The 126,304-nt window shown below is 44.2% G+C and overlaps 3 protein-coding genes and 1 pseudogene across 9 annotated transcripts; 2 read left to right on the forward strand and 2 right to left on the reverse strand.

Annotated features, from left to right (window-relative positions):
• The first annotated feature begins 35,255 nt into the window (after positions 1 to 35,255).
• On the forward strand, positions 35,256 to 38,676 carry LOC111141485 (nuclear transport factor 2 like export factor 1). Its single transcript, XM_022494078.1, has 2 exons — positions 35,256 to 35,322; positions 37,936 to 38,676. Exon 2 carries the CDS (start codon positions 37,989 to 37,991, stop codon positions 38,409 to 38,411), a length of 423 nt encoding a protein of 140 aa, XP_022349786.1. The 5' UTR covers positions 35,256 to 35,322; positions 37,936 to 37,988; the 3' UTR covers positions 38,412 to 38,676.
• On the forward strand, positions 35,274 to 72,602 carry LOC111141484 (GDNF inducible zinc finger protein 1). 6 transcript variants are annotated; one of them, XM_022494072.1, is made up of 10 exons: positions 35,274 to 35,322; positions 54,637 to 54,771; positions 58,297 to 58,452; positions 58,585 to 58,669; positions 59,109 to 59,362; positions 64,784 to 66,182; positions 67,513 to 67,607; positions 69,154 to 69,321; positions 69,896 to 70,053; positions 70,422 to 72,602. In XM_022494072.1, the coding sequence occupies exons 6-10, from the start codon at positions 64,807 to 64,809 to the stop codon at positions 70,770 to 70,772; spliced, it is 2,148 nt and encodes a 715-aa protein (XP_022349780.1). In that variant the 5' UTR covers positions 35,274 to 35,322; positions 54,637 to 54,771; positions 58,297 to 58,452; positions 58,585 to 58,669; positions 59,109 to 59,362; positions 64,784 to 64,806; the 3' UTR covers positions 70,773 to 72,602. The 6 variants fall into 6 exon arrangements, with proteins under 6 accessions (XP_022349780.1, XP_022349781.1, XP_022349785.1 ...); XM_022494073.1 differs by lacking the exon at positions 58,297 to 58,452; XM_022494077.1 differs by having other exon boundaries at positions 58,297 to 58,669; positions 70,468 to 72,596.
• Positions 72,603 to 74,429: 1,827 nt separating this feature from the next.
• On the reverse strand, positions 74,430 to 120,386 carry LOC111141518 (NSF attachment protein beta). 2 transcript variants are annotated; one of them, XM_022494128.1, is made up of 11 exons: positions 120,289 to 120,386; positions 104,215 to 104,294; positions 101,464 to 101,580; positions 99,568 to 99,614; positions 99,334 to 99,411; positions 88,386 to 88,441; positions 88,125 to 88,209; positions 79,911 to 80,015; positions 78,843 to 78,911; positions 78,421 to 78,471; positions 74,430 to 77,404 (listed from the first exon to the last, which is right to left on the reverse strand). In XM_022494128.1, the coding sequence occupies exons 1-11, from the start codon at positions 120,384 to 120,386 to the stop codon at positions 77,294 to 77,296; spliced, it is 897 nt and encodes a 298-aa protein (XP_022349836.1). In that variant the 3' UTR covers positions 74,430 to 77,293. The 2 variants fall into 2 exon arrangements, with proteins under 2 accessions (XP_022349836.1, XP_022349835.1); XM_022494127.1 differs by having other exon boundaries at positions 101,464 to 101,597; positions 104,211 to 104,294.
• LOC111141469 lies at positions 93,938 to 94,513 on the reverse strand (annotated as a pseudogene).
• Positions 120,387 to 126,304: the final 5,918 nt, after the last annotated feature.

The raw sequence follows: 126,304 nt of genomic DNA on the forward strand, positions 1-126,304 counted from the left end.
CCCTCCCTGCCTCCTTGTCTCCCTCCCTCCATCCCTCCTTCCTTCCTTCCTTTCTCTCTTTTTCTTCCTTTCTTCCTATTTTTGTTTGCCCTATTCCTCAAAACAAACAACTTTAAAGCTAACAACAAGGAGAGGATAAAACCAAAATAACCTTCCTGTGTGGTTGCTGCCTCCAGATCTTGCAAGCACAGAGCCCCATCCGACTCTGCTTTATCATCCTTCTTCGGCCTTGACCCCTGAACACTTAATCCCCAAGGTGAGGTGCTGCTGTCCTAAATGGGCCCCAGGGTAGTGAGCAGCCTTGTTCTCTGCCTGTGGAGCCCACACAGAGAGCTGTGCAAAGGGTAGGGCCAAGCAAGAGAGGGATTCTGGTTTCCATTAAGTTTACACCAAGTTAACCACACAGTCCTATTCTCCTCTGCTAATTCCAGACATTCTGATCTCTAATGTGCTATGGGGTGCAAAACATTCTGGAAGCCAGAGAGGGGGAAGACAGAGAGAATGAAGCATGCTGTCATAAACACCCAATATTGACTACCTAGACAGGTACAAAGAAAATCAAATTATGGCCAATCAGGTCACTCACCAGGTGCTGAAGCTGGTGGCCCTTTAGAGGAACCCCATTCTGATCAGGCTACCCTCAGAGGCCCCAGGCTTCCTCCTTTCCCTATCCGACCCCTGCCAGGCCCTGCTTGGTAAATTCTGGGTTTCACAGGACGTAAGAGCTCATTCGTCAGAATCAAAATGGCCACAATTTTCGAACCATCACCTTTTGATTATTCATCTTTTAAGATGAAATCCAACAACAGAAGCTGATATCTGGGATTACCTAGAAACTAGAAACGATTCACATTTGAATTTTCCCATAAAATTTGAGAATGCAGAACCAATTAAATACACCAACTTTGGGCAGATGTTATGCACCCCCTAGCTGCCCCCTTCATTCCCCAGCAGCCCAGCATTGTCTACTAAAGGTTCACTACTGAGCCTCCCACCCAACCCTGCGAGGACGGTTACACTGAGCTCCATGCTGTCTTCTTTCCTGCACGTACTTCGTGTGTTCATTTATTCTCTCATTCGCTCATTATCAGAAGAGCCTCAAACTACAGTAAATCTGCGAAAGTCTGGTGGCCAGGGCAAGGAGCCAGGTGCACAAGGGACCAGAGGTGGGAGAGAAAGAAATAGAATGTAACCAATCAGCATGCAGGCACACATTGACTATTCAGTGTTTATGGGATTTTATTGATCTACCGATGGAAACACTTGTAAATAGCTAAGGGCTGACCAGGGTGAAAGCAATACACAGTCCTCCCTTTGCCTTCGCTGAACTGAAAGAGCCTCGTGGAACTCTATATGCAGCAGCACAATAGTAAGAGGAGCATCCCACCCGCAGCTGCGGCGACAGACCGTCTCAGACACTGACAAATGTCCTCTCGGGGGCAACATCGGTCCCTTGAGAACCACTGGTTTAGAGTGACAACCAAGAAGAACTGAACGTTTCTTTGAGCAGAAAATCATGACTTATCTACCCTCTGTTCTGCAAGATCCTTTTTCAATAAAAGTCGGCCCTAAAAGGCTCCACCACCCCTCCTTCACTGGCAAGCAGAAAACGAGGTCCCAAATTCTACAGTGATCTGTTCCAAGCATCCTATTCTTCAAGATGTTTTTGTACGTACCCAGTCTCCCTGAAGCCACGGTTTTACTGTATCAAGTTTTTATCTCTTCCCCCCTGAAAAAGCTGTAACCCCTTAGCTAGGAACAGCTTCTTTGTTCATGCTTTCAACAAATATTTCCTGAGCACCTGCTGTCTTCCAACTCGGTTTTTAGTAAGGAGGATAGAGCTGTCGACAAAGCAGAGACAAGCCCAGCCTCAAAGAGCTTTCCGTCTTGTGGAGAGGAAGGGGGGTCATGCACAAGACAAAGAATACGCAGTCTCAGTGGCAGTCTTGGAGGAACCAAGGTGCCAGACGAAACAGGGTGGGGAAGTGTGAGCTGTTCCAGGCAGCAGGATCAGAGAGAGTGTCTCAGTTGAGCCGACACTTGAACAAAGACCAGGATGAACAGACAAAGCCAGCCCTGTTTGTGTCTGTGGAAACACATTCCACCTGAGTGAACAGCAACTACAAAGGCCCCGAGTCAGGAGTGAACCTGGAGCGCCATAGAAAAACAAAGAGGGTCCTGTGGCTACATGGGAGCAGATGCGTGAAGGTGTGAGTAGGAGATGAGGTAGGTGGGATAAAGGGGGGCACATATCCCATATCATGCAGGGACTTTGTTGGTGTTGGCAGATTTCAGTTTTGGGTCAGAGAGGGAAGACTTTGGAGGATTTGGGGCAGAGAATAGTGAAGGGCTTGGGACTAGGGCAGAAGCCAAAAGACTATATAGGACGTGTGTGTTCACTGGGAATAACACAAAATCCCCAAGTAACAGACTCCAATGACAGACATTTCTCTCTAACATAAGCCAAATCAAGCCAAATCAAGAGGTAAGCAGATCAAGGTTGATATTGTGACTCCAAGGGTCCTTCCAGCCTGCTTCCTTGACAGCCTGAAGTGCTACCTCATAGTCCCCAGTGATGCTTCAGCTTCGGCCAGCACACGGATGTTCCAACCAGCAAGAATGAGGAAAAGGTGAGGAAGGACCTGTTCTACCCACTTAAACTTATTTTCTGGGAGCTGTATATGACAGTTCTGTGTTTTCCCTTCAGAGCCACCATGTGCTTTTCATTAAGAAACAAAACAAAAACAAAAACAAAATGGTTCTATTCTTAAAGAGAAAAAGGAACATTACGTATTGGGGAACCACTAGCTGGCTTTACCAGGAGGTTACTACCCCTGTGCAGGTGAGGGGATTGGGAGTGGTTAAGATTCCGGAAGTATTTTGGAGGCAGAACTGACGGCTTTGCTGAAGGTTCCAGCGTGGGTGTGAGTGACCGAGAGGAGAGAGTCTCCTTTTGCTGTCTTAACAAACTCATTACCACAAACTGGTGGCTTTAAGAAACACATGTATTACCTTCAGCTCTGTAACTCAGACGTCTGCCTCAGGTTCTGCGGGGCTGCAGTCAAGGTATCGGTAGGGCTCTGCTCCTTCTTGATGCTCTAGGGGGGAGTCGCTCCCTGCCTTTTCCAGCTTCCAGAGGCCCACACATCCCTGGCTTGTGCTGAGATGCTCCAACCTCTGCTTCTCCTCCTCACATCTACTTCCTGACTCCAAGCCTCCTGCCTCCATCTCATCAGGAGCTTGTGATCACATCAGGCCCATCTGGATAATCTGAGATAATCAAGACCCTCAACTTCCTCACACATGCAAGGCCCCTTTGGCCACGTGAAGTAATATGTTCCCAGGTTCCATTAAGTAGGATTTGGGCATCCTTGGGGGCCATTACTAGGCCTCCATAGAAGTTCTGACAGAACAACCAGAAGACTGGACTCGCCCTTTAGAGAAATGGAGAAGGCGAAGTTGTATGGGGAATGGGGGGAGTGACGCAATGGATTTTGACTGTGCTGATTTGAGATACCCTACTCTCCTCAAGAGGAGGCATGGGACACTGAGGCTGAAACTCAGGGATCCGATCAGGGTGTGTGAGTTGGGGGTCAGCGAAGCTTGGGTGGTTGTGCAGCCTCAGGACTGGATCTGACCATGTCGGGCCTGGGAAGAAAGGATGGGGCATGACAACTGAGTGCCACACACAGATACCATGAAGGTAGGGAGGTGAGGCAGAACCAGCAAATGAGACTCAGAAGGAGTTTCTGGTGGGGAGAGATCCCAGAAAGTGTGTGCTGTTCTGTGGGTGTCACTTGGGAACAGAGTGGAGAGGGACCTCCTCCCTGGCTTTTGTCCTCTGCACCACGCTCCTCTCAGCTCAGGATAAACACCATCGGCTGAAGCAGAAGCAGGAGGCCAGGGAGGCAGCAGGGACAGCTGGGTGGCCTGCCTCTCTGGGCCAGTGTTGTGCTCCTGTTAGCCACGTGAGGTGCTGGGCTGTCTTTACTGCCCATGTGCCCCGAAGACCCTCCCCACCCCCAACCCCAGGCCAATGCAGAGGCTGCGCCAGCCCCTGCGGTTCTTGTAATTGCAAGCAAAGTCATCAGGAAACCATGAGGAACAAGTTTTGTTACTCACAGCTTCTAGAGGGGTACACAACACACTCAAAAGCCATACAGCCTGGTCTTGGGGACTGGGGGGGAGGCACACACGCAGACCCGGGGCGCTGCCTTTACTAGGGTCCGGGGTGGAGTATCTAGGATTTCACAGGTTCACTCTGCATTGGAAAAATTAAGGCCTAAGAGCGGGAAGGGCGAAGCAGGGTCACTCACGTGGTCAGGTGTCTAGGCCACCCGGGGGGTTCTGAGAGAGAACCGTCATGGGTGGAGCAGCCTGTTCCCTATATAGATATGTAGCCAGAAGCTGTATCCTACCCCTGCCAGTACGTTTGTTCGAGATGGATGTCTGAAATGGTCGCCTCAGCAGTCAAAAGTCTCAATGTCGGGCACTGGTGCTCCGGGCACCCACATCCTTTGGGACCAGTTCTTGTCTTTCAAAGAAGAGCCTCATTTTCCTGGTACCAGGCCCCACCCTCCTCAACCAACGGAGGAGAGTGCTACCTTTTCTGCAGCAGTAGTTCTCAACCTCAGCGAGACAGCTTTGAAAAATGCTCATGCTTGGGGACTGCCCCAGACATTCTGAATTTAATGGATCTGAGGTGAGGCCTGGACCTGGAAATTTTTCAAAGCTTTCTGGGGTCTCTTGTGTGCATCCAGCGTTGGGGACCTCTGCTCCACAGCAACCAGCAGACTCTGAGTTAACCACAATCCTGGCGAGTGGCAACGGCACTCTACACCTCAGCAGCTGGAAGTCTTTGTGTTCTAACTCCTCACCAAGTGCTGGTGACCCCGAGGAAGAGCGAGGGCTCTCACGCGCAGCCCGCCAGAGGGGGAAACAGGGCAATCACTCTGGAACAGTCTGGCATTTCTCACAGAGTGAAATGGACCCTGAACCACAAGACAGCAAATTCGCCCAGATATTTACTCAAGGGAAATGAAAAGACAACACCACAGAAAGACTTCCCTACAAATGTTCCCTGGAAGCTTTATTTCTAATAACCCTGAACTGGGAAAACCTGCATATCCAGCAGCAGGTGAATGGAGGAACAGACTGCGGTCCCTCCATACAAGGGCTCCTACTCAGCAGTCAAAAAGGACAAACTGTGCATACACCTGACATCATGGGTGACTCTCAAAGGCTTACGCTTAACAAAGGAAATCAGACATAAAGAATATGATTCCATACAAGCACGATTCCATTCCCGGCAGTTCTAGAAGAGCAGGAGCTAATCCGCCTCGACAGAGCACAGATTGCCTGGACCTGGGGGGCAAAGGGACTGAACTTTGAGGATGATAGAGCTATTATATACCTGATGGGTGCGATGTCTACACAGGTGGTTTTTTATCAAGGTGAGGCCTTCATCGGGGTGCCTAGGCTTGGTGCAGCACAGTTCTACACTCTCAGCTCTGTCCATGTCCCCTCTTCGGCCCCTACTTCTCCCTCCCAAGAAAACACCAGCCTGCAGCCACCTGCCTCCCCTCTGTCCTTCCAGCCCTGCTCAGGACTCCTGGGCCTTTCCATCTTTCACTCAGCACCACAGAGGCCCCCATCCATATGAGCAAAAGGCCCTTCCTGCAAATATGTTCTATGGCCACAACCCAGATGGTCCTTGCCTTCCTGCATGGTATCCCATCGAAAAGCAGACGGATGCAGCTAGGAGTAAAGGACATAATCTAGGGAGTAAGGGATGTAATCAGGGACATAAATCTAAATGAGGCTCAGACACCTAGTGGGAGTGGGGGTGTGTGCGCTGAGGTTCCCACCTCTGTGCAAGAGAGAATCCTGGACCCCCAGCCAGAGAGCCTATACCAAGAGGGTTGGGCCAGGATGGGGGACTGCGTTGCCATGCAGATCCTGACTGCAGCTCTGGATGGGTCTTAGTGGCCAGCCTCTAAGCCGTTTGTGACAGAGCAATAAAGACAGCCCTAATGCCCACCGTGGCAGAATGGATTAATGGATCATAGCCTAATGCACAGTGGAGCCATCTTTATCCTGGAGAATAAACAATCTGCAACTCCACACAGCCCACAGTGAGCCTCGGATCATAACATGGAGAGAAAGGCACCGCCTACAGAGGCAGCAGGCTGGGTGAGTGCATCTACGGGAAGTTCAAAAGCAGGCAGATCAAATCTGGGCTGCTGGCTGCTCAGACAGTGGTTTCACTTGGGAGGTAACGGGCTGGAGGCATAGGGGAGATTATAGGGTGCTCAGTATGAGTGCAGGTTTCACTAGGAGCTAGACACAGAATGTGGGAACATTTTGGAATGTTTTGTGTGTGTTATGTTTCAATAAAACAATTAAGATTCGGGGGCTACTGTTTGCAGCCTTGGTGGGGACATGTTTCTATACATGTCACCACCTCAGGCCTGCTTGCTGCTATTAGAGTCTACACAGGAGAGAACTGAGGACTGGAGGTGCTAACCCCCTGCCCCACATGAGGGTGGGGGTAGGAAGCCCCGTCTCCCCCTGGAGCCTTGGGGCACTGGGTCCTTGAGGGGTACAAGCAGCTCCTCACTCTTTCTCTCCAGCAGCCGGCTCCATCCTCCCACACAACCACATTATCAGAAGGTTCACCTGCAGGAAGGCCTCAGAGACATAGTTACCATCACTAAGATCAGCAGGAGGCACAGGGAGCCAAAATGGGGGTGCAGGGACTGCTCCGGTGGGTGCTGGTTTGCTGTCTGGGGTGGAAGCCCCTCATCTGAGAGGACACTGGGCAGGTACCTGGGAGGCCACCCAAGCAGAGGGTCAGCACTAATGCTGCAGTTCCTGTGCTTCTCCTTTACTTTGTTTTGTTCTTTTAAACTTGACTCCCAGGGATCAGGGATTTAACTGAAAGTTTAGAGTCATCCAAGAGCCGTTCAGAAAATGCCAACAGGTTTGCAAGCTCAGCCCTAGCCTGACGGCAGGAGTGTCTGACCTTTAGGGACATGAAGCCTCCTGCACATTCTAATTCATACCATCCTCCCTGGCACTGTGATGTGTGTGTGTGCATGTGTATGTGTCTGAGAGAGAGAGAGAGAGAGAACACCTCGAGATCACTGTTGTTATGATGTACGATGTAAGTGGTAATACCTCACCGCTATGGTGAGATATGCCGTGTAGTATCTGCTCACTGCTATGGGGATATGCCTCGTGGTAACCGCTCACCGCTGTGGTGGGATATGCTGTGTGGAAACAGCTCAGTGCTATTAGAATATATGGTAGGTGAAAACACCTCATTCCTGCTATGATATATGTATAATAACAACTCAAAGCTATTATAATACTTGATACATAATAATTCCCCGATGTCATGATATGACATATGATAACACCTCCCTGCTCTAATGATACAAGCCTTGGCCCAGCTTCCTGCACACCCTTTGTGTGTTCACAGTGACAGCCTCTGACCCCGTATTAGTGCCAACATGGATAGCAAGAGTCCCTGGGAGGACAGGATAGAGGGAGGGCTAGCCTGTTTCATTGATTGACTATATTTAAGTTAAGTTTTATAAGTGTACATGATTTTTTGAATCACATAAAAATAGAGGAAGATATCAAATGGGAAGTAAAGTTCTCCCTCTCTCCCTGCACCATTCTGTTACCACTGGACCCAGGGTGAGAATGAGGATGCTAGGCAGACCCATGCTGCCCGGGGCGGCTGGCCAACAGCAGCAGCAGGGTAACTGTGGGCCCATTGTCAGTGCAAGTGTTCTGAGCCACTCGGACTGCTGGCTTCAACCGATATCTCCTTCTTCCAGACTTTGCCAGGGAAAGTAGACCCTGTCATGGAAATCCAGGATTTTAGTTCATGCCTGTAACCCTGGTTGGTCATGGGTGTTAAGCCAGGGGAACAGGCTTGCTGGAGGGTGGCCAATCATCCTGGGAATGAGGGTTTCTGGGGACATGGTGCTTTCAGAGCTGAGACCAGGACAGTCCCAGGTAAATTGGAGTGAGCAGTCACCCTGACTCCAGCCAAGAGAATGAAGGAAGGTTGGAATCCTGAGGCAGGGCCTCCTCCTCCACCCTTAGAGAAGAGACACTACATGGTGTTCTTGGTGGGGGAGCCTCTTGTGCTAGTGGGTAGAGTTGATACAGGGCCATAGAGATGGGGTTTACCCACATTCCCAGGGACAGCCATACAGCAGAGCAACCCAGGGCCACATGGAGCTACATCACCTGACCATGTCCATACCCCCACCCAAGGAGACAGAAGCCCACTCTTAACTTGTGTGCATCCACTTCCCATGGGAGACTCTGGATTGCACAAAGCTCACTGACTTCTGCAGCAGACGATGGATGGCTGAGCTCTTTGGCCCTTTCTGTCTTACTACATCAACTGCTTCTAGATAGAAAGGGCACACACAGAGGTCTGGACACCCTGGCAGGGTGGAAATCACCACTTAGTCTGTACCCCACCGTCAAAGTCAAGTGATCCAATTGTGATATGTGGAACAAGGAGCTCTCCCTTTGCCCCACAGCCTGAAGACCAGCTTGGGAACTGTCAAAGTGGAGTAAAACTGCCCTAACCAGATTGCAAAACTGTCATTTCCTGGTGTGGGCCTATACCTGCCACATAAAGGGGAGGAATTTGGGGTCTGGAGTTAGTTCCTTAGGCAGGACAGCCCAGAAGACATTGAGTCAGCCCTTCCTAGAGCCCATTTTGTTGTTACTCTGAGTTTAATCAAAATACCATATTTCCACTTGTCCCACCACTGTCCACCCCGGAAGTCAGACCTTGGAGTAAAGGGACATGGTCTAAGCTCTGCTTTTCCTTCCCAGAACTCAGAGATCTGGCAACCAGAAGGCAGTCTCTAACCAGCATCAAGCTGGCACCAACAGTGAGGAGGCCCAGGGAAGCACCATCACATGGTTAGCATAGTGTCTGACAGAGGCACTCAATAAATATGAGGTATATTTAGCCGCTACTGGGTAGATGGATAATGAGTTCTGGCAGGGTCTCTGAGAACATCTGAGTCTCTCCCTACTCCCTGCCCCACCCCTAGAGCCCAGCAACCACATGGGCAGCCAGCCCAGGCCACTGTATCTGTGCAAGTGCCAGATGCTACCTTAGACCCCCACAGCAGACTCCCACTGCTGTGTGAACCCTGGGCTAGCCTTTCTAGTTGCTCATTGCACACCACCAGCTTGACACCCATTACCAGCCTCTGCTGCAATGTGCACACACGAGAGGGGGAGACCATGTAGACATGGGCGAGCATGCCAACAATCAAGGCCCTTGCAACTAGCTACCAGTAAGCTTGTGCTTTGTCCTGGACCCTGTTATCTGCTCTGGCCCCCAAGACTGCACATGTGCCTGCACCTAGCCTCTACCACTAAATAGGCACCTGCAACAGGCCTCTGTGGCTGAACGTGTGCACACCACCAGCCCCAGCCACCACCACTGCCTGCTCTGGTCCCAAGCCACTGGACCTGGAGGAGCCGCTTAGGACCTCAACAGCCCTTGCATCCACCTTCCAATGCATGCCAAGGACCACCCAATTTGGGTGCTGAGCTGGAGACATCATGCACACCAGACTCAGTGCTGTCACAAACCCCCACACTTGGCATCCTGCACTTCTACACCCAGGGTCACAGCACACACCAGCATGCCCCGCCTGCAAGTGAAAGTCTTCCTTTACCAAAGTCGGCCCATAAAATCTAGAAGAGGTGATTACTTCCTTAAATTCATAGACACAAGTCTACAAGGATCATGGAGAATCAGAGAAAAAAAAAATGCCATAAGCCTCCAGTCACTGCCCTGAAGAAATGGAGATTCAAAATTTTCCTGACAAAGAATTGTTCTAAAGATATTCAGAGAACTTTGGGAGAACACACATAAAGAATTTAACATATAAAAAGAATTTCACAATTACTGAAATGAAGAATTTAACAGAGAGCTTCAACAACAAACTTAACCAAACAGAAGAAACAATCAGTGAGATAGAAGACAATCTACTGAAACAACAAGAAACCAATTAGTAATGGGAAAATATAATAAAGTAAGGGCACCTGGGTGGCTCAATGGGTTAAAGCCTCTGCCTTCGGCTCAGGTCGTGGTCCCAGGGTCCTGGGATTGAGCCCCTCATCAAGCTCTCTGCTCAGCGGGGAACCTGCTTCCCCCTCTCTCTCTGCCTGCCTCTCTGCCTACTTGTGATCTCTGTCTGTCAAATAAATAAATAAAATCTTTAAATACACACACACACACACACACATATATATGCAACATAGGTAAAGGCAGCCTGTGGCCAGATTCATAGTGCTCAAATACTGTAATATGGGAGTCTGTTAACTACTTAACTCCACCACGAAGGTTCAAGGACAAAAGTATAAAAAAAAATTATGGCCACAAAAATTTGCTAATGGATATGCAATATAAAAACAGGTACACTGTGACATTGAAAACATAAAACTGGGGGAGTAAAAGGGTGGAGTTTCTGTATGAGATACAAGTTAAACCATAATCAGTGTAATATAAACAGCTATATCTCTAAGAGGTCATATGTAAACCTCGTGATGACCACAAAGCATAAACCTACAGTAGGTCTACAAAAGATAGAGAAGGTGATCAAAGCGTATGACTGCAGAAAAATCAACACTGAGAGGGAGGCAAGAGGAGGAGAGGAGCAAGGGAACTATGAAACAGCCAAATAACAATGACTAAGACTGTATTAAAAGTCCTTACCTACCAGTAATTACTATAAATGTAAATAAGTTGAATTTTCTGATCAAAAGACAAAGAGTGGTTAGATGGATAAACAAACAGACAAAAAGACCACTGAAGACTCACTCTGGCTTTAAGGATACACACAGAGACTCCAAGTGCAGAGATGGAGAAAGATATTCCATGCAAAAAGAAACCAAAGACTTGAGGCCAAAAGCTGTAACAAGAGACAAAGAAGGTAATTATAATGACAAAGAGGTCAATAAATTAAGAAGATATAAATCATAAATATATATACACACACCCAACAGTGGAACCCCTAAATATATTGAACAAATGCTAATATATTTGAAGGGACAAACAGACAACATTGTACTAACAGAAGGGGACTTCAGTATGCTACTTTCAACAGTGAGTAGATCATCCAGATGGAAAATCTACAAGGAAATGTTGGACTTGAGCAACACTTAAGACCAATGGACCCAACAGACATGCACAGAGCATGTCAACCATCAGAAGACTATACATTCTTCTCTAGGACACACAGAACATTCTCGAGGATAGATCATATGTAGGTTATAAAACAAGTCTTAGCAAGTTTAAGAAGACTGAAATCACGCCAAGTATTGCTTCTGACCACAAAGGTATGAAATAAGAAATCAATAACAGAAGGAAAACTGAAAAATTTGCAAATATGTGGAAATTAAATAACACAATCTTGGACAATCAAAGGGTCAGGGAAGAAAACAAAACACAAATAAAAAATTATCTTGGGACAAACAACAGAAACAAAACTTATCAAAATCTATGGAAAACAACAAAAGCAGTTCTAAGAGGCAAGTTTGTAGTGATAAACACCTACATTAAGAAAAAAGAAAGATCTTAAATAAATAACCTAACTATATGTTTCAAGGAAGTAGAAAAGTAACAAATTGAGACCAGTTAGCAGAAGTTAGGAAATAATAAAGATCAGAGCAGAAACAAATGAATAGAGACCAGAAAAAAATCAACTTGAAATATTAATAAAACTGAGAGTAGGCTTTTTGAAAACACAGAACTGACAAACTTTTAGCTAAAGACTCAAATAAATAAAATCAGAAATGAAAGAGGAAACATGACAACTGATAACCATAGAAATACAACGGGTCATAAGAGATTTCAAGGGCCAATTATATATCAGCAAATTGGATAATCTAGAAAAAATGGATAAGCTTCTAGAAACATATAATCTAACAAGATTGAATGAGGAAGAACGAAAATCTGAACAGACAAGTAACAAGCCAGGATGATAAATCAGTATCAAAAACCTCCTAGTGAAGAAAAGCCCAAGACAACATGGTCTCACTGGTGAAGTCTATCACCCACTTAAAGAAGAATGAATATCAATTCTTGCCAGACTTTTCCAAGGAATTGAAGAGGAAGGAACAGTCTCAAACCCATTTTAGAAGGCTGGCCTTGCCCTACTAAGCCACATAGGACACTACAAGAAAAGAGAACTATAGACCAGTATCCCTAACGAATACAGATGCAAAAAAATTAACATACTGAATTCATCTGCACATTTAAAAGATAATGCACCCTGATCAAGTGAGATTTATCCCTGGGGTGCAAGTACAGGTCAGTGTATGCAAATCAACGGGTATGACACATACATACGCACAATGGACTATGATTCAGCCTTAAGAAGGAAATCCTGACATTTGCAACAGAGTTGATGAACCATGAGGGCTTTATGTTGAGTGACGTAAGTCAGACAGAGAAAGACAAATACTGTATAATATCACTTATATATGGAATCAAAGAAGCCAAACACATTGAAACCAAGAATAGAACACTATTACCAGGAGCTGAGAGGGTGTGGAGGAAATGGGGAGATGTTGGTCAAAGACTACAAGCTTCCAGTTATAAGATGAATAAGTTCTAGAGACATAATGTACAGCATGGTGACTACAGTTAACAATACTATACTATATACTTGCAAGTTGTTAAGAGAAGAGATCTTGATGTTCTAACCAACACACGCACACATACACGCACACACAGACAAATGGTAACTGTGGGATATAATGGAAGCATTAGCTAACGCTATTGTGACAGTCATTTTGCAATATTTAAGGGAATCAAGTCAACATGCTGTACACATTAAACTTACACAATGTTATATGTTAATTATTTTTTAAAGATTTATTTATTTATTTGTGAGAAAAAGAGCAGGGGGAGGGGCAGAGAGAGAGGGAGAGAACAGGGGGAAAGGCGGGGTGGGGAGAGAATCTCAAGCAGATTTCCCGCTGAGCATGGGGCTTGATCTCACAACCCTGAGATCATGACCTTAGCTGAAATCAGACCCTTGACTGACTGAGGCACCCAGGTTCCCTGTATATACATCAATTTGATATACATCAATTATATCTCAATAAAACTGGGGGAAAAACAAAAACAATATTTTTTTTTTAAAGAAGAGGAGATTAGGACACGTTCATAGTGGGAAGACCATGTGAAGAGAGGGAGAGAAAAGACAGCCACCAACAAGCCAAGGAGGAGGCCTCAGAAGAAGGCAACCCTGCCTACTTTGTCACGGCAACTGGGGCAGACTAACCTGCCACCCAAACTAATGCCTCACCCTGTCAACCCGGGGTTCCTCATCTGTAAAATGGAAATAATCCTAAAACCTACCTACAACAGAAATGTTGTAAAGAATTCTGTAAAATATGTATAAAGCCATACACAGATGGAAGTAGCTATTACTTAAGACAGTAAAAACAGTTGTTAACTCAGAATCTTGAAAAACTGTTTTCAGTTTTGAACATTAATTTGTCCTCCTTAAAAAAAAAAAAAAAAGTCTTGCAACCTGTGAGCTCTTGCCAGTCATGAATCCTGACAGTGCAAGATGATAAGTTTGCAATTGTTTTATACAGCTCTTTAAAATGAAATACCATCTGATCTGATTTCCAGATCATGACGTTTGTTCCTAAACAACAAGCATAGACTTCAGGAAATACTGACGAGAACAGAGAGCTTTGAAAGAGGGCCTCAAACTATGTCAGCAGGGTCATGGTTGGTGAAGATGAGCTATAGCTGGGTGTGTCTATGTCCTCTCCCTCAGAGACACCTTCTCCTCTTCTTCAGGGAAGCAGTGGACCCCCAAGGCAGACCCCCAAATGGGGGTCTAGGATCTATGTCCCTGGGGCCACTCCATATGTCCTACCATAGGTCCAATGTGGCCCCATAGCTCCTAACTGTTTCTCCTGTTCCCAAACCACCAAGGTTTCAAATACCACTCTCTTATTCTGGGCCAGGGATGTAGGCTTCACGGTGCCACCTCAGGCTAGTTGACCTCAGGTTAGCTGAGGCTTGTGTCCTGAATACCCACAGAATGAGCTGCTCTCCTCCCTCCACTCTTCCAGCAGCAGACCTTCATGCACTAAGACCCACACCCCCTCCCAAAGTGAGCTGTGAGGTCTCCTGACTGTCATGCAGCATGGTCCCACCAAGGTACCTCCTTCCCAATCTCACCATTCCCTAGGCCCTGTGGGTATCCCAACACGTCTGACCTAGTACCCATCCATGCCTTCTAGTTGGATCCAGACCCATTTTGTCAGTACCCTTCCTCCGTGTATGCTCAGCAAGCCTAAAGCTAAGGAGACCCCGTGAGGCTCACTGCTGCTAAAACCAACAGCGGGTTCCCTCCGTTTAAAAAAAATAGTTAAATAAGACTGGTCAGTCTCCCCAGGACAGAGGGACACCTTCTCTTTGGCTACAATGCCATGCTCACCAATGTGCTTATTTGCTGCCTTCTGAAAAGATTATGTCCTTGAGAACTGAAATGCCTACCCCAGCTGAAGAATTTGATTAGAAAAAGTAAGATATTGTTCTTGGTTCCACGATATGTCTTGAATGCATTTTTTGGCACACCATACACAGACTGAAGCTGGGAGAATTTCTCCATCAAAGACAATGGAACTCACTCTTCTGAGTGACTACCCTCCACTCTCAACAGTTAGGCACACACAGCTCAAGCATGCAATAAAACTTCACCAAGCACAGTGGAACTCCATAATGTCCGCAGTGACACCCACACACTTGCTGTGCCTCCTTGGCCTTGCACTTCTTTCCTTTTGACTTTTCTTCTTTTCTCCTTTACCAAACACATATGATGGGGGATGACTGTACTCAGAGACTGGGCTAATCTTGTCTTCCATGGAGGTGAAAGTCTGCACACTCTCTCCTTGAAGTTGCTCCAGAAAGGAGAACAAAATGAGCACAAACACTTCCAGAAAGTGGGGAAGAATCAGTCTCACAGAAAGCCTACTTCTCAAAATTCAACTCACCTGGATGGGAGGGGACTTACAAAAAGCGCATGTTCCCAGGCCCTGTCCAGGTTCACTGAAGCAAAACATCAGAGATGGGTATTGGGAATCCGCATTTCGAGCAAGCCTCATGGTTGTACATCACACACAGTGTGAGAATCAAACTATAGATATTTAGCAACAAGGACCTGTATGAGGGAGCGGATCCAGCAGCTCATGTAAAATGGATTCAGTTGGTGGGGAGTGCTACACTCCTGGAGGAGGTGAAGAAGCCGGGAGGGGCTAGCAGTGACCCAGGTGTGAAGTCATGGAGGGGAGGAAGGAATGGAGAAGAGCAGGGCCACATACAGCTGGAGAGAGAAGGGGCTGAGACGCCTCTCTGGAGCCAGATCTGTAAAGGATAGCCTGAGACAGAAATATGGGTGCTCATGATTCAAAGAATGGCTGAGGAGAAAGACTGAGGGATGCAGAACAGGACAGGGAATTAGCTGAACAAGGCCCTTAGCTTCAGCCTGGCCCCACAGGAGTGCTGGAGCCTGAATGGTAGCCATGGGGCTGATCCCACCTAGAGACACAGGCATCGTTGGTGCAATGACCAGTTTAAGGACCCAGGCAGGGCAGGGTCTACCATGCACCCCGGAGACAACCAGGACCTTCCCATTTACCCACAAAGCATACAAGCTTACAGGACAAAATATATTCCTCAAGAGCATGTTAGTGTCCTGATGACGGGAGGCAGGATTTATTGGCATTTAAAGGAAAAGGGAAATGACATCTGGAGAATACGCTGCTTCTTCCAGGATCTGATGGTTTTGTTTGCATAGTTTTTCTGCTTTTCTTTCGTGTTTTTCCTAAGTGAAGTACTAGAAAATACAGCATGAGACCTATGGTAGGGCTAGGGGTGGAGGGAAAAGGGACGAATGCCATGTTTTGGGCATGACTGACTGGGAAGATGAAGGTATCATTAACAGAAATGGATCATACGCACATCTCTTTTTTCTGTTTTTCAGCTGCTCCCTAAAGCCATATCTGACCAGCCAAGGCCCTTTTCCAGGGACCAATCCAGAGCACAAAATCCTCAAAGCCATCACAGCAGAATTCTGATGAGTTCCCATTCCTTCCCATCATAAATCTTAAAATACATTAGACTCAACCCCTTCATTTCCACAAAGAAACTGCCAGAATGCCCATCTCACCTTTTAGGATAAAGGTGAGCTATTGATTGACATTTGCACAAACCTCTGCTTAGCAGAAATTTTTAAATATTTCTTGAGAATCATTCAAATAAAATGCCAGACCCTGGAAAAAAGAATCACTTCACCAGAGGTGGAACTCCTATTTTCCTACCAATACCGGTAATGTCTCCCTCAACCACTCATCCACACACATCCATGCACCCTTTTCTGGTTTGAAACTGGTCAGGTGTGCAACATGGAGGTCACACAGGTTGTTTCGGGTGACTGAAGGTCAGCTGTGGGCTCTGATCTCTCCCGCCAGTGGTTCCGTGATGGGAACAAGCCGGGCATAGCTGCTCATGGAACTGGTTTCCACCCAGGGTAAAAAATGATGTTTCACAGAATTAGGTTCTCTTTGGAAATTCCTATTCTGCATTGCTCATTTGTAAAACATGATCTCCTTGTTTCGGTCAGTTTCGATTGGTCAGCAGAAGGGCATCAACCCTATCATCATCTAACTCATCCTTGAGGGTTTTCATTAAAATTTTTAATTACTACTCAATATTGTAAAACAGCATCACCATTTCCTGAATAAATACTGCTTTTATAAACTTGATTTCCATTTTATGTTTTTTACCATAAGTTTCTCAAGCCCTTCTTATATGGATTCAACTTATAAGAGCTATAATCAATGAAAAACAAGCAAAACATATGAATAAAGACAAATCATTCAGAACTAGGATGTCACTTGCCTTTGCCTCTGTCTGATGCCAACTAACCCATTTTTTTTGTTTGTTTGTTTTCATTTCTCTGCTAATATGTTTCCCCAGCCTGTTTCATGTGGACAGAGGTAAATCAGAATGGATATTTGAAGCCTCCCCAATCTCATTTCTCCTCTCCTTCATGAAACCAGAACATCTTTATATTACCACCCATAAAGCACTGCCCAGGGTGACAGCCCTCTGCATTCACACCTTTGCTGAGGTACAAGGTCCCAGATGTGATCCATTTGCCTTTCGGTGCTTGCTTCCTTTATCTGTTACTGGATAAAAACTTTGGCTGAGGGGCCTGCACAGATATGCTTCAGAAAAGGTGCTGGATGGATATCTACAAAGTGGAAATCTCCAGAGCTGGAGGCTAAGGAGCTGCTTCTGGCTTGGGAAGCTCAGACTGCTTCTCCAGGTTCCTCCCACCACCACTCAGCCTGAGGCCAGCCCTTCTTGATGGCTATCACCCCGGATTCTCCCCTCATGTCTCTCCAGTGGCTTCAGGCCCCAGTCCTTTCTGGGAACTGCACCAAAGCCCCTCCCCCTTAGCCCTTCCAAAGATCCCCTAGTTCTCCCTGGTGGGTTTCCTCCACAAATCACCCATCTGCTTTGTTCTTTCAGGTACTTGAGTCATTAAGGCCTCCCCAGTCGACTGCATGAGCTGACCCATCGCACCCCTGCAATCTTTTCTGAGCCCGCTCTACTCTGAAAGGAGCTCTGTTTTCCCATCTGATTCACCATGCCTACTTCTCTATCCCACTAGAAGTATAATAAATTCTAATATTCGACAGAGAAAGAAGCACCTGTGGAGAGAGTAAAATACAGATAATATATTGGCTGATGCAACAACACAAGAGACCTTTGGAAAAACATACAATGTGATATGATAATGATGGCTGCCATTTATTGAGCGCCTCTATTCCGAGAACACCAAGAATTAAGCTCCTTTGCTTCTCATTTTGTACACTCCGAACCAACGCCAACCCAGTTAGCCATGCCTGTGCTTTGTCTTCTACTTGTCATCAGTCCCAAATGCACCTTGAGCAGAAGTCTCACCTGCATTTACCCCAATACAAGTTTGGGACACACATACCCACCTCAACACAGTGTTACAAAATTATACCAGTCCCCTCCTTCTGTCTCCCCTGTGTCATCTGATGACATCACTATACATGGAGGGGTCCAAGTAAGGATCCTGGACTCATCCTCATTCTTCCCTCTCCCCACCACCTGCAATCAGCCCCCACGTCTTTGAGACTTTCTTCCGGATCTTATTTCATTTTGTTTCATCCTTCCCCACCCCCTGTGCTACTGTATTCAATAGACCCTTGCACTGGTCTCTAGCTTGTCCTTCTGCCTCCATCTAGCATGCCAAAAGCTACTCTCCATGGTGTCAGGTCATATAACAGCGCCAGGCTGCCCTTTCCAAAGATGGCCACTCAAGCTATATCCCATCCCAAATGCAACTCACATCAGAAGAGACACTGTCTGACTGCCAAGGCTCGGTCATAAAAGGGCCAATAGTATCCACCATCCAACCTTCACCTGCTCTCTCATCCTCCCTCCTTCCTCTACCCCCTCTGCCCCCTCTATAGGTGTGAATCTATATTGGGTTGGGGAGTGCATCCTCAGGTCTGGGAGTTCATACATACTCAGGTTGGGGAGTCTAGTTCTTAGGTCAAGACATCCATTCTCAGGTCAGTGGTGCATTGTTGGGTGGAGGGGCCCATTCTTGGGTGGGGGGACCCCACCTAGCAACGCAGTCCCTGGCTGGAACTTCAAGGTGGCCACTCTCCAAACTCCAGTTATTCTCTCCACACTGGAGATGCACGAGCCTCCCACAGTGTTTGCAGAGAGCTAAAGGACTCCATGCTCCTAAGGTACTTAGCAGGGGCCTGACTGTGGCTGCCTTCTATATGCAATAGCTAAAGAAGTCTACCTCCTCACTCACCTTCCCTCCAGGTACAGGGGCCTGGGCTCTGTCCTCTCTGAGCACCAGCACATGCCTGGCTCTCAGTGGAGGACCACAGAATGTGGCATGAATCCTCCTCATATCAGGAAGGCTGAGCAGGAAATGGGAGGGAGTTCATTGAGAAAACACCGTGGAGAGTTAGAACCCGAACTGGACCCCACAGGATGAACAAGACTTGGCTGGTGACCAATGAGAGAGGCCGGCAACAAATGCTGGGGACTACTTCCCCAAGTGTTGGGGGAGGTCACTGAGAGGACATGACAGCCAGTTTACCCATGAGGTGGACTTCAGTAATCAGACACTCCTCACCCCCTCCCCTGTTCTTGGAATGTGCATTCTGCTTGTCTTACTGGCTCCCAGAGGTTGCCCCAAGGACATAGCCTTCAGATAGTGATGTGGTGCTGAGACCATCTGGATAGTATACATGACTTGACCCAGCTAAGGCTTTTGTAAAAACTCTTTACATTCTGTCGGGCAGGTGCAGAGGGTATGTGGGAGGGAATGGGGTATGGTAGGACCCTGTCGACCCTGGATGGGCCTTACAGGCAATGCAGTGTTGCTGTTGACAGGCTGAGCACACTGGGCTGCGTGCACAGCCCATGACCATGGAATACGAACCCATCTGCCCGCGTGTCTGCCTCCAAGCCGGTTACTGCTCCAGCACCTCTCCCATGGACTCAGATGGACCAGCCGCTCACAGTGGCAATTCAATTAAGTCTTCACTGTGACCACATTTGTCACAGCGGGAAAGTGGGAGGTAGACTGGCTATGTGGTCAGGACCTCTGGGCCGTGGGACAATGCCGCCCCCAGGTGGGTTTATCCCCTTGCGCAAGGCTCTTGCTTCTCAGAGTCTGCTTCTTCTGCACTTAGCAAGGGATCCTGAGAGTACCCATGTGCAGGGAGTACTGAGCTGAGCTACCCTTCCCCTCCTCCAGGGCCAGGGCTCTCATTCCCCAACCTGAAGGGAGCCGCCCTGCCCAAGGGCCTGCCCCCTCCTTGCCTGCTGTGGTATGCCCTGGACTCTGACCCGTTATTCTTCTCACCGTCGCCCACAGTCCTCACTCCCCCATGCTCCTGATTGAGGAAAACCGTCCCCAGGGGCCCGAAAGCTGACCGTGGGGATTTCAGTGTGGCCCAGGCGGCAGCTTGGCTCTGCAACCACTTCTGTTTAACTTCTTGGTACAGACTCCTCCTGACTTCACATTTGGCTCTTCTTGCTGTGCTGATGGCTCTGGGCAAACTTCCTTCGGAAACTGACCATAGGCTAGCTGTAGGCTACCAAAGTGAGGCTGCTAGGGGTTCTGCAGCAAATCCAGAGGTGAGCTGGATGCTCCCCGTCCATCCCTCTGGCCCAAGGCCTAAGGCCAGGCAGGATGTGGGCCACGCTGCAAGGGCTCGTGGTTTCAGTGTCCTCTGAACTAAAGACAGATGTTTCCAAGGAAAACGGAAGGGCTTTTCCAAGAGAAGCTCTGGTAGCATTTCTTGGAGACTTTTGTTCTCTGGGGCAAACTGTGTTGATGAGCAGCCTCACACAGGAGTGTTCTAGACCGTCAGATACCACACAGCTGCCTCAGTACCCTCAGTCCTGCCACCCCTCAGGGTGCCGTGGAGCTCCCAGGCAGGGTTCTTGTTGGAGCCATGCTCTGCAGGTGGCCCGGAGGGCAGTGGTCAGTGTGGCAGCCTCTGCCCAGGAGAGGCTTCTCAACTTGTCCATATCTCTGCACACCAGGCTGCCTGCATGGCTGCTCGCTAAGACCACGGGCTCTGTGTGCTCCCCAAAGTCTCTGTTCTCCAGGGGAAGGAGACCTGTGCCGGGAGGGCACCAGGGTACCATGTGGCAGACACAGAGCTGCACAGCCTCTGGGTCTATGCTTTCTCTCAGTGATTCTTCCAGCACGTTTTCATTCCTGGGGGCCCCAGGGCACTTCAGTTTGGCCGCTGTCACAAACTCTACCCTGTACCTGGGCACAAGGCTGGGCCTACCCAATCAGATCAGTCCATACTTGGACACAGCTGAGTGCCTGTGGCACTCACTCTGACTGTATAACAAATCAGCCTGAAACTTAGTGGCATGAAACAACCATTACACTCATGATGTCCGTGGGTCAGGAATTTCAGTATAGTGTGGATGGCTGGTTCCTTTTCCTTGCTATCTGGGGCCTCAGCTAGAAAACTCAGAGGCATGAGGCTCATTCACTACACACCTGAATGTCGACGTTGACTGCCACCTGGGCCTGGGGTCCTTCTCACATGGGCCTCTCCAAGCCCTCTTTCAGACTGGCCCTGTTTAAGCTTTCTCACAGCATGGTAGCTGGGTTCAAGAGCCAGTGTCCTGAGACAGAGACAGGGAGATATGGGGAGGGACCAGGTGGAAACCATCTCACCTTTTGTAACAGGGCTGGAAACTCAACTTCCGTCCAGATCCCCGGGTGGGGGGCACATTAGCCATATAAAGGCAGGTGGGATGGGTGATCTACAACAGTGTGTGGCCACCTGAGACGACACAGTCTGCCACAGTCCTCACCAGAGACTTGACAGGTGGTAATAATGAGAGGGCTTCTGTTGCCTCCCCTATTTTATGGTTGATGAAGTTGAGCAAGGCAGGTGGGGGGGGAATTAGTTAACTTGCCCAAGACCATGCAGCTGTAAACAGTAGAATCAGAACTTGAACCCAGGCTGCCCAGAGGTTTCCATGGGCTTAATCATGGTCTCAGGAAATCTGAGAAGCTATAATAAGCATTATATTAAAAATAAAGAAGGAGGAGGAGGAGGTGGTAGAGGAGAAAAAGATAAGAAAAAAGTAAGGTGGAACAGAATATGAGAAAATAGGACCAGTCCGAGAACATGAGATCATGAAAGAAAACTTAGAAAATAAAAATATAGGGGCACCTGGGTGGCTCAGTTGGTTAAGCCTCTGCCTTCAGCTCAGGTCATGATCCCAGGGTCCTGGGATTGAGCCTCACATTCAGCTCCTTGCTCAGCGGAGAGCCTGCTTCTCCTTATCCCTCTGCCTGCCTCTCCCCCTGCTAGTACTCTCTTTCTGTGTCAAATACAAACAAAATCTTAAAAAAAAAAAAAAAAGAAAAGAAAGATATAATTGGCAAATTATAACAAATAATAAATCAATAGAAAGGATGCAAGATAAAGTTTTATTTTTTTTACTTCCCAGATGTATTAGGGATACCAGAGAAACATACGAGAGAGAGAGAGAGAGAGAGACTTATACGAATTGGCTCATATGATTATGGAAGGCAAGAAGTTTGATGATCTGCAGTCTGCAACCTGGAGAACCAGGAAAAGCAGTGGTCTAATTCAGTCTGAGACCAAAAGCCTGGGAACCAAGACCACTGATATCAGAGTACAGGAGAAGATGACCATATCAGGTCAATGAAAAAGAACAAATTTGCCCTTCCTCTGTCTTTTTCTTCTATTCAGGGCTTCAATGGATTGGCTCATGCCCACCTGCATTAGTGAGGGCAACCATCTTTTCTTCTTCAGCTTACAAATTCAAACGTTAATCTCTTTCAGAACCACCCTCACAGACAACCCCCAAAATAATATTTTACAGGCTATCTGGGCATCCCTTAGCCCAGTCAAGGTGACATGTAAAATTTATCATCACACAGGTCATAGGCAAAAGAAAGAGAGAGAGAGAAAGTTTCAAATTATGAGAAAAGAAAAGGTAGAGAAGGTAGAGAGGAGAAATTCATGCAGGAAAAAGAACAAAAAAAAAAAGAAAAGAAAAAAGAATAACATTTCCCAAGTTGAAAGAAATGCATGTAATTGGAAAGATCCAAAAGTCCATAAGGAATGACTCTAGTGGGGCATCTGGGTGACTCAGTTGGTTAAGCATATGCCTTAGCCCTGCACAGGGCTCCTTGCTCAGCAGGGAGCCTGCTTCTCCCACTGCCTGCAACTCTCCCTGCTTGTGCTCTCTCTCTCTCTCTCTCTCTCTCGCTCTCGCTCTCAAATAAATAAATAAAACATATTTTTTTAAAGGAATGACTCTAGTTGTAAAGGGTATTTCAGTCAATTAACTGTATTCTTAAAAGGCTGGAAGACTGTAGGAGGTGATTAAGGTACATTATTATCTTGTCAACAGCAAGAGCAACAAAGATAAAAAACTTTTGGAAATTCCAAGAAAAAGGGGTGCCTGGTGGCTTAATTGGAAAAGCATGTGACTCTTGATCTTGGGGTTCTGAGTTTGAGCCCCAAGTTGGGTGTAGAGATTATTAAAAATAAATAAATTTTAAAAAATTAATGCCAAGAAAAACAAAATGTTACACCATAAAGACATGATCCAAATAGGAAGCAAAGGAAAGTGAGCAAGATTTAAGAAGTGTAGAATAAGAGAACATACTGGACTTTGAATCAGAGAACATCATCCTTGGGGTGGTATAGATTTGGGAGAGAGAGAAGAGCAAATCCTCTAATACTATGTGGATCTGTAGTGATCCAGAGTTACACAGGCATAGTAATGTAAACTCTATTTATTTGTTCTCAATATTTAAATTCCATCCAGACAAAGAATAAGAGATATAATCATTGTAGCATGGAAGGTTAATATACTCAGTGTAAATGCAAAGATATTCCCAACTATATTAGTTAGGATTAGATTTTATTGCATCTAACAAATGAGCCCCAAATGATGTAAAGAAAATAGGCTTGTATTTCTCAGTCACTTAAAAGAAGTCTGCATGTACGCAGGCCAGAGCTCTTAAGGCAGCTCCATGAAATCACAAGGAAGCCAAGTCCTTCCACCTCCACTCTACCATCACTAGGATATAGGGCACATCTTCCTGGCCCAAAAAGGGCAGTGAGAGCACCAGTCATCACATCTGCATTTCAGATAGTAGAATGGAGGAAGGAGGGAGAATGGCCCAGCCTGCTTACTTTTGGGAAGTCCCATACAACACTTCAGATCATATCTCATCAACCAAAAGAGTCAGACACATAGCTAGTTGTGAGAGAAACTAGTCAGCACAGTCTTTAAGCTGGGTGTCCATGTGGGACAGCATCTCATTCTGTATGAAGATGGGACTTTAGGAGGGATGGTTGAGAACACTGCTAACCACCTCTGAGAGAGCAGAGAGCTGATACTATCACAGGTGGGATAAGAAGCCGAGGGGTGATCATTTATTTAAAGCTACAAAGATCACTAAATGTGATGGAACTAGACATGAAGTTTGCTAAGAACCTACCTTGTAAGCTGTAACTGAGCTATCATTGTAATGGGGTCATTGGAGATAGTCTAAACTTGTTAAATCAAGCAATTGAATCACAAGTTGATTGTTTCAATTTATAGAGATAACAGAGATCAAAGTCCCTGGGGCAAACACCTTCAACTGTTTCTATTTTTAAAATCACACTACAATGATCTATTTAAAAAATAGAAACAGTTGCAAATGTTTGCCCCAGGGACATGGATTGGGAGGGGAAGAAGGGTAGTACAAGAGGTACTAGCTTTGTTTTATAAACTCTTCTATCCATGTGCCAGAAGTTTGACTTCAGTTTTAAAATTAAATCCAAGTCAGCCTCTGCTTCCACTCAGGGTGGAGAAGGACTGACAGTTACTAGAAAGGGGATTGAGCTATCTGGCCATTCGCTGACCCCCAGAAAGCCAGGCCTCCCAAGGACTATGGAGGGTGAGACTAGGAGGCTTGGGGTAGGGGCAGCTCTCCTGGTCAGGGCCCCCAGGGTATGCCCAGCAGAGCTGGGACCCCTTGCGGCCTTGAGAACCTCTAGAGGCACATGGAGTAGGAAGCCCAGACTCCCAAGTATTGGCCTGTGCTGACCATCTGATGCCCTGGGGAGAAGCCAAGGGGCAGGCCTCTGTGGGGGTCAGTGTCATAGCAACTCCTCCCCCATGTGGTCTGAATCTGGCTAATAAGAGCTGGCTGCCTGGGGGACCTGAACTGATTCTTCCACCCTCTCACCTGTTTAGTCATTTTGTCCTATTGTATACTACTCATTCATACTGCCTTGAAACCACTCCTGGACAGAAATTCAAAATATCAAACATCTGACCAAAAACAGTAACAAAGTGGCATTTTAAGACAGCATCTCAGGGATTCTAAATAGCAAACACCAAAAAATGCAAGCTCTGCTGCTTTGGGAAGGCAAAGGAATATCCACTTTTCCAAAAGTCTTCTAAAACTTCCTCTTAGGCAAAGAAGAAAAAAAAAAAAGTCCCTCAGCACAGCCACCTGTCAAGTCAAATAAGATGTCCTTGGACTTTGCAACATTTTCAAATATTTGGTCTAGAATGGAGTCCTTTCGTTCATGGTAAGAACTGGCTCACAGTCCTGGGGCCATCAGCTCCGAGGCCAGCTCAGAATCCAAGAACAGCTCTCTTCAAAGTGTAGACCGCACTCCTGTGGCCACTGCTGTGAACAGCAACTCAGAATGAAGGGCTGGAGGAGTCCAGACGGCTTCTTAAGTAGGAAAACTATGCTCCACGGGCAGGTCTGAACTAATTGCCAGGGGAGTGGAAAATAGGCTTTATTTAGTACTTTAACATCCTGAAAGACATTATAATTCTGGCTTGGATTTGGGGGTTATTTTTGTCAGCAGAAACTAGGAAACCTCTGCATCAATGAGCATTTCCCACCAGCCCTCAGCCTGGAACACCTCTGAGCCCTTATCCACAGGTGCTTTGTTCTTTAATTGAGAGCAGTGGTTCTCAAAGTGTGGTCCCTGAACCAGCAGTTCCAGCATTCCCTGGGGATTGGTTAGAAATGCAAATCTTGTCCTCACCCTGTCTGGAACTCTGTGGCGGAACACTGTCTGAAACTCTGTGGCGGGACAGTCCGGAACACTCTGGCAGAAACTCTGGGGCTAAGACTCTGGCATCTGTGAGCTAACAACCCCTCCAGAGAATCCTCAAGTTTGGGAACTTCCGCTTATAGTTTGTTAGAATTAGACGTGGTTGGGTTTATTACTGCTTGTCACTGAAACAGACCTAATAACCAAAACACTGACCCTTCAAGGGGTCAGAAGAACACCTCTGGAGATTCCCCAGGAATTTTAATGATGAGAGTCTTGACTTCTTCTTCTTCTTCTCCTTCTCCTTCTCTTTCTTTTTAAAGATTTTATTTATTTATTTGACAGAGAGCGAGCATACAAGGAGGGAGAGCAGCAGGGAGAGGGAGAAGTAGGCTCCCCAATGAGCAGGAAGCCTGATGAGAGGCTAGATCGCAGGACCTTAGGATCACAACCCAAGCTGAAGGCAGACGCTTAACCAACTGAGCCACCCAGGAGCCCTGAGAGTCTTGTCTTCTTGCTCAAGGCTCAGGGTGGATTCCCCCAGCAACAGACTCTGAGACTCAAGGATAAGCAGCGTATTGGGGAAGTGATCACAAAATACACCTGTTGGGGCATAGGGAGAAGCCAGCAGAAGGTGTGTCCATGAGCAAGTTGGCACTGTCAGAGCCTGGGTTCAGTCCCGGGGGAGCTCCTGAGGATGCTGGAGGGCATGTTCCACCCAAAGGTCATAAAAATCAGGGATATTTATCCTCCATTCCCCTTCTGTCATTGCTGAGGGAGGATCCTGGGTGCAGCCCCTCGACACACACATGACCCTGGGACATCCTGCCCTGCTCCGGGTGAGGCCAGAGTCTATGGCCAGAGGACCTTCATCCAAGGAGAAAACGGAAGGCATCCCCATCATCTGCTCCCTGCAGCTCCCCCAGATTGCTGGCAAGAAGGAAAATTCTTGTAATTCCATTCTGAGCTCCCAAGACTCTGGTTCTTTATTCAAATCCTCCTCACCCATCAGGGCACCAAACCCATCAAGTCAAGTGCAATTTTGTTTTTTCTTTTTCCTTTTTCTTCCTCCTCCTCCTCCTCCTTCTTCCTCTTCTCCTCCTCCTCCTTCACAGACACCCGAATCTCTTTTATTGGGGGGGGGGGACCCAGAAGTTGGGCATGGGGCCCTCTCACTGCACTGCTTATTCACCAGCTCTGCTTCCAGAGTCCTCCAACTTTATCTCATGATGCAGCTCCGGTGGGCTAGTGCCTTCCCCAGACACCCCCATAGCTCCCAGTTCAGAGCTGCCTCTCGGAAAACAAGGATCAGCCCAAGATCAACTCACCGCTCAACTATCTATGCTAACTCTGAATAATGGCAGGCCCACACAGAATGCTGCGCCCAGCCCGCATTTGGGAGAGAGCTCTTCCACAGATGACCGAGATGGATCAGACAGCACAAAACAAGAACTGTCAAAGTGTCGCGGCCGGCACGACAAATCGACGAGGGTAAGAGGATGGTGAAAAGAAATTAAGAGACAAAGAGATGGGGGCAGGAGGAGCACCAAGGAGGATGTCCAATAGTGCCATTTTTATTCAAGGCTGTGAGGCATTATATAGCTAACAGAAACAATCATAAGAAAGTATCTATTTTTAGCTGATTACTAAAGAGTTTGCAACATGCACAGAAAATCCTTCAAGCTTTCCCATTATCTATTTCCCAAGCACCAATAGCAGACTCTCTAGCACCAGATGTACTGACTTCAAGGCCACTCAAGACATAGTTTATGTAAGCACAGCACAGTCTTACAGTGGTGTAGTCTACAGCCCGTGCAAGGACAGCAAGGACCAGCCAAGAATTTCTGACCCTGACCAAATCATCTCTATCTGACTAGCAAACGTGTGGGAAGTCACGTAGGCGAGTGCACAACACATAGCACAGACCCTTTCTCAGTGCTACTCAACTTTATCGACCTAAGCCTTTTGTTCGGCTATTCAGCCTTTAAAGGAGGCACAAGTCAGGGCCTGGTTTGGTCCTCGTCTCAAGCCTTACTGTGGCTTCCCACATCAAAGGGGCACAGGAACAGTTCAGAGAGTGGATACACCACAGACTGTTTGGGAAAGTGGGGAAGGTTGGGAGGACAGCGATACCTGGACCTGATCCCGAAGGCTCGAGGGAATCTGTGCAGACGTGGAGAATGCCAACAGCACAGGCACGGTGAGAGAGCAGACTGAGGGCTGTAGAAGGCAGCAAGCACCCCGTGTGGCTGGAGCTTGGCAGAGGAAGAGATGAAGAGTGGGAGCCCATGTTGCATGGTGAGAGCCCTGCTCTGGGCAAATCCCTTTGACCGATTCCTGGGCAAATTCCTGATCAGAAAAGCCAATAGCCCAATAAGGAAAGGAAGAAAGATGGAAGCAGATGTTGGGATGCTGTCGTGACAAGCTGTGCCCCTCAGGCACAGGCACTGCCTGTCTATCCATGTATCAGCACTAGGTATGTTGCCCCGGTTTTAGAGGAGGAAACTGAGCGCTCCAAAGGTTAGGTCACTCCAAGTTCCCATCTTCTCTCTGCTTGACCCACCTGGATTGCTCTAATGGCTCCAGAGAAAGACAACTGAGCCTGAACTCCAGAATCCACACAGCAGCTATGGGGGCATGAGCGACAATGAAACCGAAGTGAAGTGTGGAAGGAAGGCACCTGTGCTCTCCCAGGCAGACGGAAGACTGGCACACAGCAAGACAGAGCCTCATGAAGCAAGAGGAGCTTAACACACTGTAGAAATCACAGTCACTCCGAAGGGAAACCCTTCAGCTCCAAAGCAGTTTCTCCCCCTTCCTCCCTGCACACTGGCACACACCAGTCTGCATTCCGTCTCTCTGGATTTATCTAGTTTGGATATTCCATATAAATGGACTCATAGGACATGTGACCTTTTGTGTTTGGTTTCTTTCACTCAGCATAATGTTCTCATTGCAACATATGTCAGCATTTCACTTATTTTGTGACCAAATAATATCTCATTGTGTGGCTAAACCACAATTTCTTTATCCATTCATCCATGGATGGACATTTAGGCTATTTCCACCTTTTGGTTACTCATGTTCACATACTTGCGTTAAGTACCTGTCCTTCATTCTTTTGCGTGTATACCCAGAAGTAAAATTGTGGGGTCACATGGTACCTCTCTGTTTAGCTCTTTGAGAAACAGCCAGACAGTTTTCCACAGTGGCTGCACTGTTCTACATTCTACACCATTATACATTCCCTCCAGCAATGTAGGATTCTGATTTCTGCGCATCCTCACCAACACTTGTTATTTTCCATCTTTTAATTATAGCCATCCTAGAAGGTGCTACAGAGGACTTCACTGGGGTTTTGATTTGCATTTCCAGGGCAAGCCATTTTACGGGATCATCCATCATTCCCTGAGGCTCTCAAGTTGACAGTTCTCTCCCCTAGGCTCATGAAGGGCAGGAGACATCTTACTCTCCCCCATGTGGTCAGCTCAGGGCACCAGGGCTTAAGGAGGTACACAGAGGAGTTGGGGCACCACCCCCCAAATCTGCAGTCAGTCCATATGCCTGGGTGTCTGGAGATGATAACCCTGTCACCAGCCACCTCACAGGCCACACCCTCTAGCGATGTCTATGAAGGACACTGAGTGTGCCAGCTCACTCACTCTGTGCACTACCACTTACAATGTCTGCTGCAGTGGATACCACAGGTCCACCACGGGCCTGGGAAAATTCAGCTGAATAAATTTGGAGATCTATTTGGCTTTATTCAACAATTCATAAACTTGGCAGCATCCCATCTAGGAAGTAGAGAGGAGCTCCCCTGAGTTGGAGAAAAGGAAAGGTTTTTAAAGGCAGAAAGGGAGCAGAAAAGGAAATTATTAGCAAATAATGCATTGTTTCAGGGAAAGTTGCCTTCCAAAGGGGAATGGAAGGGCCTGCAAGGTGGATTATCTCATTAGTGCAGAACAGGTAATTCCACGTGACTGGCTAAAGGTTACACTTCTGGGGGAAGCTGAAACTTTTAAGTCTTAAGTATTAAGTCTTGGTTTGATGGCATGAGGTTTAGCACAACTGATCTCATTTGGGGCCTGCTGTATCCTTTTTAACAGTGAACTACAGGTTGATTTCCAAATGCCTAAGGGCTTTCTCCATATTTGGAAGGGAAACCTCTTGGCCCCTCTTGCGAGCGGGCCAGAAGTGCCAGGGAAATGACACCCTCCCCAGCAGCCCTCAACTCTCAAGAGTTGGTGTGTGAATACCCCAGCTCCCTCCTACCCTGCCCTCTAAGGAAGATCTATCTGAAGCCTGTGTTCTCCTGCTGTTCTAGGCTGAGCTCTGCAGCATGGTTAGGCTCCACTGACCATGGTGGGAGCTGGCTGAGTAACCAATTGGGACCACCAATTCCAGTGTGTGGGTTTTCCCCCCTGACACCGAACAATTCTCCAACACCAGTTATCCTTATAATTCAACTATAATATCCTTATAATTCAACTCAACGCTGACACTATCTCCCTGGAGACAGCATCAGATCCCACAGAGGAAGGGCTGAGTCCTGCAAGACCGCCCCCTGCACACATTGCAGGTGTCACTTGCAAGTCCAGGTTGTCACATATTTCTGATCTACTGGCTATAAATCAGAAGTTCCCATGTGCTCCCCTCCTTGGGTTCAATTAATTTGCTAGAATGACTCACGGAACTTGGAGATACATTTTACTTACTAGATGCTGGTTTGTCATAAAAGGATATAACTCAGGAATAATCACACAGAACAGAGGCACAGGGCAGGGATGGAGAGGATGCAGAGCTTCCCTGTTCTCTCCAGGCACGCCACTCTCTTCAAATCTCCGTTTTCACCAACTTAGAAGCTTTCTGCACCCCATCCTTTTGGGCTTTTAGGAGGCTTCATTACACAAGCATGATTGATTACATTATTGGTCAGAGGTGATTAAAATTCAATCTTCAGGCCCTCTACCCTCCTAGATGGTTGAGGGGTGGGACTGACAGTTCCAACCCTCTAATCACAAGGTTGGTTCCCCTGGCAAACAGCCCCCATCTTCAGAGATCCAAGGACTTTCCCAAAAAATACCTCATTAACATAACAAAAAGGCTTTAATCAACACTTTTATGGCTCTCAACACTTAGGAAATTTTGACTGCTTTAGGAGCTCTGTGCTAGGAACAGAAGACCAAATATATATTTCTTATTATAAATCACAATACTATATCTATTTTTTCTCAATTCTCCGCTCCCCTACTGGTGCTCCCGCACCTCCCAAATCAGTGACTTCCGCCTCTTGGAGAAGCAATCCAAACCAAGACATCTGCCCACCAGCCACTTCATATACATTAATTCATGAGCCTACTTAGACACAGAAAACTAAGACCATCCCCTCAGGGTTAAAAGTGAGTGAAACACCAACTGGAGCAGACAAATGAAATGTCATCTTTAAGAGAACGGAGGCTTCCAGCCCCCCTGCTATGAGGTCAGAGAACAGCTTGAAGTATTTGCCAGCTGAGTACTGAAACTCACAAAAAGAGGGGTAAGCATAGGTGGTGCTGGTAGGAGAGAGCTCTGCTCATGAACTCAGTGTCTGGTCCCCACCAGGGACACTTCTCTTCCTGGAAACACAGGCCCTTCGGCCCGGTCAGCTCCATAGCCCATTGGCTGCAGGGATCATGCAATCACTGCCTCTCCTTGTTCTGACCCACGCTCCTGGGGTCACCTACTCGTGCTGCTGGGGCTCCCTCTCACCTGCTCACAGAGAACATGCTTGTCTTGCAAAGGGGCATATGCTAGTGCCTGGGAAGCTGGTTCTGGCTGTAGATAACAAACTGATACCTTTCTCAAAAGTACAGTCTTGACTAATTCTCAGAGCTCAGGAGAGAGCCACCCTCCAGACAGTGGTGAGTTCCCTGAGGTGGTATTGCCTTATAAGGCCTCTTGGGGCCCCATCTTCAAGGTTCCTTTGGCAGCAGGTGACAAACCTGATTCATACAAATGTCAGTTTAAAGGGGAGGTATTGTCACTTGAGACTTTCTCCTAAAGCCTTGGAGCAGGGCCTTAGCAAGACTTGGGGATGATGGTGAGAAAGAGCCCTGGCTCTCTTGCTTTGTAACAGACGGCCATGAACCCTGGTGGCTTAACAGGGCAACAATCATTTATTTTGCTCACAAATCTGCTATTTGGGCTTGGCCAGGAAGCCTCATTTCTGCCCCCCTGCCACCCCGGCCCCAGGTAGCCCAACCCAGGACCAGAGGGTCCATTTCCAAGGCCATCCACTCAAAGGACTTCTGGCTGCCAGGGTTCCCCTCCACACACGGGTCTGCCCATGTGGCCTGGGCTACACACAGCACGAGTACCAAGAAAACCTGGCAGAGGCTGTATTTCAGAAGTTACACACTCACAGGAGCCTGCCTGAGTGGAGGGCAGTGTAGCAAGCAAGGTTCCAGACAAGATGTGGGACTAAAATATTTTTGTGGGCATTTTTGGAAAACATAATCTGTCACAATAAGGAAGAAAAACTACCTGGAATCTAGGGATCTGCTCTCCACAGCTTGTGAGTGTGTATGTGTAAGTATGAGAGGGGTGTGTGTGTGTGTGTGTATGTAAACTAGCTCACACTGTTTCCCTCTCTTTCTCTCTGGCGACATAGTTCTCCACATCTCCTTAATTTATTCTCTGCTCAAGGCCACACCTCAGCTCCTAAGCATATGGGCAGTTCTTCCTGCCTTCCCAGAATCTTCGCAAACTCAGGGCCTCAAGTGACCCAGAAATATAGCCCCAGTTCACTCTGGTCCAGCAGCAGCTCATTCGATTCTGCTAAGACAGGGGGAGAAAAACCACACACGTTTGTTTTTGGTGACAATACACTGTGGGCACAACTGCCCAGCCTCTGCTGTAAATTGCCTGGCGACAAGTGAAGCAGCCTCCCATGGTGAACAAATGCTGTTAGATCCTGCACCAGAGAGCTATGCTGGTGATGGGGAAAATCTCAATCCTGTGTTTGCGGACCTAGACGTCCATAAGTCTGTCTTCAGAGCTAACAGAGGCTCAGCCTGGGTGACCAGATGTCCCCCAAGTTTAAAAGCCTGCTGTTGGGAGGAATTGTTGGCCAATAAGGAAGTTGCTGCCAATGCAAAACATCAAGACTAAAGTCTTCTGGATGCTTCCTTTGGGCTTGGCCTGTGTTAAGCACTTACCAGGCCTTGTTTCATTTGTTCCTCATATCAACCCGAGGAAAGGAATATTGCTACTGTTCCGCTTCTACTGATGAGGGAGCTGAGCCTCTGGGAGGTTAACTCGCCTGCCACTATCACTCTGCTAGTGAATGGTTGTTAGCGAGGACTCATCATAACTAGAATGTTGTGGAGCAATGACTTGAACCCCAGCCTGCCTGTTCATTCAAACAGCACTGACTGAGACCTTGTTGGGGGTCAGGCACAATTCTAGATGCTGGAGACACAAACCTGGAAGGTTCCTGCCCTCCTACCCTACGGTTGCTGGTGCTGGCTCTACTCCCTCTCAGGGCTAAAGCCCTGTGCTTTTACAAGGCTTCGGAGCTGGACTTGTGTTCTTAACCTGCTTTTCTACTTTTGAAGCAGCTTTGTGGCACTTAACGTCTTTCAGCCTCCTCATCTATAAAATCAGAAATAACAATACCTCCCCCAAAGTTACAAGAATGAAACAAAAAATACTTACATGGGAAACATGATGAGACCTGAAGCATCACAGCCTCCAACCTACCACACAGGCAGCAAGTCAACCCTCATTCCATTGAAGTGATGATTTGGACTTTTGTACATTAAATCCTAATTTCACTGTCCCAGGCTTTATAAAGACATGTCTGTGTGAATACGGCTCCAAAGATGCTATTTCACCCTCTCTAGTCAGCCCCACCTTATTTTATTATAGTCCAAATTCTTCACCTACTTGATTTAAGTGGAGGAGGTGGTTTGCCTACATGAAATAGCCCATCCAGTTTCTAAATGTGTCATGAAATCTGAGAGCAAGGGTTCTCAGGAATGCAAGCAAAGGTACACCAAAGGGTAGCCAAGATGGTGTAAGTTAAATGCACTATACTCCAAAGATATGGCAACATCAGTAAATTCATCATGCTTAGAGGGCTCCCAGTTTTGAAGGAATTACTCAGTCTCTTAGACCAGTGGATGGAGTTGAGGATCTTGTATTTGAAGAAAGTTTTTTTTTGTTGTTGTTGTTGTTGTTGTTGTTTTTACTGTTTCCCAAGCCCCACACTGTTTCTATCCTGTTGAGTCTATCGTTTTAAAGAAAAGTTCGGGTTCCAGATTTGCTGAAATGCAGCTAGTTTCAGGACTGGAGAATAAAAGCACAGTACCACCCAGGCCACAGCTGGAGCCTCGGAGCTCCTCAATTCCCAGGACGAGGGAGGAAGCTGCCTTTGTTTCCTTTTCTGGCACACTTCGGTTGCTTCCCAAACTTAGACTCCTCCCACCCTGGACTCCTCTCTTGCTTCCAGCTGAGTTTCTCACTTAACTAAAATGGGTTTTCTTCCATATGTCCTTTAGGATGTCAACTCCTAAGTCCGGAGGGACTTAAACTATCCAGGAGAGTAACCTGCTAATATACTTCGTCAGGCAGAGTTAACAAGGGCCCTGCCGGCTTCACCTGCTCGGCCGCCGCGGGACATTCTGGCGCCACACTTACTACGTCTGTGTAAAAACCTTAGTTGGGTCACTGCTGCTGGTGGTGGTTTCCCGAGGTTGCATCAAGTCGTCTTTTAACTAGAATTTTAACTAGAATTACCCCAACTGCAGGTGAAAGGAGGTCGTAGGGCAAGGATCTAATCCCGCCTCCCACACTTTCCCCATCCTCTCCCGTCAAGCGGGCCTCCACTCAGCTGGGAGAGATTCGCGCGTCTCTAGCTCCGGGGGCGGGACCTAGGAGATTTCATCCAATCAAGAATCGCACCTGACCAGTTGGACCGGTTTCTATGACCGGTTAAGCCAATGAAAACTCGACCGCTGATTTTTCCTGCGGTCTTCTGGGAAAGTGCCTCTCCCGGAAGCGACCTCCTCTCTTGAGCCACAACTGGGCGGAGCTAGCCTCCCGGTCTTCCGTCCCGCTGGCTGGCACAGCTGCCCGTCATGGGAGGCGGGCGTGGGTGGAGCCGTGGGCTCTGGCGTCTGCGCAGCGCATGGCAGGCCGCGCGCGGGAAGCCGCGGACAGCGCGGACAGGTTCCCGGGCTCAGGCATCTCCGCGACCGGGCGGATCCGGGAGGAAGGGTGGGAGAAGGGCGGCTCTTCCGGTTCCTCCTGAGGCGAGCGCGGAGGAGCGCGGATCATAGGCGAGCCCGCCCCGCGACCTTCGGGGGCCGGCCCTCCGTGGAGCTGGGTGTCGCGCGGGGGTCGGGTGCCGCCGCCCACGGTGACCGGGAGACGCCCGAGCGAGCCGAGGGCCTCGCCCAGCTAACCAGGGTCGCCCGCGCTGACTCGAGCCGCCCACGTTGGCCGAGGTCGCCGACCCCCGCCTACCGGGGTTACCGCCCCCCCGCTGACCGTGGACACCACCTCCGCCCGCGCTGACCCCGGACGTCACGAGCCGCGAAGGTAGGTGTCCGCCACCGTCCCCCGCGGCCGGCAGTCTGAAGACCCCAGGGTCGGCCCAGGGACTCGCGAGACATCTGCCACGTGCACCCCCACGCTCTCTCCCCATTGTCAGGAATCAGCCGGGTTTTGTCTTTTCCCTCGTGGTGTCGTTGCAGTGCTGCTTCAGGTTTTTGCCCTTGCGACGTGCTTGGCAATAAATCCTCTTGGCGATGAAGAGTCGGGGCTCTGGAGGTCTCGACCCAGAGATGGCCAGGGCGGGCTGTCTTTGTTTTTTGCGTGGATGAAAAGCGACTCACCGCCAGAAATGAGGCCTGTTGCATCTTCTCTGGTCCAGCTCCAGAGAACCTGATGGTGTGGGCTTCCGAGAGAAGGCGGCATGTTCACAGCCTCATGCTTATCTCACTTTTCATGATTCTTATCCCTGATTAAGTAGAGAAGGGCAAGCTTTCAGCCTGGTAGGTAGCAGAACCACAAGACAAGAAGGTGTTTATCCTACTGGTATGGGGCCAGGACAGGTTGCTAAGGTGTGTTTGGAAAGTCGCTTTGGCAGAACTGAGCAGGGGTGGTGGAGGGGGCGTTTCTGAGAATGACTTGAGATGGTAGAGGGACTGGGGCACTTGAGGGTGAGGAGTAATGTGGGTGTCTGGTGGTCAGGAATTCCAGCAAGAGAGAAATTGAGGCCGCTGAAAGGACAACTTCAGACTAGCAGTTCTGGAATGGTGCCCTTAGAGACTTATTTCTTAAGTGCAGGTAAAGGACAAGTGAAGGCTGAAGATAAGCAGGTAAAGGATAGTTAAGCAAAAGGACAACATAGTCCTGACATTTTCAAAGGCCAGGTGCCTTCTCATAAAGCTACATCAGGAGTGTGCCAGGACCTTGATGCAACCCCTAAGTTTCTCCCTTCTCCTTTGTAAAATTGTTTTATCCTTTTGTGGTGACCATTAATGAGGTGTGTTGTATGTAAAGAAGCAGCAGATACCCAGTACAGAATCTGTGTCTGCTGGGGCTTGACTTTCCGAGAAGGGAGTGCAAAGATCTCTGTCTGTGCCTGGTCCTGTCACTGCTTACTTCTAGGACCAAGCTCCTTACCTGCTCTTTATGGTTCTTTACTAGAGGCAGTGTCCTCCACCTTGCTCAGCCCTTAGGAGTACTTGACTCTTTCCCAACTCTATGTGAAATCTTTTATCTATTTCATGACATGATATTAAAAAAAAGGTTAATGTCTTAGAAATAAAAAAATTTAAGTTTGTATATTTAAACATATCCATTATTTTAGTAATGTTCTCTCATGAACTTTTTTCTTTTAGTGAAATATTTTTAAAAATTTTTTTAAAGATTTATTTATTACAGAGAAAGGGCATGAGCAGGGGGGCAGGGTAGAGGGAGAAGCAGACTCCCTGCTGAGCAGGGAGCCCATTGAAGGTCTGGACCAGAGCAACCCAAGCTGAAGGTAGATGCTTAACCAACTGAGCCACCCAGGTGCCCCACTTTTAGTGAAATATTTTAATGACGCAGAAGAGAGCAGAGAACTGTAACAGTTGTACCATACTCTGAGACAAACAAATAATAATATTTCTTTATGCTTTTGGACTTCCTTTTTTTTTTAATGGAAGGTGACATTTCAGATATAGTTGAGATTCTTTTTTTGATGCCACCACCCCAACCTTCTATCCCATAGAACTTGCTTGATTCTTTTTTTTTTTTTAAGATTTGTATTTATTTGTTGGGGGTGGAGGGGACAGAGAGAGAGGGAAAAGCCAACTCTGCGCTGAGCTCAGAGCCAGGTGGGAGCCTGGATCTCACAACCCTGAGATCATGACCTGAGCTGAAATAAGAGTTGGATGCTTAATAGACTGAGCCACCCAGGTGCTCCAGAACCTGCCTTTCCATTTTTAACTTGTCTTTCATTTTGGCTCACAGGATTTGCCTGGTAGGTATTTGTGCTCACAGAAGCTAGGTGCCCTCCCTTCTTATTCCCAGTCAGCTGCCAGGTTTGCTTGTCATGAGGTTTGTGACCACTATTTTGGTACTGTCCTAGTGACAGTAGTGACATTTGCTTTCTTAGCCTCTTAAGAAATCTGCCTTCTCTTTGCTCTCCCAGTATCTGTTGGGTGAGCTCATGATAGGTTTTCTCAGACTCGCCACCAGCTGAGGATCATATGCCATCTGATTGGTCTCTATTGGGCCACTCTTGCCTTTGTTGTCTGTTTCTCCACTTCTCTAGGGGCAGTCACACCTGGTCCATGCTTCCAGGAAAAAGTGACCTTCCATAGTCAAATGTACTGTCTTTTACAAAATGAGATTTTTAAATTTGTAGTTATAGCTACCGTATTTTTGAACATGTAGGTATCAGGCTATTTAATTAAGCACTTGGTGGACACTGTCTTGTTTAAGTCTCACATTACAACTGTGTCATGAATGGTGATATTTCCATTTTAAAATGAGCAAACTGAGGCTTAGTAAGATTAGGTGTCAACAAAATTTGAGCCTAGAGTCATCTCCCTACAGTATGTAATTGTTTTGCTACCAGTAGAAAAGGAGAATTATTCCACTGTTGGGGCAGAACGAACTAGGGCATTCACATGGGTTCTCTTCAACCTTCCTGCTTCGCAGCCTCCACTCCCTCAGGCGCAGGAGCACCTGGGCCTCCTTCATCAGGGGCGGAGATGGCATCAGTGGACTTCAAGACCTACGTGGATCAGGCCTGCAGAGCTGCTGAGGAGTTTGTGAATGTGTACTACACCACCATGGACAAACGACGGCGCCTGCTGTCCCGCCTGTACATGGGCACGGCCACCCTGGTGTGGAACGGAAACGCTGTGTCAGGACAAGAGTCCTTGAGTGAGTTTTTTGAAATGTTACCTTCCAGTGAGTTCCAAATCAACGTGGTAGACTGCCAACCTGTCCATGATGAAGCCACCCCAAGCCAGACCACAGTCCTTGTTGTGATCTGTGGAACAGTGAAGTTTGAAGGCAACAAACAACGGGACTTTAACCAAAACTTCATTCTGACTGCCCAGGCCTCACCCAGCAACACGGTGTGGAAGATAGCAAGTGACTGCTTCCGGTTCCAAGACTGGGCCAGCTAGTAGGGCCAGGAAAGGCCTCTGTTGTAGCCCACCTCTGTAGGGAAATGCACATCTCAAAATGTGGGGACACAAGTTCCTTTCTCCTATTCCAGGCCACACTGCCCTGGCTTAACTCTGCAGTTGCCGGAGTCCTGTGAGCCCCTTTCTGAGTGTATTCTTGTTTGTCATAGATGCCTTTGCAAAGTAGTCAGCTTTTCTATTTTTCTACTTGTCTGGTAGAGACCCTGGTTCTGGAAATTCTGACAAATAAAATAGTACAAATGTTGCTTCTTTTCCCTTCCTTGATGTGTTTGTCCAAATTTTGAGGGAGGCAGAGTCAAAGGAGGGTTAAAGGCAGAAGCTTAATAGATAGCACCTGAAATGAAATTCTTCAGGAAAATACTAAAAAGTTAGTTAATAACTGCTTATAAATGAAGCAGCTGTATTAACTACTCTTGTAAAGAAATGGTGAGGAACTGCTTTTAAGATGAAGCTGATTTTATGGACCCTGAAGATCAACTCTAATTCTGTTTTCCCACTGTAAAAAAAGAACAGAACTAGAAGGTTCTATCATCCTTTGACCAATAAATGAGATCTCATGGCCATGTGGCTTCCCCAGTTACATTTTCTTTAATAAGAGTGCTAGGTTTGAGATAGGTTTATGGGCTAGGATATTGGAATGGGAACTTCTGAGAAGGAGAATACTGATATGTAATGGAGGCACAGATGGCAGTTTCCTCCTCATGCCCCTCTCCTTATCTAATTTCTGAAGCCCAATAGTGAGCGGGACAAAGTACCCACCAAAAAGAGGGTTTGATATAATGACTTAAGTTCTGGCCAATGATGGAGAATTGTGGGAATTTTCTTGTTTATAGACCCTTCTGTCCTCTGTCCTGCTTCCTAGAGAGCAGTTACGATGGCCTGACCACTGGCTCTGGCTCATTCTGGGTTGTGGAGGCAGCTGTACCCTAGAAGTAGGGTTGTGTTAAGTTGGAAGGAGCCTGGATCCTTGAAAACTGTGGAAACATCCAAATGGACCTAGTTCACCTACCCTTAGATTTCTTTTTAAATGAGAGAGATTTTATCTGTAAGACATTATTGGTTTGGGGCATGTCTCACCTGCCATAGCAAAACCTAATCCCAAGTGAGGAAAAAGATTTGCAACAGGGGCAGACAGTGAGTGTGTTGTAGGGGAATAGTTCTGCATAGTGTCCTGGAGAACTAGACTAGTCCCAGGTGCCCTCAGGAATTCAGTTCACAGTCTAATTGGGAGGCAAGACATTAAAATGTTAAATAAATTCAGTTTCAAAGCCACATATGAATAGCATTCAAATCACTCCTATAGAGATACATGCCTAGCAAGCAGAGACAAGCAGTTCAGCCGAGATGCTGGTGAAATACTTGCAAGATTGGAAGTGAGGTCCCAAATCACTATGTGGAATTGTCAGACCCTGGAGCTCTGTCCCATAGGGAGGCCAGTGGAGTGGGCTGGGAGGATTAGTGCAGAGACTGATGTGGTGAAGATGCTGGCCTTCAGATATGAAAACCCTCATCCTTAAGGGGTGAAGTAGGATGCCACCTGTCACCTCAGCCTTGGATAAAGGGTGCGAGTCCCATCAGGCCATCAGAGAGCTTGACATGAAATCTCGAGTCTGAATCACATTGGCCTGAAAAGCTTTAAGACAGCAGCTGTGGGTGTTCCCGTGGGACAACAGGTTTGGGAAATTAAAAGTCTAGACGGCATTCTGAAGAGCACCAGGGCACCTCTGGTGGCCTCCCATTCTCCCCTCCAGAAACAATGGAGAGTGGGTTTAGTTGGGGAAGCATTCAGATGAAAGACCACCCTTCCCTAGACTACACAGTTAGTGTGCCCTGAGACCCGATAAGGACAGTGAGGTGTATGAGGAAGGGTTATGAGACACTTCAGGGAAGTGTCCTTGAAAGACTGGGGCAGCCAATCTTTCTTTTCCTCCCACCCAATCTTCCTCTACCCTGTCATTTGGAAAGCAGGTATGACAGTTGATGTACTAGAAACTCTGTTGGGCCATGAGGCTTATTTGGCCATATGCAAGTGGTGGAGGAATGGGGAACAGGTCTTGGGGTCCCTGTCAACCTCATGGAGTCCCTCACCAGTCTTGGATGACCTCCCTTGGCTCTCAGGGGCAACAAGAAATGCACTTTCATCTTCTTGAAGCCACTGTTGTTTGACTTAGACACGTAGCCAAATGTACTCATCAGTAACAAACTGGAGAAAAGTACGTACAACAAAGGACAGATGTAGTATTTCTTTACTATATGAAGAACTCTAAAGTCAGTAAGAGAAAAAAAAATCAATAAAAAAAACAGCACAAGAAAAAGGCAAAATACATATATGGAAGGGCGATGGGAGGGAGGGAGGAAGGAAGATGCATAAACTAACAATTTCCATCCCCCTCCCTGCTTAGCGACCACTTCAGTAATGGCAGGAGTTAACCATCTCCCATCTAGTCAGACTGGCAACAGCCAGAAAACCCCAGACCCCATTGCTAGCCAACATGGACCATCAGGGTGTGAGTGTCGATTTCTTCATAAGATGGGAGAGTGAGGGTGAAGAGAGTGAGGGGGAGGGGAGTTAAGCATTTTGGGAAGAGATTTCCTGAGAGGAAGTTGTCCCCCCACCCCAGCTCCAAGGGCCCTCAACAGGGAAGTGTGGTAGGGTGCCACTTCCCTTGCCTCTAGCCCAGGGAGAAAGGACTTCAACAAGATCTGGCTAGCTTGACATGGATAGTCAGGGGTCTGTAAGACCCTACTGGACACAGCCTGAAGCAACTAGAGGCCGGTGCTGTGGCATCCACCTGGGATGGCTGGGTTAGGTAGGCCTTTGCTGCCATGTTCGGAAGGGTCTTAACTTCCCTCTGACATGGAACAAAAACGTCTGAACCCTGGGGTTCAGTTCTGAGGCGACAGTGTAGGAGGAGGGGCAGCAGCTACTGCACTGGGGTGAGCCTGTACACAGGAGCAAGCCTGGGTCAGTTTTCAAGCCGAGACAAGGGCCTGAGCAGGGAGCGCAGGCTGGGTGGCATTTGGGAAAGGCTGACAGGAATGTGGAGGTGGCCCTCAGGGTTCCTCAGAGTCGCTAGGGAGGCATGAGCCCCCAGAACAAGAAGTCTGTTTTCCAAGGCCAGAACACCTCAGTGATGTGGGGAGCCTCAGAAAAGCCATTCAAGTACCATCAGGAAAAAAAATAAGTTCAGAGAGCACAAACTCCTCTTACCAGAACATTCACCTCCAAAGGCTCATGCTTGAGAAACCCAGGAGTGACAGAGGTGGGTGCAAGTGGCCAGAGGGGGACCTCTGCCTCCTCCAAGATGGTGGCTGACCCAGCTGAGGGAAGGGACAAGGCACAGAGCCTTCTACTCACACTTGAGGCTTTGGGGAGGGAGGTGGAATTGAGGTGAATGCAGGACTGTTTCATCTAAGAGTGAGAATACAGTGTCATCAGGGTAATAGCGAAGGTGTCCCCACCAAAGGGACCATGTATGGCAGCATGAACTGTGCTCTGGCCCCATCCCACAAATAGTCCCCTTAGACATTATTTGCTCTGTGGGTCTTAGCCAGATAGACTGATCACCCAGTTTGCCCAGGACAGTGTTCCTGGAGGTGGGCTTTCAGTGCTAAGATAAATAAAGTCCTAGAAATACTAGGACTAATTGGTCATCCTGCTCTTAGCCCAATTACTGCAGACCAGTAAACTCTAAATCGCCTGTGATCCTTGGAAACAGGGAAGAAGGGGAGTGGTGGGAGCTGCGGCCACCGGTGCTGAGAATAGGGGGTCATCAGGCTTTCCAACAGAGCCCTCACGGGCAGGCATGTCCCACCAGCCACCTGGGACTCCTGAGCACCTGAAATGTGACTCATAAGACTGAGGAACTGGGTTTTTATTTTAATTAATTTAAATCTGAATAGCTACATGTGGTTGGTTCCATCTGTATTGGATGGTACAGTGGAAGCAGAATTGCTGGTCTAGAGACATTCCCAGGTAGCTGGGAAATCCTGAAATGAGGAAAGAATGTCACCACCACTGGGGCCTAAGTGTTCAGAGAGTACAGGGAGCTCCTTAACTGGAATATGTCTCAGAACCAGACAGGGTTCCATGGTCCTTGTTGGGCACAGGACAGGAAATGCAGAAACCCCACTTCATCTAATGAGAGAATTTCTCCTGCCCATCAAGGTTCCATGGAGGCAAGGCAGGATAGACCTCAGCAACCTGCTTGTGCTCTGCTGCTGTCCTTCTTTAGTTGTCACCTCCCAGCTGGGAGAGGGAGATGAGTTAGGTGATTAGTCGGCTTCTTTTCACTGACTGGCACAAAGTGATTAAGGCAATCCAGTTCCAGAATATTCTTTCTCCTGACAGGGTCCGGTGGGAGTGGAAAGGCTAGAGTATGTGCCTGACTCTTCTGCTCTAGCCTGAGGATGAGCTATTTCCCTAAGGAATGCCGTGCATATGTGTGAACTGCTGTGCATGTGGGGGCCAGCTGCCATGGATGAACCTTCCCCCAACACTCCTCCAACCACCCCCCACCGCCAATCCCAGCTGCACTAACTTGGCAACATTGCCATTGAATTTTTATTTTTCAGGATTTCATAACTAGGTCCTTTTATAGGGCAAGGGAAAAAATAGCTTACAGAAAACTGCCAATTACTCAGCAGATAGACTGCTCATATGCAAGGTGTAAACCTCAGTAGAGAACGGGGCTTCAGCAGCCCTGTGCACAACCACAAGGGAAGTGAGGCCTGCCTCCACACTACAGATCATGTGGAGGGCGCCCCCCTGTGGAGGGCGAGCCCTTTCCACCCTTGGCAGCTCCCTGAAACCTATCTGTGGGTGGTGACCAGGTGAGTGGTTTCAAAACAAAGGTGGACAGCACTCAAACTTCACTGTCCCATAGATCACAATGAAGACACTCATCTGGCCATCTGTTTCTGGGGGCTTCATGGGCTGGCACTGGACTGTGCTGACGTGGAATGACCAGGAAGGCCCAGAGCTGAAAAACTCACCCTGAGACTTCTGTCTAGAGATGGGATATCCATCCCACATCAGTGTGGCATCCTCCACTTATGGCCAGCTGGTCCCTCTCTTCATCCATGCTGGTATAGTAAACATCAACACTTGGTGGTAGTAGAGCACACCAGCTCATGACATTTCTTTCCTTTTTTTTTTTTTTTTCTTCTGCTCATGACATTTCTTGAAATACAATGAAGAGGCCATAATCTTGGACACTGAACAAGGCAACCACAGAAGTGTTCCCATTTCGGGACATCAGGAGCCGCAACCCTAGGAAGCAGCCTGAGTCTTCAAAGACTGATCCCTATTTCCACATGCACTCTAGAGCACTTCAAGAGCAGCGGTTCTCTGGACCATCAGCTGGGCCCTTGGACTGGGGCTAGGGGCCTCCGGCAGGGCCCAGGTGTCCAGCTATGTCATTCCTGCATCCTCCCTCTGGTTCTGGGTCTTTGCGCTGGCTGTTTCTCTTGCCTGGAGATCTTTCCCAGGAGTCCCCAGGTTGCACGTGCACCCCCTTGAGTTTTTGTTCACCTTCTTTGTCCTATTCTGAGCCATAAGCCTCAGACTACCCTGCCCCAGACTCTGTGACTCTGCAGGCATCACATTCTAACCTTTATATAATTAACGTTCTTACTTGTCAGTGCCCTGTTCGCCCAGGCCAGACGTTAACTTCACTGACCAAGGACTTGTCAAGTGTTTTGTTCACGTGGCAGGCCCGCGATACTTAAGTGGGACTTGTGGGCGCGGGAATCCTGCCTGAGAGATGCCAGGGTGCTCTGGGGTCATGCCCACCTCACTCTTAGAGCCCAAGTCTGAGCACAGAGTTGACGGCCCCGGGGCAGCCCACTCCATCATTCCTCCAACCCCACCAGCAGTGATGGGGGGTGCCACCTGGACTTGCAAGGTGCTGGGCCACATAGCATGGGATGTGGCCTGGACCACCCTCGGGGAAGCTCTCCTCCTCTTCTTACAACCAGAGATTCCCTCCACACCTACCAGAGGAAAGAACAGGCCAGCAAAAGGGCCAGGCACAGACAGAACTCTGCCTCTAATGTCTTAAAAGCCCATGGTAGACGTTTAAAATTTTGTGGGTGGTAATTCCCATGGGAGGTCTGCCTCAGAGTGACAAGTAGGGTCAAATGAGTCCACTCGTGATTAGCATTCTGTCCCCAAAATCCAGCTTGCGGACCATAAGACCCTTAAGAGTCTCCTGGCAAGCAGTTCCTTCAGGAGCAGAAACCTCTCCCAATCACCAGGGTAGGGGGCAAGAACAACCAGAGAGGGGTCTTTGGGGGTCCTGCAGAATGCCAGAGACCTGCATAGATGTGTCCAGGTTGTCATCTCTAACTTGTCCCCATCGTTTCTGAAATTAAGGATGACCAGGCGAAGTATTTTTACCCCCACTATTAAGGGTAAACAGTGTTTTCAGCACTTTTTCAATAAAGCAGCAGAGCAATATTTTAAAACATCCTGTGTCTTTACTAAAAGTAAAATATAAGCTTATAAAGACTATTAAGATTCTAACACAGGTCAGAATAACTGTGGATTTGGCTAAGATGGTGTCAGTGCATCGTGCTAGTTTTTGGAAATAGGTATGTCCCCAGAGTGAGATCTCTGTGTGCTAGCAGTTTATTGACTGAAGTCGGGGGTCAATATGTAAATACAATAGGAAAAGACTGCACAGATTTCTGTAGGGTTCTGTGTGAGTTACTTATGGTTTCAATAATGCTATGTAACAGATAATCCCCAGACCTCAGCAGCACACAGCAGAAGCTTTTACTTCGTTCAGGTGATACAAGGCTGAGGCATAACTGATCTTATTGGAGTTTGCAAGTTATGGGGAGGGGGTGCAGGGGTGCTCTTCTAGCCTGGGCTGAGCTGGTCCACCTTAGCTGGCAAATCTCTGATCCATATGCCCCCATCTTCCTGCTGGGATCAATGGGCTTTCCCAGGGGTGGTCTCACGGTGATGGCAGAGGTGCAAGAGTTCAAGTAGGAATAGGCCTGGCCCTTTGATGCCAAGGCTTGTAACTGGCACACTGTGACTTCTGCACACTCCATTGGCTCAATCAAGTCATATGGCTGAGTTCAAGGTCAACAGATTTGGAAATAGACACCACCTTTTAGGGAAAAAGCAGAAACACGTGGGAAAGAGGGTGGTCATATGTGGGGTGAGGATGAGGCCAATGATCGGTACAATCTAGGCCCAATCCTGGAGCATGGGAGGTGGGGGGCAGAATGGGAAGGGCTTCCTTTAGGAGTCTGACCCTGCAGCTAAGACTTGACAGGGGAACAGGGCTAGGGAGTCCTAAATTCTCCCACTAATCGCTTAAAGTTATATTGATTCTCTCAGACTGGGAAGGGCAGTCTGGTAGGAGCTGCTTTCAGAGCAGGTAGCTTTGGTGTCTTGGGGGGAAGATCAGAGATCAGATGCTGCATTGGTTGACCTTAAAAACCAGCCCTGCCTCCTCCACAACCTGGCCTAATTCTGGCACCATGTCTCCTTTGTAAAAAAAGCTGCAGGAGGGGCACCTGGGTGGCTCAGTGGGTTAAAGCCTCTGCCTTCGGCTCGGGTCATGATCCCAGAATCCTGGGATCAAGCCCCACATCGGGGAGAGCCTGCTTCCCCCTGTCTCTCTGCCTGCCTCTCTGCCTACTTGTGATCTCTGTCTGTCAAATAAATAAATAACAATCTTTAAAAAACAAAATGCTGCAGGAAGTTCCTCTGTCCCGTAGACAGAAGGCTGGGTCTGGGTAAGATGAGGTGCCTACGGTGCAAAATTTAAGGAGGTGCCACTGTCAGAGCCTAAAGGATGCCAATAAATTGAGGAAAATATATGTCGCAGGACAATGATGTTTTCTTAACAATTTAAAGAGAATTTCTTTACCGTTTACCAGTTCCTTTACCATAATTTCTATAAATCAGTAAAAGGCTTAGCAAACTGGAAAACTTGTAAAAAGATTCATGCATGCAGATCATAGAAATACAGATGACCTATTAAGATCAGACAAAGCACTCCAACCTCATTTTTATTTTTAATTTTTTTAAAAGATTTATTTATTTATTTATTTGAGAGAGAGAGAGAGAGAGCCTAAGCCATGACTTGCGCATGCACAAGTGGTTGGGGCAGAGGGAGAAGGAGAATCTCAGGCGGACACCGTGCTGAGCTTGGAGCCTGACGCAGGGCTCAACCTCACAACCCTGAGATCATGACCTGAGCTGAAACCAAGAGTTGGATGGGACACTTTACTGACTGTGCTGCCCAGGCCCCCCTAATTTCACTTTTAAATTACATGTTGCTGTAGTGGATGTTGTGGCCATTTCCCTGGAATCCCCCTTGTAATAGATTTTGAAGGGACTGGACCCCTGCTCATCTCTGGGTAAACTTCTAGTGGGTCTCAGGCAGTCAGAATAATCCTGTTGCCACTGCCAGAGCAGCAGGTTCAGGGACCTGGGCCAAGCAAACAACTGAGGAGCAGAGGGAAAAAGGAAATTGGGTGCATGGTGGTTTGATGCACCATAGAACTAATCCAACCACAAACCCCATGTGCACCACCTCCAGGTCTTTTGGAAGTCACGTCATCTTTTTTTTTTTTTTTTTTTTAGACTTACTTATTTTAGAGCAAGCCAGACAGAGCTCAAGTTGGGGGAAGGGCAGAGGGCAAGCTCATGCTCAAAACCAATGAGATCATGACCTAAGCCAAAACCAAGAGTCAGACACTTAACCGACTGAGCCACCTAGGTACTCCTCAATTAATCTTTTTTTAACATGTAAGACAGTGTGATGGGCCGCTCAGCAACTTTCAATAAAGTTGTCCAACAGACATGAATCACTACTACTTTTCATTCATCATAGTGATAATGAACCAAAACATTTTGCTGTACTCCACGTTGGTTAGGGTCCAGGGAAAGGAGCATTCCTGCTCAGTTTTGGGGGATGCTGATTGGTGCAGGTTCTTCTGAGGGCAAGTGACATTTCAAACCCACTCTCTTATCTTTGTAGTTCCATTTCTACGTGCAGTTACCATGGGTTTGAACCACGTGGGTCTACTTAAACATGGAATTTTTACATTACAGGACTGTAAATGCATTCTCTCTTATAATTTTCTTAATGTTTTTCTTTTCTGTAGCTTACTCTTTTGAAAGAATATAATATATAATACATAGAAAATATGTGTTAATCTATTATGTTATCAGTAAGGCTTCTGGACAACAGTAGGCTATTAGTAGTTAGGTTTGGGGGTGGTTAAAAGTTGTATGTGGATTTTTGACTATAGAGGGGTCAGTGCTCCTAAACCCCTGTTATTCAAGGGTCAACTCTATGAATATTTTGCAGATGGCCATAAACACACACATCTTCATACAAGATAATTAATCATAGCAGTCTTTGTGATCATCATGAAAACATCTCAAATGTCCAACACGAAGAGATTCAGCAAATTATAATATTCCCACAGAATGGATTATTGTGCAGCCTTGAAAATAATAAGAGGCAGACTTGTACATGGTATGAAGGACATGAAATCTTGGAGATAAAAATTTAAAATCTTTGTAGAATATTAACAATAGTTATCACAGGCAGTGCAATCAACATTCCAAGAACTATTCAAGGTGTTTTGCACTATTTCCAACCTCATTTTACAGTTGAGAAAATTGATTTTCATGTTTAAAAAAAATGAGATTCCTTTTAGGCTTGCGCTGTATGTGTGGGCTTTCTGGAAGGATTGGCAAAAACTTAACAACAGCTGCCCTTAGGGTTTGGATTTTAGGGTCTTAATGTAGGGACAAGGCATTTGGTGTATATTCTCTCAGACTCTCCATTTTTATAGTGTGCATGTTTTGCTTTTTTAATTAAAATCTCATTTAAGAATTAGGAGTATGTTTTCGTAGGCAGGTGTAAAGGGCATTCAAGTTGCAGGTATCCACGATGAGAGGCCTCACTGCTCCCCACAGAGCAGCCAACCCGGGCCTGACCTAGCGCAATGAAATCTCTAGGTAGAGGTCTAGGTAGAGGTTTCACTGAAACATATTGGGGTCTCAAAAAAATACACATTTAAAAAAATTAAAAGCCACCAATTAACCTTGTGAGAAGTAACTTAAAGTTCTAATGATCTGTCCAAATCTACAGCGGGTGCTAAAATTCAAACTTTGACCCCCAAGTTATGTAAATATGCTTCATTTCATCTGGAATAAACCACTTCTTGGTCTTCGGAAGGCTGGGAATACAAACGTTAAGAAAATCACCCACTAGGCGGCGCCGTCGTTCCTTCCCGAGAACCGACACCCCGCCAGGCTCTGGGTCGCCGCGGCCTCGACGCCTGACTGGCTACTCTCCCCTCGCTGGTACTCGGGGACCCCTGCAAACCGGCGCCCTTGCCTGCAGCCGCCCTCTGAACCAAGAGCTCCCGCACCTTAGCAGGACTTCCCGGGTCTCGGGAAGGCGCCAATATCATCATCCTGCGACCACCGAGGACGAACCGGAAGGCGGCCTGACAGCACCCGCAGCGGGGCGCCCCGCGTGACCCAGCGCCCTAGCTCCGCGGTCTGCCCTCGGAGGAGCCCTGAAAAGGACAGGTCTCGGCGGGGAGGGGCGGACTTCCCTACAGCCAATGCGCGGTGAGCCGCCTGGCCCTCACTTCAGTGGTGCGCCTGGGTGTCCGTGAGGGGCGTGGCCTGGCCTGCGGGGCGGACTCGATTGGCGCGGGGTGAGCGGCTGGGCGTGTCCTGGTGGGCGGGGCCGGGGCGGTCGAGCGCGTCTCCCCAGTGTAGAGTTCGGTATGGTTCCCTCTCATCTAGTTTTATAGATTTGTTTTTTAAATCAGATCATTTCTTATGAGAATAGTGTAATCTCCTTTACTCATTATGATAAAGTGAGCATTTCCCTAAGGTTTTCCAGGTTTACTGGAAGTAATAGCTGACAAAATTCCATTTATAGCATACTTTATAAATGTATACATTGTGTAGTAATTACCACTAGTTCCAGTAAATAATTTTAAACCTTACTTCAGTGACTGCATAATAAACCAATGCATAGATATATGTAAATTATTCAGTCCTCTCCTTGTGGGTAAGTACTCTGTTTCTAAACTTTTAGTAATATAAATGCACTCCAGTGAGTGCCTTTACGTGAAAATTTTTCACCCCCTTGTATTTCTTCAGGATAGCTAACGGGTAAGGACAGTTCCGTGGATAGATAGATTTTTTTTTTCTTTTCCTAACTGACCCTGAGATTGCATTCCCCATGGATACTTGTGCTGCATCAAACGTTGTATTTAACCTTGGGCAATTTATCTAGTTATTGGTCTGTCATTGTTTTTATACTATTTCATTTGTCAGTGAAATCTCTGCTATTTGTACACCTATATGTGAATTGTCTATGTTCTTTGCTAACTCTGTTTTGGGTTGTTGGTGTTTTTTTTCTTATTGATTTCCAAAAATTCTGTAAAGAAACTTGACATAATTTTTACCTTTGAACCTGATTATCTGGCATTTCTAAAGGGAACTGAATATAAAATTTATGATAGTCATATCTGGTTTCTTCACTTGGTCAAGCACTAGAGTTATTATGACACCCAACTGAAGAAATCTTTCTGGCAATGAATGCTAACTATCTTACATGGAATACAGAATCCTAGCTGCTCTTGTCCACATATGTTGTTGTTGTTGTTTTAAATTATTTATTTATTTGACAGAGAGAGACAGAGAGAGACAGAGAGAGAACACAACCAGGTGGAGTGGGGGAGAGAGAAGGCAGACGCTTAATGACTGAGCCAACCAGGCACCCCCACATATGTTGTTTTTATGTCTATTTAGACTTCTAGCAGATTCTAAATACGTCATGTGGTGTTTTAAATACTTACATGAGATTCTTGATGGTAAGATTGCAGTAGTGTTACAGCAAGGTTTTATTTGAAATTGTTCTATAAAAAGTGGTGCATCACCCTTTTTGACATTCCATGTAGAAGCAAAGTTGATTTAAAAGATTAAATTTATGTATATGTGATGGCTGGATAATACTTATCTGAATGTGATGCTCGTGATGAGAAGATATATGCATTTTTAACTCTTAATGGAGCCTGAACTCTTTTCAAAATAAAGTGTCATTTATTGGTATGTTCCCCATCTCCTGCCATGAATTATCAGATCGGCTTTTCTTGGAGACATTTTATTTGAGCTCAAATCCTGAATACTAAGAACTGTTTTTTTTAACTATTAAGGGCATTGAGAGTTTTGATAAAACTATTGAGAATATCATGCGGAAAAGATTATTTATGTGCAAAAATCTCTTGCTTAAAAATGTTTCAGTCCATTGTTGAGGATATAGAGAAATTAGAAACACCGAATTACCATATGATTCAACAATACTGCTTCTAAATATATACCTGAAAGAACTGAAAACAGGAATTCAGATACCTGCACACCAATATTTATAGCAGTATATGCACAATAGCAAAAAGATGGAAACAACTCAAGTATCTATCAACAGAAAAATGGATAAACAAGACCAGTATATACATACAATTGAATATTATTCATACTTAAAAGATAATGAAATTTTGACAGATGTTATGACATGGATGAACTTGTGCTAAGTGAAATAAGCCAGATCCCAAAGGCCACAGTTTGTATAGTTCCACTGAGATGAGGTCCCTAGACTGGTTAGATTCATAGAAACAGAAAGTAGAATGGTGGTCGCCAGTGCCGGGGGAGGCAGACTGGGGAGTTATTGTTAATGGGAACAGAATTTCAGTTTGGAATGCTGAGAAAGTTCTGGAGATGGATGGAGGTGATGGCTATAGCATACTGTGAATGTACTTAATGCCCCAAAGTGCACACTTAAACTGGGTTCAGTTGGTGAAGTTGTTGTTATATATATTTCCTCATATTACAAAAGAAAGATGCAGTCCAGAAGCATTGTAAAAAGACATACAGAGATCTTCAGGGAGCAGCGCCTTAAAGATAAAAAGTGTTTTTAAAAGGCAAATGACCTTTCCTTCACCTTTGGTGCTTAGAGCTTCCTTCACCTGTTTTTCTCAATGCCTGTGGTGAGCTGCAAGTCACGCAGTTGTTGCTGGCAAAACTGGGACTGTGCTGCCAACACCTTGCTGTTCTCGGTGAGCACAGGAAGAAGCTCACGAGCCTGTGTGAGATGAGCTTAGGACAGCTGAAACCAGCAACTTCCACAGCTCCAATTCCACTCAAAGCCATCAAGCACATCAAACCAAAAACTTCCAACAAACTACATCTTAGAGATATTTATGGATCCCTGTGTAGAAACTGTGTCCCTCTGTGGGCTTAGCTGTGCTACCAACTAGCATGCTCTGAGAGAATACATCAGTGGTCTCCACCTGAGAGTCCAGTGGAGAGAGGTCTGGTGTGACTGTCATTGTTGCAAGCCGGGATAGAAAGACGTTTGGAAGTGAGCTGAAGTTAACTTTAAGGAGGAGCGATCTTTGGCCTAGACATATGACTCCCTTAACATTTAAACACTTAAAAATAAATCACAAATTAATATCTGCTGAAAGAGGAGATTAGCCTGAGAACTGGTCCTCCTTTTCCTTTAGCAGATGGGCCTCTGGGGGCCTGCGAAGACTCTGAAACTCTGTGCAAAATGACCTATGTGTATATGGTTGCTTTTTTTTCCAGAAAGGAGATCCATAACTTTCAATTAGATTCTGCCAGAATTGTGCATCAATTAGAAAAGTGCTCATTACAGACACACTGTGCGCTGCCACTTAGGCATTCTGCAGATATCATCTGGTTTAGAATCCGAGAAACTCTGACATGTGGTCATAACCTGCATCCCAAGTGACAGGAGCACCGCTGCTGTGTGGAGTAGACCTCAGTGAAGGTTGAAGCAACCCCTTCTGCCACTGGGGCTCCAGAGAACCTCAGCCCACATAGTAGGCGCATTGAATGTGTTCCTCTGGTGTTAGGGAAATGAAATGAAGCTGTGTGATAAGTGTTTCTTCCTTCTTGCTCAGTGCATCAGAACTGAATTCAGCCAGGAGAAGCCGGAAATAGTCACCTGAAATCATGTGGTTTTCTTCAGTTTGGCTTCTTTAGGGCATAAGACAATGCCCATTTCCCACATCACCATGTCCAGGACAGCACTGAGAGTCAAGTCTGTCAATTAGACAGACCAGCCATTGGCAAAAGAATGAGGAGGTTATGAGGATAGGAAAGGTTGGGAAGCTGTGTGGCAACTGCTGTGAAATTTTCAGGGAACCGATGAGACCGGAGGCAGCTGGCAGCCTGGGGGGGCCCTGTGCAAGAGACAAATGAGTGGTCATTCCTTGATTTATTCACTCACTTTTCATTCATTTAGTAAAGAATAGTAATAGTAAAAAATTCATTTAGGTGCCAGGATGCAGAGCTGGCTGCTAGGGTTTCACCATTCTGTGCTCATAAACCCCACAGCCTAGTTGGAGGAGGAGGAGGATTGTAATCCAGTGATCACCAAATAAGTACTACATCACACTTGTCATGTGTATGACTACTGAGTGGTACTTGGAACTGTGAGCCTATGGAATGGGGCTTTGTCACAGTCAGGGCACTTGGCTTTCCTGGGGGCGGAGACAACTGAATGGAGGCGGAAGGGATATGTGGGAATTAAGTGGGGGAAGAGGGAAGATCAGGCTAGGATGTGCAAATGGCCTGTGCTGTGGGGCTGTGCAGCCATTGCCAGACTGGAGCCCTGGCCTCAGTGCCCAGGAGTGTAGAGGTGAGAGATGGTGGTGATATGGCCAGAGAAGGGCTGAGTTCCTGGGCTCTTGCACAAACCACACTTACCAATGTTCGCTTTTGGATTCATGCAAACGGAAGATGTGGCACTTTTCAGAGGCTATTTAATCACACCCTCTCCAGCTCCCTTTGGATTTTTACTGGAGCCGGGAAGCCTTATGGTCTGGGTAGAGCTTGCACTCTGGAGCTTCTTGGCTCTGTGGATCGATTTCTGGCTCTGGCGCTTCAAATCCTTATCCTCTGTGCCACAGTTCCTTCATTTGCAAAAAGGGCTAAAAATACTACCCCTTCAGAGTTTTGTGAGAATTGAGTAATGCTAGCAATATACTTGGTATTGTGGCTCACCCACTGTGAGCATGAAATGCATTTTGGTCTTATTTTCATTTTTATTAACCTGAGAATTAAGACCAGTTTTGGGGGAGGTTGAGGGAGGGGACCTATGTGTGTAGGAGAAAGGGAAGGTCCTGGGTAGGGTAGGAGCAGGAGCAGTTCTGGATTGCAGAAAGGCCATATACTTAGCACACATAGCTAGGGTAAACCCCATCCTGTAGGAACTGAGATAGCATCGGGAAACCCTCCTGAGGAAGGGGAGTGACTGTGGGATCCACTTCCCGGTGAACACCAGGGCTGCATGTGGGTGGAGGGAGGAGGAGCCAACAGGTGTGGGAAGAGGGCAAAGATGTTCTAGAATGATCAGAGTTCAGCCATATATTTTTTTAAGCTGAAACAAAGATAGCAGAGACTATATGTAGGTTTGTCCAAATCAGAAGCTAGAAAGTAGGGTGGGGACAGTCAGAATTGCTTTGTCACTATTGGGTGTTTACTGTGCCCAGTGGCTAACCCACTTCCCTGAGGTCACTGACTCCTGTCCACACCCAGTGGGAGCAGGTGTGTGCAGGTGGCTTGAGGAGGGCCTAGAAGAATCTGCCCTGCATTAAGGAGGAGCCTGTGGCCTAGGAGAGCCGAGCCATCATCCCAGGCCACACAGCTTCCAGGCTCACTGACCCCAGGTTCCCTTCCACCAGGGCACACTGCTTTCACAAGGGCAAGTCCTTTTCACACTGTAATTCACCCCTGAACAAAAAGAGCTAAATGACAGTCATTAGCATTGTATTCAATTGCTCCTGTTCAGTTCTGCTTATTAGTTTTTCCTCTCTGACCAGATGGAGAAGCAGCAGCAGCTCATGAGTTGTAAAGCTGCTGACTGGATCCTCTGAGTGTCCTGCTCACCGCTGTGGGCTGGGGTGATCGTGGGATCTGTGGGACCGTGGGCTGTGACACTGCACCTTGCTCACCTGGGGACCCTGGCAGCTGTTCTGGTCCGCAGAGTATCTTAGCTATTTCAAGTAGCTGCTTCAAGGACTGTCTCAGAAATGAGACACCAGACATTAACAGATAGATTGCTTTAGATGACATTTGCATCGATGAATTTGCCTCATTTCTGCAATTTATTTACAGGGCACAAACTGAATCAGAAAAATTGCACTGAAAGAGAGGAAGCTGAGAGACCTGAGTGCCAGGGTCTGCTGGATTATCTGTGAAGAAATGAGAGCCAATGGAAGGTTTGGAGGAACATCACAGAACACCAGCTGTGTGAGTGGTGGGGCCTCAAGGTCTGGGGGCCAGGGATGGGAAAAGTAGATGTTTCCTCCCAAGAGAAAACTGTGGCACGCTTGTGGACAGAGCCTTGTCAGCAGGTGGGCAACTAGAGTGCCCAGAGGCAAAGGGCACGGTGGGAGGAGCATGGAAACTAGATGTGCCTTGTGGGCAGATGGAAGGGAGCCCAGCAGGTGGGGGCTGCTACCAAGGTGGTGAGGGAGCTTCTAGGCCTTGCTGGGGAGGCCCATGCAGTCATGACTGCACTCTTCAGACCCCAGTGCCTGGAGAACCGTGGGCAGTCCTGAAGGACTGAATGACTGCAGTTGGGATCAATGTCCTCCAACCGCCTGGAGAGCAGCCCTCATCCCAGTGTCCTCTGACAGTGTCAGGAGAGTGTCTTGTCCTCTGGGGGCCCAGAAAGAGGAAATCCTCCAGGATTGTCCTTTCTGTCACGAAGTGCAGTGTGCCAGGCACAGTGGAAGCCACACTAGGGGAAGCCCTATGAATGTGGGTGCTGCGGAGAGCTGTGCAGGTTCTGTAGTGAGCTGCCTACAACACTCATGGTAGGGACTTGTGTGTGTGTGTGTGTGTGTGTGTGTGTGTGAGAGAGAGAGAGAGAGAGAGAGTGTCTGTGTTCACAGTAAGTTACAGCAGGTTTTGTCAGGGTTTAAACTTCCAGTCACTTTGACTTACTATTGGAATTGCTTAATGAAGAACAAGCAAAAAAGATAAGATGTTTAAATGGCAGATAGAAACACTTGCTTCATCACCAGAGAGCTGAGACTTATAATTTTATTTTATTTTATTTTGTTTTTTTAAAAGATTTTATTTATTCATTTGACAGAGAGATAGAGAGAGAGCACAGTAAGCTGAGTGGCAGGCAGAGGGAGAGAGAGAAACAGGCTCTCTGCTGAGCAGGGACCTGATGCGGGGCTTGATCCTAGGACCCTGGAATCGTGACCTGAGCTGAAGGCAGCCACTTAACCAACTGAGCCACCCAGGCGCCCCATATAATTTGATTTTAGAACCTGCGGGTTGGACTCTTATTTTGAACCTTACAGTAGGCAAGTGAATGAATTATCATCTAATGTTGTATTTATAAGAAGTTGAACTTGCACCAGACATTCATTTGAAGATAATCAAAATATAAAATACCTAAAAATATCAAATCAAATTTTAATAACAACCATAAGAATTTTTACATTGTAATATAGATTCATGAAAAAGAAAACCTCTTTCAATTATAAATTTGAATGCAGTGTAATGGACTCATATGAGAAAATGTGACACATATTTCAAGAAGCAGTGGTTTGAAAACTTTGGAGAATTAATTGAGGCCATGATTTAATAGGTTTTCTGTCCTGAGAGTATATCTTAGTGCCAAGAATTTTCAGATAGGGTCAGAAAGTGACAGTTAAAATGGGGGCTGGGGGGCAAGGGGAACCACTCAAGGTCAAGGTGTTTAGAGGATATGGAATGGTGGATTTGCCCTAGTATTAGTCCATGCTCTCCAGAGAAACAGTAGCTAGATATATTGAGATAAATAAGAGGAGATTCATGACAGGAATTGGGTCATGCGGCCTTGGAGGCCAAGCCCCACACTCTGCTGGCTGCAAGGTGAGAAATAGGAAAGCCAGGGAATCATTCAGTCTGAGGTCAGAGACCAATGGTGTACATGCTGGAGTCCAAAGGCCCAAGAACTAGGAGCTTTGAGCTCTCAGGGCAGAAGATGGACGTCTTGGCTCAAGAAGAGAGAGAATTGGCCCTCGCTTTGCCTTTTTGTTCCACTTGGGCCCAATGGATTAGATGATGCGGCCCACATTGGTGAAGGTGGATCTTCCTTATTCAGTTTACGGAACCAAATGCTAGTTTCTCCTACCCCTGTAGACACATGCAGAAATACTATTTTACCAGCTATCAGAGCCTCCCTTGGGCCAGTGAAGTTGGAACTAAATTAACTGTCACACATGGGATAAGACCAGAAACTAGAAAAATTGAGGGGAAGAAAAATCTCAATTCTTGAATTGGGAATTTTGTTTTACTATAAAATTCATCCTTTTTCGTTTCCATAAAGAAGGCTGCTGCTTGCTCTTCAGCATTTCTGCTGCTGAATTTATGGTTGCCTGTCTCCTTACCTTGATCTGGAGGCCCTCCATATGACTCTTTTCACATCACATGCTTCCTTTTATGATCTTAGATAATCTTACTCAGTCCTCTCTGGTCTGTCTCTGGATAATTCTAAGATCTCTTTGGTTCTGTCATTCTGTAGTTTCATTATATTGTGATTAGATATAAATTTATTTTTATCCATCCTTCCCAAACCTGAGAGTTTCTTTATTTAGTTCTGGAAAATTATCAGCTAATATCTCTTTGGCTCTTGCCTCTCAGTCTTTCTTCCTTCTTCAAGTCCTACTGGGAATATACTAGACTTTATTATTCTTTCCTCCATCTTCCTTAACCTCTCTTTCTTATCTCCCAGCTGTGTCTCCACTGCATTCTTGGTAATATCCTTAGGTCTGTTTCCAGCCCACTAATTCTTCAGCTGTGCCAAACCTGCTGCTTACCTCAATGCAGCTTTTGATTTCAGTGAGTATATTTTAACTTTCAGAAGTTTTATTTAGTCCTGTTTCATATCTGCTTGTTCTTTATCTTATTCTCACATATTTAAGTTCTCCTTTTGTTTTAAACAATGTGAACATATTTATGGTGGAAGCTGAGAGTCCCAGTAAAGTTTTTACAGGTCCAGCCCGCTGTCTGTTCCACCGCTGGCATCCACTTGCTCAAGAATCTTGCTCCCTTGTCCATCCCTCCAGAGCAGTTTTGCATTAGCTTCTACGGGTGCTCCTGGAATGTTTCTGGCCAGAGACCAGGCTTTCTGTTAATTTCCAAGTTAACGGGTTCCCAGGTCTCAGGGCAGCATAACTTGAGCGACAACTCCATGTGCAGAGGCAGGCCCATAGTTACAAACCTCCGGAGGAGACTTTTACAACCCTAACTCAGGGTAAACTCAACAACTACTTGATTCTCTGTGCTGATAGATTTTGTTTTCTCTAAACTATTGTTTTCATTGAGGGTGTGGTTCTCAGCTTTCTGAGTCTCAGCTTTATGCAAGGTTTCATTGTTTTTACTTTTCTGACTGTGTGTATGTGTATGTGTGTTTGTGTGTGTGTGTGTAAATCCAGACTCCTAGCTCTATTATCAAGACCAGACCCACAGCCCCTTCTAGGGCAGTGCAGCTCACCCACCAACAGGCTTCATATTGAGCTCCCTCTTTATTTCTGGACCCCAGAGATTTTCCAGATTTCTTGCAAACTTGGCCATGAATTCAAATGACAGTTGCTATATTTAAGCTACCATTTCTAAGGATTTGTAGCAGGATTGTCAAGTTATTACATAGTTGGCTCTTTTGCTGGAATTTTTCAAATCTTGTTTCTACAGCCTAACTTGGGAAAAATCTTTGGCTCCTGGCAGGGTCAGCAATTCAAGGTGACACATACCATTCCTTTTGTTCGCTTGCAGGAACAAAGTGGGCTTTTAATGTAACTGAAGAGACCCTGCTGGTGATCTGAGTGACCCAATAACTACTGTGTGGGAAACAAAAGACCAAGTAGAGAAGTGGCCACATGTCTGCAGTCAACAATAGAGCATGCACACTGACTGAACACATGTTCCATGGTAGAGAGGAATAAGCATGCCTTCTTTATCTCCTTTTACTTTCTTTTTACTGAAAAATAAGACACAGATACAGAAAACTACATAAAACAAATATTAAGCTTAGTAACAGACCCACTTGTAACCACCACCCAGGTTGAGACAGATGTGCAGCCACTCCAGCAGCCTGTCCTGTGCCCACCCCAGAGCCGCTACTCTACACCCAGGAGGTCTCTGAATGGTACGTGCCATTTTCTTGCCCATGTCTGAGGTTTTAGGCTCTCCCCCAAGGAACTGCCATGTTTGGACACTAAATACCAAGGAGCTGGCACCACTAACCCACTAAAGCACATTCTTTTATTGTGTCTAACACCATGGTGATGGGAGATGTTCCCAAGGCCTCCACCTGTCCAGGGGCTCTTAGAGAGGCATGCACTGACAGACTGGGTGAGCTGTTTGCCTCAAATCCTGTGATTAAGAAGGAGTAATTTTTTTTTTTTTTTTTAATCCGGAACCCACTGGTCTCTCATCAGCCTGTTTCCCCCTTGAGTCTTGATCCCCACATAGGGGATGTGAGCTGTGCATTATATCTCATACCAATGTTTACCTTATTTCTTATAGTTTCCCAGTTCATGTAAATGAGTGTTTATCCACTGCAGTTACATCTTGTTTTTCTACAGAAAAATACATGAATCCAGACAAGACAAAAACTGCAGCCAGTGTGCTGGGTGGTGGTCCCACTTACCAGCTGATCAGGGGCAAGACATGATGAAACAGATGTACCTGGAGGAACACAGGGGCAGCATCAGATCCTGGATCAGCAGGAGCCAATCACAGGGAATCTGCTGGCTGTGAAGAGGAGGGAGCAAATTCATTTAATGCAAATTTGAAGAAGAGAGGAAAGATGAAAATGATGATGGAGAAGAACATGGAGGTCAGTTCATCTTAAGAATGCTCTTTAGGACATATATTTCCCACACTGTATGTAAAACTTCCTCTGAGCAAACTAAATTTGCATTGTTCTTTCTGTAGACAAAGCTTTATGGCTTTTTTCTCTTTGTCTACCAGGAATCTCAGAGCCACATGTGCAGCCTGTTCTGGACACTGTAGGTGCTCTGGGCACCATCTCTGCACTTTTGTTCTTCCTGTTCTCTCTATATTTAGAAGTGTTTCCTGAGCTTACAATCAGCAGAAGAAACCCAAGAGAAAAGACTGGCAGATCAGCAAGAATTTTAAAACCTCTCCATGAAAAAGGAAAAGTCCACACTAACCAAGACAGTGTGGTACTGAGGACAGTCCTGTGGATCAACTGAACAGAGTCCAGAAGTAAATGGTGGCATTCACTGTCAAATGATTCTTGACAGGAAGGCCACACAGTTTAATGGGGGAAGAACAGTCTTTCCAACAAATGTTGGGACAACTGGATAATCTCCTGCAATTAGAATTAAGCAGGACCCCTACCTCATACGTATACAGAAGTTAACTCAAAATGTATCAAATTTAAATGTAAGAGCTAAAACTTTTGGAAGAAAGTAGGGATAAATCATCATGACCTTGGATTAGGCAACAGTTTCCAAAAGCAAGAAAGAAAAAAAATAGACTGGAGTCCCTCAGAGTTAAAAACCCCTGTGCTTCAAAAGATACCATCCAGAAAGTAAAAAGAAATACTTACAAAATATATCTGATAAGGGACTTTCATCTAGAATATAAAAGGAACTCTTATAACTTAATAATAAAAAGAACAATAACTAAAAAAATAGAGGATCTGAATGAATAAAAATTTCTCCAAAGGAGATACAGAAAGGCCAAAAAGCAATGAAGATTTAAGTGAGGATGCAAATCACCTTTTAGCAATGTAAAACAAAATCATAAAATAAAAAATTATTCTGGATCTGGGGCCACAAGTGAAAATCGTTTTCCTACCAATTTCCTGGAATCATGGACTACAAATAGGAGTGTGCCTAAGCAAAGATGCCTCTCTTTCACTCTTCAAATACTGACTTAGTACCTACTATGTGTGGGAAGCTGGCTCCTGTTGAGATAAAATTGAAAATAAAATCTTCTCCCCTAATCTCTATAAAAGTAGTGAAGAAAACACTTGTATTATTGAATACGCCTTAAACCAGAATGTAACATGCATCACAGGCAATTGACAAAGAAAGAAATCTCAGCCTTTTCATGTTAGCTAACTAGGTACAATCTGTCTCAATGTACAGTAATAACTAGTGCTCCAGTAAAAGGACTAGCCACTACTACTGATTGCACATAGTTCATGCTCTCTTCCTGGTAAGTGGGATGACTATCTAGGTCATCTACTTGGTTTATCCAGAGTAAAAACACACTTCTCATACCTTTATGACAGCACACTTCTCATACCTTTATGACAGGAGTTAGTTGTGCAACTTTGGAACAAGGCGCCCATTAAAGTTAGTCTCTTAGGAAACTGGGAGATTGGGCGCTTTCTCTCCAGATGCTTACACTGCGAACAGATGGCTCCGGAAGCCCTTGAACACAGCTGTTCTAGGTTCTGGATCATAAAGCTGACTCAGGGCCTAGCTAGTCTTCAGATGGAATTAGGTACATCTAAAAGAGAGAATACTTACAATGATCACTTTTCCTAAACTACATGCTCAAAAAGGGGAGGAAAATATTTTCAACAGAAAGTTAAGCGTCTTATTTTTAATCTGCGTTTTACAGTCCTACAAATTACCGACACACCCTGAGGGTTAAGACGCCGCCCAGTGCAACCTGGCCACAGTGAGCAACAGGATCTCACAAATCTTTAGCCACTGGCTCGCAGCGGGAAGTCAGGCCGGATTAACCGAGAACCGGAAGTTTAATTTAAGACGAGTCTTCCAGAGCGGGATTTTGATTAAGAGTGCACAAGGATGCATGGAAGCAGCAAGGTTTGGGGCTGAAGGATTCAAAGACGGAGCATGGATTCTTTCCACCGAAGGGCGGTTGGGTCTTTGGGAAGCTCCACAATGACCACTCAAATCACGTGCGTGGCTGCAGACTCCCGGGACCCTACACGGTGCGCTGAAGCAAGGTGAGAGGTGGGGACTGTGGCTCTTGGGCCGGGGCCAACTCTGGCGGCGACCCCGCGGGAAGAATGCCCGCCGAGCACCCCGCCCCTAGCCAACCCCGTCCTGCAGCACGTGGGAGTGCTTTGTCCGCCACCGGCCAGTCTCAGGACCCACGCGGAATGCCAGCTCCTTCCCGATGCCGGCCGGCATCGTAGATCCTCCCCTTCTTCGAGTGGCGGACAACGTACCGGACTATGTGTAGCACCCAGACTACAAGTGCCACGGGCAGGTAACCGAAGACAGGCCCGAAAGTGACCACTCACCCCTCCCCCACTCACGTGACCACCTGGGGCTGGCCCGGCTCCGCCCCCGCCGCGCCAAGAACAGCCACGGAACCGCCTTCGTTGTCTTCTGCGCAGGCGCAAACCGTGACTCGCGGCTGGTGACGCAATCCAGCGTGGACTTGGGCTCCAAGCATCTGTCGAATCACATAACTCTGCCCGAACAGCCTCCGCAGTCGGACGTGCGCGCGCAGCCCCCACCCCTAGACACGGGAGAGGCGGGGCCGTCTGGGGGCGGGGCGGGCCCGCGGCGGCCAATCGGCGGCGCCGCGCTGTTGTCCCGCCCCGCCCAGCCAGCCGTCGGTCCCCGGGGGCCTGGTCCGGTGGACGCGCGGTAGCTGCGGCGGCGGCGGCAACGCCGGCTGGGAGGTGAGTGTGCGGCCCACGGGCCGTCGGGGCTTTTCGCCCCAGCCGCTGCCTCCCGACTTCTCCGGGCTTGGCGAGCGGGCCGGCCGCGCGTGCCTTCCCGGAGAAGCGGCGGACCTCGGGGGTGCAGGAGCCTCGGGCGGCCCGGGGTCGGGGTCCAGGCCCGATCTCGCGGGCGCCCTGGATGCCGGCGGCCCAGCAGGCACCGGATCCGTTTGCAGAGGGAGCGTGTGTCCCTTGGAGGTGTGTGGGTCGGAAGGGCCGAGGGGGCGGGGGCGTGCGCCATCCTAGCGAGAAGCCGACCGGACTCGGCCGGGAGGGATTCCCGCACCCTCCTTAGTGCGGAGGAGCCGCGGAGAACGGCCGGCGGGAGGGAGATGCTGGGGGCAGAGGTGCGGCCGGGCGCCAGCCAATTACAGTGGGAGATGCAGCTGTCACCCAGGCCAGAGGATTCCTGTCGCCATGATCACTGTCTTCCCTTCCTGTGTTCAGACAGGATGGGAAATCGTACTCAGCAACCACTTTATTGATTGACTCAGAAATCTCTGTCCGCCGCCTGTAGGTTCGCACGTCTGCTTGAGGGCCGGGTTGGCAGAGGTTTGGGGCGGTGGAGGGCTACTGGTGAGGATGGGCATCAGATTGAGAAAGCCTTCTGCAGCCATTTCTCCGGCGCTGGGGCTGAAATCAGGGATGGTCCTTGTCCTAGTGTACCGCCCCTTCCCTGCCTTACCCATTTGGGCTTGGTGGGCGTTCTCAGTTGACTGTGGAGAGTCTTCAGGTAACTGTTCAGGCCTCCTGGCTTGTTACGGTTGAACTCTTAACCTTCTAGTTAAGGTTGAACTCTCAGAGGGCAGTCTTTTTCGTGTTTTGGGGTGACTGGTGGTTGTAGGAAGTCAGCTGTAGCCCCAGGTCTTGGAAACAGTATCACTGGTGGGACTGGAAAACTGGGTAGAGGTGAGGATGGTTTTCCAGGAAAGATGAAGACAAGTTCTGCCCTAGACATGTTGAGTCTGAGGCAACATCTAAGATCTGGCTGAAGGGTGATAGAAGGAGGACGGGTACTTTGGACAGGGCTGGAGATTTAGGAGCAAAACCATACTGTAGATTCTACAAATGAAGGTAGATTCTAGAGCATAGGGTTGGGGTGCATCTTGAGAAAGCACATAGGGAGTCTGAGGAAAGAGTAGTTCCAGTAAAGAAGTGACCTATGCTGGTGTAGGGGGCCATGGAAGCCAGGGGAAGGAGACCTTGGAGTGGGGAATGAAATCTGCAGTTTCCAGTCATGGAAAGATCTAGGGAGGAAAAGCAGCTCTTTGCATTTGGCACTGCTTAGGTGAGGGTATGCTGAGCAGTTTCAGTGTGAGTCTGGAGTCCCTGGCTCAAGCCCCAGCCCAACCACTTAATCTTGTCAGTTCCTCTTCTGTGAAATGGGGAAGGTAATAGCGATAATAGCACCTAGGCCTCGTGTATGGGAAGCCAGTAGCAAGTAGCTTACAAGCCTCAGGTGAAGCTGTAAGCACTTGACATGTTTGTACTCACTGGAGCCTCATGGGCTCTGCCATCTTTCTACAGAGGAGCAGACTGTGGTTCAGAGAAATTAAGTTACTTGTTCAAGGTAGCACAGCTCGTGAAATTATTCTCCTAGAGTAACAATAATTCAATTATGAGGTGTCTAGGGGTGCTGGAAATGGCCATGGATTATGGACTGTTTTTCTTTTTTTATCAAGTTTTCCTTGTGGAAAGTAGTTATAGTTGGTTGTTTTCTTTTATTAAGATTTTATTAATTTGTCAGAGAGAGAGCATGCGCCTGTGTACAAGCAGGGGGAGCAGTAGGCAGAGGGAGAAGCAGGCTCCCCACTGTGAGAGGAGTGGGATGCAGGGCTTGATCCCAGGACTCTGGGATCATGACCTGAGTTGAAGGCAGGCATTTAACCAACTGAGCCACCCAGGCTTCCAAGTTGGTTGTTTTCTTTCTTATTTTTATTTTATTTCATTTTATTTTTATTTTTTTATGAGAGAGAGAGCACCAGTATGGGAAGGGGCAGAGGGAGAGGGATAAGCAGACTCCAATGTGGGACTCCATCCCAGGACACTGAGATCATGACCCCAGCCAAAGACAGTCAACCAGCTGAGCCACCTAGTCTCCCCAAGTTGGTTGTTTTCAAAGGCAGACATGATCCTCTAAGGTTTGGTGGCCATGTGTTTTAATTATTTGATTTCCTGGTCAAAGAGCTAGACATTATTGTTGCTGTAAATTCTATTATGGTTTTGAGGTGTGTCTATAAGCAAGTTAGGAAATGATCTAGATAAGCAGATTACTGCTGTAATATATTTCATTAAGTATGACTTTGGTTAATTATGTTTCTCATTGGGAGAAATCATAGTAATTTTTTTTTTTTTTTTTTTTTTTTTTGTGCAAATACTACCTTAAGGTAGAGGGTGCATTAGGACTTCACTTTAGAACTCACTAAGAAGTAGTGTGATTTATCTCTTTAGATGAGGAAATCTAGGTTTTGGTTGTTAATCAGTTGATATCCTTTAGAGAACTGAAATAATCCTGATTTTTAATCCTTTTACTTTGGTGTTTGCTCAGGCATGAATAATTCTTGTTTCTGTTTTCAGAGCTGTCATACGAAAGAAGAAACATGGAAAGTGGTGCAGTTCTGCTGGAATCCAAATCCTCACCATTCAACCTTCTGCATGAAATGCATCAGCTACGCCTTCTTGGTCACCTGTGTGATGTGACTGTCAGCGTGGAGTACCAGGGCGTCCGTGAAGAGTTCATGGCTCATAAGGCGGTGTTGGCAGCCACCAGCAAATTCTTTAAGGAGATGTTCCTTAATGAGAAGACTGTGGATGGTACGAGGACTAACGTCTATCTAAATGAAGTACAAGTTGTTGACTTTGCCTCATTTCTCGAGTTTGTGTACACTGCAAAGGTACAGGTAGAAGAAGATCGGGTGCAGCGAATGCTGGAAATGGCTGAGAAACTAAAATGTCTGGACTTATCAGAGACTTGTTTTCAGTTGAAGAAACAGATGTTAGAATCTGTACTTCTGGAGTTGCAGAACTTCTCTGAGTCTCAGGAGGCAGAAGGGAGCAGTGGCTCCCAAGCTGCTGTTGCTCCTGACCCCAGGGCAAGTTCCCCCGGGGACAGTCCTCTCACTAATGGCCTTGGGGATTCCTCAGATCCCCTAGTAGAGACAATCAGCAATGGCGTGTTGCCAGATATGCCCCTGAAGAAGTCCAAGGAGAAACCTGACAAGAAAAAAGATGCAATCAAGCCTCCCTACCCCAAAATCAGAAGGGCCAGTGGAAGGCTGGCTGGAAGAAAGGTGTTTGTGGAAATTCCTAAAAAGAAATACACAAGAAGGCTTCGAGAGCAGCAGAAAAGTGCCGAGGACGACATGGGGGACTGCCGAAGCCCCGAGGACCCCAACCCAGAGGCCATGGGAGCAGAGGTGGAGCCCGTCACAAAGCGTGAGGAGGGCGGAATGGTAGTGGAGGCGGCCCAGGAGCTGCCAAAAGCAGGCAGCAGGGAGGACGCAGGCCGCGTGGAGGAGGATGACGACGAGGAGGAGGAGGGTGAGAAGAGGAAGAGCAACTTCAAGTGCACTATCTGTGAAAAAGCCTTTCTGTATGAGAAGAGCTTCCTGAAACATATCCGGCACCACCACGGGGTGGCCACTGAGGTGGTTCATCGCTGTGACACATGCGGCCAGACCTTTGCCAACCGCTGCAACCTCAAGAGCCACCAGCGCCATGTGCACAGCAGCGAGCGCCACTTCCCATGCGACCTGTGCGGCAAGAAGTTCAAGCGGAAGAAGGACGTCAAGCGGCATGTGGTGCAGGTGCACGAGGGTGGTGGCGAGCGCCACCAGTGCCAGCAGTGCGGCAAGGGCCTGAGCTCCAAGACGGCGCTGCGGCTGCATGAGCGGACGCACACGGGTCACAAGCCATATGGCTGCACCGAGTGCGAGGCCAAGTTCTCGCAGCCCTCGGCGCTGAAGACCCACATGAGGTAGGGCCGGGGCCACCGGCCAGAGCCACTGCGAGGGTGCTCTTTGCCTGCCATGCGGCCTGTTTGTGTTCTGAGGATGGGGTTGGGGAGAGATCGAGCTTGTTCTAGGGTTTGACCAATGTGGCTATGTCTGCAGATGTTCCACTTCTTAATTTGTGGCCTCTAGAAATTGGGGGTCTGCTTTGGGACGTCTGTGAATTCTCTTCCTTGGTGCAGATGTCTCTTCTTTATTCAGCCTTCCTACAGGCCCTGGGCTGATGGCTATCCCCCTCACCCTATGCCCAGTGCCAGCACAGAAGCCTGGACATGGAACCCAGGCCCTGCCAGTCTTGTCGCACGGCCACTGCAGGCCAGGCTTTCCCAATCCCAGGGTAGCCTCTGGAGCTTACCGTGCCTGCCATTCTTATACTTGAGGGCCAGTTGGGCTAATGACCTTCATTTCTCTTTTCCTGACTCTTTATTTAGAACTTGGACCTGTGACCAGCTGGTTCCACGGTCCCATTGAAGATCTCAGTGAGAGGACTCTTAGGGCTTTAGGACCCTCCTCTGGTTGTAGGCGTTCGTTTTTGGGTCTTGGAAAGTGCCACTGGTTAGTCTAACCTTCAGAATGAGGACAGTGTTTTCTGTTCATAATTTTTGACCTGCAGGTGGAGTACACTGGTTTTTAAATAGGTTTCCTTCCAGTGCTGACTGTTTATGCTTGAAATCCAGAGAAGCAGTTTCTCCTCTTTTCTAGACCTGCCATCGTCAGGCTGGGGCGTCTTTGGGGTGGTAGCATGGTGTTCATTATCTTTTTACTCTGTGATCAGTTAAAACCTTGACATAGGAAGTGCGCAGTGAGTCGTGGTTGATGGCTGCTTCATACTAGTTGTGAAACTCAAATGCTGATGCACATTCCTTAGAAACCAGCTTTTTTCAGCATTTTGAGAACCATTCTTTCTGGACTACTCACGTCATCTTAGGAATCATTGGTAACAGTTTTGAATACACGGAGCTTGGTCAGCCGTAGTCCCCAAGGTGTTTGTGGTCAATTACTCTGATGAGGAAGCTTTGCAAATACTGCATGGTACTATTCAGTGGTGAAGAGAGGGAGCAAAGGCGAGTGTCTGCAGGCCCGGGCCCTGCAGCGTCCCCTGGGGAAGCACAGCAGCCAGCTGGCCTCCAGCAGAAACGAACTTGGGGATGGAGGTCATGGGCCTGTGTACTTCCCCTTCAGCAGTTCTCATTTGGTCTCTTGGAATAACCGTCTTTGCAGGCTAGAGTGGAAATTGTATTGCAAAGTGAGCTTTGAGATACATCCTAAGTTACCATCTGAATGTTGTACTTTCAGAATTCATACAGGGGAAAAACCTTTTGTCTGTGATGAATGTGGTGCAAGATTCACTCAGAACCACATGCTGATTTATCATAAAAGGTGTCACACAGGTAAATACTCAATGCTGTTGTGATTGAATGTCTTTCTAGCTGTAGAAGAAACTGCCATTTAATTTAGAAGTTGGCATCTGCTAAAGTGGTGCAGGCTAAGGCCATGATATAGCTTTTCCATCTCGAAAGTGAGCAAAAACAAATAACTCAAATATGCCCATGGCTCTCTGGTGCTGGCGTGCTCGTGGTGGCAGCCGTGCACACTGGGCAGTAGGAGCTGACACGTGAGTCTTACGCATCAAGAGGTATGAAACAGTTCCTACTGTTCTAGCCCCAAATTCCGTTTCCAGGAATCTGTCTTAAAGCAATTATCCAAAATATGGGAAAAGCTATATGCTCTCATCCCCCTTCTTGCTCTCCCTAATAACAGAGCATTGGAAACAGCCTGATGGTCCAACCACAAGGAAGTGGTTCTCAGCACCTGATGGAGCCACTCCCAGGGCTGTGAATGTTATGAAAAACACCTGTGCTTGGATATGGATTGGAAAATGTACAGTTGTGCACACAACTAATTCCAGTTACATTGAAAACCTGCACATAGAAGACTAGATGAAAATAAATTGCTATATAATGTATTAGGTGGTGGGATTATCTCATTTCTATTTTTCAAAATTTTGTGATGTGATTTTATTATGTGAGGGAGAAAATTCAAGTTGACTCTATTCAAATTGAGCACAGCCATCCTGAGGTTCAGAACCTTGTTGTATAGGATGTAGAATCTAACTGTCGTACACTGCTGTTATCATACTGATCCACTTCTTTCTTACTTGCATTTAAAAATTTTTATCTCTAAAGACTGCCATATGAGCCTCAAGTTCAAATGCAGGCAAAGCAGAGCTGAGGCGTTTAATGATGGGAATTACTGACACCCTGAATAAAAATTGGTGCCTAATGGAAGATTGGGGATGGAGGTGAGGTCAGGTCACACTGAAGCATTAAGTGAGCACCAGTCAGTTGATGAAAATATTAATGTATTTAGGGTCTTTAAAAGCCAGTATTTTTATTTTGATGTTTGTAAAGTCAGGGGCACACCTAATGATCAGATGAGTCTGATTTGTGGGATTAAAAGACTGAAACTATGCAACGTGAAGTGGAAACATTTTTCTCCTGTTCTGTAAACCAGCCCAGGTTGGTTGGAGTTGCTGCCCCAGAACAGTGGTGCATATGTATCCATGTAAACTTCCTCTCCTCTCAGGGGACACTTTGGTCCTGATAAAGTGCCACACCAGTGCTGCTTGGAAAAATCCAACAACTCCCCCAAACAAGTCGTAATATTAATTTCTTGTTTGGAATGACTAAGTTTACAAAATGTGGGCCGACTAATGATCTAATTCTAGGCTAGTGGAACCCTTTTTAGGATTCCCAAGGATATTTTACCTGAACTTGCAGGAAGTAGCAGGCATCCTACACGAACAGATGTTTTAGGACAGTTTCAATGTGAAGATGTCACGTGCTGTGACTTCATGTGTTCTAGAGTGTGGGCCAGCTTGTCGAGGGTTCTGGTGCTTGTAGCATTTCTAACTTTCTGTCTCACCTTTTCATGTAGGTGAAAGACCTTTCATGTGTGAAACATGTGGCAAGAGTTTTGCTTCTAAGGAGTATTTAAAACATCACAATAGAATCCATACTGGATCCAAACCCTTTAAATGTGAAGTTTGTTTCAGGACTTTTGCCCAGCGGAATTCACTCTACCAGCACATTAAAGTCCATACAGGTATGGCTGGCATGTCTCTAGGGAAGGGAGTTCCTTCCCTAATGTAGCAAGGATAATGTCCCAAAAGTTTTATGTTTACTAGAAAACTATTTAGAATTTAGCGTTGTTTTGTGTGTCATATAGCATTTTTAAATTTCTGAGTTTCTAGTTTCTGGCTCTCACAAACTGGAAAGGTAGGAGTGTTTGGATGTGGATGTGGATATGTGGACTTTTTAACACTTTCAGATTAGAATTCGGAGTAATGGTCCAGATATATTAGTGTACACACACACAAATTCAGTTATTATGGGACTTGGAATTTTATATTCCATTACTGTGGAAAACAGGTGAAGTTCTGTAGATGTAGTGCCTGCTTTTGGCTTTGGCCCTTATGGTAAACCCCCAAAAGTTTAGCATAAACTCCTGATGTCACAGGAGTAGATTTGTACCTGTCAGTTGACTCTTGAGTTGTTCCCAGCATAGCCTTCCGACTGCTGCTTTCCAGTGGTCTAGCAGCATGATTCCAGAGCATACCAGAATTCAACACAGTAGGCCGGAGAGATCAACCAGTGACTTTCTTCTCTTCCCATCTCAGGGGAACGTCCTTATTGCTGTGACCAGTGTGGGAAGCAGTTCACCCAGCTCAACGCTCTCCAGCGTCACCATCGCATCCACACGGGGGAGAAGCCATTCATGTGTAACGCGTGCGGGCGGACATTCACGGACAAGTCCACCCTCCGGCGGCATACCTCGGTAAGCAGCAGCGCAGTTTCTGCATGACAAATCGCTGGTCCCAGGTGCATGTAACTCTAGACAGAAATGCCGGCCATCATTCCATAGGGTGGTTGTAGAAGAAGACAGTGGGCCTTTCCTTTTCAGGTTTTCTCTGCAGGGAGCACATTCACAGTGTGAACGAAGAACTGAGTCTTGGGTCCCCAAGAGCACAGTCTATGACATGTGCTTCTTAACAGTGACAGTGGTGGTAGAGAAATAGTTGGCCATTAGTGGAAGGGTATTTTGCCGTGGTGGAAACTAAATTGAAGTTGAAAAGAGACCATTGTTGTAAAAGATGTTCTTGTTCAGAGACACGTTGTGACTTCTGTTTTGTGTTTGATTTGTAGATACATGATAAGAATACTCCATGGAAGTCTTTCCTTGTTATTGTAGATGGCTCGCCCAAGAACGATGACACGCACAAGACTGAGCAGCCGGATGAAGAATATACGTCATCCAAACTTTCGGATAAATTGCTGTCTTTTGCAGAAAATGGCCATTTTCACAACCTCGCCACAGTCCAAGGCAGTGTATCCACGGTGCATGAGAACAGTTCTGCAGACCCAGCCTGCAAGTCGGACGATTGCGTGGTGTCTCAGGACACACTGCTGGCCACCACCATCAGTGAGCTCAGCGAGCTGACTCCACAGGCAGACACGATGCCAACACAGCTTCACTCGCTGACCAACATGGAATGAGAGCTTTGGTGCCTGCCAGGCAGATCCTACGCTGCGTCTCCGCATGTGTGATTGCTGTATGCAGGTTCACGTCAGGGGCTAAGACGAAGAACTGTCTGCGAGCAGAGTGGGCAAGAATACCTTCTGCACATTTTCCTGAATCTCTGCTAACTTGCACGTCTTTATCAAAGCATTTTTAGAGCTTCCCCTTAAAAAAATCCCAGTCTGCATGATCTCAGCTATGCTTGATCGACAAAGCAGTTAACATGACCTCACTGGATCCTGGTGCAGGTCATATGCATAACACTTTTCCTGATGTGTAGGAAGTTTGGACAACTATGGAACTGTAGAATACAGAGCCCTGGCCCAGCTCATGAAGTTAATGTTAGTGATCTCCCTGGTCTCTCAGCCTGCCTTACCCCTCTGTGTGGGTTTAGTTCCCTGATGATTTTAAGCTATTTTTCTACCAAGCTGAAATAAAACTGGGACCATGTATTTTCATGCTCTTTGCTGTTGAACTGAAGCAAGTCGATTTGCTTGGGGACCCTTGAGTTGGGACTGAAGAAATGGATGGTTGCATTCATCCTCTTCCACCTCCTGTCTGTAGGCACTAAAAAAGGAATGACAAATTGAACACTTGAAAAATGGCTTTCTGTAATCTGTACTCACAGCACATTCACAGCTAGGAAGTTGGCCATAGAGTAACTGCCATAGAGTAACTGCTGAAATGAAGTGTGGCTGTTGGGTTTCATTCTTAAAGTCTGATTAGGTAAAAGCTGTCCTACCAAAGATTCTAGCAGCAAATGGTGTAGTGTTTTTGCAGAAGTGTAAAAAGTGAAGAGGCTTTAGAACACTTGAAACACTGTGGAGTCCTTTTATTCACAAGTAGCAATGAGGTGATCTGGCAAATCTTAGAACACAGAGTATTAGTATTTTTGGCTAGGTTTTCCTGACTTAACTCTGTGACTTTTAGAAATGCAGAATTTCTCTTTTATGTATCAAGAGCTTGAAACAGGCGAGTAGTTCCCTCACATTTCTTTCATTGGGAACATGTGAGCACATAAGCAGAAGGGACCAAAACCCTTGGAACTTTTCTTTGATTATGCCTTAAGAGTGGATTGTGAAGAACCAGGAACTTTGCCTTCAGTGCTCCTGTGGCTGGCTCATGCTGGCCTTCTGCTTAAAATGAATTTTGCAGTGAAGTTAATTCTTTATTTGCTAAGCCTGATTCTTGGTTCCAGTGGCTTGGGTGTGTGGCCGCATGCTAAGTGCTTTGACTCACATGTAACCCTAAACATAATAATTTAAAGAGAGAACCCGAAGAATTTTTTTGTTCACTAGTTGTTTTCCTTATATTTTAATTTATTAAACTTGCTGTGAAAACATGTTCACTTTCTAAGAGAAAGGTACTTTATCCTAAGTTCCAGGATAAAGATACAGCTGTACCATGCCAGAAACTAATGTGGGAAGACTCTCCCTAAATGCTTATTTTGTTTTAACTTGTAACATGTTAAGTAAATACTAAAACCACTCTAAGATGTTTTAGGTGCTGATAACATGTTTCACACTTGCTCTTGAAGATGGCAGTACTGAATTTTCAGTGATGACAGTGTATCCTGGTTGTGTTTACAGAACAGCAACAGTGAAACTGTCACACAAGCATTTTACTTTTGGTAAGAATGAGCCTGCCCAGCTGATGTACTGTTTCATGGAATAAAGTCATCTTAATGGAAGGAATTTAAATAATAGATTATTTTGTTACCTACTGGAAGAATTTTTGTCTTGAATTTGTTTCTTTAGAATTCTACAAAAAAATCGTTTAATGTGTTAATAAATGTTTGCTTTCTAAAATGTTTTGCAAATCTGAAGTTTATTTCCACTGTTAGAATCTAGGCTCTGTAGAAATAAGATTCTTAACTGGAACAAGTATAATTCTCTTCCATTTCATGGGCAATGAAATATAAAATCAGGGTCTGTAGTCCTAGGATTGTCTATGTAACTGGACTACATATGGACTCCAGATGTGAAAGCCTGGTGGTGAGGGACTCTGGCCTCCTGTAAGGGACGGCTGACCACCTGTGCAGTTGGTGCTGGGATGCAGAGAGGCCTTTTCAGTGTGATGTGACAGGCTTCGTCACAGCTGTGTCTCCAACTAGACCCATTTCTGTCCTTACCAGGAAAGTAAGGCCGCACCCAAGAGCAGAGAAATGCAAAAACCCTGCAGAAAACCCAGCACAGAGGGATTTGTGGGGTGTCATGATTTCTCTTAATCCAAGTACAGTCTTGCTGAGAGAAAACAAGGCTGCCGTCTGAGTATATGGGTCCCAAAAGTGTGATCAGAAAGTGCCCAAAGTGCTGGTGCTGTTCCTCCCACAGCATCATGAAAGGCAACGGTGATTTAGTGCCTTCCAAACATTTTGTGGGAAATGCTCGCAGCACAAAGTCTAAAGCACTCTGCCACCTTTGATTTTACCCAAATTTGTTGTACAGAATTTGAAGAAAGCCATGTTGTGGTGGTGGTGGGTAGAGAAGACCTTTATACTAACTGACTTTAAGAGAAATATGGTTTTGCTATATGTGATAATCCAAACCAACAAATCTGAGAGTAAGTTTTAATTCTAACCTATTCAATTTTATACCTTGCCACACCAGGGCAAGGGCAATTTTTGGAGACCAAATGAGTGCTTGTCTCTTAACTAATAAACTTGGTGGTGGTCATGTTACTTGAAGTAACAATATTATTTTGGTGGGAAGTATGAGGCCCGAGATACTCTTACAAAGAGAGGCATTCACTTGTACCAAGTGGCCTCAAATAACCAAGCAGGCTATAAACATGGCTTTGAAGGCCATCTGGCGTAACATCCTAGTTGAGCCCTGGAAAGCACCCGCTTACCTCTGCCAATCTGTATGAGGACCCTTACCATAGCTGACAAAACCAGGTTTTTAAACCACCATGGTGGCTTCCATTAGGAAAGGATTCTAAGAGACATCTGAATGACACAGATCAACTCAGAATGCCTAGACTGGAACAGCCTGTTCTACCATTCATTTTTTAAAATTTGCTTTGGAATATCTTTAAATTGTTGTGAACATACTGATGGACCTGACCACTGTTCTCAGAGGGGAGGAGCCGGCCTACACTAGCCCCTACCCCCAACCACATCCCCCTCCCCAGAACTTGAGTCCCAAGTGGCCTGTGGCTCGACCTGCCTCAGGGACATGTCACCCCCCAAGACATCCTGCAGAGTGACATGAATACCCACACTATGAACAGACTTGAGGGGCTTCAGGGTTCCTCACTGTCCCACCCACACCTAACAGTTTTCTCGAAACCCATCCTCCTTGCACCTGGCAGGTGACTGTGGCCTAAAGGATGCCAGCAAAAGTCCTTGCCAGGTGTGGCCAGAATGGACAACACCATGTGAACCCAGGGACTGCAACTACAGGCTAGAACCAGGGCTTCCACATAAACCCTCTGCTAGCAGATCTGCTACAGTGCCTTGCATTTTCAAGTGATGGAGGTTTTGAGGTAGCTAAACTGTTTGGATGGATATTCGAAGAGCCCAGCAAATATTAATATCCATTGCATTAAACCTTAATGGGAACTCCTTCAAGGAAAGGAAGCTACTCTTGATTTGTATAAATTTACATAGGAAAGACCCATCAAAATACTCATAATTTCCACTTTATTTTCTGTACAGGGTGACATAAAACATACATATTCTTTCTGCTAAGGTAGAGTGATCGTCACATGGTTAGTTTTCATAACATAATCCTCCACCCGAGAACACGAGGGAGGAGACCCCGCAGTGCCCGACACAGCACTGCGCAGGCGGGAGCCTGCTCCAGGCCACAGCTCACACTGCAGGCAGGCAGGTTGCAGGTGCCATGCTGTGCTGCCGGGTCCCCTGAAGGAAGCCACAGAAGTTGCATTTGGACATTTTAAATGCACAGTATCAGAGAAAATAAATGCACACACTTTGGTTACAGGGATGTCATCACACACTGTCACAACTGTGCAAAAATACTGTTTTCAAATCATTAAATAAAAAAGGAACTCACACAACTATAAAAATGTTGCCACAAAAAGCAAAGCTTTCCTGTAAGAAATTTTAACTGACTCTGACTATGATCTAACTCCAGATTTGATAAAATACAAGAACCGGAACATAAATGGTCATTATATTTTATTCATAAAGTACATTCTGTAACTCCTGAAAACCTAACTTGGGCCTCATGGTACTATCCTATGTTGACGGGACATTTCAAAAGTTTGGATAATGTTAATGGACTTTCTTCTCATTCTCTTATCTTCTGGCAGTTCTGTTCTAGCCATTACAAGTATCTTTACTTTTTTCATGTGAAATATTAAAAACAAAAAATTCTTAACCCAGCCACTGATCCCAGTGTTTATTTTAAGACAAACAAGCAACTCTCCAACTGACATAACAAAACGGTACCAGTATTGTTTTTACAAACCACACCTCTTTCTCAGACAGGGGTCTGACGGGACCATGTTGAAAGCTAAAGGAATCCTAAGAGAAACCATTTGGTTCTTACTTTAAGTGGTCACATCAGAAGGTCCTTTTAACAAGTGAAAACAAACCTTGCACACTAGTAATGAAACAAGCATCCTGGCAGGCTAGGATTTAAATGCTCTCCAGATGAGAGACTTACAGTCTGAGGACACAGATAACAAAAGCACCCTCCTTCCCATACCTCACTTTTCCAAAAGTGCATTTGGCTGGTTGTGGAACAGATGAGGCATAGGGACCCACACTCTGCTCTAATCATTTCTTCATAAGAGATTCTGACAGGAAGTGAAAAAGTACCAAAAGGGCTGCATTCCAAATTGTACTATAAGTGATAGCCAACTTTCTTCTAAGAATCCCAGACCTTTAAAGGAAGGAACATTCATCAGATCCCAGGGCGAAAGGCTAGAGTGTCCACATCTTCTGGTCCATTCAGCCCACCCTGTGACCTCTCTGACCTTCCTCTCCAGCAGGCTATGTTGGCATAGGCGACCCCACAACCACAGCTAGGAAATCCACAGTGACCCGAAGGACAGCCTCTAATACCAGGCGTCAACTGGCCCTATCCAGCTACTTTCTCCCTCATCTCAGCCCAACCTGCTCACCAGACCCTTGCCTTCCTCCATACTCAGCCCTTTTTGTGGCGTACCCTCTACTTCCGCCCAAGAAAAGCCTACCAATCCTAGTGGAGGGACATCCAAAAATGAAAACACCCTTCAAATGCCAGTTTCCATCTGACCTAACATGGGAAATTTCACTATTTGTCTTTAATGATAGCAGCATAATTTTAGAAAGACCTACAAGCTAGGACTGGCAAAGAAATACACATCAAACTTAAGTCAGTTAAGCATAAAAATACAGAGAAGATTCAGAAAACAAGACCATGTCTAAAGCACAGTATCAGCATGTTAAATTCATAAATCAATAGAGCAAATATTATGTAAACCAAAATGACAACTAAATTCAAACATTCAAGCCAAAATGACTCCACTAGCTGAGAAGAAAATCAATTTTCCTCAGAAGCTCGTTGCCCTTCTTCCCCAACTGGACACATGGTAAACCTCTGTACCGTATTTATACCACCTAACCCATCACGTTTAATTAAAAGGTAAAATTAATGACCTGGTCTCTCTGTGGCCTTGACGAGGATTCACATGGTAGTGGCACACCAGGCATCATCTCAACGTGGACAAGTGTATGAACGTGAAAGTAAACAAAAGGACATGCCTTTCAAATCACTTTTATGTGAATATAAAGGGTTCCACCCCAACTAAAAGTGGGAACTATCTCCAGGAAAAGGAAAAACTGTTTTGTACAGATCTCTAGTGTGTGAAGGAGTATAAATCCATCAGACTCACCCTGACATTGGCCCACACACATCAGCAAGCCCTGCCAGGAAGGTCCCTTTTCTCACAATGTTAAGTAAGTGATGCTGGCAGAGCCCAGCTGTTCTGAATTTTCGCATGCATGTTAGCAAACACAACAATATAAAAAGCAAACAAATGGTCACTAGCACCATCAAAAGAATCACAAGAACAACAAAAACCATTTCTAGTAAGTGAAGCCATAAAGCTCATTCCTAACAACCATCCTGAACTAAACATGTAAACTTAGAGAATACATCCAGGTGCGAATTTGTGGAAAGTATGCAAAGCATCTATTACAATGATTAGGCTGGGTACTCCAGTCTAAGAAAATGACATAAAAATACACGAGAAAGTTAAACACAGGCTCTGCTGATATCAAAACAACAGGAATAAGATTCTGAAGTAGTTCTCAGAAAACTCTGGGTCTCTGACAAACATGAAATAGCCCATTGCACCCACAATATGCACAGGAGCTTCCCAGCCGTCCACTTCACGAAGACACAAACACAGGGAGCTTAAACACACAGATGGTTTGGCCCATGTGCAACAGAATTAAGCCATTTAATGGGCATCCTGTAAAGATCATGTGGCCCTAACATGAAACTAAAGAGGAGTCAGCTGCATGCCACAAAGACATAAATGTTCACTTCAGGTCTCCGTCTCCTTCTCCATCCCCTTGGATGGACTTTTTGATACGAAGCAACATGGTCGTGAGCCACTGATCCAAGCGAGATATTGAGTCAAATTCCTTCACCTAGTTTAAAAAAAAAAGGGGGGGGGGGACAGGAATTAGTCTATGGAATATAATCAAAACACAAAAAAACCCACCCCAAGCTATTTAAACATTACTAAGTGATAATCCTCCAATTTTCTTCATTTAAATCCTTCATTCTAGTTTATAAATTTTCTTCATGAAAAATGGTTTGTTTATATCATTCATTCCAGTTTATAACTCTCTTCATTAAAATGGCTTGTGTGTTCTGTGACTATTTTGATGGAGGTAGTGACAAGTTCCTGTACTTTTTAAACCGCTCTATGTACTAACATGCTGAGCTCCTAACTGCCTTTTTAACTGGAAGAGCATACTTAATGTGACAAGGGAAATGAAACCTCGTATAAGAACGGAACATGGAAAATGCATGGTGTTCTAATATTCACTGAACATGAATCAGCGTACTTGCAGAGACAGGACATGTGGAAGTGGAATCTCTTTAACTCATTTCAGTGCATTACCAGAGAGTGATATTTCAATAGGATTCAAATGGTTTGGTAGCCAAAGTGAAATGGGAAAACATTCCTTTCCACTATTGTGTCAAAGCCACGAGTAAATTAATGGAGGATACCGAGCAATCTGCTTAATTATAAACATAAGATGGCAAATATGGGAAAACAGAAAACTAATGAGTATATAAAAAATCTTCCATTTCTTTTATGCCAAGAATATACCAAATTCTGTTTTTTATATTTCAAGCTGTATTTAACAGATTTTACTTTATACTTATTTATGGATCAGATTATTTTCAAAAGAAAACATTCAAACAGCAAATTTTAACAGTATGTGATAGTCTCTTAAATTTGCCTCCCAGCTAAATTCAACAGGCTAATGGAATTAAGTAATTGCAAAGGTTTGTGGGACATATAAAACATAGCCTTTGGGAAATACAACTTAGGTATATTGGAAAAATCTTCAAATAAACGTTCAGCACTCATACAATGAAAAGATGTTTCTAAACTTCTGAGAATGTACTACATTGCAAATGCATTACTTACTGCTTCAGTGTAAGCTTCACTGTTCTGTTCTTCATGAGCTTCTAGAAGTTTCTGGTAGTGTAAGCATGAAAAAATTAGTTTGGTAGGCTAAAATGTTCCACCTATGAATAGATACTTTAAATACAGAAATAGCCTTAGTATCACATTAACTGATGTTGCCAAACACCTTACAGAATAGAGGAAATTCTCAAATATAAGCCACAAGTTACACCAAGTCAGGAATCTAGTTTTTGTGCTAACATTTCTGAGTTGCTTGGTTTAGAACACAATGCTTATGTCTTTGACTCTGCTGGCATCTGAGACCTATTCTACAAAAGCAGGAGAGTACCAGTACTCCTCAGAGAATTAGAGTTTCATTTTAAACCTGATCCCACCTGACAGCAAAGGGTGTTTTTCTTCTTCAAAGCTGTGGTGTTACTTACTTTCAATAACTTACATTCCCTTGAATCAGTAAATGCTGGAAACATCTCTTCATATTTCTCAAGAGCAAGCTGAAAGAGAAAAGCCACTCATTAATGCCCCACTCACTGAATCAGGAAATAAAGCCCTTTCTACCTGAACATCTTACTACTTCAGTTAAGATTTATCTGCAGCCTATTTAAATGTATAAGAAGTATGCTGTTAAACTCAACATCAAAATCAACACAGGAAACCTTGTTCAGTTTGAATTACTAACTTCAGTTAAGAATAAATTTCTAAACCAGTTTTTCTGAATTAGGTTGCTGTAGAGAAGACAACTTGGACCAAATCTAATTTGTAAAAACTCATAAACCAGGTTTCTGTGACCATTCACTACATAAAGAAGCCCTTCCTTAACAGATTCCACATAAATACCACTCTGCTTAAGGCTGGAGGGAAGGACACCTTTCCTCTCAGCAGCTTTACTTCCGTAGTCCAAGCCCCAGACACAACGACAGTCCAAGTCTCTGCCTCCTGTCTCCCCAGTCCATGTTCCCACATAATTTTGGAGTTTAAAACAAAGGATATTATTCCACTTTTATTGTCTCACCCGTTCGCCCCCTAATTTCTTTTTCTTTTTTTTTAAGATAGATTTATTTGTTTGAGAGAGACAGAGAGAGCGCGAAAGAGCGAGCATGAGCAGGAGGGGCAGAGAATCTCCAGTAGACTCCCCACTGAGCAGGAGCCTGACACAGGTCTGGATCCCAGGACCCTGAGATCACGACCTGAGCTGAAACCAAGAGTCTTGATGCTTAACCAACTGTGCCACCCAAGTGCCCCAACCCCCTAATTTCTTTAAAGCAAACTACTGAAAGGAACACAGCTACCACTTCGGCAGCAGTTTCAAGATTACAGCTAGGATGCACAGCGTAGTATAACTGTTATTATTATTATTATTATTATTAATGCATGCAGCTTGGTCTTGCTATAACCAAGATCACCCAACAAAGCATATCATGAATGACAGAAGGCCTGAGGCGAGTTCTCATGGGTAAAAGTGCAGCGGAAACTGGCGCTGTGGGACTCCTTACCTTGGCATTCAGCTCATCTACTATGAAGTGACAAAGGGCTGCTTTAAAGAAGTAGTCCTTTGCACTGTACTTCAACAACGGATTATCCATGGTGTTTGCCCCAACCTAGGCACAGAAAGCAGAATAGATTTCAAAGGTTTGCTTTTTTATAGTAGGCAAACTGATCCTTACCTGCCTTTTAGAAAATATATATATCTTACATCAGTTTTGCTATGAATATATTTTTTTAACCCAGTATCACACACTAGAAAATTTTACTATATAAGAAACAGTATTTGATACATAATGTGCTAACATGTTAAAAATGACCCAGAAGACTTCTACTTCCAGGAAGATGGAAAAGACATTATTTTTCTCTATCCCTCCTGCTAAGAGCAACTGAGAGCCCCAGTCACTTTATATAAAATCAACAAAAGGAGACTGAAAAGTAGAGACAAGATAGCAGACCAGCTAGGGTCCTTGAGACACACAGAAAATATAGCAGGGAGTTCTCTGGGTTTTTTTCCTTTCACCTATCCCCAACTTGAAATAGAAAAAGCCAGCAATTCATAAATGCCACACTAGATGCAGGAGGAAAGAAGCAAAGAAAGAAAGAAAAAAAAAGAATATTCAGAAGTTTGCTTTCTCTAGCGGAAGGACCTGGAAAAGGGCAACCTAACAAGCCAAGTAAATTATGCATTTACTACCTAACAAGTTGTTAGGTAGTAAATACCTAACAAGTTGTTAGGTAGTAAATACCTAACAAGTTTAGGTAATTACTGCTCACTCTAGCCAAACGCCATAGAACACTATGGTCCCTACCCCTACTTACTTTGGTAAAGACCCTAGATGGAGCTGAGATGTCAATGCTTTTGAGACTGCAATTGTGGAGGAACCCCAAAACCCTGCCAAAGTGCTTTCACGAAGGCCCAGAAGGAAGCCATGTCTTCATCCCTGCCAGCTTGTAATGGCCCATCCTCCTTCATGCCTGCTGCAAGGCAATGGAGACTATGTTGGGAGCCTGGGCCTTGCCTCCACCCAGTAGGAATGAGACATCATCTCTAATCCCCCAGCAGTTATGGTTTCAGAAGAGGCCTAGTGTAGGATTAAGACTTCTATCACCATTTGGCAATAATGAGAACAATCCCAATGTGGTGTTGGTGGAGAGCAAGCAAGGGTGGGAATGGCCACCCCCAACCAGGAGTGAAGTAACACGCCCCTTCTTCTGCCAGAGCAGGGTCACAGAAAACCAGCTGAAGGAGAAGGTTTATTTATTTTAAGGAGAGAGAAAGAGAGCATGAGCAGGAGGGGCAGAAGGAGAGGTAGAGAAACTCTCAAGCAGACACCATGCTGAGCACAAAGGCTAACAACAGGACTTGATCTCATGACCATAAGATCATGACCTGAGTCAAAACCAAGAGTCAGACGCTTAACCAACTGTACCACCTAGGCACCCCTGAGAGAAGGTTTAAACATGATCCGGTCCAGCTGTCATAGTAGCTCACAACAGTAAGAAACGAGATCTTAAGCTAAATGAAAACCAAGAGATGATAGCTCTGAGGTAACAGAAATGTTAAGATTATACAACAAAGATTTTAAAGGAGCCCTCAAAAAAAAAAAAAAATGCTTCAATAAGCGATTATAAAAATGCTTAAAACTAAATAAAAAACAGAAAGCATCAACAAAGAAAAAAGAAATTTCCAGCAAAAAAAAAATCCCATAAGATATAAAGAAGAAACAGATACTTCAGAACTGAAAAGCTCAATAACTTCATAAAAAGTGGATAGGCTCAACATCAGAATAGACAGGAGAGGAAATAATCAGTGAACTAATGACAGAACACTAGAAACTACTCAGTCTGAATAACAGAGAGCAGACAACAGACTGAAAAAAAAATGAACAGAGCATCATCAGAGACCTATATGACTATAAAATAAGGTCTAACATTCAAGTTGTCTAAGTCTTGGGAGGAGAGGACAGAGAGAAGGGAAGAAAGAGTACTTGAAGAAATAATGGCTGAAAACTTCCTAAATTTGGCAAAAAAAAAAAAACATAGAACCTACAGATTGAAGTAGTGAATCATCCAAACTGGATGAAAGCAAAGACACCCAAACCAAGTCACATAAACTTCTCAAAAACTGATGCTAAGGAAAAAACTTTAAAAATGGCCAGAAAGGGGCACTTGGGTGGCTCAGTCGTTAAGTGTCTGCCTTTGGCTCAGATTGTGATCCCAGGGTCCTGGGATTAAGCCCAGCATCAGGCTCCCTGCTCATCAGGAGGCCTGCTTCTCTCTCTCCCCCTCCCCCTGCATGTGTTCCCTCTCTTGCTGTGTCTCTATCAAATAAATAAATAAAATCTTAAAAAAATAGAATAAATACAATCAGCATTAAAAAAAAAAAAAAGTGGCTAGAAAAGAAAACAATACCTCACTTACAGGAGAAAAATAACTTGAATGAAAGCAGACTTCTCATCAGAAACCACGGAGGCCCTAAGTGGCACATCTTTCAAGTGCTAAAAGGAAAGAATTATCAACCCAGAACTATATACCCCAGAAAAACGTGCTTCAGGAATCAAGGGGAAATCAAAACATTCCCAGATGAAGGAACAAGAATTTGCACCAGTAAAACCTGCCCTAAAAGAATGGCAAAGGGATGTTCTCTAAATGCAAAGGCAACAGTGAAAGAAGTAATCCTGTAACATCAGAAGAAAAAGGACACAGTAACTAAAATATGGGTAAATACGATAGGCTTTTCTTCTCCTCTTGAGTTTTCTAAATTATGTTAGAAGATTGAAATTAAAATTATATCCTTGACTGAGGTGGTTTTCAAAATACGTAGAGAAAAGAGTTAATTTATACTGAATGGGGAGGACAAAGGGACAGAGAGTAAGACTTCTATATTTCACTGGAAATGATAAAATGGTAACATCATCAACTTGTGATAAATCATGTACATATTACACCTACAACAACTAGTCAAAGACTAGTATTTAGTCAAAGACATTTACTTGAAAACACTACAGATAACCAATGCACTATAATTCAGGAAAAAGAAAAGAGAAAAACAATAAAGGGCATAAATAGAAAACAACAAATAAAATGGCTGACTTTAGCCCGAATATATCAATAACTACATTAAATATAAATGGTCTAAATACACCAATTAAAAGAGATTCAGAGATTAGATTAGATTGGATATTCAGAGAATAGATTAGAAACTAACATAACTATATGCTATCCATAAGAAACTCACTTTCATTATAGTGATAAAGGCAGGTTTAAAGAAAAAGGACAGGAAAAGATAATATAAATATTAATCAGAAGAAAGCAGGAGAGACTATATTAATATCAGATAAAGTAAACTTCAGAACAAAGAAAACTACTAGGGACATCAAGGGGACATTATATAATGATAAGAGTGTCAACCCACCAAAAGACATGGCAAACCTAAACATGTATACAACAAACAACAGAGCTGCAAAATACATGAAGCAAAGACTGATAGTAATGAAAGAAGAGAGACAAATCCACAATCACAGAGACTCCAACACTCCCCTCTCAACAATGTATTGAGATAGAAAATCAACAAATATATGGAACTCTACAATCCCATCAACCAAGAAGATCTGATCAACACTACAGAACACGTTATGAAGCAACAGCAGACCCACAGAACAAATGCCAAGTCAGACCATATTCTGAGTCATAAAACTTTAGCAAATTTTTAAGAATTGAAATTATAGTGTATTCTCCAGCTACAACAGAATCAAACCAGAAATCAACAACAGAAAAAGAAGAAAATCTCCAAACACTTGGTAATTAAGCAAAACATGTCTAAATAATCCACAGAAATCAATATATACAATGAAATAAATAAAATAATATAACAGAATTGTGAGACATAGTGAAAGCAGTGTTTAGAGGGAAACTTTAGCACAAAACATGCATACACAACAAAGAGGAAAACCAATAAGCTCAGTTCCTATCTCAACTCCCTAAAAAAAGAATAGCAAAATAAATCTAAAAACATAAGCATGAATGGTGAGTGCTGTGAAGTGTGTAAACCTGGCGATTCACAGACCTGTACCCCTGGGACTAATAATACATTATATGTTTATAAAAAAATAAAAAAAATTAAAACAGAAAAAAAAAGTAAATAATCAATTAAAAAATGGACCAAAGATCTTTAAAGACATCTCACCAAAGAAGATACACAGATGGCAAGTCTAACATATGAAAAATTGCTCCATATCATATGGTATCAGGAAAATGACATTCAGATAATGATGAGATACCTCCACACACCCATCAGAATGGTCTAAATCCAGAACACTGACAACACCCAATGCTGACGAGGATGTGGAGCAACAGGAACTTTATTCACTGGTGGTGGGAATGCAAAATGGTACAGCCCTACTGGAAGACAGTTTGGCAGAATGCTACAAAACTAAGCATATTCTTACCGTGAGATCCACCAATTGTGCTCCTTGATATTTACCCACAGAAGTGAAAAAAAATGTCCATGGAAAAATCTGCTTGGGGATGTTTATAGCAGCTTTACTCACAATTCCAAAACTTGGAAGGAATGAAGATGTCTTTCAGTAGGTGAATGGATAAATAAGCTGGGGTACATTCACATAATGGGAAATAATTCAGCCCTAAAAACGAATGAGCTCTCAAGACATCAGAGAACATGGAGGAACTTTAAATGCATATTACTAAAATGAAAGAAGCCAATGGGCAAGTCCATATACTGTGTGATCCTAACCATCTGACATGATGAAAAGGCAAAACTATAAAAAATTCCATGGTTGCCAGGGGTGTGAGGTACCGGGAGAGGGATGAGTGGCAAGAGCACAGAAGATTTATAAAGGAGTGAAAAGAGTCAAAAAAAAAAAAAAAAAAAAAAAAGCATGAAATAATAACATTAGAAATCAATGAAACTTAAAACAGAAGTACAGAGAAAATCATTGAGTTTTACCAAATGTTTAAAGAACGAACACCAATTGTTCACAAATTCTTCCGAAGAGGAGAAGGGAATACTTTCCAACTCATTATATAAGGCCAGTATTACCTTGCTACCAAAACCAAAGCTCTCACAAGAAAATTTAAGATCAATATTCTCATGAATATACATTGAAAATCCTCCAATTAGACTAGCAAACTAACTGAGACAACTTATAAAAAGGATTACACATTATACAGTACAGGATTAGTTTTCTCCTAAGTAAGGTCTTGCCTTTGTCTGTGGCTCCTGGGGAGTCACCTCTAAGCCCTTGCTTGGAATGTCCTGCCTGAAAGAGTGTTTTTGCTTACTTGGATGTCTCTGACAATATGGTTCAGCTCAACCTAAGGAGGGACTGGAGAATCTGTGACTGAGCCACAATAAAAATTCTAGACACCCAGTAAGGTGAACTTCTTCCCCTGTTGGCAATACTCCAAGGATATTTTCATCACACATCATTGTTGGGAGAAGTAATAAGTACTGTCTGTACAACTCCACTGGGGGAGGACAAAAGGAAGTTCTACAATTGCAACACTCCTGGACCCTGTCTTAAGCACTTCTTCTTTTTGCTGATTTTAATCTGTATCCTTTGGAATAATAAGCCATAACTGTGGCATAACAACTTTCACTGAATCCTGTGAGTGCTTCCAGAGAATTATCAAACCTGAAGGTACTCTTGAAGACCCCCAAACTTTCCAATAATCAAGAAGGATTTATCCCAGGAATGTAAGAGGTTGGTTCAAAATATGAAAATCCATTGATGGAATACAGCATATTAATAAAGAACAAAAAATATATGATCATCTCAACAGATGGATAAAAAAGTGTTTGACTAAAGCCAATATACTTTGAGGATAAAAACACTCTACAATGGAAGAAAAGGGTACTTCCTCAAACTGATAAAGCATATCCACTGGAGACCCACAGCTAACATCCTATTGAATGATGAGGGCTGAAAGCTTTCTGTCTAAGATGGGAATAAGACAAGGATGTGTGCTCTTGTTACTTCTATTTACCTTTGCTCTAGAAGGTCTAGTCAGGGCAAATAACAAGAAAATGACGTAAAAGGCCACCAAACTGGAGAATAAGTAGAGCTACCTGCAGATTACATGAATACATGATTTTGTACAAACAAAATCCCAAGGAATCAAAGAAAAACAAAAATCAAACAAACAAAAAAACCCCAAACCCATTAGAGCTAATAAACTAGTTCATCAATGTTGCAGTATATAAAACTAGCAATTAACAATCTGAAAAAAAACAGAAAACAATTCCATTTACAATAGCATTAAAAAGAATAAAATACTTAGGAGTATATTTAATCAAAGAAGTGCAAAGCTTACACACTAAAAACTTCAAGATATTACTGAACGAAATTAGAGAAGATCTAAACAAAAGTAAATGCACCTTGGGTTCATAGTACGGAAGACTTAACAATGTTAAGATGTCAGTATTTTCCAAATCGGTCTATAGATTCAATGTAATCCCCATCAAATTCCAGCTGGCTAAGAAGTATGGACTGACAAACTGATCTTAAAGTTCATATGGACATGACAGGGTCCCAGAATAGGCAAATAATCTTGAGTTGAAAAAAAAAAGATTGAAGTTGAAGGACTCACAGTTCCTGATTTTAAAACAAAGCCATAAAATCAAGACAATGTGATACTGGCATACAGACAGACATATAAGACTAATGGGACAGAATAGTCAAACAGAGTATTAGTCAAATAATTTCCTACGAGGGGGCCGAGACCATTTAATGGCAAAAGGACAGTGTATTCAACAAAAAGTGCTCGGAAAACCGCATATCCACAAGCAAAAGAGTGAAGTTGGGTCCTTACCTAACACTATATACAAAAATTAACTCAAAATGAATCAAAGACCTAAACCTAAGGGCTCTAACTATAAAACTCTTAGAATTTCATCCAAGTTAAAAACTACATGTCAGGGGCACCTGGGTGGCTCAGTGGGTTAAAGCCTCTGCCTTTGGCTCAGGTCATGATCCCAGGGTCCTAGGATGGAGCCCCACATCGGGCTCTCTGCTCGGCAAGGAGCCTGCTTCCTCCTCTCTCTCTGCCTGCCTCTCTGCCTACTTGTGATCTCTGTCAAATAAATAAATAAAATCTTTAAAAAAAAAAAAACAAAAACAAAACTACATGTCAAAGGACATCAACAACAGAGTATAAAGCAACCCACAGAATAGGAGAAAATATGTGTAAATCACATATCTGATAAAGAATTAATATCTAAAATACGAATTAAAATATAAATAAAATATAAATATCTAAAACAAGAATTTCTAACTTCTTAGAAATAAGAATTCCTAAAATGCAATACTAAAAAACAAACACCCCACTTCAAAAATAGGCAAAGAAATCGAACGAACATTTCTCCAATGAAGATATAAAATGGCTAACAAGCACATGAAAAGGGTCAACATCACCAACCATGAAGGTAATGAAGTAATGGAAATCAAAACCACAACGAATTGCTTCATACTCACTAAGGTAACTATTACCAAAAAGACAGTACTGGTAAGGATGAGGAGCAACTGGAATCCTGGCACAGTGCTGGTGGGAATGTAAAATGGGGCAGGCGCTGTGGATGAGTCTGATGGTTCCTCAAAGAATTAAAAACAGACCTGCCACATAAACCAGCAATCCCAATCCCAGGCGTATAACCAAGACAATGGCAAGCCTCCCTTCACAAAAACATGAACACAAATGTTCAGAGCAGCATTATTTGTAAATAGTTCAAAAGTGAAGAAAACTCAAATGGTAAACATTTACTGATAAACAAGCAAACAGACTGCAGAATATTAGTCAGCTATGAAAAGAAAGGAAGTATCATTACATGCTAAAAAAAAGATGAACCTTGAAAAAAAACTGCTACATGAAAGAAGTGAGTCCCAAAAGGCCACCTATCCTAGAAGGCCTAGAATAAACAAATCCATTGAGACAGAAACTAGATGTTGGTTTCTAGAGACTGGGAGGAGGGAAGAATGGAGTCCTCCCCACTAGTGGATAACAAAAATGCTTGGAATTAGGTGCTGGTGATGGTTACACAATTGTGACTATACTAAAACCCACTGACTTGTATTCTTTACCAGAGTGAATTATATGATGTGTGAATTATATCTCGATAAAAAGCAAAATTAAATAAAATGTATAATTAAGAAAGAACAAGATTCAGTGACTTCTACCAGAAACTGCTGAGACCACAGCAGCCTCACCTGCTCGTAGATCTCGATGGCTTTCTGGTACTGCTCCAGCTGGGCAGCATACGCTGCCACTTTCAGCAGACACTTGTTAGCTGAACTGAAATCAAGAACCAGAGCCAAGTAAATTAATAATCCAACAGAAAAATTAAAAGGTATCCCAGTACAACACCTTTATTTGGTACAGCCCGATATGCTCCCAGAGTACAGTAAAAGTTTGTCTTTCATCACACGTAACAAAACCCATTTAATTATATTAAGAAAAACAGCACTTGCCTGTTGGATTCTTCCCCTTTGTAATAATCAGCTGATTGTTCATAATGTGCAATAGCCTGAAAAACACACATGCATTTTATTCAAACTGCTTCTCAGAAGAGCTACAATTACACATTAAATTTGCAGTGGTATTATTCCTATAGATAATAAACTTATTTCAACAGCACACCTTTCACAGCTGGCCTCCTTTCTTTGGGGGAGACAAGAAAGCATGCACATCCAGAAGCCTAGTGACAGAATACTTACCATCTATCAAAATCTCTTCCTTCCTTTCCCCGAAGCAAATGCCCAGCTACATCATTTCCCCAGCCCCCAATGCAATTCCAGGTCATTGTGTCCTGTTGTTTCCAACAGAATGTAAAGAGGCATGCTATGAGCCTCTTCCAGGCTTGGCCTGTCCATCTAACTGTGCACCCTTCTCCAGGTCTCATCCCCTCCCAAGAGCTAGAACGCCAATGACCAAGTCTGGAGTGATAGTGGAAGCCAAAAACTGAAGACAGCAGAACTGCTGTCCACCTGATTCCTAAATTACTACAAAGGGCAGAATATACTTCAACCACCATGTACCCACTGCTGCCAAACCCAGGACAGCGACACTGGATGGTTATTTTAGAGACATATGAAGCATTTTAGATCTACAGCTTACCACAGCAGCACAGAATTTCCTCCTTAATACCTTAAGTGTCAGCTAGAATAAGGATGTTGCCTTCAATCTAAAATGTGTGGTGCTAAAGTAACAGTCAAATGGAGAGGAAACAAGTTGCAGGCTGGAAAGCTAGAAACCCTGTGGCATAACATAGAGTGAAATCAAGCATATGACAACTCAGAAGGCAGAACACAAACACATCCCTACTGGAGCCAGAAACTCCAAGAGAAGAAGCTCTATGGCAGCAAAGTTTTGTGAGAGAGAAGAACTCAGGAAAGAATTAGCTTGTTTGTAGGCAATTATAAAAGGAATAGGCAAAGTCCAGTGATAGGGCCTGGTAAGACTGGAAAGGCCAATGACCTCTATATCCCAAACAGCAAAACGTAAGCTTGAACAACATTTTAAACTAGGTGTCTGACAAACTTTTCTGTAATTGCCCAAATTATAAATATTTTAGGTTTTGTGAGCCATACGATCTGTTGCAACAACTTAGCTCTCCTGCAGTGCCACAAAAGCAGCATGTCTATGTTCCAAAACCTTTATCTGTAGACAATGAAATTTTGACTTCACGTGATTTTTATGTGTCATGAACTGCTTTTTTCCCCAACAGTGATTAAAAAATGCAAAACCTATTCTTTTTTTTTTTTTTTAAAGATTTTCATTATTCATTTGACAGAGAGAAAGATCACAAGTAGGCAGAGAGGCAGGCAGAGAGAGAAGGGGAAGCAGGCTCCCCGCTGAGCAGAGAACCTGATGCGGCACTTGTTCCCAAGACTCTGAGATCACGACCTGAGCCGAAGGCAGAGGCTTAACCCACTGAGCCACCCAGGCGCCCCGTAAAACCTATTCTTTGTCAGAGAGAGAGAGAGCACAGGCAGGCAGAGTGGCAGGCAGAGGCAGAGGGAGAAGTCGTCTCCCTGCCAAGGAAAGAGCCCGATGTGGGACTCAATCCCAGGATACTGGGATCATGACCTGAGCAGAAGGCAGCTGCTTAACTGACTGAGCCACTCAGGTGTCCCTGTAAAACCAATCTTAACTTGTGGGTGTTAAAATTCAAGGTTTTCCCAGTAAGTCCTAAAGAGGAAGCTGGCATTATGCAAACAGTCTACAGATGTTCCCTTCCCACTAAGCCCATAGCTTTAAGGAAGTTCCAAGTAATGACTTAAGAGGGAGGCACAAAGACAAAACAACAAACCAAAGAGGCTTAGGGAACCATGTTAAAGTTTTGGGTATGGCTCCTCAGAGCTGACTGGAAACAGACAGACTTGGCCATAATGCCTCAGCCCCCACTTTCTGCAGGTACTAGTACAATGACCAAGACCAAAAATGACTTGGTTTATAGAATTTGTTTACCTCTGAGGCCTCAGGCTAAAGGGGCCACAACCAATATTAGCCAAGTCTGGACTACAAAGCACATTGACAATGTGTGAAAAACTGACATTTCTGGGCTTATTATTTTTCTTTTTTTAAGATTTTGTTTATTTATTTGATAGAGAGCACAAGTAAGCAGAGCAGCAGACAGAGGGGCAGGCAGAAGGAGAGAAGCAGGTTTCCTGCTGAGTAGAGAGCCTGGTGTAGGGCTCGATCCCAGGACCCTGGGTTCATGACCCAAGCCGAAGCCTAACTGACTGAGCCACCCAGGCACCCTGACATTTCTGGGTTTAAACAATTATGGTTTGGGTCTTTTTGGTCAGCCTACTCTAACTAATATGCTCCCCCAATAAATTTTCTGAGTATTATTTATAACAGAGGCAAAATTAGAAACAAGGCAAGTGGTTAAATATAATAGACTACTACCCTAAGATTAATGATGGGGGGGGACGCCTGGGTGGCTCAGTTGGTTAAGCCACTGCCTTCGGCTCAGGTCATGATCCCAGTGTCCTGGGATCGAGTCCCACATCGGGCTCCTTGCTCAGCAGGAGCCTGCTTCTCCATCTGCCTCTGCCTGCCACTCTGTCTGCCTGTGCTCACTCTGACAAATAAATAAATAAAAAATCTTAAAAAAAAAAAAAAAAGAATATTGATGGGGTGCTTGGGTGGTTCAGTTGATTAAGGGTCCAACTCCTGATATCAGCTCAGGCCTTGATCTCAGGGTTGTGAGTTCAAGCCCTGTGTTGGGCTCCACGTTGGGGGGGGGGGGGGGAGCCTCCTGGAAAAAAAAAAAAAGATAATGACAGATAGTATCAATATGGAAATTTCTTCATGAAATATTAAATTAACAAAAATACATGAAAGACACACTGTGGCCCTCTTTTTACAAATACATAAACACATATAGAAAACATCTGGGATAGATTCCTTTGGAGCATTTGTCAGATCTGTCACATACACATGCCTGTGGGATGATCTGATCAATGCATTTATTCTCCCACTAAAATGTAAGCTCTGCGAGAGCAGGTTATATGAGAGTTTCACTCACCATTATGTCCCTGAGCCTAGCATGTCTATCATACAGCAGTGCTCAATAAACAGATGCTAAGTGAATGAAGGCAAGCTGCATTTCAAATGATGGCCCCTATAACTCCTGGGGGCGGGTGGGGAGTGTCACTACGTATCTCTACAGTTCTTACAACACCAGATCTCAATGAACAGTGTTGGGTTGAACTGTCTGTAACTGCTGTTTTGGGGGTAAAAATAAATGGCCAAATGTGGACAATTTGGTTTAACCTAATAGTTCTTAAATAATGATAGTGGTTCATCGAAATGTTATAACTGTAAACTACGGCTAGATTTATCATAGTAAAAAAGAAAACCAAAACTTGGTTTTTAATAATACTAATTAAAACAATAATCAAACTTTATGATATTCCCAAGTTTTGACAGAGGCTGTAGTAGAAAGGAAAGCCTTATCTAGTGGCTTAACAGAGAAGTTTCAGAGAAAAGAGGTTGTCACAGCTCATTTTTTTGGGGGGGGGGTGCTTTAAAACAGAATTTCAGAGGCTGAAATTCAAATTATTCATTCATTCAACAAGTATTTATTCACTCAGTGTTTTGCTTTACTATGTAAGCAAAAACATGTGGTTGACAGGTCTCCTGGCTTTACAAAGCATGCAGTCAAGTGGAACTAACATTATAAAGTAACACAGAAGGTTCAAAGTGCTGGAGATCATGATGGAGATATTTATGGAGGTGCAAAGGAAATTCATGGTGGGGGGTGATAACTAAGAGGTTCCTGAGGTTTAAGAGTCAGTAACCTTAATGAAGCCATGTGCCCACATGGCTCTAGCAGCCTAACGTCCAGGCAAGTTTAGTCAATGGTGACAAGAAAAAACAGGCTAATTAGAAGAACTACTGTGCCACTGCATGGCAGTCAGCTAAAGCTTTGGCTGGCCAGGGGGTGTCACTGGTTGTCATTAAGTGATTTGGTACTAGCAGTACCACCCTATATCCACTGGGTGCTGCCAGAGTTGGACAGTAAGTACCTGAGGACATGTGGAACACTCAGCTACATGAATAGCTTCAAGGCTGCTGACCCACTCTGGGTAGCAAAGATAGCAGAAAGGCCTGATAGTGAAAAAAAATGAACAAGAAACCAAAGAACACACTTACAAAGACAGTACTCACTGACTCCAAAACAAATGATGATGACGCTGCTATATAGGAGCTAAAACTCTGACATATGCTATCTTCCTTTTAGAATGAACAGAAATGCCAATGGTCTGCTGTCCCAGAGAAAGGCATGTAAATGTCACTGAAAACATCTTAAGATGAACACATGTCCACTGTGGTTCCTATATATACAATTCCTCCAAAGACATGAGAATTTGGAAATATCCTCTCTGTAGGAAACCATCACCTCCATGATTTAGCCTCAAAGACCACAATTTTATACATAGAGTAAGCACAGGATACCATTTGATAATGATATAGGAGTGTATGAAAATAATTCTAACAAATACAATGTGGTGACGACCTCCCACTTAACTCCCATGTAGCATGAAAAAATCTCCAAGACATACTGTTGAGTGAAAAAAAAATTAAGTACATATTGATTGCATATATTAGTACACAGGATGATATGTATAATCAAATATACACACACAAAACCAATATTATATATTTTCTATAGATAACACAGAAGAAAGCTTTTAAAGCTATACACCGGAGTGGAAACAGTTGATTACCACCTGAAAAGAGGTAACTGACTAGGTTATCGATGAGATTCATGATTAAAGGGATTTCTGTCTTAGTTAAAATATTTTGAATTTTAAAAACAATCATAAAGTAAAAGCATATCTCATATAGGGACACCTGGCTGTCTCAGTCATTGGGGCAACTCTTGATCTCAGGGTCCTGAGTTTGAGCCCTAGGTTGGGTGTAGAGATTACTTTAAAAAAATCTTAAAAAAAAAAATTAGTATGTATTCAGTTAAAAAGCCAAGATGCAAAACTGCATGGTTAAGCCCATTTGTGTTATGTTAAAGGACACATATTTATAATTTACACTTATATAGGAAACAACTAGAAAGATACACATCAACTATTAACAATGGTTACTTCTGGGGCGCCTGGGTGGCTCAGTGGGTTAAGCCTCTGCCTTCAGCTCAGGTCATGGTCTTAGGGTCCTGGGATCGAGCCCCACACTGGGTTCTCTGCTCAGCGGGGAGCCTGCTTCCCCCTCTCTCTCTGCCTGCCTCTCTGCCTACTTGTGATCTTTCTCTCTGTCAAATAAATAAAATCTTAAAAAAAACAAAAAGGTTACTTTTGGGAGGGGAATGGGGAAAGGACACTTGTCTTTACATTAAATGCTTTTTACTGTTTGATTTTTTAGTCTATGAACATGTATGACTTTTATAATACATATATAAACTCTATTCATTCCTCACGCTGTAGGGAGAACATCGTAATGGAAAAAACCACATTAACCCATTTTGTGACCCCATCTGATAGTTCTGCTTTAGATGATCCTAAGCCCCATGAGTCTTCCTCACTGCAACATCGTCCCACATAAAATGAACTATGATCCTACATAAGTATTTCCCACTCTGCCCTTCCTGCTTCATTTGGACTAGACACACCCAGATGTGAAGCAGAGTCGTAAGAAACAATGAATTGAATGTATCAGGCATCTGACACCTTAGAGAGAATTGCTCAAAGTCAGCTTTCTCCACACAGCTAGTATACATGCGCAGGGCTACAACCTTAATTTTCCATTTACTGTATTTCAAAGGTCCTGTAAATCCCCTGGCTTCTATTATCTTCATGAAGGCACCAACCTTCTCCTCCATAGGCTGTGGAGAATACTTGGTAGTACAAAGCTTATTTGTGGTGTGACACTTCCTACTCCACTGAACATCTATCCCAGGAATCAGTTCTGATCTACCACATTCTAGGGACTGGCTCTTCTGAGAACACCGGAAAGTACCAGACAAAGACCTGCCCTACTATCCCTGTGTAGAAGATACAGGTACCAATTGGCTGCATACTGGAACACACTGGGAAATAGTAATCTGGTTCATAAGGACTCGCACCAGCAATACCATGTTCCTCTACAACTATTTCTGGGTAAGGGGGGAGCTTCCAGAGTCCCCGTGGCCCCCACCCTTTGCCTATGTTGTCCTTTCACCAGCGGGTGCCTGGCAACAGCCTCACAGGTCATCTTTGGATGTCCACACCTGGTTTAGAATTTTAAAATGTAGTGAAATTTACCAGGCACAAGTAGACCCTTCCCATTAGAAATCTGCTTGCTGTTTCTTACAATTTCAAAGACCATGATAAATATCAAAAGTAGAGCACAGCCACCAATAGCAACACCACACATAACAATAAATAGAAAACCAGCTTGTTATCCTGTTATTTAATTAGCCCACCAAAGGAACTGCAATAATATTCCTTCCTGGGGAATCTGGTAAATGTCACGATGCTGGAAAATATATGAATCCTGAAATGAGAGACAAGACCCTCTAGGACTGTGGTACTCATCAGTGTCCTAAAGCAAATGTAATTTCCAAGTCACAAGAAGAATCTACTTTGTAGAGAGATTTAAACGGCCTTCAGATGGGATCAATTCTTTTAGAACATATACCCCTAGATAGGACCTAACATGAACTTGCCACAGGCACACCTACACAGTAACAAACAGTATTAAATCATGTTCTCGAGGGGCTGAAACAGAAATGGATCACAGTTCCTCTGGGTCATTTAAAAGCCCATTTAGGGGCTCCTGGGTGGTTCAGGTGGTTCAGCTGTTTAAGCGTCCGGCTCATGGTTTGGGCTCAGGTCATGATCTCATGGGTCATGGAATAAGATTGAGCCCTGGGTCAAGCTCTGCACTCAGTGAGGAATCTGCTTGAAGATTCTGTCTCTCTCCCTCTCCCTTTGCTCCTCCCCCTACTCTCTCACACACACACACACACACACACACGTGCACAGTCTCTCTTTAAAAGAAATGACTAAATCTTAAGAAAATTTTTCTAAAAAGCCCATTTAAAGAGGACCCATTTATTATTGTTTAATTCATAAAATCAAATAAATGTGAGTTTTTGAAACTCCACACTTTGTTGTTCACTAACTAAATCAGAGAACATATAACAGCTTGTATTAACAGGGAAAAAAATTTATTTGTAGTAAACGAAATGTAAGATACCTTCCATTTATATATACAACTGATTTTTCAAACAATATATATAACTGATAATATAACTGATTTTTCAAACTTAAACTTTGAGCACCAAGCAAAGGCAATAATGTTTCTAAACTGGTGGCTCAGTCAGTTAAGTATCTGCCTTGGGTTCAGGTCATGATGGGGGAGGGGTGAGGGAGGGTCTCTGCTATGCAGGGAGCCTACTTCTCTCTCCCTTTGCCAGCTGCTTCCCCTGCTTGTGCTTGCTCTCTCTCAATATCTGTCAAATAAGTAAAATCTTAAAAAAAAATAAAATAAAATAAACACAGGAGCCCAAATATCAGGGAACACCACAAGGTAAACCCTGCGTGTGCTGAGTAATACTCTTAAATTGCTTTTAAAAGGGCATACCACATCAGCGAAGGGAGATGCCACCTGCTGGCCAACTCGTAGAATGGCAGGAAAACCATCCGGGCATTAGAAGCTGCCATGACAAATCAAAAAAAAAATTTTTTTTAAATTTTTATTTATTTATTTGACAGACAGAGATCACAAGTAGGCAGAGAGGCAGATAGAGAGAGGGGAAGGGAAGCAGGCTCCCTGCTGAGCAGAGAGCCCGATGTGGGGCTCGATCCCAGGACCCTGAGATCGTGACCTGAGCCGAAGGCAGAGGCTTAACCCACTGAGCCACCCAGGCGCCCCGACAAATCAAAAATTTTTTAAAAAGAAGGAAAACAAGAGTATGCTATAGATCATTTTATCCACTCTGAATTTTATGGAGACCCATGTATGAAGTGGTTGCCCGAAAACATGCCCTGGCAGCAGAGGCAGTACAGTGCTGTGGGCACCTGACTCAGAGTTCCTTCCTGACCATGCTGGGCAAGGAGTCGACAATGCAACCTCTGCTAGAAAGACACTCTGCATGACTGCTGTCCCCGCAAAATGATTCAACCTCAATAAAGATATTGAGCCCTTCAAGACACCCTGACCAAAAAAAATATCCCAGCCACACCAGACACATCTCCTTTCTGTTCATTTTCAATTCTGCACCAGGGAGCAAAGAAGGGTTCAGGTTTGGGTCTCCTCACCCTCTCCAGAGTCTACAGATAGCTTCCCCAATGAAAAGGGGCACATGCAACACACTCAGTGGCCCTGATTTAGTCACAAGCAAAGTATTCTTAGAAAACCATGGCATATTATGACAAAAAATGGCCAAATCATGAATTCTGTGTATAAGTCAGTGAATTTTGTGCTGCACAGCTACAAAGTAGTGCTTAGCATGAAGTCAGGGGGCAAAGGTTAACAATACCAATCCGACTTTAGCAGTAAGAGACAACTCCCCCACCAAGATTCTATGTGCTTTGGTAAGTATGCTGCTATGGCAGAGATGGGTACATTATCTGCTTATTTATCAGAGTTCTGGGTTCTTGAGATACATCAGTAAACCAGAGGCAAAGCTCTGTGCAGATACAGGCACCCACTCTAGTGTAGGGAAAGATGATGAATAACAGGAATGATGAGCAAGCATTTGTAGCATATGATGTAAGGCAATAAGTGTGCTGCAAAAAAAGAAAAAGCTAAGGTGGGGGAGGTGTCTGGGTATGTATTTGTGACAGGCCGGGGTTCCAATTTCAACTAGGTGGTCATGATAAGTCTCATGGAAAAGGTAACAAATGAGCAAAAATTTGAAGGACAAGTGGGAGTTAGCCATGTAGGCATCTGTGGAAAAGCCCCACAGAGGAAACAGCAGTACAAAGGTCCTGAGATAGGAGCTCATCTGGCATGTGTGAAGATCAGCAAAGAGGCCATGGTGGCCACAGCATGATATAGCATGGGGGAGAACGGTGAGGCAGAGCAAGAGGAAAGTTCAGAGAGGCAAAGGGATGAAGAGGCAGATCAGTGGGGCCTCAGAGTCCATCTCCAAGGCTATTCCTCTGGGTGAAGAGGAGGCAACATCAGGTTGTAAGCAGTAGAGACACAATCTGATGTACTTTTGACAAGGATTGCTCTGGCAATCCTTACACTGGGAATAGAGGGTCACTATTACTGACAGTATCAAAACCAGTGTAATATATACGAGATTACCATTTCGTATCAGGAGGAAATTTCTTATGCTGGCAACAGTGTCCATCTTGCTAACTTGCTACCATATTACACCTACCCTCTTGATGGTCCCCTGGAATTTTGGTCAACATGCTATTTGTCAGTATAAAGCCCCCTTTCCCTAAGAAAATGCACAGAAACAGATGAGGGTGAATCCAAAAGAAGGGGTGATGAGGACCCTATGCCCAGGACTCAGAACTCCAGCTGGAAAAGAAGGGAGGCCAATTTGGAGGCTCCTTGCAGAGATCCAGGGAAAGCTAACAACAAGGTAGTGAAAGGTGCCCAGATGTGGGAGCATGGAGGACACCATCAGAGAAATCGCCTATAGGCTGGATGTAGAGAAAAGGAGAAGGCAGGGATGCCTATGGTTCGGAGGGGAACATCATGGTGGGGTATCAGAATTCTGACTCAGACATACTGGGTTGGAGGTGATGGTCACAGACAGAAGGGTAGAATCTGAGGTGTAGAGAGAAGTGCGGACTGCAGATGGACTTGTGAGCCACTGGCATACAGATGATCTGTAAAGCTATGATGCTGAGTGCACAGAGAGTACCAAGGGAGCAATGTGGAGTGAGGGAAGACAAGGAGTCAACCCCCGGTGCTCCACACTAGAGGGTGGGGAGAAGAGGAGGCACCATTAGGCACGTGTGCCAGAGGTTGAGAGAAACCATGAGACAAAAGAGAGGAAGAGGGACGCCTGTCTGATGCCAGAGCAGCTCAAGGAGTGCTCTGACTATTCAGATAGGACACAACTGTACTCCTAAGAGCATGCCTGGTGCTCATCAGCCTGGCAGGAACAACCAATGGACTCCACTACTGTTTGTCCTTCTCACTCACACCTCCTGTCTTCCTTCTACAGTACTTAGGACAGTGTTACAAAAACATCTCTCTCCAGAATTGTGGCAGCCTCTGGAGTCTGACAAATGTCTTTCTCTTGCCGAGGTACCTTGAGCCCTGCCAGCCATCTCCTGACTGAGAAGACAGTATGAAACAGGAGGAAGGGCTGGGGCCAGCTTTGCCTCAGCTCCGCTGGTTCCAACCTAAGTGGTTCCAGGCAGTGCAGTCCTTCCAAGTCTGAACTCCTACACCCATAAAGGGACCTCTGTGTTGTAAAGCTGGAAAGCAGTTAAATCCACAGCATGCCAGCAGGAACAGAGCCTGGGAAACAGTGGTGCTCAGTGAGCATTTTCTCCTGCCTCTCTTCTTTTGCTACTATAAACCAGAGCTCAGCAAACCAGACCAGGTGTGGCCAAGCTGGCATTCAGCTCCCTTCCTCCTCCAGGTCAGGGCCTGAATATAAAGGTGTGAAGATGCCTGCAGTCCTGAAGCTTCCTTCACAGGGCCACAGAGGCCTTGGTGACCAAGAGAAAGACTTCTGCTAACACCACCATCCAGACATGAGTCACCCAGAGCAGAGATATCAGGAAGGCCTGGTAAACCTTACCCAGCTCTCAGAGGCCACGCGCTCACCCCAAAAGAGGCCCATCTAGTCTTCAGTCTGTCAGGCCCCTCACCCTCCATATGAAGCCATCTCAATGGCGCTGTACCACTTAACTCTACTGGAAGGGAGAGGGCTCCCCGAGTCATGTCATCCACCTGCCTCGTACCCAGCTGTGGAGGAACTGTGCCCTGGCTTACCTTCTCAATGTCTACCAGTTCAGTCTCGTAGATCTCCGCAATGGTGATATGGTGCTTGGCTGCAATTGTAAACCTTCCCTGGGGAAAAAAAAAAACAAAAATACAGAGTCACATTCTGCTTTTGCCATTTTGAATGTCAATCCCTTTGGGAAGCTAAAAACAATGACAAAAGTACAACTGTAAGCCATCTCCAGGATTCCACCCCATAGCCGCTCAAGCAAGGCAGTGTCTTACCATGTCTGTGTAAATGTCGATGGCTGCATTTAAGCAGTTGATAGCCTCTGAAGCGAAGGCATTTAAGAAAAACAATGAAAAATCCATTCAGTCAAAGAGGGTTCTGGGGAGCCTATCTTCCTGGCTCTTACTAGAATGTTAAAGAGGTTGCATTTGCTGTGGACGGTGGGCAGGTGAGTTAGTAAAAAGCAAGTAGAAACCACACACAAGTCCAGACCCCTCAGTATGGTCAGTTCCCAGCAGGTGTAACTGCAGCTGGCCTGGGACTGGCTCAGTACTCTCAACTTGACAGTGAAGACCCCAGCCAGGGCCAAGACTACATTAAAAAGCAGACAAAACCATGTGGGCTGTCATCAACACTGATCAGCTCTAGTTGCTAAAACATAAATGTAAAAACATTCTTCAAATGACATCATATATATATATATAATATATATATATAATATATATATATCTGTCTTCTAGAATTCATATATATATATATATATGTATATATGAATTCTAGAAGACAGTCCTTCATAAGGAAGATCATTTCAATAGATTTGATTCTTCATGCAGCCAAAATCAAAAGCACTTCGAAATACCTGTTCAAACAACTCGAAGTCAACATTTCATACAACATTAAAAGATGCTAACTTTTGGTGTACCAATATATGCCAAAAAGAAGAAAAAAAAATCTAGTGATACTGCTAATAAATTCTATTAATTTTCTGAAACACTGAGCCAACAAATTTCCTGTCACAAAATGGTGGTCTTTATAAGGCTGACATATGGGTGACAGCTCCAAATTTATTGCTTTTGCTTTAAAGGAGGTAGCAAAGAGAAAAGGCCTGACTGAAGCATTAGAAAGGTACACAGATTAACAAAATTAAAAGCAACTTCCTCCCAAGCTATATTAAGAAATGTGGTTTATTATATCTTTAAAAATACAGAAAAATAACCTACCCACGATGCCACTCAAACCCACTGCTAGTATTTTGATCCACTTTTCCTTCCAGTGTTTTCTGGATGCATTTCTATGTGCACACATTTCTTCATAAATTTGAGATCTCAATTCTCATGTGGTTCTTTGGTTACCATGTAGATATGGATCAGCTCATTGAAGAAGCTCTGAATTCAGGGACTTTAGTAATGCCTGCATCATATTCTAAAATACTGATGCATTATAATTTTACCATTCTATCCGTGCTGTTCATTTAGGCCATGTCCAGTTTTTAACATGTGGAAATAGAATGTGATTAATCTTTATACAAAAGCCCTGGAAGCAGCTTCATTCTCAATTATATATTCATAATAAAAGTTGGGATTTCTGTGTTAAAATGCACTGCTAAAAGGGAAAAATGAGACTCCACAGCTACTAGTGCATGTGCTAAAGGAAGAAATTAGTACTTTTAATCACTAAGTGTATACTCTTAACTAGAAAAGAAATAATATTTGCAAAATTTTGCCACTTTAAATACACAAGTTCATTCTTTCTTCAAAACCAGTACTTTGAAAAACATTCCTCAAAAAGTCAGATGAATATTGGGTGAATAAGTTGTTTTTAACCTATCAGATATTATAATCTCCCATTAACTGGATCTTAAAATGCACCAGGTATTTAGGAGTGAGGGACCATTCCTTTTCTTTACTGAGTAATAATATATTCATAAAGTTCAATTGCATTTAAGAAAACAATGCTGTCAACTAAATAGCCAGGACAAATTGAACATAATTTCTCCTCATAAAACCTCAAAATGATTATGGAAAAATCCCTAAAATTACTAAAATGTCTATCATCCCAAAGCACAAAAATTTATTTTTCCCACGACTCCAAGGTTGAGCAGCATACCCTGTGAGAAAGGTCCCTGACATTGACCGTATGGTTCTAGTCGTAGAGATGGAGGTGCATCTTACCTTGAGGGTCTGCCTTCTTGTAAGCATTGCCAGCATCCACAAAGCTGGTGGCAGAATCATGCTTGCTCTGAAGCTGCATATGGAGCTTGGCTGCCTGACAAAATGCATTTCCTGCAGCTGAAGAAGACAAGTCACTACAATTAATCAGAGGAACAGGTGTTCCCAGGGTGGTCTGTGCTCTTAAGTACTGGACCTACTCCTGGAAAAGTTCCTTGTCACTGAAAAACAGCATTTCAGTCAAAAGCACATGTAAATGTGGTCAAGTGCAACTCAGATATGTGTAAAGAAACCAGAACCAAGTTGAACAGTGACAAAAGTATCTCTCAGCCCCAGGAAACCTCCAAGTGGCACCTGGGCAACAGGTCTCCATTTAATACCAGAGCCAGTCCCATTCAACTCCAGCATATACTAAACACTGACCAGGGCTTCAGGCTACAGGTGTTTAAAGAAAGGTAAAACACTGAGGTCAGGGATACTTATTTGCTCATCTTTTTTCTCACAATGTCCAATGGACTTGGCTGTCATTGTTGAAGAAAGCGCTAATGGAACCTTCTCGGACAAAGTAAGTATCTCAAAGAGTGAAAATCAGGCCCACAATTTCAAAACTCAAAGTTTCTTAAGTTATAACAAAACCTGACTGAACTTCATATGAGGTTTAACATGTTTTTTTCTCCCAGTTAGTGTGAAAACTTGCACATTCCTTGTGGGATGATGGATGGGTTTGGTTAGGTGTGGTCCAGGTTTCTGCTGGGACAAGACATAATGTGAAAGGTTTATGCACAGAATTTTTTCAGAAAAGGTTTTGATCAGGGACTGTAGATTCTGGAGTGGCAGAAAAGAATGAGGGAAGGAATGCCTAGTCACAGGAGTCACATGAACAAGGAACAAATGCCTGAAGGCAAGAAAAAGCTCAGAACAGAGGCCACTGATAAGCCCACACTACCTGCAGGAGGGATGAACACAGCGGACAGGGGAGGTGAAGGCTGAAAATGCTATGGGGACAATTCTGGAAGGCTTTAATGCCTTAATGCCGGCACGAGGAACCTGGACAAGGATGAGCCCCCAGTGTCATGAAGTTCTTGGCTCAGAGAGCACCACCACAGACTGGGAAGCACAAGGCCTGTGGGGTCACAGCTCAGTGATGTCTGGAATAGGGAAGTCAGCACTTATAGGAATAGATGGGAAAGAGATCCCTCCACTAGGAAAAACATGATGACAAACTTCATAAGACCTTTTGGTACTTAAAAAAAATAGTCATTTCAAAAAGATTCAGAAAAGTACAGAAAATCGTGACAGACACCAAAAAAACCCATTGCTGGTATTAAGAAATAAAGCATTCAATTCCACAAAGCTTTGGCTATCATCCCTTATTCTGACTCCTCTTCCAGAGGAGTGACTCTTTTCCACCTGAGGGAAAAGAAAATCAGTACGGACTCCCAATCCAGCCTGCCCAGACTCAACTCTGGCTCTGGCCAGAGAAAGAGTGCTCAGGCAGTGTTGAAAATCTCGGACATCAGTCTGAGCAATCAGAGAGGAAGTGGCCCCAATTGGAGTGGGGCTGGGGAACCCTTGCCCACCATGCTTTAACCCTTAAACTGGTGAATCATGGGGTGGGCGGTCCCACAGGAGGGGCTGCCAGGGGAGTAGGCAAGCACATGTGGCAGCAGCTAACTGAATGGCAGCTGTGATGGGCTCTGCCTCAGGAGAGTACAGTAATAGCTTGGGCCTCCCAAGTAAAGTGCTTCCAACAGATTGGCTCCTGTTATACAAACATTGGCCAATCTCATCAGTACATGAAAATCATTCCTTAGACCATACCTTTATATGATACAAAAGATGCAAATGGTGAGACAATGCTATTTTCTCCTCTACAGTTTTCAATATGTTATAATTCAGGTGTAAGTACATTTTGAAAACATAACATATCCTTTTAACCTAAAACTGAATCGATAAGTGAATTTTATTCAGAAAGGACCTTTCATTCAGATTCTTATATTTCTACAGCAATTTCTTCACTGAAATGCTTTTAAAGTGTCAGCCTTAATGGGTAAATCAACCCAGTATATACCCTAAGCTTATACAATATTATAGTCCATTATATCTCAATAAAGCTAGGGGAAAAAAGCAAATGGAGAAAAGATTTGTGTAGAGGGCAACATCCCTACTTTAGATCATGTAGCAGGTGCAAGCCAGGACTAGAGACCCAGTCCCTGTTCTAGCTGAAGGCTGGTTCTATTTTCATTACAGAAAGACCCTATCACAGAGACATAACAAGCCCCTTTTTTATAGAAGGGGACAAGTTTGTTTCTCAAATCACTATTAGAAAGAGTCATCTTTTCTCAGACCAATAAAATAATTCCACTATTTTGGAATTGATTTTGTTACGTGTAATTTCACTGGACAGAAAGCATTATGTTAAAAAGTAACAATAAATCTGTTGGAGTTTACAGAAATAACACTCTCACTGTCACATTTCTCAATGTAACCTCAATCAGCTATCACAGAGCTCCTCCCACAGTAAGAAATTCTCAACCAATGTTTAGGTAAAAAAACAAACAAAAAAAAAAACAGGCTTTGTTCACTTAGATCAAGGTTCTTTTCTTCCAGGCCACGGTGGCCACACCAGTTATTCCAGCAAGCACACCTGTCTCAGCCAACAGGAGGAATGCAGACAGTTATTTCTTCCTTCAAGATGATTTTAAAGTTATCTGCCTGAAAAGCAAAAAAAAAAACCAAAAACTTTATACATACCACTCCAATTTTTAGCCATCTTGAACATATTTGCAGCTCTGGTATACATTTCACAAGCCTCTTCTATTTTTGTGTTTCCTCTGAGAAAAATTTAAAAACGAGGTTAAGTTCTCCTCCAGCAACCATCCACATTCCACATCTCTAACTCTCCCACCCTCAAATAATAAGCATTTAATGAGAATTTACTATGCGCCAGACAAGTAAAGAATGTTAGCTGCTCGCTCGAAGGGTACACACTTATTATTCCTGTTTTCTAAATGAGGAAACTGAGGCATACAAAAGTAAAGTAAATACCCCAAGGTCACACAGCAAGGATGCCACAGAACTGAGACTCAAATACAGATCTGGCTCATCTCAGAGCCAGAGTTTTTAATCAGAGTTTTCCATGTATAGAAATTGAAGTTTTAGGTCAATTGGAGAAATAAGAAGTACAATATTTGCATAAGATTAAAATTTGAAGATTAAAGAGATTTTTTTACCCTGCTTTTTAAGAGTTTAGCACTATGTTTATCCAGACTTTAAAAACAAAAACAAAAACAAAAACAAAAACCTGAAGCTGTGCTTTTTGACTGCAACATTATCACCTCTGGCAGGAGACAAGCTCTTCTCCATCATGGAAGGGCCTCAGTGTCCAGCCCATCACCCCATGTGGAAATGCATTTTATAACATCCTGAGAGAAGGAAACTCTACTGCTGCTTGAATACATACTGTTATGGAAAGTTCTCCACTAGACAGTTGATTCCGCTGAGGGACAGCTTTAGCTGTCAGACATGTCCTCTTACACAAAAGCAAAAACAATCCTCTGTAACTTCTACCACAGTTTTCTAATTCAGCCTTCGTTCTTCCTAAGCTAAACTAAGACCCTTTTATAAATGATGTTTCTCTACCTTGTCTATCTACACTATAAACATAAATAACCAAAGAATGAAGACAGAACACCATATGCAGTGAGGAATTCAGAGTGGTTTAAGGACACAAGGACTAAGAGAAAGGGGAGATCAAGGCTGACCCTTGGAGGGTGGGCACAATATGAACAATAGTGAGCACATATGCATATGTCAGAAACTCAAAGAGGGTCTGAGCTCTAGCAGAGGAACATAGACAATTCTGTGTCAGTACGCCTCTTGTGCAGTACACTGACTCCAGTGTGACTCACACCTTAGGCGGTAACTACTAATTGTCTTACCCAAGCTAATTCTTTAACTTCTCTGGGCCTCAAGTTTTTGCATGTGTAAACAGCAGATAACAGAATCTCTACTTGTGGGTGATTATAAAGATCAACGGAAATAATCCATATATAGTGGCCGCTGCAGGGCTTAACCCAGAGTCCATACTCAATCTAGATGATTAATATAATTACATGCAGGTACTAAAGGCATAAAGACTTTTGGACATATTTGTACAAATAAGGGACATGCCTGTCTGCTAAGGGATTTATATCTGGAATGTGTAATGAACTCTTACAACTCAATAAAAAAAGAAATGACTTAATAATTAAAAAAATAGGCAAAGGATCTGATGAGACATTTCCTCAAAGAAGATACACAAACAGCCAATAAGCACATGAAAAGTTATTCAACATCATTAGTCATCAGGGAAATGCAAATCAAAACCACAAATGAGATCCCATTTCACACCTGTGAGGATGGCCAGAATCAAAAGACAGATAATAACAAAGGTTAGGGAGGATGTAAAGAAATTGGAAGCCTCCTATACTATTGGTACAAATGTAAAATGCTGCAGCCACATTTAGTTAGTTGCTCAAATCATACTTCCGAGGATGTTTTTTTTTTCTTTTTTTAAATTTATTTGACAGAGATCACAAGTAGGCAGAGAGGCAGGCAGAGAGAGAGGAAGGAAAGCAGGCTCCCTGCTGAGCAGAGAGCCCGACACAGGGCTCGGTCCCAGGACGCTGGGATCATGCCCTGAGCCCAGGACGCTGGGATCATGCCCTGAGCCGAAAGCAGAGTCTTAAACCCACTGAGCCACCCAGGCGCCCCAGTTGCTCAAAAGGTTAAATGTAGAGTTACTACATGACCCAGTGGTACACACCCGAGAGAAATGAAAAGACTATGCCCATACAAAAACTTGTATACAAACATTCACCGTAGCATTATTCATAACTGCCAAAAAGTGGGAACAACCTAAATGTCCATCAACTGATGAGAAGATAAAAAAATGTGGTATATGCACACAATGGAATATTGGACAATAAAAAGAAATGAAGTACTCTAAAGCTCTAATACGGATAAGCCTTGAAAGCATTATGTTAAATGAAAGAAGCCATGAGCATATTATAAGATATCATTTCAGAGTAAGCAAATCTATAGAGACAAAAAACAGATTAGTGGTTGCCTAGAGTTTGGGAGAAAAATGGGCAAGGGCAAGGAGAGTAGAATTTCTTTTGGTGGCGATGAGAATGTTCTAAAATTGGATTATGATGGATGCACAGCTTTGTGACTATGGTAAAAACTATTGAACTGGACACTTTAAATGGATGAATTATATAGTATTTATTATATATAAAGTTGTACCACTCTCTTCCTCACCCCACACACAAAAAAAGAAAAAAAAAAAAAAACCTTTGGGGGCTATGTCACACAGTGAATGACAGGATGGCGACAAGCCACACCAAAAATATATTGTCAGAATTAGCAAAGCTTTCTTTCAATCACACCCTTATATATTAAAACAACAACAACAAAAAAATTAGCTAATTACCCCAATGGAAAATTCCTCTAAGTTTTTGATCTTAGCTGCCCATAATTCCCTGGAGCTAACAAAGGCTTACCACTTTCTTGTCTTATTTTTCTAAAGTGTACCAGGAATCTTACACTGTAATTATAGTTCAATCATTCTTATTAAAGGTTTCCAAATAAAACTAGCTTAATTAAAATGTGCTTTACCCTATTATTTTTGGAGACAGATTCAGCTAGGAATAATAGAACACCTACATTATGCTAGGTTTTATGCTGGGTATTTCCACATGTTATGTCATTTCCATCATTATTACAACCACAGTGAAAGATGCTAAATCCATTTGACAGAAGAGAAAATTCTATCTGCGGGTGCCTGGCTCAGGTCATGATCTGGGGTTCTTGGGATTGAGCCCCGGTCTTAGGATTAAGCCCCTCGTCAGGCTCCCTGCTTAGTGGGGAACCTGCTTCTCCTTCTCATTCTGCTTATGCTCTCTCTCAAATAAATAAATAAAACTAAAAAAAGAAAAAACAAAACTGTATCTGGAGGTCAATGGCTCACCCAAGGTCATCCAGTCAAGGTCAGTGGTGGAGCTGAACCTGATGTCACGTTCAGTGATCATTATAAAAATAATAAATACATTTTTATAAAAACTAAAGACACTCACCTCTCCTCACCTCTCCTAAAACAGAATCACGAGAAGTATACTCATTTTATAAGCACTAGAAAAACTCACTTGTCATAAACAAAACATAAGTTTAACAATTTATGAAGAAATGTACTTCTGAAATCATTCCAAATGCCTACTGTGTTCTATTCATGTGAAAGTTAATGTTTCTGAATTTTAAGGACAAATACTCCGAACTTATGTTCAAATAATTCAAATGGTTGTTATTCAAAGCCTCCATAAGTGAGGTATAAGATCCTTGAAAAGAGAAGTAAGTTCTAAGAGGGAATCTACATTATAAAGTGATATAATATAAATATAAGTACAGGGCACTGAACTGACATTAAGAGAAGCCAAACTGAGCCACACTTAACTATTTGGGGAGATTATGCTACTATGAACTTGAAGAAAACTCCTTCTGCACTACAAAAGGAAACTGGCCAGCCCTAAGAACCACCACTGCCACCACCATCACCTCCATCACCATCACCACTGCCACCAACATCACCTCCAACACCATAACCTCCAGCAACATCACCTCTACCACCACCATCACTACCCCACCCATGCAGCCTCAGTTGACTCCACCAACTCTCAATTCCGGGGCAAGGCAGACTCCCTTCCCTTCTTGACATTGCTTATTCGGGAGACATTCACTGAGATCAGTGTCAGAAAACACTAAGAAAAAAAAAAAAAATGTTCTCATCCATGAAGAGATCAGAATACTGAGGAAAAAAGATTTAACTTCAGGGCTTAGAAAAGATCTGAGTGCCCATCCCACCTCCCATGTCCCACTGAAGAAACATGGTGAGAGCCCCAACATGTCCCACCAGGAGCCAGTGAACCACAGAGCTGTGCCTTGAGCCCAGCCTGCAAAAGTACCTCCCTCTTTTCAAAATCCCACCCTGTCTGTTCCGATTCAGATGCTGGGGGGCACAGGGAGGAGAATCCAGCCTAGGAAACTACAGCCCATTATTTCAAAGAACTCCATAACATCTAAACACAGATCAGTCATTGATTTTTTAAAAACTAATTAATCCTCAAATAATCTAAAGTCTTGATTTTTCCTCATCCTGTATAGGAACTATTTTTGGAGCACTACAAAACACTGGCAATCATAGTACATGCTCTTCTAGGACTGTGGGTGGGAAGAGGGGGACTTTAAAGTAGCATCATGGGGACTATGAGCACACACATCATGAGATGTACCCAAAAGAAAAGGAGGCAACTACTGAGGGAAAAGTAAAGTTGCTTCTAAAATCACAGAGTAGCAGAGAAGAAATATAAAAAATGACACTGACAGTGCTGTTTCAATGTGAAAGCAGAACTAGAGACAAATTCAACTCTATCATAATCGAAGTATCCTGAATGGATGTCAAACTACATCAGAGGACTGCAAAAAGGGATAACTTTTCCGAGTGCCTGGGACCCGTGGGGGAAAACCCCACCAACTAGGACAGCTCCTTACTTTCACTATTAGTGAGCAACATTACTTTAGCCCTTAGGCTGACCCTGGGGACAGAGACCAGAACAGGACCTGGCACACAGGTCTCAATAACAATGCTGACCATTCAGGATCTGGGTGGAAGAAACTACCCACATTACATTTTTTTTTGAAGTTTTCCCATTTATCACCCAAACTAAAAAGCAAACACAAAAAGTATCCAGAAAGAAGAGAAAAATTCAAACTCTGTTTAAAATATCTCCACCATTAACAGAAATGCTATTTCCCTATTCACAACACTTCTGACACCAAACATGTGGGTTTTCCACATCTAATGCTCCAGTTCTCTGCAGGCACCAACTAGGTGTCTTACAATTTGATTCAACTGTGACACTACCCAGAGTCAATGCGAACCCAACATGATAAGGGGCCAGTCCCACAAGACTGCCCCTACTTCAGACAACATTCTCAAGTAGTGGGTCCTCAAGGTACTCACATCTCTAACTTGGCTAAAAATGAGGAGTTCCCACAACCCCCTCCTCAAATATGATTAATTTTCAAGAACTCACAGAACTCAGGAAAACATTTTCTTAAGATCACAAATGATGTAACTCAAAAACAGCTAATGGAAGAGATGCACAGGGCAAAGTATATTGGAAGGAGTACAAGGAGCATCCACACCCTCTCCAGGGGCACCACCTCCCAATACCTCCATATGTTCACCACCCCAGAAGCTCTCTGAACCCACCATTTAGGGTTCTGGGAAGATTCTTCACTACAAAGGCATGACTGATTAAATCACTGACCACTGGTGATTAATTCAATCCCCAACTCTTCTTCTCTCCTGGGAAGGTTTGGGGGTGGGGCTGAAAGTTCCAACCCTCTAATCATATGGTTGGCTCCTCTGAGGACCAGCCCTCATTCTGAAACCAACAACAGTCACCTCATTAGCAAAAACTTTAGTAATGTTCAAAGGGGTTTATTATGGTACAGAAGATCCTTCTCTCACTCTTACCACTGAGGATCCCACAAGCGCTTTACAAGTTCTGTGCCAGGAACCAAGGATGAAGAATAAATATACATTTCTTATTACATCACAACATCACAGCCACTGGAGCACCAGAACTAGGGAAATGCAAGGAAAACTTGGCTAGAGGTGGTGGTCTCCAGAAGAACTGGCTTCTGGGAGAGGCAGAGGCAGCTCCATGGAAGTCTGGTAGTGAAGGGAAAGAAAACCAGTGATAGAAATAAACTAAGAGTCCTGTGAAACAAAGGAGTATCACAATACCAAGAGTCACACCAACCCCTAGCACCCCTCCCTAACACTTTTCATAAAAAAAAAAAAATGTCCTTAATGGTATCTATGGAAGAGAGGATTTAAACTAAGAAACCTGTGAAAGCACCCAAACCCTTCATCTCCCATTACAGAAACACATGCTATTATGATCCCAAGAAAATCCAAGACATTCTAAGCAGAAGAAGGCAAGCAGCATCCATACAAAGCTACTATGTAAGAAGTAAGAATAAAACCTTTGCAACTGACAAAAATGTTCCCCCAAACTACCACAAAGCAGACATAAACAATTCCATATAATTTAAAGATTATTAAACAAACATTTATAGATATGAAACTACATCACAGGTCAGAAACTTAAAACTCAGAATGCAAGAGCATGCAGGGGACCAGAATAGGCCACCCCAAAATACACCACTTTGGCATAAAGATTATTTTGAGCTGGAGGAAAATGAGAATAGCAGATCCAGAAAGACACCTTCTCAGAGCTTCCCCATCTGACTAAACGCAGAAATTTCTAAGAAATGAGGACTGCCATAATCCCCTCTCTTGGGAAAGTTTTATGGTCATGAAACAGATGGAAAGTTCACACAGAAATGAGCCTGCACAAACTTTACTCCTTTGTTTTCCAGTTTGCCATGCTTAGAAGACTAAAATCTTTTGTCCTGACACTTTTCTACAAATACTTTGTTCTTTATTAAGGCACTATAAGCCCAGTTCTAATTACCCCTCTGAGTTACTCATTGCTACCTGTGTTCAATAAACTACTTTTTCTTGTTAGTCTGTCTGGAGAACCTAGGAGAGTAGAGAACAAAGGTGAAGTTCTTCCTTCCCTACATGCACACAAAAAAATAAGACCATGAACTCCTATTTCAAATTCTAGAAGGAAAGAAAGAAAAAGACCAAGTCATCTCAGAAGTAAAGTCTTATCTAGAACATACCTATGGGGAGAACAAAGTCTATTAACACTGAGGAGAAAAATAAAAACAGTCAAGAGCATGGAAGTGAAATAAGGGAAGGAAATGGATTCAAGAAAAAGTGATAGGATAAAAGTAGTATCTGAAAACAGGAGTAAAACAAAATATTGAAATAATATTTAAAACTCTAATTTCAGAAAATTTATAGAAACAAAGTAAGATGTGAATCTAAATACTGAAAGGGTCCGTCATGTACTAGGAAAACTGACCCAGTGAAACACATCTAGTAAGACTATTAGATTTTTTTTTTAAGATTTTTTTAAAAACTTTATTTATTTGAGAGAGAGAGAGAGAGATCACAAGTAGGCAGAGAGGCGGGGGGAGGGGGGAAGCAGGCTCCCCACTGAGCAGAGAGCCGGATGTGGGGCTCTATCCCAGGACCCCTGAGATCATGACCTGAGCCAAAGGCAGAGGCTTAACCCACTGAGCCACCTAAGCACCTCAAGACTATCAGATTTTATAAATCAAGAAAATCTTTAGGCTTCCAGGAAAAGTCACTTACAAAATTAAGAAAATCAGGTTAGCTTGACTTAGACTTCAACACCAACATACAAAGCAAGACAACATACAAAACAAGGTGACAGGGGAACAACAATTTTGAAGAAACTCAAGGGAAGAAAAGATCACACAGTCAGCCAAGTCAATGAATAAGTACTACTGATGGAAGCAAGGACTTAAGGAATACCATATTGGCTTCCAACTATGGAGATGACTAAGGAACATCAGTGAAAAGGCTGGTGGTGGGGGAACTGAATATGTTTTACTACAGATCAAAGAGAAGAGAAAAAAATGTAGAGACAGGGTAGAAAAATAAAATGGAGACATCTGTTCCAATAAAGTACAAATAACTGAACCCTGTCCTTCCACATACATACGCTAGACAGAGGGAAAAATTTAGAACAAGCTCAGGGACTGGCACATAGGTAAAGGGTGTTTTCCACATCAAACAAATACTAAATGCCTACCAGAGCTAAGGGCATTAAAAAAGATTCATAGTATAAAGGTTACCAGTAGAACAAAAATACAAAATTCCCCCTCTCCAAAAAAATGCACAAAAAAGAGATCACATGGGGGTGCCTGGGTGGCTCAGTTGTTGGGTGTCTGCCTTTGGCTCGGCTTGGGTCAAGATCCCAGAGTCCTGGGATCCAGTCCTGCATCTGGCTTCCTGATGGGCAGGGAGCCTGCTTCTCCCTCTCCCACTTTCTGCATATGTTCTCTCCCTTGCTATCTCTTTCTCTCTCTCTCTCTCTCTCTCTCTCTCTGTGTCAAATAAATAAATAAAATCTTTAAAAAAAAAAAAAAAGATCACCTGAAGAAAGAAAATAAAAGCATCATACATATAATCAATATGAAGACAAATATAACAAAGCAGGATGACAGATTTAAAAACCAATTATATACCAGTCATACAAACAATGTAAATGGACTGAAGGTTTTTTAGATTTGCTCATAAAACAAAAGTGCGTGCTCAATAGGAGAGATACAACTAAAATAAAGCTATTCTGAAAAGGCTTAAGATTAAAGAGATCGTCAAAAGTATACCACATACATCTACCAACTTTTGTTTAATTTGTTGCAACAACAAATAACCCTCAAATCTTCAAAGGCTTCTCTCTCACTCAGTTTACCTGTAACTGCAGGCCAGTTGTGCTTGTTCTTTCTCCATGTGTCATCTCTCTATTCTGGCATGTAGCCCTATCTGGAGTACTCTTTTTTTCTCCCCCCCTCCCCTTTTTTTTTTTAAAACCAGGGCAGAAGCAAGGGATGACCCCTGCAGCTTCTGCTCAAGTAGAGTGTGCATCCCCCTTCCACACACTCCCTCAAAGTCAGTCATGGGCCAGAGAAGACTCAATGGGGAGAGGAAGTGCACTTTGCCCACAGCCAGACAGCACAGGTCACATGGCAGCAGGCTGAATGTATAATCCTCTTACATAATACAGTCCTCAAGCAGGCAAATGCAAATAATAAGAAAGCAAGGATTGCTACTCCAGTATTAGACAAGGCAGAATTTGGGCTCAAAAATACCAAAAGAAAGAAAGAAATTCACTTGCTAACGCTGAAGATACAATTCATAACAAAATTATATTAATTGTGAACATCTACTTACCAAAATATAAGTAGCCACCTTTATAAACCAGAAACTACAAGAAATGCAAGACAGACAGAAATGCATTTATAAAAGGAGATATGACCATACCCCTTTTAGTCCAAGAAAGTCAAGTGGACAACAAATAAACACAGATGTGAAAGGCCTGACAACATAATCAATATCTAGATCTCAGGGATCTCTATCAAGGCATACACTCCAATAAGAGAACACCTGCCTTCTTTGCAAGTGTGCAAGGGCCATTCATAAATACCAATCATATATCAGGGGCAAAGAAAACCTTAGTAAGTTCTCTGATTATAATGAAAGAAAACTAGAAATCAAAGCACCTCCACCTCGAACAAAACCCATAAACCCTTGGGCTAAAGAGGAAACAAATTACAATAAAAAAAACTATATATCATGATGGGGGGGGGGATACAATTTAAAACATTAATACAGTTTTAAAGGAAAATTCATCCATGAATATTCGGATCCATATAAATACAATAATGAAAATAGTGGGGAAAAAAAAAAAACCATCTTCCATTCACCCCAAAAAAGCCAGAGGGAAAAATGGAAGAAAGCAATCGAGGTAAAAGCAGAAAACAGGAAAGTAATAAAACCCATAAGTCAAAAATATTAGTTGTTTGGAGGAAAAAGATAAAAAGAATCAAGAAAGAAGGGTAAATGCAAAAACACAGAAGTGACAGAGGGAAGAAACTACTGAACTAAAGAACGTTCAAAAAAATCCATTTGAGGGTTCACTTAAACCTTCAAAACCATAGCATGAGGTTAAAAGGAAAATCTCTACATTATTTTTGAGGCACCTGTAACATTGATACTTCAACCTGATGGACTATGCACAAAAGAACCATAAAGAAAATAATTCAAAAGAAAAGAATAAAAAACAGAATCGAATAGCACATTAAAAAATATAAATTATATCATAATCCAGAGGGGTTATTCAAGGAATGCCAGAGCAGTTTAATATGAGGACATCCATCCATTAACATATTAGTAACTAAGGAGAAAAATCATGTTTGTCTCCACAGATACTAAAGAGGCCTTCAAAATATAAGCTTGGGACACCTGGGTGGCTCAATTGGTTAAGAGTCTGCTTTCAGCTCAGGTAATGATCTCAGAATCCTTGGATCAAGCCCCAAGTCTGGCTCTTTGCTCAGCAGGGAGTCTGCTTCTCCCTCACCCTCTGCCCCTCCCCACCCCTCATGCTCTCTCTCTCCCTCTGTCTCAAATAAATAAAACATTTTTAAAAATATAACTCTTCAATCTTTAATGAAAACACTCATTAAAACAGAAGTTGACAGAGACTTCCTTATCATGAATATGTACTTTAAGCCAAGAAAGTAATGATCTGTCAGTTATTTCAATTATAATTAAATTACTGTTACTTATAATAAGTCCATTTAAATACAGAAATGGTTAGCATTCTGAAATTCTAATTCTAGCATTTCCTCTCTCTCTCTCTCTCTCTGTCAAATAAATAAATAAATAAAATCTTAAAAAAAAAGAGATCACCTGAAGAAAGAAAATAAAAGCATCATACATAATCAATACAAAGACATAATAAATATAACAAAGCAGGATGACAGATTTAAAAACCAATTATATACCAGTCATACAATGTAAATGGACTGAAGGTTTTTAGATTTGCTCATAAAACAAAAGCCAACTGTGTGCTCAATAGGAGAGATACAACTAAAATAAAGCTATTCCAAAAAGGCTTAAGATTAAAGAGATGAACCCTAAGTGTTAGTCACTGAAAATGCTTTAAAGGTACAAAAGCTTTACTGATCTTACCTTCTAATCAAATGAACACAAAGTGAAGCATAAGAACAGATTGCAAAGTCTCCTAGAACTTGGATGATCCTGTGTCCTGGCTGGATGGACAGACACCCTTGGCTTACACCCAACTTCCTGGCGTCTCGAAAATATCCCAGTTTGGACAACCTACTCATGGCCACAATGTAACTCACAGAAATAGGGAACCATTGGGAAAAAAATGAAAAGTAGAATTACAATTTAATTAAGAAAATTAAATTGTAAAATTAAAATTTAAAAAAATTTTAAAAATTTTAAAAAAATTTTTTTTAAAATAAAACTAGAATTACAATTTAAATATGTTATTCATATTTAAACGTTAATATTCAGAGATTGACAGTTAACTAAGTAAAATCAAGAGGTAAAAGAGAAAATACAAGGCCATGCAACTATTCATCATTTTTAGCAGAGTCAATAGATACTGTCTAAAATTAGTAAATCAGGAAGTAGAAGTATTCCAAAATTATTTAGAATTACAATGGTAACCATCAGAGAAATTAAAAGGAAATTAAAAATCATTACTTCTTGGGAGTATCATTCTTCTTTAGAAGAGAGGAGACTCAGGGAATACTTCACTTTTTAACTGGAACTTTTCCATAGTCCTCGCATTTTTCTCACACATGTAGAAGCTGCTACATTGATAATAAACACATATTTAAGTAAAACATAGAAGGAAGTGACATGAACTCCCCTTCACTTTGTTGCCTTTGCTCTTGAAAACTAAACAAAAGCAAAAGAAAAAAAATCAGCATGGTAGGAGGATTCACACATTCTCTCCACCAATATCCACCAAGTGCCTACTGCATGACACATGTCAAGTGAGGTGTGGGGTGACAGCAATGACAGAGGACAGACTCCCCAGGAGCTTACATTCTGGAGCTACACACCACCATGGGTCCTCCCTACCTCTTCTAAACAAGTGTACCTCACAGAGCTCACAACAATGAGAGAACAGATGGTGAACACTGCAAATGCAAACAGAATAAGGCCAATCTAGAAACATTTTATCATTTGATACACAAACTATAACTTGGCACTAAAACTAGAAAACAAAACCAAAAAAAACCCAAACCCCCCCCTTTTTTTTTAAAAAGAGGAGTGGTGGGGAGGGACAGTGGGAGAGGGAAGAAGAAAATCTCAAGCAGGTTCCACACTCAGCAAGGAGCCTGACTCGGCTCAATCCCACCACCCTGAGATCATGACCTGAGCCAAAACCAAGAGTTGGTTGCTTAACCGACTGAGCCATCCAGGTGCCCCTAATGCTTTACAAATGCTATCCTATGTCCTTACCACATTTTGGCAAAACTTAAAAACAGTCTTTGTAGAAATAAAGCTGCATGAAGAATACTCATAATTAATGGCCTACAATATTTAAGAAGTATTCCCAATTTTCTTTACTCTTTTTTTTTTTAAATTTTTTTTTTTTTTTTTTAACAGAGAGATCAAAAGCAGAAAGGGGGGAGGGGGGGGGGGGGGGGGGGGGGGGTGGGACAGGCACCCTGCTGAGCAGAGAGCCAGATGCGGGGCTGGATCCCAGGACCCTGAGATCATGACCTGAGCCAAAGGCAGAGGCTTAACCCAGGGAGCCACCCAGGCTCCCCGAAATATTCCCAATTTTCAAAAATAGCTAAGAAATTACAGACTCATAATTGCATCAGGATAACCCAATAGGGTCTTTCATTAAATTTGACACTGCCAAACTCATGGCTCTTTACAAGCTTTATGGCTGGGCAACATCCCAAAGTGAAAGACAGCATTAGCCATGCAGAACATCTTCCAATTGTCATTCGTAAGCAGACATTCTCTGTGATGTGCACTGTGCAGGCTATCCCCAATGTGGCCTCCTATTAACAAGGAAAAGACAGTAAGAGAGACCTTAGCAATTCAAAACTACTTTATGTCACACTCAGGCCAGTTTAAGATCTTACTGGCAGTTCATTAAGATTCTATAATTGAATTGGAAATTAACTACAAAATTCCATAGCTCATCCTTGGGAATGAAATGAAAACACTGCTCTTTCGGTGGTAGTTTTGCTATACTGTGCTAAGCTCTTCAGAAATAGTAAATTTTAATTCAATACTACAGCTATAAAAACACACCACTGTCTAACTGGCAGTCAAGGAGAAAAGCAGAACACGCATAATAGGTATTTTGTGATGGCTGCATCCCTCAGTGGCTCGCCAACATCTTGGAGACAAGAATGGGTCTTGTTATGCCTTTTACACAGAATACATGATTGACCTTTCTTCAGGAATATACAATGTGTATTTTCATCTTACCTTACGGAAAGCAACAAAGAGAAAAAGAATAGTACAGAGAATACAGTATTGCCATAAAACCTGTGTGGGTGGTGGATAAACAGGGGGTGAAGAAAATAAGCTCCTAATACATTTTAATCTGCAGTCTGGATTATGAGAATGAGTCCATACAAAGTACGCTACAATATCCTGAGCACCTTCTCATGGCTGCCATGTCTTCAGAACAGCATCATCTGCCCCCTTTAAAGCACTAACTGGTCAGCTGTTAACTACACTGGGCTTGGATGATACTCATGATACACATCAGTTATGTACGTTCAGTTAATTCAGGAGTCTGACACAGGGAGATGGATTACACTGTGGTTTCAAGAAAGGATAACAAGTAGATGGGAAATTTCTACATCAAAGGAAGGGTGGCAAGGTAGACTAACATGTGCTCCAGCCTAGAAGGATGAGGAGAGGTACAAATGATGTCAAATATATTGGAAGATTCTAAACATCTAAAACTGATACAGAATCGGTCTTCCTACTGTTACTGACAGAGAAACTAGGCCTGGTTTTCGGCTTCAAGTAATTATATACCATTAAAACTCATAGAACCCTGAGTACTCTTCTTCCCTAAACTTTCCTGGAGCCAACACTCATTGAAAATAACACAGTTCCCCATAGGATAAATAAACTTACATGGTACAAAGCTCTTTCAAATCTTTAATAAAAAGACCAAAGACCTAGTCCTAAAGGTCTTTGGCTCTGAAATTCTGGCAGTCACTTAATCTGTCTGGCTCTTTGCTTCCTTGGTAAGTAGTGGCTGACAATTTTGATGAATATGCTAATTAATATTTCATAATCACCATCTCCAATGGTTCTAAATGTTTTACAAGCATAAACTCACTCAACCCTCACTATAAGTTATACTATTATTACCCCTTTTTATAACAGACAAAACTAATGCACAGAGAGGCTAAGTACATTGCCCACCCCGCCACACCCCCCATTCAAAAGCTAAGACAATCAACTGGCCTGCCATATCCAGGCCTAGGATGAAGTTACTTTTGTGCAAACTGACTGTAAAGAGCGAAGGTTAAAGTCTTCCTATACCTTCTGTCAATGAAAGAGGTGATCAACAATCAAGGAGAAAACAGACGCTTGTTTATACACAAAAGCCTTTTAAAAAATCCTTTTAGGATTACTGGCTCAAGACTTGGCCCAATTTCATAAAAACAATAAACACGACACCTCTTCACAAAAAGGAGGGTTCCCCTGAGACCAGTATCAAGTGTTGTAATATTTTCCTCCGCCAATTATAGATTCTCTTCCAGGGAAATACATTCTGACTTGAAATCTTCTGTGACATTAAGATCACCTCTAGGCAGGAGGTGCTAGGACATTAAATTTTATATGGATATATTTTATATGTTTTGTGAATCACAGAAAGGAGCTATTGTTTGGTGTTAGCATCAAGTACTAGGCAGTGCTCCTTAAGTAACAGCATATATCGGGGTAACTTTTAAAGGGGGAACAGTGTTCCTTAAGTATCACCGTATATCCGGGTAACTTTTAAAGGGGGGAACTTGTGATTAATTGCTATGTTTGGAACTACAAATCCTATGAGAAATTTAGAAACCAGCTAGGATAAATGCCCTTTGAGAGGTTCCTGAGGATAGGAACCCTCACCTTTACGCATCTTTGCATCCTACTACAGTGCTCTGCATGAAACCTGCATCTAAGCATTTCCTGGGGATGTATCCCCGATGGTAGTGTTCCATTATAATCAAAAGAATCCTGGTGGTAAAACAAGCAGATTCCAAACTGAATTTAGTGCAGAAATTGTCTAATAATGCAACGATTAAGTACTGGTCCTTCTCAAAAATAAAAATATGCTCTTGCTCGGCAGATCTTTCACTTTCAAAGAGAAAAACAACAACAAAAACCACCAGGAAATTTCAGCCTCCCTAATCCTAAACAGCTGAATCATTCACATATTTAACCGCCCAGAACTGTCAGTGCAAGCTCTGCTTTTTGCTAAGTGTGAATTGAAGACCATCCCTAGGAGAACAGGGGAGAATTACAGAAAATTAACGGGATTCCCAAAAGACACCTACTTAGGAGCTGCGTTCTCCTTAATCAAACAGCAGGCCCTGGCAAACCCATCAATCTCTGCTGAAGTAAAAATACTACGCTGAGGAAACGTACTCGTTCTCCAACGAACGTTGATCAAATATGTACTTGGCGCAAGACAAACCCGCACACGATCTCTGGAATGGGGGCGCCGCGCCAGTCTGCTCCTCCGCGGGGCCCACCGCCCAGACTGAGGAGTCCAGATGCAACGGTCAGGGGCCAGGGCGGGGGGGGGGGGTCCCCGGACCCGCCCCTCCGGCTTCTCCTGGGCTCGCCTCCCACCAACACGGGTCTCCTAGCGATGCAGCTTCAACCGTGGCGAAATGAACAAATGTGTCCCGCAGCCGCGGCGACAGCACCCTCCAGGCGAGGCCGTGGGACACCCCCCCACCAACGCAAGGATAACACCCGGCAGGTGGGGGCGTGGAGGGCGTGGGGGCCCTCTGGGGACCCAGGAGCTGTCTGGACGGTGTGGGGGGGGTCCTGAGAGCCACTGGGGCATTTTTGGAGGGTGGTGCTTCTAGAATGCCCTAAGGCTTAGGAGCTATCCGGAAGATGCAGGGGAAATGAGGACCCACAGGCGTCTCAGGGGAGAGAGGGGATTCAACAGGACACGCGTGGGGGCGGCTGGCTGGGGAGGGGGCCCGCGACGGAGACCCCCCTCAGGGCACTCGCAGTCTGGTGCTCACCCAAACAGCCCTCGGAGGAAGGAGTGGGAGGCCTTGACTCGCTTCTCGGCCTCCGCCATCAGCTGCACTGCCTCACGCTCCTTCCCCGCGTTGTCCATGTCGCCCGCTGCCGCCGCCACAACCTCCTCAGCCGGCTCCGACGCGCCTTCCGCGCCTTCGCCCTTCTCTCCCAGAGCCGGGGAGCGCCGGCGAGGTGCGCAAGGCCTGTCGGGACTTGTAGTGCCGGGTCCGGTCCTGAAGGCGAAGATGTGTGAGGCGTCAACTACATTTCCCAGAAGGCCGCCGAGCGGGGCGGGGTGGGGATCGGTGCTTGCAGACTGCCAGCGCCGGGGATTTCGGGGCGAGAGGCGTGACTCTCCGTGGGGGTCTTAGTCCAAGGTGAACTTTAATCTTTTAAGTGTGCGGGGGAAATGGAAGATGATGCGCGGCTCTCTAGTAAGGATAACCTCAAACACGCAGTATCACGTTGGTTCAGGAATCCCTTGGTCACCGTGACTGACATCTGGCGAGGGGATGGACGAGGAAACGGGGGATAACAGATTGGAACGTTCAGCCTACGCGCAAGTTCTGCAGGAGGGAATCTAACGCAGCCACCGAAAGCAAATTCATTAACCATGTGATGCCCATCCACCCAACCACCCACCAGCAACAGCTGGCAGAAAGAGCCATTTTTATCTCCAGAGCAAGGCGTTTAAGAATTTATCATTTTCCCCAGTATAAACTCAGAGTTATTTTTCAGTCTCTCCATGTTACAACTTAATGTCGGTCTTCCCTTCCTTGGTTATAAATAAGTTGCATTTAGGCTACATGTGCATAATCCACTCTTTTAATTGACTGAATTATTTCCCATGATTGGGAGGCTTTGAGCTCTCTTATCCTTTACACGGTGCTGGCCGTAGAGGCCGAGTCTCCTGGGGCACAATTTGGCCTGCCCAGAGGACTTCTAATTTCAGGGCAGAAGTATCCATAGATAGATGCTATCATGTGCCAACAATTTCCAGGCCTGTCCTGGAGGGAGTGGCTATTTTTGTTTTGTTTTGTTTTTGTTTTATACAAAATCTAGACCATTTACATTTGGCAATGCTAAAGCAGTGGTGGTGAAACAAGAAAATCACTGCCAAATGAGAACTTGTGACAAAGTCAAACTATTAATAAATACACTGTGGGCACTGGCACATGAAATATATCTAAGAGAATGAGGCTGTCTTCAGAGATCAAGGCAACAAAGGCCAAACTCCTAGAAAGGTAACTAAAGCATATGTTGCAGAGTCCATACATTGAAGGCACTCTAGAGATGGAAGTGTCAGATCTTCAGGCAGAATTTATTTACTAAATGCAGTATTCTAACTTCGAAAACCTAATTTGTGTTCTTTTGTAGCAGTATTGGAGAATAAGGAGGCAGGAAATTAGAAGTGTCAGTAAATGTAGGATTAAAGAGAAAAACTGCAAAATCAGACATAAACATTTGAAAAGCAGAGCAGTCCATGGGGATTTCATGGAGTGGGCCCAACTCAAAAGCTCCTAAGTGGAGCATCAATATGTTGATTTAAGCAGCTCCCAGTGCTGGCCCAAAGTAAAGGATGTTAAAAAATACTGATCCCTAAGCTGCTAGCTTTTTAAATCAGGATTTCCTGAGGTTGGGGACTAGGAAATGTACATTTTAAAAAGAATTCTCTGTGCACTATTGTAAAGCATACAATTCTAGATTCTCAAATCTGTGGTCAGCTCAAAAGGAGGTAGAATAGATTGCCTCCTCTAAGCCAGAACATACAGCTAGGGTGACAGGGTACATCCTGACATTTTTTTTTTTTTTTATGTTTCTGGGTATTTCCTTCATTCTCTTGTTTCTGACAGGCCCTCCCATCCTTCCCCAGTCCACACCCAAGTGGGAAAAAAACTTCAAATCACAATTTTATAGAGCACTTGTTTTCTTCTTCCAGAGGCTAGATAAGGGAATGTAGCAGGGCAGAGAGACAAAACTCAAAGAACAAGGATAACAAGAGACAGATGAGGAATCCTCCAAGTAGGAGGAAAATGGGGACCTGCACTGTTGTGGGCCAAGGAGAGAGTGAAGCCCTCAAGTAGAAACTGTCCTAGAGTAGGCCCGAAGGACCCATGACGTACACCTGTGCTGACCAGGATGGTAGCCACTCACCACAAGAGGCCATTTAAATCTAACTCAAATAATATGAAATCAAATGTAAAATTTTGTTTCTCAGTCACTCTAACCACATTTCAACTGCTCAATTGGAATGTACAAATACAGAACATTTCGATTTATTGCACAAAGTTGGCATTGCTGATCTAGACATGTCTTGCCTCTCAGCAGCTCTGGACACTTGGAAGAAGAGACTTCAATCAGTTTCTTAGAAGATGGAGCAAGAAAGGGGGAGCCTGCATACTTTACCAGGCAGAACAAAAAACAACCTGCAGGCTTTTCCTTACCATCAGGGAAGACTCATGGGCATTCAGACTGAATGAACACACTGGAAGTTAAACCGGAATGTTGAGTGTCCAACTATTCACCCTGAGAGGTGCTCTGCAAAGGCAAGGCTGAAGCCATTTAAGAATAGCCAGCTGTTAGAGAGGCAGGATCGGAAAATGATCTGTGTGATAAACAAGGTATGGTCCTTTGCATGTGTTCATAGAAGGGGGTTCAGCATGAGAAGAATCCTGTGTGGAGACCAGCACCAAGGGAAGGTGCAGTGGGCACAAATGCATTTTATCTCCAGACTGATGTCTTGAATGGCCAGTGCAGCGGCCCAATGCACTGGGTGAGTATCTCCCATGCTGCTGAGTACAGCTGGCTCCCAGGACCACTGCCTGCCCTACACCTGAGCAGCAGCTACATGAGGAGCAGTTCACCTAGTGTCATCCACCTCCCCTCCCTTTGATTCCAAAGTCTGTAGGAAACTTTTGGCCATGACTAGCATTGGGTGTTCCCATGTCTGTGGGTCCCAACTGCCAGCACCTGAAATTCTCCTCAGGGTTCTTTTTGGCCTTCCAGGCTGCTCTGTTTGAATGCCAAAGAAATGAGGAGAATTAATTAACTACATTAATAAGGAAATTAATACCTCTTGGCCTCATAGGAGCAGCCCCCAATCAATGAGTGTCAGAAAATTGGAAGATAAATACCCTTCTGGTGGGACAACTCTGAGCAATGTTTTACACTCTCTCCTAGGGATCCGCAGTGGCAATGAGCTCCATCTGTTCACAGTAGAACATTGCTTGTTCTGTACTCTTTATTGACTTTCTTCCCTTGCCTTTCCCCACACTCCTACTGGTGCTGCCTTCTGGTGTCACCTCCCAGGAAATTGCTTTCCCTAGAATCCTGGTCTCAAGATCTGCTTCTGGGACAACACAAACTAAGACAGGGGCATATGCACTGAGGAACAGTAGGTGTGTTCTGGTACCCAGGCACAATCATGGTGTTCATTACAAATTCATAAGCCCGTATTGTCATCTGTGAATAACTGTATACTTAGGGTTCCAGTTGCCACTTCACATGTAGGGGTGTTAAAGCTATAGCAGTTGTTTATTATTGTTATCACTTGTGGTTCTGGGCCCCGCCTGGGCTCAGATGGGTCGTTTTCACTTGAGGGTTTCTCACTCAGGTGGTAGCTGGAGCTGTGGTCATCTTAGGGCTCTCTACTCATGCCTGCTGCCTGAGAGGGGAAGACTCGAAAGGCTAGAACAGCTGAGCTTCCTGGTATCTCTCTCTGAATGTTTGCATGGTGGCCAGGGCTCCAAAGGTGCTAGAGGAATGGTAGCCAGGCAGCTGCTGAATTACTTTTATGATTTAATATCTCAAGTTCTGAAGCATCACTTCTGTTTTCCTGAAGAAAATTGCTCAGGTCCACCTGTATTCAAGGAGAGGGTCTTACAGGATTTGCAGATGTGTTAAACCCACCAGAGTTGTATTCAAGGGAGCCTGGTTGCACCAACAAATCTGTGAAGCTGGACTCCCCCAGGCTGGGGAGCAGCCTGTCACCTGCAAGGGCCTTGGAACCCTGGGAGGCTCTGCCCCATCTTCGGCTCCCTCCTCCACTGATATCTCAGCCTTATTTCTGTCTGTACTCAAAGGGTGGCTCAGAGGTGTCGGGAGGGAGAAGGCCTGGGCTGCTCCAGTGTGGTCCCCTTTAGAAGGCAGGGAAGAAAAGAATTCATTCCAGAAGGTTCTTCATCCAAAAGCATCAACGTAATGAATTCATGAAAATAAATGTTCTCTATTCATGATGAGGTTGGGCTTCCGCAGTTTGTGCAGCTTTGAGGATAGAATTTAATTACTCTATTTATGATCATTCTTTTCATTTTCCTCATGGACTTGCAAAACCTGAGAAAATTGAATGGGGAACTTCAGAGGGATAATTAAATAAGTGGTTTTTATTATATATTTTTTTAACCTTCAAGCCAGTAGTAGTGTGTGTATGTTTGTGTGTTTGAGAGATTTCACGTGTCGAAATTGCTGCAGGTATTCCTGAAGACAGCTTTGTTAATTACTTATATTTATTTTATATTTAAATACATATTTAAATATTTATTTATATTTATTATATGTAATTATATTTGTTAATATTATTTTCTTAAGAAATTATTCCGTGTAATTTAGACCAAAATATTAGAAAAAGCAAAATTAAATTTACAAAATATCTGTTAAAGGAAACATAGAAAATGGTAAATTAAATTCAAGTAAATACTTCTGAAAAAGTAGTATTGTCATTAGTTAATGTTATTCTTTTCATTAACTGATATGAAATTCCACCACACAGCTTAAAATTAACTGGATGCTTTTTAAAATGCCAAATGGACATAAGAAACAAGATTATCCTACTTTTATTTATATAATGAAATATTCTAAGACCTTTCTTCTCAATAGTTGATATAGTTCTTGCCAGAGTTATGGTTCTAAGCTACAGGCACAATGGCTTACAAAGAAAATGGGTGTACTTCCTGGACTGTTTTGATTTCCTTTCACATTATTATTTTAATTTAATTGATCTAAATTTCTTTAATTAAAAGAAATTTTAGGAAAAATTCACCCATTTCTACTAGTTTTTTGTTGTTGTTGTTTGTTTGTTTCTATCAAATCTTTTTAAACCTACAGATGCACAGGAATTATTAGAATGTATATCTGTTTGTATTTTGTTTTTAGGATACATAAGCATTTTCCAGATTGCTACTAATCTTGCAATTAAGCCCACTCCGCGCTGTCATAGTGACTGTATTTGAAAATACAGTAAATGCTTAGCATTCACGGGTTCTGTATTTGCAAATTTGTCTATTTGCCAAAATCCATTTGTAAACCTCAAATCATTACTATGCATTTCTGCAGTCATTTACAGACATGTGCAGAGCCATGAAAAATTTGAGTGACATGATATACATGTTTTCAGCTCAGGCTGGACAAAGCAACACTGCCTTTTTTTTTTTTTTTTTTAAGCTCGTACTGTAAATAAGTGTCCTGGTGATCTTCAACACAAGAGCATGGTGCTGTGCCTTAGGGAGAAGATACATGTTAGATAAGATTTGTTCAGGCACAAGTTATAATGCTGTTGTCTATGAGTTCAATGTTAACAAGCCAAGATATGTGTCAAATAAAAGCAAGGTTTTGTGTTAATGGGCTTACAAAAATGTGACCAGAGACTCAAGGGAACCAAACCTGTGCTTTCCTTGGGAGCAATGGTTCAGTACTTGTTAACTCAGTGTTTGTAGTGACTTTCTAGACTGTAACTACTTCAATTGAGGAGAATTGGCTGTACATTGGGAGAGTGTCCAGATAAAGAAAATGAAATGCAGCCACATGTAGACTCTCTCTTTCCCAGTCCCTAAAAGACCTGGACAAAAAGTAACAAACTAGCTGCTCTTCCAGGGAATTAAGATAGAGGGAAATGTCCCTGTGTTTGATCACGTTGACCCGTCTCCTCCCCACCAGAAGTCAGAGGACATGGGACCCTATTGGTGGAGTCCCTACAGATAAGCCTCTTGGGGCAGAGAGCAGCATAAAGCAAGTTAATAA

This window comes from Enhydra lutris, unplaced genomic scaffold (assembly GCF_002288905.1).
Source record: "Enhydra lutris kenyoni isolate GAN:26980312 unplaced genomic scaffold, ASM228890v2 scaffoldscaffold6, whole genome shotgun sequence".
In the NCBI taxonomy this organism is placed as follows: Eukaryota; Metazoa; Chordata; class Mammalia; order Carnivora; family Mustelidae; genus Enhydra; species Enhydra lutris.

Bases quoted from the DNA above. Each gene is read 5' to 3' on its own strand.
- LOC111141485 (XM_022494078.1), top strand. From the start codon at position 37,989: ATGGCATCAGTGGACTTCAAGACCTACGTGGATCAGGCCTGCAGAGCT.
- LOC111141484 (XM_022494072.1), top strand. From the start codon at position 64,807: ATGGAAAGTGGTGCAGTTCTGCTGGAATCCAAATCCTCACCATTCAAC. The intron at 66,183-67,512 runs GTAGGGCCGGGG...TTGTACTTTCAG, and splicing joins GCGCTGAAGACCCACATGAG to AATTCATACAGGGGAAAAAC. The intron at 69,322-69,895 runs GTATGGCTGGCA...TTCCCATCTCAG, and splicing joins GCACATTAAAGTCCATACAG to GGGAACGTCCTTATTGCTGT.
- LOC111141518 (XM_022494127.1), bottom strand. From the start codon at position 120,386: ATGGACAACGCGGGGAAGGAGCGTGAGGCAGTGCAGCTGATGGCGGAG. The intron at 88,210-88,385 runs GCAAGTGCTGTT...TCTTGATTTCAG, and splicing joins AAAGGGGAAGAATCCAACAG to TTCAGCTAACAAGTGTCTGC. The intron at 78,912-79,910 runs GTAAGGAGTCCC...TTTCTCTTTCAG, and splicing joins TAGATGAGCTGAATGCCAAG to CTTGCTCTTGAGAAATATGA.